This window comes from Microtus pennsylvanicus, chromosome 17 (genome assembly GCF_037038515.1).
Source record: "Microtus pennsylvanicus isolate mMicPen1 chromosome 17, mMicPen1.hap1, whole genome shotgun sequence".
NCBI classification, from domain to species: domain Eukaryota; kingdom Metazoa; phylum Chordata; class Mammalia; order Rodentia; family Cricetidae; genus Microtus; species Microtus pennsylvanicus.
Window position 1 is genome coordinate 27218585 of NC_134595.1, and position 140241 is coordinate 27358825.

The 140241-nt window shown below is 52.0% G+C and overlaps 4 protein-coding genes and 1 long non-coding RNA gene across 12 annotated transcripts in view; 2 read left to right on the forward strand and 3 right to left on the reverse strand.

Annotated features, from left to right (window-relative positions):
• Positions 1-30922, reverse strand: part of Sned1 (sushi, nidogen and EGF like domains 1) — a 59430-nt gene extending 28508 nt beyond the window's left edge. For all 4 annotated transcript variants that reach the window (XR_012908184.1, XM_075951777.1, XM_075951779.1 and 1 more), the window contains exons 1-10: positions 30582-30922; positions 12828-13115; positions 10102-10242; positions 9426-9588; positions 7317-7442; positions 6872-6985; positions 4171-4284; positions 3925-4038; positions 432-557; positions 88-192 (exon numbers count right to left, since the gene is read on the reverse strand). Coding sequence is in view for 3 of the 4 variants with exons in the window: in XM_075951777.1 (XP_075807892.1) it covers positions 88-192; positions 432-557; positions 3925-4038; positions 4171-4284; positions 6872-6985; positions 7317-7442; positions 9426-9588; positions 10102-10242; positions 12828-13115; positions 30582-30794 (1504 nt within the window). In the remaining variant the exon portion in view is untranslated. The remainder of the gene's footprint in view (positions 1-87; positions 193-431; positions 558-3924; positions 4039-4170; positions 4285-6871; positions 6986-7316; positions 7443-9425; positions 9589-10101; positions 10243-12827; positions 13116-30581) is intronic.
• On the forward strand, positions 19204-34635 carry LOC142836993 (uncharacterized). Its single transcript, XR_012908185.1, has 3 exons — positions 19204-19313; positions 29291-29385; positions 34616-34635. It is a non-coding gene; the product is annotated as an uncharacterized LOC142836993 (long non-coding RNA).
• Positions 34636-37840: 3205 nt separating this feature from the next.
• Crocc2 (ciliary rootlet coiled-coil, rootletin family member 2) lies at positions 37841-97966 on the reverse strand. The gene is made up of 32 exons (XM_075951315.1): positions 97889-97966; positions 87591-87741; positions 86542-86690; positions 84346-84452; positions 82698-82839; positions 78625-78728; positions 77828-78025; positions 77415-77511; positions 77252-77341; positions 76917-77123; positions 76470-76669; positions 74696-74878; positions 74217-74361; positions 73813-73959; positions 73311-73541; positions 68801-68994; positions 65938-66065; positions 65409-65578; positions 64482-64658; positions 61327-61440; positions 58727-58870; positions 55086-55303; positions 54378-54537; positions 53900-54067; positions 52362-52719; positions 51979-52157; positions 50983-51103; positions 50198-50331; positions 44017-44112; positions 42981-43127; positions 40241-40372; positions 37841-37992 (listed from the first exon to the last, which is right to left on the reverse strand). The coding sequence occupies exons 1-32, from the start codon at positions 97964-97966 to the stop codon at positions 37924-37926; spliced, it is 4938 nt and encodes a 1645-aa protein (XP_075807430.1). The 3' UTR covers positions 37841-37923.
• An 8266-nt stretch (positions 97967-106232) lies between these two features.
• On the forward strand, positions 106233-136941 carry Mab21l4 (mab-21 like 4). 3 transcript variants are annotated; one of them, XM_075951390.1, is made up of 6 exons: positions 106233-106321; positions 106694-107422; positions 110984-111209; positions 112924-113077; positions 114181-114537; positions 115224-115770. In XM_075951390.1, the coding sequence occupies exons 2-6, from the start codon at positions 106909-106911 to the stop codon at positions 115314-115316; spliced, it is 1344 nt and encodes a 447-aa protein (XP_075807505.1). In that variant the 5' UTR covers positions 106233-106321; positions 106694-106908; the 3' UTR covers positions 115317-115770. The 3 variants fall into 3 exon arrangements, with proteins under 3 accessions (XP_075807505.1, XP_075807507.1, XP_075807506.1); XM_075951392.1 differs by lacking the exons at positions 112924-113077; positions 115224-115770 and adding an exon at positions 136836-136941; XM_075951391.1 differs by lacking the exon at positions 112924-113077.
• On the reverse strand, positions 122733-133042 carry Agxt (alanine--glyoxylate aminotransferase). 3 transcript variants are annotated; one of them, XM_075951393.1, is made up of 11 exons: positions 132775-133042; positions 132490-132682; positions 130934-130998; positions 130287-130387; positions 129112-129182; positions 128056-128140; positions 126915-127010; positions 126143-126212; positions 123947-124042; positions 123492-123620; positions 122733-123096 (listed from the first exon to the last, which is right to left on the reverse strand). In XM_075951393.1, exons 1-11 carry the CDS (start codon positions 133003-133005, stop codon positions 122989-122991), a joined length of 1245 nt encoding a protein of 414 aa, XP_075807508.1. In that variant the 5' UTR covers positions 133006-133042; the 3' UTR covers positions 122733-122988. The 3 variants fall into 3 exon arrangements, with proteins under 3 accessions (XP_075807508.1, XP_075807509.1, XP_075807510.1); XM_075951394.1 differs by lacking the exon at positions 123947-124042; XM_075951395.1 differs by lacking the exons at positions 123492-123620; positions 123947-124042.
• Positions 136942-140241: the final 3300 nt, after the last annotated feature.

The window sequence follows — 140241 nt, forward strand, 5'->3', positions numbered from 1 at the left end:
CCTTGTTTCCTTGACGAAGGTGCTTCCCCCGCCTCCAAGACCCAGTGACCCTGCTAATGATATCCAGGGATCCGGCAGAAAACCTACCAAATTCACAAAGGAGCCCGAAGAAGCCCGGAGGACACTGGCAGAGGGTGGTGTTGGCACCCAAGCATCTGCCTCCGTTCCGGCACTCACAGTCATTGGGGATCCCTGCATGGGGACAAGAGAGAAGCTTCCATGGGTGAAATCTTCTCTCTCTTAACCCTGGCCAATCCTACGCCCCCCCTCCCCCCCCCGCCAAACAAAACAAGAGCACACACACACTCACACATTTTTTCCCTCGTAGAGTTTCCTGCATGTATAACCCAAGGGAGGATGTTGCCATAGGCAGCCCGTCCCCCCTTCTCCTGCCCCAGCCCTGGGACACAGCCTCGGCAGCCCCAACATACTCTCTGTGCAGTCCAAGCCCATGAAGCCTTCAGGGCACTCGCACACGTATCCCGGATCTGCATCCACACAGGTGCCCCCGTTCTGGCAGGGGTTGGAGAGGCAGGGGGAAGGCACTGGGTAGCTTCCTACGAGAAAGACAGTGATAAGTAGCAGCCACTTGAGAGAGACGAGAATGGCCGGGGCAAGATCAGCCATGGCTGCTGGATATGGAGGAGAACCTGGCCTCTGTTGAGTTCTCACATTGGGCGTCTCACATTCTGTTCTTCTGAGTAGATCTATGTTTTTGTCTTAGATAATTTTCTTCTGTCTAAAGAATTTCATTTAACATTTCTCTCTCTCTTTGTTTTTGTTTTGTTTTTTGAGTCAGGATTTCTCTGTGTAGTCCTGACTGTCCTGGAACTTGCTCTGTAAACCAGGCTGGCCTCTAACGCAGAGATCTGGCTGGGATAAAGGTGTGTGCCACCTCCACCCGGCTTCTTTAACACTTTTCAGGAGAAAGGCATGCTGTTGACTGCTTCCGCAAGCAGGTATTCATCTCTCCTCGGTTCTGGAATGTAGTTCTGTAGCACTAGGCTGGTGATGCTGGGCTTGCCTGGCCCCTAGTGAGCATCTCCTGTTGCTCATGCTTCTCTAGATGTGAAACACTTCTGCTGACTTACGTTTAGAAAATGGTTTACTTTTATTCATGATTACGTGTATGTCACATTTGTTCAGGTGCCAGAGGCCAGACGAGGGTTTCTGGAACTGGAGATGTAGCTGGTTGTTAGCCCCATGGATGCTGGGAATGGAACTCAGGTCCACTAGAAGACCAACAAGAGCCCCTAACTCCTGAGCCACTGCTCCTCTCAGCGGCTTTGAAGATGAGTTCTTTATCTCTAATGTCCAGAAGACTGGACATAGTGTGACTCTGTAGAGTCACGTGGATTTCTTGAAAACCTGGGATACAATTATCATCAAATTTGGGAAATTTTTGGTTACAACTACTGTTTGTGTAACTCCCTCCCTCATCTCCTTCTTCTTCTCAGACTTCAGATTCTGATGCCAGATGTTCACGTTATTTAACAGCCCCTGGTGCTCAGTTATTTTTTTCCAGTCTTACTCTCTGCATTGTCTGTTGTTTCTATTTTCTCTCTCATTGGCTTTTTGTTGTTGTTGTTGTTCAGTGTCTCACCAGCTGTTACTACTACCAGTTGGACTCTAGAAATTCAGACACAGTTTTCACCGCTAGCAATGTTAAACATATCTCCTGTTTCTTTGCCTTAACAGTCTTGAGAAGATTAATCCTATTTTTATTAGTTGATTATTTGTGCCTAGTAATTCTTTCATCTGTCTGTAGGTTACTTTACTTCTTTGAATTCATACCTAATGACTTCACTGAGGTAATTTTAGGTGTTGGTTTCTGTCAGATTCCTGTTATTCTGTGGTAAGTCTGTAGGATTTTATTCTGCACACAGTTAAGGCTTGGGGTCCGCTGGTCCTTTTGCATTTCCTTCTAAGGTTTACTGGGGACACGTCCAGGCCGGTATAGTCCTCTAGCAACTTCTTCCTCTCTTCCACAGTAGCTCCTGCTCAAGAGAGGCTCTGCTCCACCCTGGCCCAGGGTGTGGGCTCTCTGAGCTCCACAGCTCCTTGGATTTCTCCCCAGCCCTGTTGAGCCTGAGGAGCTGCTGGGTTTCCTGATTTCCAGTGGTTCTTTGCCAGCCTGCTAGAATCCCTGGCCCAGATCTGCCAAGTCAAGACAGGGGGCCTCCTGCTGCCAGGATCCTCCCCTCCACCAGAACTCCAACTGATCTGCTTCCCATTTTAGCTGCTGTTGTGTTGGACTTTCCTCCTCAAGTCAGAGGGACTGGTCACTTGGGCCACACGATGGCCTGGAATACCCCAAGCAGGATCTGGGGGAGCAAGGATAGGGCTTCTCTAGGGTTGATAACTCTGTGCTGTGGTCTAATGGCTGAAGACAGCAATTTTATAGATTTTGTCTGGGTTTCTAGCTGTTGATTGTGAAAGGGGAATTTCCTGGGTAGCTAACTAGCAGCAGATTAGATAATCTGGTTTTGTTGTTGTTTTTTTGTTTGCTTATTTTGGTTTTTCAACACAGGGTTTCTCTGTGTAGCTTTGGAGCCTGTCCTAGAACTCACTTTGTAGACCAGGCTGGCCTTGAACTCATAGAGATCCACCTGCCTCTGCATCCCCAGTGCTGGGATTAAAGGTGTGTGCCACTACTGCCCAGTGACAATCTTTTTTAAAAAATATATAATCCTGACCAACTTCTTGTAGTTAGACCCACTGTTTATACTTGTAAGTTTAACAAACTTACTGTACTAGTATGTAGAAGTCTCTATTCTGTTTTTATTTTTTCCCACCCCACCACACTTTTTTTAAAAAAAAAAAACCAGTATCATTATGTTGCTCTGGCTGGCATTTTAACTTTTGGGCTCAACTAATCCTCCTCTGTCAGCATTGTTTTTTGGCATAAAACAATATTTCTTTACAAAAATAGAAGCAGCCGGGCGGTGGTGGTGCACGCCTGTAATCCCAGCACTCGGGAGGCAGAGGCAGGTGGATCTCTGGGAGTTCAAGGCCAGCCTGGTCTACAAGAGCTAGTTCCAGGACGGGCACCAAAGCTACAGAGAAACCCTGTCTCAAAAAAAAAAAGAGAAAGCACTTGCCTGTTTTCTGATATAAATTTAGTGCACTACACCGATCTTTCCATAACTACTCAGGCAAGGCAGTTATTGAACCAAATAATGGGGATTTGAATACAGTCAGCAAGTGAGGGCGCCATTCCCGCTTTCTGCTCTCAGGCCTTCACCAGGGCCTGGCCTGGCCTCTTGCTGTGGCATCTGACAGCATCCATCCATCTGGGTCTTCCTTGTGGGTAAACTGTGAACCCTAAAGTTAGCCAGAGACAGGGTTTCTCTGTGTAACAACCCTAGCTGTCTAGCTGTCCAAGAACTAGCTCTGTAGACCAGGCTGGCCTCGAACTCACAGAGATCTGTCTGCCTCTGCCTCCCTGAGTGCTGGGAATGAAGGCGAGCGCCACCACAGCCCGGCCTTTTATCACATTTTTACACCATGCTTTGCAATCTCTAGTTGGCTTTGTCATTGATCTACCAAGACACAGCCAACATTTAAAACATGAGGTAGGGTAGAAAAGAGCACACTTGGTCCCATGTGGCAAAGGCCAGTTTTCTGTCTGCTCCCCACAGCTCTTTCCCCTGTGTGCCAGGAATGAGACAGAACTTAAGAGTATAGAACCCTGAGTTGAAAACACGGACTTGGAAATGGTGTCATCTGCCCCTGCATGTTCTAGATGGAGACCAATGCCCAGGGAGGAAAAGGCCTGCCCAACCTGGTTGCCTCCTGCTCTTTCCATTCGGTGACTCTGGAAGGGCTGAGAAGGGGGCGGGAAGGGAGGAAGGAACCGGGAGTGGCTAAAATGACAGCCACTGCACAAGCTGCAGTCACGGTGGAGGACTATGTGGCAGCTACCTGTCTCACATCGAGGTCCCTCGAAGGGCTCCACACAAACACAGCTGTAGTTTCCAACCAGGTCAACGCATGATCCTCCATTCAGGCATGGGTCGGAGCTGCATTCATTCACATCTTGGGGCCGGAAAGATACGGGCTTAGCTTAAGCCAGACTGTGACCATATTGAACCTCAAGAAGGGAGCCCTCCCAAGCACTCCCTGCTACCCAGAGTCCCCCACCCCCCACCCTGTGTGTAGGCCACTCACCTGTCTCACAGGTGGCCCCAGTATACCCAGCCTGGCACACACATGCTGCGGAGCTGCTCTCTGCCTGGCACTGGCCGCCATTTTGACACACTTTGTTGTCACAGGGAGACTGGGCTACAAGTAAGGAGGAGTAGACAGGGTATTGGAGGCCTGATGAGCAGAAGTCCCTGAGGACAGGCACTGGGCCTCACCCTTGATAGCTATAGGCTCAATGAGAGAGGATCTTGGTTGTCTCTGGAGGGGTGACAGGCTGGGAGGAAGCCTGGCTAGGGCAGTACCCAAGGGTACCCAAAGCTCTGTATGAATTGGTTCTCGTTCAGCAAACCTGGAACGGAGGAGGGGCATGGATGCTGGACAGGATGTAGGGAGAATGGAACCAGCTTCTGCCATGCATCCAGAGTGCTGCTGGGACTTGGGGCTTCCAGCCTGTCTCAGTGGCTAAGGAACGGCTGCTGCCCAGATCGGCTCCTGTCCTCTGGGGTCGTTCTCACACCTCATAGGCTGAGTCCTCCCTGGACAGCATGGTAGCATCCTTCATTCTCGTCTGCACAGTAGTTCCCACACCTAGCTCTGCTGGCGCAGGGAGGGCAAGTAGGGCCTAGCCCCTGCTTGAGGAAAAGCTCTTTAGCCCGGAATGTGTTGGACCAACCAGGCTCTGGTTTGGGCTGGAACAACGTAGCCTTGTCCACATTGGACAGCTGAGGGGTCACTGCAAACCCCTCGTCCCAAATGGAAATCCCATCTTTGTCTGCACCAAAAATTACATTTCCTTTTCATTTCTTTCACAAACTCGTTCCTTCGTGCATGTGTGCGTGTGTGTGTGTGTACAATCTTCTTAGTGTCATTCAACTACAGTTTTCTCAAGGAAAAATGTGTGTGTGTGTGTGTGTGTGTGTGTGTGTACCCTGAAATTTAACACTTAGCTTCTTGTGACCATGAATCTTGATAGGCTTGTTTTTCTAGACGGAGGTATTGAGATGGAAGCTATTTGAACACACGTTCTGAATCCTATGCTCTTAAACTGTGCATTGCCAATCCCATATGTGGCTGCATAACTGAAATCAGATTTTGTGAAAAATTTGCAACAGCAAAGTACTGCTGACCGCATAACTAAAAATTCAAAATGAAATGCATCCTGGATCTGAGGGGGTCTTGGCAGTGTTGACTCTCAGCTTCAGAGCTGCCTTAATGCTGAACACAGCATGTACACTCCACACCCCACCTGCCATCGTGCAGGGCAAGACCAATGAACAACCCTGCCTGAAACCCCTCACCAACCACACTTTTCTTCTAGCGCAAATATAATGTCTTATGTAAGCAAAGGCTTTTGGTGCTTACCTACTATCCTTCCTCAGCACGGAAGTATCAAATTAGTATTATATTTGTCTTGGGACCAGGGCTGTTTTCAGCATTTCTGATGGTGCTAAATATACTTCTGTAATTTTGTACTATACATTTATGTGAAGCAGTATTTTTATCATTGATGATTATAAAATCAAAATATTCATCAGCTCTGAATTACTGAAGATGCCCTGAATTATCAAATACTCAGCCACAATTTAATTTTTTATGTAAAAATAAATAAGCACATATACCTTGTTAATTGAGGGCACTTTTTTTTTTCTCTCATTTTTTTGAAAAACGGTCTCACCATGTAGCCTTGGCTGACCTGGAACCCTCTATGTAGACCAGGTTAACCTCAAACTTATAAAGATCTACTTGCCTCTGCTTCCTTTAAAGGAATTCACCACCATTCCTGGCTGCTTCCATCTTTAATCAGTGGTAAAATTATATGTATTTTTGGTAGTTTAAAGATAAATTTCAATATGATTTATATATTTATATAAATGTTTGATTTATATAGTGATTTTGTGTACGTATATATCTGGGATTACATAAAAATTTCTTTAGCAAAGGGGTCACAAGTAGAAAGAGTTTGAGGATCATCATTGTGACACTGTAGTAGTATTTATAATGACGGTTAGATAGATGATGTAGGACACTATGGGGGTGAAGGGGTTGCCTGTTTGGCTGAGCTGGGTCGGGTATGGTGGTTACAGTTCAGGGGCTGCCTTGAAGTAGCCCACATGGTGATGCTGGAGGCTAGAATGCCCACTTTCTGGGACAGTACAGAGCAAGAAGGAGGGCCTCAGGTGGTACCAGTGGACAGTAGGAACCCGGAGCCTGAATCTATTGGGGGACGCTTCAGATGAGCTGGAACTGTGAAAACAAAGGGCTCCAACGGTTGGAAGGCAACAGTGGAGAAGCAGCAGGACCCGACCCTGCACCTGCCCAGATTGTGGCAGCCTTGGAGGGAGCAGTTGGTTCAGGGCCAGTGTGGCAGAAAGCCTGTGCTCTGTGAGCATGTGCCTTACCCTCCCCATCTGAAAGCTATCCCATCTCACCCCGGAAATCCTCCACCTTCTCACACCCAGAAGACTCTTGACTCTGACCCCGGCCAGTGCAGGACCTGGGCTCTCATCTATTCTGAAGCATTGGGGACAGGAAGTCTGTGTTTGCTACACTCACCCATATTTGCTCCTGCCCACCCCATAAGACATCGGGCTCCTGCACTCCCTTATGACAGAACTCTCTAGACTGCCCACGCTGGTGCCAAGTCCTTCTGTTGTCCTCAGTCTCACTCTCCCCTAGCTGTGTGTCTTGTGTCTTGCAGCAGCTAGCAGGGTCGGTGCCTTCTTACCTGATTCACAGGTGAGTCCCTTGAAGCCGACGGGGCACTGGCAGCTGAAGCTGTTGACACCGTGGGTGCAGGTCCCACCATTTTGGCATGGGTGGGAGGCACACTCGTTTACATCTGAAACATGGAGCAGGCTGGGGCCTCAGTAGAGGAAACTGTGAAGGAATTGCCAGGGCTTTGGGTAGGGGTGGGGGACAGACTAAGCCCCGAACCCAGACAGGCCTTAACTTAGAGTGGCTAGGAGCCCCAGCAGCAGCAACAGCACTCACTGCCACATGGCCATAGCCTTAGACCTCCATCAGTTTCTCCATCAAGAGCAAGGAGACCTTGGCCCTCAGTGCCACTGTCAGTATCCCCTGAGCCTGGTGTATGACCAGTGGGTGAGAAAGTGATGTCGTGCAGGGCAATCAATGGGCACCTTGTCCCCACCTGGGTGCCAGTGACTCACCCAGGTGGCATCTCCGCCCTGTGAAGCCCGCGAGGCAGGAGCAGGTGTAGGAGGGGTTGCCTGTGACGCAGTCATCGATGCACTTGCCGCCATTGAGGCACGGACGCAGGACCAAGCACACAGAGGCTGCGGACACAGGAAGGAGCCCAAGCCTCAGGCCACTGCATCAAGAATGTGGGCAGGAGAGCCACCTGCAATGGCTACGTCTCCCTTCCCTCCACCAGAGGGTCAGTTTAGTGACCATGACATTGGTGACCGTGCATCTTTGTGTTCAGTTTCTGGGTCTTTGAGCTGGACCCCAGTTTGCCTGCAGGTACCCTTGCCAGGGTCTCTAGGCTTAATGTCTGGCTCTAGGCTCTGACTCTGGCTTCCTGTGGAGACAGATATCCCCAGAATCACCTGCACCCACAACTCCTCTTATCTCTCTAATCCTTTCTACTTCTACCACGGCTACTTCTAGGGCTGCTCAGCTACCCTCCTGGTTCCTACATGTGTAAAATGAGAAGCTGTCACAGCCAGTGTTTATCACAGCACAGGCTCTTAAGAAGGCCTCCCGGGGTTCCCCTGAGACCTCAGCAACCCCCAAACTCCATTCTGTAATTTCTGGCTGGGCTCCTGAAATAAGAGGTTAATCACAAATAGGCAGGAGATGAGAAAGTCTCAAGGACTCCAATCGCCTATTGCTAGGAGGAGGACTCCAGGGAGGACTAGTGGTCCCCCACACTCTTCAGACTGTGGTGTCTTCTGATCAGGGAGCTTACCTTTCTGTCAACTGGGATGATTTAGCAGCACTGTGCTCACCTGGTCTACTTGAAATTTGGCTGCTCTTTGCAGCCATGGCCAGAAGCTGGGCTTGCTTAGGAGTTAGACTTCCATGCAGCAGGTGCCCTCCCTTCTGAGCAATCTCACGTTTCTATAACACCCCACAATTGCCCCCGGGGCTTGCAGCATAGCTACGTCCCTGCTCCTAGAGGCAGCACAGTACCAAGGCATCTCTGCTGCTGTTTCTTGTTCCATCTTATCCCATAGACCTGGGGGCGGTGCTCTGCAGTGGAGGGGGGCACCTGGAAGGATCTGGTGGGATGCTCTCCTGAGAGTCCCCCTCCAGCTGAGCTGTAACAGCTTCAAAAATATGGTCTGCCCATACGTGCCCCTTGCTCCTCTGCCAGAACCTAACACTCTGGCCTTTGGCAAGGGACCTGACCCAGCCCCCACTGCAAGCAGCACCCACAGGCCCACGTGACATGCCACTGGCCAAGGTCCTAGTATCAGAGCTGACTGCTGGCCAGGAGCAGGGCTGGGGCTGCCCTGGGGTTCTGCCTCCTTAAGTGTTCCACTTGCTGCTCTGGGACTGGGATGGCATGGAATTCAGCTCAGCTTCCCAGGCTGGCCTGCTATGTACCCAGCATGTCAAGTGTGTGCCAACTTCCCCCTTCCCAGCCCTGCATGTCCTGAGTACACTCATCCTCATCTCCCCTCCACCCCACGGTCCCCCTGACCTGTGGCTGCTCTGTGTAATTTCCCAGTTGAGTTCTCTTCAGGGGACTCAGTGCCGAGGAAAAGCACCCTGTTCTGTGGGCTCATCCACATGACCAACAAGTGTGTGTGTGGGTCCCGGCAGGGACATGTCTTCAGCTCGGATTTAGGAGGGTTTGTGATGAAGGGATCTACTGGTCAGTCAGCTAGTGTTTTGACACCTCTGCATTGTGGGCAGGGTGTTTCTGGATATAGTACCTTCTAGAGACCACATGGTGGTAGAGCTGGGGTTCCTGAGTGGGTGCACGGTCAGTCTGTGCTACCAGGGTCACCTGACAACTACTAGACCAGAAGGACCATACGAAGCTCTGGCTTGTCAGTACCATCAGGCTTATGGAGGTCCCGGTCTCCCTCCCCTCACCCCTGAGATGGAGGCAGGGGTGGGATGTGGGCAGAGACCCTACTCTGTTCCTCTCCCAGAAGACCCAGATCACCTGAGGCACGGGACAGGATGGGCTGTGGGGCAGGGGTGGGTGGATGGGGATTTAGGGAGGTGGGGGATAGGTTCTAGCCCCTGAGTCCCACCCCTACTGCCACAAGGTTCCTCAGCCCTCCCCTCCCTGAGCCTCTTACTTGTATGGCCGCAGCCCCCCACGCGCACCTGGGCATCATCGATTCTAAACGCCCAGCGCCCGGGCACGCCCACGTTGGTGGTGGTCTCCACCTCAGCCATGTCTGCTGTGCGTGACCCAGGGATGTTGAAGTAACGGTGCCCATCACCTGCGTTGAAACCTGCCTGGGAGCGGGGCAGAGAAGGAGGCAGGTCTCCTTATAGTCACTGAGGCCTCTCTCAGGATGGCCTTGTAAGCAGAGGACACGGTAGATGCCGGGGTCTGCTGACTTCAGTAGTCCCTCCAGTCAAGCGTGGTGCTCGACTTCCTCCCTAGCTTCCAGCACTCACACACTCAGCATCTAGGCCTCATCTAGGGCCCATGGAAGTTTTGCCCCAGGAGAAAGTTGGGGACCAGAGGTGAGTGGAGGAGCATGGCTTGAGGGATGGGCACAGCCCTCCTGACACATTTGGGACACAGACCCTTATCAGGGAGGAAGGGATAAAGGTACCAGGGGCTCTTGTGGTTCTGGGCACTGAGAGGCCTGAGGGACAGAGTCACCGTGGCTGCCTCAGATTGATCTCTACATAGAAGTGGAGGGGAGCAGGTATCTGCTACAGTGGATGTCTGCCTACCGCTTCTGCCCATGGTACCTGGGCGGGAAGAGCAGGGTGGATGCCAATTCTAGCCTGGCCTACCTGGGCTGCGATGCCTCCCAAGCCGTCAGCATCACCCCCGCTGCTGGCGTGTGTGCCTGTGGTCCACAGGATGGCCTCGTAGTTGAAGATGGTGAAGGAGAACTGGCCATCGGTGATGAGCACTATTTGGAATGTGTTGACCTGCCAGGAGAAGGAGCCAGCTGTGACTGGCTGCATTCCCTGCCCCACATCAAAGGCCATTTCTCTTCCAAATGCACAGTCAAGCAAGGTAGGACCATGGTAGTTTTGTCTATCTCTACAGCCTACCCGAACATTGAGGGACAGGGCCAGAACACCTGGAGCAGACATGGTCCCCCGCTACAAGGGGCTCAGGCTCCTATAGAGGCGGAAGCACTCCCTCAGCCAAACCCACAAAATCTCTGTGGTAAGAACAAAAACGAAGAGGAAAAGCAGTTGCTAATATTAGGGTTTACGTTTTTTGGACCTTTACTCCATGAATATTGCTGAACAGTGTACCCCAAGAAGGCATTTTAGACTGGGGTAAAGAAATGATCTTGGGACATATGGGAAACTGAAAAAGGGCAAAGCTAGCATCCTGCCCCGCTTCACACCATGCATGAAAACAAATCCCAAATCCAGTATTCGTTTTTTTTTCTTTTTTCGTGACAGGGTTTCTCTGGTGCTTATCCTGAAATTCTTATAGACCAGGCTGGCCTCCAACTTACAGAGATCCTCCTGCCTCTGCTCCTGAGCAGGGATTAAAGGTGTGTGCCACCACTGCCTGGCTCAAGTATGGTTTTAAAACAAGCATCATAGAATTTCTAGAAGAAAACCCTGGGTAATATGTGTTGCATCTCAGAGAAGGACTTCTATGATGCTTATTAATAGCAAAGACCAAAAGAAAGATCAATACATTTATGGACAAAAGTCTCTGAGTGGAAAAAGTGTTGTGATATTAAAATGTTTGGAGACAGTAGCAAAAAAAATGTATTCATAACAAACAGCAGATAAGACTGCTGTTATCCTTTATATCCAGAAGAACTTAGAACAATAAAAATGGACCATAAGTATTAAGAAAAATTGGAAGAAGGCATGAATAAGTACGTTAGCTCTAGCAATGATACTAGAAAAAAATATCTAACATCTGTAGAAGCCAAAGATGTCTAAGTTTTAAAAAAGCATTCCTTGATTTGCCTGCAGTGTTAGCAAAGAAGAAAACTGACAGAGCGCTTATCTGGGGTGCAGAGAATGGGCACCTTCAAATGGATGCCTGCAGGGGACCCTGCGAGGGCAGCAGCCTGTTCTGGAGATGCGTCTCGCAGTAGGATCTCGAAGGGCCATGCATAAGGCACTGGTAGTATGGGGGCCCTCCTCACAGCCCAAGGTTGTCTCAACCATTGGGAACAATGGAGAGCAGAGCGGGAATCATTCTCATATAAAATCTGGCAGGAGAGAGTAAACAGACGAATGCTAATGCTTTGTGTGGGTGGCGGGAAGGGTGACGATCGCAGAGGTCAGTGGTCGGGGCTGTAGAGCAAGGAAATACACAGATCCACCTGGGGTTGATGAGCCTTCCCAGCAGGTGCTACCCGGACAGACTGCACTTCTGAGCATATCCCAGCGCCTGCTGTCTTTGTTAGGGACCTGTATAAGCCCCACAGTGTGGGCTTGTCTTTCCAGGGCTGCTATCCAGTGCTTGGGACACTACCTGCCACCCAGAAGGTGCCCTTACCAAAGCCCTTTTGAAAGGCCACTTGCATCTCAGGTTTTCTTTCTGTGTGGCTCAGTATCCAGAACAGGCCTATGTATATAGTAAGTGCTGGCAAGTACCCATCTGGATGGGTAACATCAGCCAACCACCCTCACCAAAGACAAACAGAACAGTCAGGTATGCCGGCACACACCTGTAGACCCAGCACTCTGGAAACTGAGGTGAGAGGGTCAGGAGTTGAAGGTCATTCACACCTACGTAGTGAGTTTGAAGCCAACCTGGTTTACATGATTACCTTACTCCAAAACAAAACAAAACAAACCCCAGCAGTTGTGCTGGTGGTCCAGCTGTACAAGGGCTCGCTACACGAGTGTGAAGATGAACATCCAGCACTAGTACACACTGGAACATGGCCACACTTAAGCCTGTGTGTGCACATAAGCGTACGTGCTGGGGTGGTAGAGACAGGGGGATTGCCTGAGTTTTGCTGGCTGCTAGCCTAGCCCAAAGTTTACCGCTAGCCCCTGTCTAGATGACATAAGGGATAAAATGACACAGAACAGGACATCCAATGTCTTCCTCTGGCCTGTCCGTAGGCATGCACACTTGAAGACACATGCGCGATATACCTCTCCCTCTTCTCTCTCTCTCTCTCTCTCTCTCTCTCTCTCTCTCTCTCTCTCTCTCTCTCTCACGCATGATACGTATGCACGCGTGCACACAAAACAAACCTACAAGAACCAAACAAACAAAAAATATCCCACCAAGAACAGACCCTCTCTCCCTCTGCCCCACCCTGGAACTGTTCGAGAACCGAGCCATTCCAATAGAAATCCTCCTAGCACCTATGCAGCTCCCTCCTGCCAACTGCTGTGCTGGGCCTAGAAAGGCGAGGCTCTGTCCTCCACCACCCTGGCCCTGTGATCTCAGAAAAAGGTGACACAACCTTAAGCCCAGAGTCCTCTCTGGCTGTAGACCGTCTCTACCTGGCCTGCCTCGGCAGGGTCCCAACCACGCAGCCTCCCTCCCAGGCCACACAGCCACCTGGACTCACGGGGGAAGAGGAGCTGCCTCCAAAGAAGGTCACGCGGTACCAGGTGGCAACAAAAACCCAGGTAGCAGAGAAGTCCGGGAGCTCAGGAAAGTACCGTCTGATGTCCTCTGTGGCTCTCTGTAGCGTGGCTGGGTCAGTGGCCTCCCGGTAGTAGACGTCGCCTGCACGTCGGTTGTCCACGTCTGCCCAGAAGGCTGCCACCACACAGCGGTCTTTGGCAATGGGGAAGGCCACAGGGGTGAACTGAGAAACCTCCTTCAGGAAGGAGATGATCCCGTTATTGTTCACCTGTGAGGCAGAAAACCAGGACAGGTATGGACTGGGCACTGCAGAAGGTGGTCAACCCAGCGGCGTCTCATTTGCCCTACCCCCAGCATCCTTTAAGAGGGATCCAGCTCAGGCAGGCATCCCAGGCTGGCTGGCAGCTCCTTACCCCTGGAATGGAACCAGGTAGTCCTGCTCTATCCTCTCGTGCAGGTCTCGTACTCAGGGCCAGGCTCTGCCCTGCTGCTAACAACCCAGGTGTATCATACTCTAGCCAGAGGCCTTGGGAGGTGGGTCAGCATTCTTTCATTGAGCCAAGTGCGTGAGAGTAAACAGGAGGCTCAGCATGGCTTGGAAAGTCTGTGATGGTCAAGTTGGGCAGTATGTGTTTGGACCTCAGGATGGGCAGGAGGCTCTGGCCCCAACTCTGCAACTCACTAGCTATGCAGTCTGCGACAATTTAGCCTGCCTCTCTGCATTCTGGTTTTCTCACCTCTGAGACTTGGCTATACTACCTGCCATGCGTCAAAATCGTTAAGTCAAGGGCACAGTTAAGAGGGTTGAGCCTTGTGAATGGGACCAATGCCCTTACGAAAGAAGCCCAGGGTCCCTTCTGCCACGTGAAGACACAGCAAGACTCCCTTCTATGAACAGGAAGGCAGGCCTCACCAGTTATGGACTCTGGTAGTGCTTTGGACTTCTCGGGCTCCAGGACTGTTAATTAATTCCTATTGCCTCCAGGTTGCACAGTGTAAGATACTTTGTTATAGCAGTCAGGTGGACTGCAGCTAGCTCTGACCTCACAGGGTGTCAGGCAGTGGTGCCTGGGCATACTCTGGGCTTCATTCTGAGGAGACCTGTACTAGCACTATACAGCATCATTTATATCACAACATTATTAGCAATATCTAAACATTGGAAGCAACCCAAGTGTCTACTGATGAACAAACGTGTCAACAAGACGACACAGCACATGCAAAAAATGGGGCATTGTTAAAAGGGAAAATACCTTGACATGCGATAATGTGGATGAAATTTAATGGCATCCCGACGAGTGAAATATAAAGATAAATACTGCGTGAATCCATTTACTCAAAGCTTCCAGATCATTAAACTCACAGAGGTGGAAGGAAGATTGGTATTTTTCATGGGCTAAGGAAGGGGGCAATGGAGAGTTGTTACTTAATCAGTATAGGGTTTCAGTTTGGGAAGATACAAAGATTTGCTTGGATGGGTGGTGGCTGTAGGGAGGGATTAAGGTCCTGAGTGGATGTGTATTGTTGGCATGGACACAGTCACGTCTAGGACCCTGATGCCTTGGGTCTGAGTACAAATGTTGACAATGTGTGCAGAAACGTCCACTCGAAATATTTACAGCCCGAAGACTGCTCTCCTACAGAGACTGCTCCTACCAAGATGAGCTAAGCCTGCTTCCTGCTCAGCTGTATACAATAACCTCGGCTCCCTGTCTATAATAGACATGCTGAGCTTCTAGGGTACTGCAGCTTCTCCATCAGATAACCCAAGCCGTATGACCGCAGCTCTCTGTACATGCGTCTGTGGTTCTGTCCTTTCTTCAGTACCTTGTCCCTAGTCAGGGTTGTGAGACCCAGGCTGTGGAAGAGCATGGCAGATGGTAATGGTTAACACAGCCAATTAAATGCCTGTTAACACTGCTGAACTGTTTATACCTAACATTGAAGCTGTATATTTTATTACAATAAAAATTGGGAGGAAATGGTTGTGATAAAAAAAATCTTGATGATAATTATAAAAGAAGGTATTTTCAACTGGGAAGTGGTGGTGCATGCCTTTAATCCCAGCACTCGGGAGGCAGAGGCAGGTGGATCTCTGTGAGTTCGAGGCCAGCTTGGTCTACAGAGCAAGTTCCAGGATAGTCTCCAAAGTTATAGAGAATCCCTGTGTCAAAAAACCTGAAAAAAAAAGAAGTATTTCTAAAGCCAAATATAACAAGGAATCAATACATATAATAAGGTAATGAGATTTCAAAATAGATTTGATGCAATTACAGAAAAGCAGTGGACTGAAACCAAAATGTCAGTTAAGAAACTCTCTGGTTTGAGCACAAGGATGATAAGATGGAGGAATCAGAATAAAGGTGAGGGGCACAAAAGAACCAGCACAAACACCAGAGAGAAGGAAAGGAGACAGACAGTGCGAGAGCCTTCCAGGATCGATGAAGGTCGCGGAGCTGTACATTCAAAAACCTCAGGGATCAAGTAGCTGGGAAAACAAAAAATAAAGCCACACTGAACCCGTGCTAGAAAAGTAGGAAACTAACTGCAGGAAGCCATTCTGAAAGAAGAGAGCTAACAAGTTAGGGGGGGCTCATGTGCAGACAGCTGACTTTTCCTGGGAACTATGGAAGCCTGAGAACAGTGGAGTTACGTCTCCAGCGCACGAGAAGACAACAGTGCGGCATAAAGCCCTAGACTCAGAAGTTACATGAAGGCAATTCACACAAGCAGTAACAAAGGCATACCTAAAAATATAGACCCATACTTAAAGAAGTTGGGTCAACTTCAAGTTGGCAGGAGATGTAAGGTCAGAGATTCAAGAAGGAAAGAAGGAAGAAGCCAGAGCTTAAATCCAAGTGGACAATGATCAAAAGGAACACTGTGGTTAATGAATGAGTGAGGAAATCTACAAATTAAAACTCAAGACAGAAAAAGCATAGAGACTGGAAAAGGCATCAAACTGAGGTCCCCTCAGGCCACAGCTGTTCCAGTGGGGAGTAAAGGTACAAGGGGGCCTATTAATGACTCCTGATGTATTAAAGGTTATCTGTACCATCTGGAGAATTGTTGAGACCCCAGAGGCTGAACATGCTTGATGGAGAGAGGGCAGTTAAAATACTCAAAATAGGATGAAAAATATTAAGGATGGACCAGATAGAATGGTAAGGGGCAGAGACAGAATCAGTTGTCAGTCAGAGGGAAGGAACAGCATGAGGGATAGAGATAAAGACATCTCTTCCAGCCACACAATACGTTAAAATTAATTAGAGGTTCTAGTGAAGATAAACCAGATGCTAGCCAAAGGACAGCTGGCACGGTTGTATTATCATCAAATAAAAGAGACCATGAGGGCAAATGGATCACTAGAGGTGAACATAACTTCACACCCATCAGGCAGATGCAATGGCTTTACACCTAATGGGGTCTCAGTAGATGAGAGGGCAAATGGGAATAGGCTACTTCGTGACCACGGTGGGGCATTTCAGAATGTCCTCTGGTTTGGTCAAGAATATGTGGGCCGAGGGGTAGCCTGACGGGGGAAGCGTTCACTGTGGCCCTGAGCCTAGACTTTTGCTGGAAACAAGAATGCCAGTCCCTGTCGGCTATCGGCAAGGTCATTTCCTTGGATTGTGTTCGCAGAGCGCAGCCTTGAGAGATGAAATATTGTCCTCTTGGGGATGAAGAGCAGGCTTGCGGTAAGAGCCAAGCTTCTCAGCTAAGAGAGCAAACCCACAACGTGCGAGGCATCCACTTGGGCCTTTGCGCTGTCCCCAGACACTCAGTAAAGAAGTGCAGACAGAGGGACGCTTTACGAGGCTCACATGGCCTGTTCTGGATGGACAGTTACTTGGAGATATGGACGCGGGATAAATTACTCATGGTTATCAAACTGGGGTTTTGTTAGGAAGATGTGACTTACATTAGAAACAAATTTATTTATGGTTAAACTAATTTCCTTTTTCTTTTCTTTCTTTTTTTTTTGAGACAGCGTTTCTCTGTAGCTTTGGTTCCTGTCCTGGAACTAGCTCTTGTAGACCAGGCTGGCCTCGAACTCACAGAGATCCACCTGCCTCTGCCTTCTGAGTGCTGGGATTAAAGGCGTGCGCCACCACTGCCCGGCCGGTTAAGGTTAAACTAACTTTCATCAATCTAAATTACAATTGAGGGAGAAAATCCCCAGTACACATATATAAGGAATGCTGAGAGCAGGAGAAACAGTCTTCCTCAGGGAGGAGCACACCAGTTGCTCAGCCCTCAAAACTTAGATACAAAAAACATTATAGAGGCTGAGCAGGTTGTAGTTGAGTATTTAGGAATATTTATGCATATATATATTATATATATATGTAACAACAATTAGTGAAAAAGAGAGGCCACTAATTTGAAAGAGAGCAAGGAGGGGTATGTGGGAAGGTTTGGAGGGCGTCTGAACCTGAAGCTCTTCATCCTCTGGGACTGGCCATACCCAGCTGTAAAAGAAAACAATCTCCCATTCGCAACAACATGAGCTGAGCCTGGATGACCCCAGGAGAAGTGAAATAACCCGGGTCCAGAAAGACAACTGCCACATGAGCTCATGTGTGGAATCTAAAAACACCAAACCCACAGAGCAGGGAGTAGAAGTATGGCTTTAAGACCTGGAGAGTGGACTGGGCGTGACAAGCAGCAGCTGAAATGGCATTCTAGTCTTTATCATTTAGTTATGTAAGTGCTCCAGTCCAGTGGTGCTGGCTGCATTAGAAATACAGTATCGTTTGCTTGACACTAGATTACCTCCCGCCTGTGGAAGCCCACGTGAAGGAATGCTCACGGCAGTCATTCTCGACATACCCCAAATCGCTGCATCGCATAAAACCTGAATACATATACTTAGGTCATTTTGCCAATTTTACTTCAATAAAGCTGCAAATTTTAACTAAAACAAACCCCAGAACAGCCCCGACTGTCAAGCACTGTAAAACACATAAATATCTCATAGTCTGTTCTGCCAGCCACACAGTAACGATGAGGAGCACACAGTGCCATCAGGAGCAGGGACGAGCCACCCTGGACACAGTGAGGGAAGGAAGGTGGCATTTGCTTGTGGCTGGGGTAGACTGTGGAGGGGCCTTGTCAATGCTGTGTGCAGGGGCTGGACAGGGATGGCTGCCCAGAGGTGGGGTGCAGGTAGAGTGGGCAGCTCCGGACCTTTTCCGGAAGGGAAGACAAGCAGGGTCTGCGTTACATTTCCTTGTTCTTAGCACACATCAAGAATCCCTTTCCGACTGTTCTAGAGAAAAGACGTAAGGGTTAGAAGATGCAGATGACAAAGGCAACTCTGCCTGAGAGGGGGCCAGTGTCTTTGGGACTGGACTTGGGTGACCAATGGAGATGGGCTACCTACAGGGTATGGCCCCTGCTGCACTGCCCCTCCCCACAGCCACTCACTCTTTTGGCCACTTCAGCTTCCTGAGTTTTCCTTCCTGCCTCAGGGTGTGAGGTTTGCCATGTGTACAGAGAGGCCTCTGGCCTTTGTGGTCTCCTATGTTCCACCCCAGACTGCTCTTCTTCTCAGGGTAGGAGCAGGACCAGAGCTGGGGGTGCGGGTGTCCAGGAAGGAGGCAGAACAAGCTGGCGCTGTTCCCCTGCCAGGACAGGGCAGTACCAGGACCACAGCCAAGCAGGTACTGGGGCCCAGATGCTGGGCTGGCAAGCTCGCTTTCCTGGGCAGAGCTTCGTGGGCTTCCTTTCTCTAGATGGAGTCCACGAATCTCTTGGGGAGGTACACAAGGCTCAGGCCAGAGATGTAGGGAGTGTTTGGTAGCCCTCTCCTTCAGGTCCTGAAAGATGTCAAGTTTATTATAGTTTTTCTGTACTTCAGTACCACTTTGTGAAGCATGCAGTACAGCATGGAAAACAAGGAGAATGAATGAGACTTGAGTCCCTGACGGATGCCCTTGGGAACTGTGGATGCCAGGCATTCCTACGTGAGTAGCCATCACGTATGGTCCTGGCTTCAGAGGTGACTACCAGACAGTCTGCTGCTTGGCCACTGGCTCCTCAAAAATCCAATCATGAGTCCAGATGTTGTCCCAAGACCCATTTTGATACTCATCCAGACACCTGCAGAAATGCTAGCTCCCCCAGGAAGCCTGCCACCCTGGGCAAGGAGGGGGCCACGTTCTCTAGGGATCTGCAGACTGAGGGTGCTACTACATGCCTGGCTTTGGTTCACAATCATGGCCTTTCCCAGCCCTTCCCTGAAAGTTAGGCAGGGCCTTCCTGTTGGCCACTCCCAGGTCTCCTCTGGGACCTGCAGCTTTGGGGTCAGTTCAGGAACATTGTCTTCTCTTCGGGCTGAGCACCTGTTGTTGAGATTAAACAAGGCTGCCACCTGGATGTCACATCACAATCCAGCGTGGGTGACAGAGGTCCCAGGAGGAGCTTTCAGGATGATTGCCGGTAAAGTCTGCAGTGGACAGAGGTGAGTACAGATGGCCCCTGCTCCCCAGGGGTGCCCTCCCCTCCTTGACTGTAGCTAGCTATACCAGGAGCAGGCTGAGATTTCCCCTGGGGAAGATTCCTTGTCAGTTGTCCAGCTGTCCAGCTGCCTTGGGAGGCCGGGAGGTCTCAGGAAGCAGCAGTGACCATGAACACTGCGGGAGGTGGAGGAGGCGGAGCATCCTGGATGGTGTGGGGCTGCCTACACACCAGCATATCCACACTCTCCGGTTGCCTCCCCCCAACCCCCATTTCCCCGCTTTGGCTCCTGCCGGAAGGCAGCCCTGGCTGAAGGAAGCGGAGAGGCAGGGCTGTTGGCATTTCCGACTTGTTTGAAGTCAGGAACGTGGAAATGGCCTGAGAGACTAAGTGCAATGTGGCCTGAGCCTGGGCCAACACCCTGGAGTCCAAGGCCAGAGGCTGCTCTGGGTAGGGGCTCTGGCTTACCAGAGAGGCTGCTCCAGTTATACAAACATCAGATCAGAGAGGGCGTCACCTGGGTTCCTTCCTTCGGCTTGGACTTCTCTCTCCCAGCCCAAATAACAAAGCTCTCCTGACCCTAGCCTTTTGACACTTGTTTTGATGACTGTAGGCATGTCATTCATTTCCTGGCAGCTTTCTGGGTAGTTAAGATTCCTTCTGCAGACACAGTGGGGGCTGGTGTCTTGGGCAGCTTGCAGGGAGGGCTGCTGTGTGAGCATCCTTTCTTCTCAGCCATGGAGGGAAGGTCTCCCCACCCCACCCCCAGCAAAACACCTTGGTACAGGGTTAGGCATCATAGAGCCGTATAAGTGGTTGTGAGAGGGACAGGAGAGTCACTAGGGACAGTCAGGATAATGTCCAGGAAGAGGGGTCCTTGGAGCTGTGGTCTGTGCTCAGGTTGGGAGGGGTACATCCTTTCTCTTGCCCTCTGTCCTCAGTTACCACTGTCTGATGATGTAGAACCTGTACTTGGTGTAAGTTTGTGACTGAGTGTGGTCAGTGATGCTCTCGCTCATGTTCTGTCTCCAGCTGTCTCAAACTGTCCTATGTAAATGGGGCCATTGTGTCACCTTCAACACACCTGGCCAGATGCTCTTTAAATTTCACGTTCAGCAGGGCCAGAACCCACCCCCCTGGACATGCCCGGCCAGTGAGTTATGACTGTACCTTGCCTGGTGTCCAAACCTTCTTTTGTGTCTGTCCCTGGCTAGGCCACTTGCCTCCTGTACTCTCTTGAGACTTTGGGCCTTGATGGCCGTCCAGCAGCGCTGTAGCATCCATGTCAGAGGTAGACTTTCCAGGCCAAGCATGTGGCCTCCTGCTTCCCTCACAGAGCTGGGACTTCTTGGTACAGTGGTCCTTCCCCAGTACTCATCCCCAGTGGGCCTCCAAGGCTCCTGGGCCTGCTCTGCTTCCCATCCTGCCATCTAGCAAAGGTGGCAGATGTCTGCCCAAGGTCATTCTCACAGGCTCAAGGGGTTATGTCTGACCCTTGACAAGCTCCATACAAGCTCAGAGGATAGTGTGGGCTAGGCAGACCTTGGTGTGGAAGTTCAGGTTCAGGGGTCTGTCTAGAAGCTGCCCCAGTCTCTCTCTTTGTACTCCCAACCAGGCATACAGAGCCTTTAGGAGACACAAGCATGTACTGATTCCCAAGTGCAAGGGGGCAGGGCTGTGGTTGTATGCAGTGGGGCTTAATAACGGAAAGCTGGTTGAGCAAATAATTTGCCCTGATTTGTAAAGAAGTGTATACACACACACACACACACACACACACACACACACACACACACACGTCAGGCTGGGAAGATGGCTCAGTCCTGCCTCAAAAGCACAAGGACATGAGTTTGATCCTCAGAACCCACATTAAAAGGCAGGTGTTGTGGCATGCTTGTCATCCCAGCACTGGGGAGGGTAGAAACCGGATCCCCGGGGCTTTCTGGCTAGGCAGCCTCACTTGCTTGACCCTCTGTGTAGACAGCTTTCCTCATCACAAGCACACCAGTAATGTGTTGTACAAAGTCACCATAATGTTCTTGGTTGATGAGAATTTTTCAGCTCTACTTATCACCCTGGAGGACGATTTCTGACATGACTGCATGGATGCATGTGTACACACGTCATGCCTACATAGCCACGTCGGGATCCATTATCACAACGTACACAGAGATGTAGGTACTGCGTGCTTAAAATGATCCGTCCAACTCAAACCCGACACAAAGCCACCCTTTATTTGTGCTTTCCTCCTCTCTGAATCTGCAGTTGTCATCTCTCACAGTGATGCTCACTGTCCCATTTAGCTTTGTCAACTTGACACAGCCCAGAGTCATCTGAGAGGAAAGCCCTCACTGAGGAATTACCTAGACCTGAGAGGCCTGGGACCCCATGTGGAGATGCGCTGTCTTGATTCCCAACTGATGCAGGAGGGTCCAGCCTGGTGTGGGCAGTAGCAGGACCACACCAAGGCAGGTGGTCCTGGGATGTATAGTGAAGCTGGCTAGGCACGAGCTTGCAAGCAAGTAAGCCTGAGGATGAGCCAGCAAACAGGACTTCTCCATGGCTCCTGCCCTCATGTCCCTTAATGATGGATTGTGACTTGGGAGCGTAAGCTAGATAAATCCTTTCTTCTTCTAAATTGCTTTTTTCTTTGTTAGTGTTTCATCACAGTCACGGGAAGAAACTACAACATTCACATTATCCTCTGTATGTTTACCCCTCCATTAGTTTCAGAGCTACAAACACATACCTCAGTGAAGCACAAAACTACATCCGGAATTCCGTATTTGTTTACTATTCCTTCTTAGTTTATTTTTTCAGGCCTATGTACAGTCAAAGTACTTCATTAAAATTACTTTCTAAAATTAGTACTGAAGCAACTATTATAAATATAAGACATCAGTGGAAGGAAAAAAGAAATAAAAGATGCAGAAACAATCCAAATAAAACTATGAGTAAAAAAAAAATAAAACAGTTGAGGGCTAGGAGATAGCTCACTCGGTAAAGGGCTTGCTACACAATCAAGGCTTGAGTGTGAGCCCTAGAACACACATAACAGGGCTGAGTGTGGTGGCTCACACTTGTAATCCCAGTGCTGGGGGAGAAGGAATGGGTGGCTCCCTAGGACTTCCTGGCCATTCAGTCTAGTTGAGCTGGTGAGCTCCAGGCCAATGAGAGACCAGGGTTCAACTCTGGTCCACACACACACACACACACACACACACACACACGCACACAAACACGGATGCTCACTCACACTTGTGAATGTGTACACACAAACAGATGAAAAAGCTAAAATAAAAATACATTGAGTCAGGAATACTAGCAAATGCCTGTAATCTTAGCACTGGGGCAGCTGAGGCAGGAGGATTACTAGTTCCAAGCTAGTCTAAGACATATAGTGAGATCCTGTCTTGAAAAACCAAGGGCTGAGGATGTACCTAAGTGACAGAACATTTATCTAGCATGCCCAAACCCTGTGTTTAATCCTCAGAATTGAAAACAAGGACAAAAGCAAAACAAAGGCCACTGAATAATATGAATAGGAGGCCTGCAGATCAGACTATCAGTGACCATGAAAACACAGCAATTAGAAACACCTCAAGACCTAGCTATACCAGTGGTAACTCTTGGGCATATACCCAAAGGATGCTTCATCTTATTGCAAAGACACTTACTCAACCATGTTCATTACTGCTCTATTCATAATAGCCAGAAAGTGGAAACAACCTAGATGTCCCTTGATAGATGAATGGATGAAGAAAATGTGGTGCATTTACACAATGGAGTATTACTTAGCCGTTAAAAAAATTACATCATGGAATTTGCAGGCTAATTGACAGAACTAGAAAAAAAAGTCATCCTGGGTGAGGTATCCCAGACTTAGAAAGACAATTCTGGTAAGTATTTGCTTATATGTAGGTATTAGCTGTTAAGTCAATGATAACCAAGCTACAATCTGTAGAACCACAGAGAGTAGGTATAGAGTAAGGGACTAGAGGGTACAGATACTTGTTTTAAGAAAAGGGGAAATAGAATAGATACGTATGATTGGATATGGGGGGCTGGAATAGGAGGATAAGGTGAGGAGGGGAAGGAGAGAGGAGATTGAGAATGGGACTACAGAAAGAGATAAAATTAAGAACAATTTGAAGGATAGTATGGAAACTTAATACAGTAGAAGCTTCCTAAATACACACACACACACACACAGAGACATATATATTTCATTTAGATTACATTCATATATATATATATGTGTGTGTGTGTATATATATATGTATATATATACATATATATATATAGTGATCCCCAAATGATGGGGAGACAGAATCTCAACAGGACATCTCTTTGTCACCAAATGAAGCTTCTAGTGCTGGGATTGGGATCCCTAATATGAGCTCTTGGCCAAAGGGGGCCCATGGGAATCCCCAAACAATCCAGGCTATTGCCAAGACAATAAGTTGCTCTCCATAAGCTGACAGCAAGGCCCCATTATTGAAGACAATACCTGCACAACTCATTGAACGTAGAGAGCCTTCATCTCTACATGCTAGTGTCTTTGGTACAGGAAAATAGTCTGCATTCTACCAAAAGAGAAACATAAACATCAAGCCAGCCACAAACCCTTCGATCTACAATGGTGTCCTGTCTGCAACGCTAATGCTAGAGCAATGGTGGCACAAACCTTGTGGGAGTATCCAACCAATATCTGATTTGACATAAGGCCCACTCCATGAAATGGAGCCCAGACCTGACACTGCTTGAGTAACCAAGAACCAGAGACTAGATAGATAGATAGATACCCAAGGGACTTAGGATAAAACCAAATACTACTGGTCTAAAAAAGTTGTAGTGATAAAATGACTCCTAATAACATTCTGTTACAAGCATAAATCAGTTCCTTACTCAGTCAGCATCAAAGAAGCTTCTGAAGAATATGGGAACAAATACAGAGACCTAAAGCCAAACATTACACAGAGAGTGAAAGACTTTGGAACATTTGACCCTAAATAGAATGTCTCCATCAAATCTCTCCTTTCAGAGCTCAGGGAACACCATAGAAGAATAGGCAGAAAGAACCAGAGAAGATGGAAGACAGACAGACAGACGGACACACACACACACACACACACACATACACACACACATTGCAGGATATTTGATCACACTGTGAACCCTGAGTTTGTGTTAATTAAATAAAACCTTGGGTCAGGAGGCAGAGCCAGCAACTAGTTGGCAGGAAGTAGGCATAGAGAATTAGAAGGAGTCTGGAAAACAGAGAAATGCACAGGAAGTAGTAGGGAGGGACTTTGGTTTGGTGGTCTTTGGTTTGGGATGGAAGGAGAGGCTCTCACTTGCTGGATAAGGAGGAAGGCCAATTGGTTGCTTCTCGGGCCTCTCTGAGCTAGCAGGTTTTCACCCCAGCATCAGATTCCGAGGTCTTTATTGGTAAAATAGAACGACAGAGACTAAGTTAAAAACTACATCTTGCTGCATGCAGTTCTGGTGGAAAGGGGAGTCACGCCTAGGCTTGGCCTGAGCAGCGGGAGAGTGATGGTGGAGCTGCAGTCGGTGGCTGAAACAGCAGTAGATTCAGGTGCGGTCGCTGGGCCAACAGTAAAACAACACACGCAAAAAACAAACAAACAAAAAACAATAACGAAAACAAACCAACACCCTCTAAATCAATATGACCAGAGACTGAAGCAGCATGCACAGGGCCTGCCTGGGTCTGTACCAGGTCCTTTGGGTTTATATTATGGCTTCCAGCTTAGTGTTTTTATAAGACTCCTGAGTGTGTGAACGAGTGGGTCTCTGATTCCTGTACCTTCTCTTGGGATCTTTTCCTTCTGTTTGCTTTTCTTATCCAACGTCAATGTAATAGTTTTTTTTTTAATTATCTTATTACATTTTATTATTATCTGTTAAGAGCTTGTTCTTTTCTAATAAGAGGCAGAAGGGGAAATGAACCTTTTGGGAGAGGAGATGGGGGAGGAACTGGGAGGAAAAGGGTAAAGGAAAGTCATAATCAGGATGCAATATGGATTATATGAGAAAAGAACTTATTTTAAATAAAAGAAAGAAAACAGAAAACAGGAAAATAAAAAAAAAAGAAAAGAAACATCCCAAACCAGGTCAGGGAGAGGGCTCAGTAGGTAAAGGTGGCTACCTGAATTCTGTCCCTGGAGCCCACATGGTGGAAGGAGAGAACCAACTCCTGCAGAGTATCCTTTGGCCTTCAAATGTGTGCTATGATACGCGCCCATTTTCGCAAATCAATAACATGTAATAAAAAAATTCTACTGAAAATAAAGGGCCCAGGGGAAGGGACTACCAATGATAGAAGAACATTTCAGTGAGCTCCGGGCAGCAGCACACAGTAGGAAGTGCCCACAGTGAGTCTTCAAATGAGGGCAGCAAAGGACAGAAGAATTCCTTGAAGATAACAGAAGTTTCTCAAATATCATGAAAACCATATAACCACAGGCTGTGAGGAGTATGTATGTATGAACCTTGAACAGAAAGGTTAAAAATACCACAGTAACACACCTGAGAATCAAACCACTGGGAAGCAGGGGCAAAAGGGAAATCTTGCAGTCAGAGGGAAGAAGACATGTTAGACCCCGTCCAGCCACACGAGAATGGCAGGAGCCATTCTGTTAGAACTGTGCAAAGTCAGTGGAGCACTTCCTTTAAAAATGGAATGTTCAACCCAGAATTCTACAGCCACACTGCAGACACAGCTTTCAAAAGGAAGGTGAACAAACCCATTTCTCAGACAAGATAATTTATGCACATCAAGTGAACACTACAAGAAATGTCACAGGAAGTCTTGCTGGAATAGTGTGAAATGGGAAGGCACTTTTACATAAGGAATGAAATCTGGAAACAGCAAAGCTGGGTAAACAGAAAAGACTGTCTAATTTTAAAGTCTCTATAGATGACAATTGGCTGTTTACAGATAATATTAGCAGTGTATTATTTGGGCTTCTTACCTATGTGAAACTATGACAATAGCATGCAGCAGCATGGGGAAACAGATGGATGCTATTTCAAGGTCCTGACATTGAATGAGGAGTGCAGTTCTATCTGAAGACAGAATGTTGGCCAAAGGGGTCCCACTTGCTCCTCAACATTCTAGACTAAAGCTGTTGCTCACTCTCCGTAGCCTGATGGCAAGGTCCTACTGCTGAACACATAACTTACATCATCGAAGATGAGAAAAATTGAGCTGGTGCCCATCTAGGATCTTCACCACTGCTGACTAGTACTGGCAGTTACTCCAAATGCTACTAGAGGAGAAAAGTAATTAATTTCACATGTGAACAGTAAATCAGGAGGCTAAGCCAGCCATACTGGTAACCGTTATCAAACGCAAACACTATAAAGGCTTCTGTTGAAAAAAGAGAGACTGCCAGGCTGGATAGAAAACATCCAACTTCATGCCCTTTTGCCCTTAACAGGAGAGAGAATAAAGGCCACCATCGGCATGGTGCTGTGAGCATTCTGGAATTTGGAACGAGAAGTCGCACCTGCTCTGGCCAGGCTGCCGCTGTTTGCGCTATCGTTTCTATACACCTGTTGTCCTGGCCTTTGGGGTTGGGGTTCACATCTTAGCCATAAGACAAGCGTCAGAGAAACATTCAGAGAAGTAAAGAGGCAGTGCTCGGCAGTGAGGGGTCTGTTCAGGAAAGGCCTCTTAGAGGAGCCAGGCAAGTGTGGGAAGGGGAAGAGACACGGATCTCATTGGTGCTCTCAGCTCTGCTGTGTCTACAAGTAGAGAGGGCAGATGGTAAGGAAGGTTAGGAACTGGGCATCAAGTGAAGATACACTTGCAGAGGACAGAGCCTGGACTACAGTGACTGCAGATTCTGAGAAGTGGTCTAGGGAGCAAACAGGACTTCAGTTTGGGTCCCCCTGTGGGGGCACAGTAAGAAAACAGCTGGATACATCTGAGCCCTAAGTTCAGCTTCCTCACTTGCACGTCTCACTCACAGACTGGTTCTACTTTCCCAAGTCTAGCCCTCTCTGTACAGGACCCCTGGCTACCAGCTCTAGCCATCTAGAAAATCCTCTCTAACCCAGGCCCAAGTACAAGCATACAAGGAAACCCTGACATCAGAGGGAGAAATCACTGTCTTCTATGCCAGAGCCAAACCGAGGCTCACAAGAGGAACAACAAGTCAAAGATGACAAAATTGCATGTAGAATACGAAAAGAGAAGAAGGAGGAGGAGGAAGAAGAGGAGGAGGAGGAAGAGGAGGAGGAAGAAGAAGAGGAGGAGGAGGAGAAGAAGAAGAGGAGGAGGGGGGAGGAGGAGGAGGAGAAGGAGAAGGAGATGAAGAAGAAGAAGAAGAAGAAGAGGAGGAGGAGGAGGGGGGGAGGAGGGGGAGGAGGAGGAGGAGAAGGAGAAGGAGAAGAAGAAGAAGAAGAAGCCGCCGCTCTGGCCTGGTGTCTGCAGGGTAGAGATGGACTGTGCTCTAAGGGTAGGAAGGTCAGCACCTCTGATGGTGTGGAATCAAGCCTTGCCTCAAGGGTGTGAGAACTGTTGTTCTGGTCAGCAAGAGTTCGAGTCAAGCTGACTATTAACTGTCCTTCTCACCTTTGGGCTCACCCTCTCACCTCTAAATCCTTGCCGTTTTCCCACCCCGGGCTCTATAGTTCATGCACTGCCTCCAGAGTTTTCCCAGAGACCTGTATAGTAAGTAGTTTCTCAGGCGCAATGGTCAGGGAAGATCAGAGCCTTAACATGGCTGGAGGATGGGTGGAGACGGCTTCCTGGAGTGCCAGCACCCCGTTGGCTCCTTCACCCTGCTCGGGCTGGATACACAGCTAGGGAAGCCCTTGATCACACTTCAGCCACTGTACCACCTTAACAGACTCCCGGCCCTTGGAGGAGCCCAGCACCCTGAAGGACGTGGCTCACATGGCTCTCCCTTAGAAGCAGACAGGTTATAACTGCTACCCAAGGCCACAGCGGGGGCTCCCAGTGCCAAGCGAGACACGATTCAGGCCCGGAGGGCCATATTGCAGCTTCAATCTTTACTAAGTGTCTGGCAGTAAAAGTTCCAGCCAGCAGGCAGGCGGTGGGCAGCACCCTAAACCCACCAGGAACTTCTTACCTCAGGAGCTTCAAAAAACCTCAGCAATAACGTGTGCGCTCAGTAATTTCCGGGCCAGCTGCTATGGCACGAGGAAGCAGCAGAACAGAAGGTCCTTCCCAGATAGGGGCCAGCCTCAAGCTAGAGCTGTCATGCTGGGAACATGTCTGCATTTCTCTAAGGAAGTCATAAGAAGCGCCAATCTCATGCAGGGCACTTCTGATTCCCGCTGGGATGTGGGGTAACACGGAAAATTGGGGCATGCGTTCTTTCACTCATTCCTTCAACAAGCCTACTTTTAACCAAGCTGTGAGGGCAAGGACAGCTTCTGACGCCATCTCTTGCTATGTGGGGTTGAATGAGGGCCAGAGCAGGGGAATCCTCTCAGCCTGAGGGGCCTGGGGACACTCAGCAGACACTCTGCTCTTGAGCCAATGCCTCCTTTTCTCCATATAGCCTTGACAGTCACCTACCCACATGCCCCAAGGGCTGTTTCGGGCTAGATAAATGGGCATGGCTTCCTGAAGAATTCCACTTTCTTTTCCATCGAGCAGAGGGAAAGGCAGGGTACACTATGCACACCGCACACCTTGTGCACATCAGCGGGTTTGTTTGTTTTTTTTGTATGTTTTGGGGAGAGGCTCCTGTAGGGTGCATGTTTTCCTAGGAGCCAGAGGTTGGTTTCTCATGTTAAGAGGGTCAACCATTTCAATAATATTTTTCACCTGTGATGTGGGAGTGGAAAATTCAAGGCTAGCCAGAATGCTCAAAGAACATACTGACAGAGATCTGTTAGGATGAGTCTTCACGTTCCTGAGATGTACAGGCGGCCTCTTCCTGCTGGGGAGTCCCTGAGCACAGTTCTTCCTGTCTACAGCTTACAAGTCCCAGGCCAGAGGGATTTTCAGTGATGGCTGCCTCTCCTCTCGCTCCATGCCCTCCCTGTTCATGTCACCAGACCCTGCCACCAAGGTGAGGAGGCCATTCTGAGTGGGCACAAGAAGGCTGTGGAGTGCCACCATGGTGGACTGTGTGGGTTGATGCTGGCAGCTGTGGGGATCGGTGTTTTGGAGATGGTGGTGGTGGACAGGCTGGTGGACAACGTTCCATGTCAGGATGGGAATGCAGACTATGAGGCTGGTGATGGAGGCACTGCTCAAGATGGTGGGGTTGCCAATATGGGGCCGAAAGAGGCAGTGCTGTGGCAGAGGTGAGGAGCCAGTGGTAGTACTGATAGTGGAGGTGGTAATGCTAATGGTGACTGCCATTGTATGTGGCAGAGGCTGTGGTTAAGAAGATGGTGTTTTAACTGTAGACCAAGTTGGCTCAGTTGTTTCTAAGCTGATTGGGTGATCGGGTGATTCGGAAGACTTCAGGGCTAGCGCTAAGTGGTCACTTCATCACAGCTCATTACCCCCCCTCCCCCACCCCCTCCCCCGCTGTGCACAAGTGGTCGGCTCAGGGTCAGACCCTGGGAACAAGGAGACTCAGGCTTTGTCATCCACTGACACCTTTCCTGCATCCGTGTTGGGGGGTGGGAATTACCTTCGGGAGTCCCGTTTAGAGGGTCTGAGCCTGGATGACCAACCTTTGGACTAAGAATGGGAGAGAGGCGTAAACCCCTCCACACTGCCCCTAGCTGCCAGCCCTGCCCAGCGCAGGTCTTCTACAATTAAGCATGTCAAGCCAGAATTCCTTCTGGCTCCGGGCCTTGGGTGTTAACTGCATGTGAGTCTGAAGTGGCCCAGAGAGGGCTGAGACCATCACAAGCCAGATGCCCCACTGGGAAAACTGTGACCAGAGGCCATATACCCACTGCCACATAGCTCTGTGAAGGAACAGGAGCGAGGGTCCCCACTTGGTAGCTCTGTGGATGCCTGGCGAACAACTCTGCCAATGTCCCAACAGGTCGGGCCATGAGCCGGAGGGGCGCGCCGCGCTCCGCTGGCCTGGCTGTCGCCTAGGTGCCCTGGCGGCTGCTCGCCCCGCCCTGCCCACGCCTCTCCAGCCAGCCGCTGTCCGGCCTTGGCGGCGGGAGAGAGGAAGCGCTGTCCTCATTCCACCTCTGGCTGCTGCGGTGCCAAGATGCTGGCTGCTGCAGCAGCGGGAGTTGGGGAGGAGGGCAGCGACGCCCTCCCTGGAGCCCCCTCGAGCTCGGGGTTACTCACGTAGAGTCCGGAGTGCTCGGCGCCGAAGAACGGGAAGGGCACCGAGAGGGGCTGCAGCCCCGAGCCGCCGTCGTCCTGCTTTGGGGTGACGGCGTCGCCGCGCTTCGTGCCGAACGGGTAGAAGTCGGCGAGGGGCACCGCAGAGCGCACCCCGCGAGCCCCGAGCCCCAGGGCTGCGGCCAGCAGCAGCGCCCATGCGGCACCGCGGCGCATCGCCAGGCTCCGAGGGAGGACCAGGGTGCTCGGGCAGGTGGCCGCAGTCACCGCACGGCCAACTGGCCGCACCGTCGCCTGTCGCTAGCTCGCTCGCGCTGCACTCCAGGCGCAGCGCTGCTTAGGAAGGAGCGCAGACCGCCGGCCCACCTCCGGTCCCAGGGTTTAAATAGTCAGCCTTGGCGGCCACCCGGGAGGGGCGGGGAGAGGCGGGGTCATGCAAATAGTGGCAGTTTTAACTTGCTGGTCTTCTTGGCGGGAGCCGGAGTGAGGTCTCCCCGTTTCTAGGCTCTTAAAGTCGGACTAGTTCTGGGTTGGTTCCCCCTCCAGCCCCCAGATCCCCTAGCTTCTGGAGCTCTCTTGCAGTTGGGCATTCATGAGGTGAGGGACTGCCTTCTCTAGGCACCAGCTTGGGGCTTGCCCACCAGGGGCGCCTGGGCTAATCCAGCAGTTCTGAAGCTGACTGGTTGCCCTAAGGCCTGATTTTGGACAGGTTTCCTGAGTGTCCTCTGGGTCCCTGTCTGTCCAGAGCATCTTTCCCTGATAGAATGTCAGTCTGGGCCCACTTTGTCCTGCAGCACTTAGATGAAACAAGTGTGCCCACCACACCCCAATCCTAGCCTAGGTCACCAACTTTCAATGCCAGATGAAGCCTGTCCTAGGGTCTGTTCCTTATCTGGTTTTATTGAAGGTGAAACTTGAGCCTGGGAGACTTGAAGACTTACACAGCTTTCTCCCTATGTAAGGGTTTTTTTTTTATCTGAAGGGATCAGACACCAATCACAGCTGGAAAGTATCAGGGAGACCTGTGGGATAAGCCAGTATCAAGGCCCAGGGGCACATCAGTTGCTATGGTGCCTTAACCTTCCTTGCTCATCTTGATAATTGATTTTTAAGTGGCTGTCCTGCCTTAGGAGTGCAATCTAATCCATTTCTGTGTCCCCAGAATCACTACAGGGATTTGACTCCTAGGGCCTCAGTCCCCACCTTCTTGTCCACTCCCACATCCTGCTATTGGGTGACGTATAGCTATAAGCCAAATCTGGGCTCTCCAAAGGCAAGATGATTTCTCTCAAAGAGAAGAAGATGAAAAATAACCCTGCAAGAGTAACAGCTGCCATTACTGAGATTCTGGGTGGTTTTATGCTGGCTTTGCGTTTTCCGTGTTTCCTGAAATCTCTCTAACAAGCGTGTGCTCCTAACAGAGCAAGGAACATTACATGCTATTTTTTAAGGTATAGCAGAGAGTTCTATGTGTGTCAGTCAGTGGTTCCTAGCTTATACAGATTCTGTTCTCAGCAGCCTTACCACTGTGATGTCAGGGACAGGCACTAAATTTAAGGACATCTTTGTTTGCAATGGCAAGAGCCTGAAAGTGACCAATTCCTTCCATCCTAGCCTAGTGGCTGGCTTGCCTTGCTCTTACCCACATACCTCGCTTTGTGTGGCGATCCTGTTTTGCAGAGGGATAAACCAAGGCTGGAGACGGGAAAGGTTCACCTCTACAGTTAGCTATAGAAGATCAGCCCCTGGTGACAGAGGTGGCGCATGCCTTTAATCCCAGCACTCAGGAGGCAGAGGCAGGTGGATCTCTGAGTTTGAGGCCAGAGTGAGTTCCAGGACAGTCAGGGAACTACACAGAGAACTGTGTCTCCAAAAACAAACCAAACCAAACAACAACTATAAAAGATCAGCCCTTGGGCCAGGCTCCTGGATTTAAGAGTGCTTTGTGGGACGTTCCCTGGCTTCACTGACCAGGCCAAGTCAGTGTCATCAGGACCAGGCCTCTCAAGGCCTCCTCTAGCCCAGAGCTTCCAGCCGGCTTGGTCACTATACCCAGTACCCAGGAGCTCTATCTAGCCTCTTTGTTGGGTTCCGTGCCTGCTAGGAAGCTCCAGTCTCCTCTCTCACATGAAAATGCAGTCCCAAGGGTGGAAGTTTAGGGGAATACAGATTCGCCTTCCTGCCCCTGGGACACTAAACAGAATCCGTCACTAGCCAGCTCTGCTGTCTCCAACCGTGTACAGCCTTGCTTTACCCTGAGTGCCCGGCCCCACCTCAGCCCTGCCACCCTTCCCCCACGTAGGTGCCTCAGAGGGTCCCAGCAAAGCCCCACGTCTGGATGTGGGCTAGGGTCAGCTTGGGAACTTCCGGGGTGCCTCAGGACTCAGTACACTGCCAGGTACACAGTGTTGTTCAATAAATCCCTTGATTGAAGACCGTCCTTCCAGGCATGGAAAGCAGTGGGCAGCAAGTGGGGTCCGGACTGCTTCCCACAAGAACCCCCTGACCCGCTGCGGGGTAGAGGACACAGGCTGATCTCAGAACTGGGCTTGTGGGGAGGTACAGCTGCAGGCTGGGTCCTCCGATCTCCACCAAGAGAGGTGGCACTGACCTCTATCTCCAACTGGGTGCCCTGTGCAGACTTTCAGTGAGGCTTGGGAGACAGGGTTTGGGGGTGGAGTGGGGCTAACACAGACCTCACTGTTGTTGCTGGGCATTATTTCACACACACACACACACACACACACACACACACACACACACCCCACACAAAGACCCACGGGCAAAAATCGAGGGGAAAATAGTTTTTTTTTTTTAGGTGCTAAAAATATTGTCAGGAAATACTTTTCAGCAACGTGCTGTTTTAGGTCCCCCCCTGGACTCAAGGGCGCCTTTGTCTCTACCACAGAAAATCCACATTTATCACAACCAAAATCGTTTTATCAAGCAGGCTCATGTTCTCAGGAAACTTGAGCCCCCCAAGAGGCCTGTGACACTTTAATTTAGGGCCCGACTGTGTGTGCCTGTTTTGGTGGGGGAGCCCCAGAGCCACCCACCAGATGTTCAGGCCTTAGGAAACCGTGAAGGTCAAGATGGGGAACACTATCGTTGTTCTGCCTGGTCGGGGGGATTGGGCTAGTCAGCTCGTCCCACACAGCGGGCCTGAGGCTGCCGCCCACCCCTGCCTCTTTCCGCCTTCCTTTTGGATGTTGCTGGAGAAACCCACGCTCCCCTGCAGCAGCTCTTTCCATCACGAGGTACAAACAGAAGCTCCCTCCCCACTAGTGACCCTTGACTGTTCCAGGATGGGGTGGGAGAGGCCTCAGAGCCCAGGGCAGGTGGGGCCCTGCTCCTGAGGAGAAGCACATAGCGTACCCACAGGTGAGACTAGACAGTCTGCCTCGACAGAGGGGGAGGACGCCATACCTGCAGAGCATGTGCACATGGGGCCTGCCAACCCCAGCGCCCATGACGTGACCTTTGCTATTGATGCTCAGCATGTGCTCCCCAAATGGCTACAACTTGCTTTGTTTCAAGCAAATGGGAACTGAAAAGGCCAACGCAGGTGAGGCTCAGGCAGAGCTTTCCCACCCGCTTGAGTGGGCAGTGATGCAGGAATTGGCCTATGGGAAGCTCCGAGTCCACTCGAGGTACAGGGTGGCCGGGAACACGTGCAGATGCAGGCCTGGGCTCCACCAGGTACCTTGAAGGCCAGCTCCTTCAGGGACAACTCTATTTCCTGCTTCCTGAAAACCGAGGCAGCTGACACAGGATAGGCCTGTAGACCTGGAGAAACCACAGCTGATAAAGTCACGCTGCTGGGATAATTTTTAAAGGCCTTGGGAAAACTCCGATGACATCGTGCCAAGGAAAACATTTGGGAAACAGCATTCGGAGCAGCGTGCCCCTTACAACCATCCTAAGTGTGTGTTCTGGAGGCGGGAACAGCTCAGGTTTCCCCTCTGAAGGAGTGGGGTTCAGATCTTTACTTGCCTCCTGCGAGGTTTTATTTTCTCGTATAACAATCTTCCTGTCAGGTACGGATCACATATTCCAGATGGTCTCCAAAGACTGGATCACCCAGGAACACTGCAGGGACCTCGATTTGTGTGACAAACTTCGTGATGCTCTGCAGTGACCAAATTGACCAGTGACATTTCTCAGATGCATCTTCATCGTCGCACCGTACGGGATGTATTTTTAAGAAAAACGTCAGCGTTTTAGACATCTCAAAGAAACAGGGCATGTCGAGTGCATTCTGCTCCAACATAGTCAAGAGGAGCCTTTGCCTCCTGCTCCAGCTCTGACACTGACCAATCTCGGCGTGATACTGAGCTCTCCAGCTCTGACACTGACCAATCTCGGCGTGACACTGAGCTCTCAGTCTGGGCCCAAGCCCTTCTGTTCTGTTTGTCTTCTCCCTACACTGACCTGAGAGGCTGGTAAGGCCAGTGGTTCCAGACTGGGGCATCCCAGGGATGGGCGTGGCCAGAGCCCCCGGGTCAAGAGAATAAGGATGTTAGTACCCTCAGTATGTCCCAGATCCCTCAGTGGAGGTTGCACGATCGCATGTGTCTGTCAGATTTTGTGTTATCTCTGGTAAGAACCGGATCAATGCCTGATTCTTGGCCCTCTGTGTGTATTTGTACCTGTTTGTCTGTCTCTCTACTATGTTCAGAGCCCGAGGAGATACCTCGCCTGTATTTTGTGCTCCTCAACCCCTGGAGGGGATGAGCAGGCAGAGGCTCATCTCTGGAGCCACATACGGGTTCCAGGTCTAACAACATACGTGTTAACTCCAGGCTCTACGAGGAGCCCTGGGGCTCCACTGTGGCAGGACCAGGCCTGAGGGCCACTTTCTCATTTTCATAGACATCCAGAGAGCCTGTTCAGATTGCTCAGGTTAGGGGCAGAGCTAAGGCACCCATCTGAAGCCAGCACCTCTCAAATGGATGTTGGGATCCATCAGACTTCGTACAGGCCAGGAACCAAATGTGGGCGGTCCAAAAAAAAGAAACTGCCTGCTTCCCTTGGAAGTGGGACTGGGCAATTCTAGTACTGAGGTTTCATAACCCTTTCCTCCCAGACTCTGGGGAGGACAAGAGCCAGAAGGCTGGGTCCCCCACCACCTGCATAGCCTGAATCGTTCACCCCAGCTGCCTCCTTCCTTGGCCTCACCTCTGCCTGTCCTCTTTAGTCTGCATTCCTGTGCCTGCAGCTCCACTGGGCAAGGCCCGAATGGAATGAGCTGTGGGGTCCTGGGTTTGACCAACAGATAGTTACCTATCTGATCCTGGCCCAGCTGCAGCTTCCTCACCCCCACACACTGGTCTTAGAGCGTGGCTGGGAAAGCCTTTCACAAGCACCAGCCCTCTGCTCAGGGCAGGAGTCACCAGACTCTGACACACACGAATGTGCACACGCCTTCGAAAATGTTTAGAGAAATGCAATATATTCTTTAGAAAAATCCCTTTTCCCCAAATACATTCTTTTATGTTGAATAAGTAACAGCAATATTCCCCGCAGTGATTCAAATACTCAAAGCGCAGCATTCTTGAAAGCCCTCATTGTACTTAATGTTCTTCCGAGCACCCCGTGTAAAGGCCCCAGATCACCAGGGAGCACCTTGGCTGGACCACAGCGTCTTTCACTTTGGTGCTGAAAAGTACCCAGGCCCCTCACTGCTAAAGTGTGTCCTCAGCTTCCAGGTACATTTACGGGATACCTCCTCAGCTGGCAGCTTCAATCCCACTGATGTCCCCGGGATACCAGTGAACCCTGCGAGGATAGGAAGAGGCATTGACACTGCAAGTGTGCTCCTTGAATGAGCAATGGAGGAGCTCCCTGGCCTCCTGTGCCAATCGCCAGCTTCTGGGCCACTCTTGGATCCTTGAGCAGGGAGGTCAACTACAGCCAAGGGAAGGAGGAAGGTGAGGCCCAAGTAGAAAGCCCCACTTTCTCAGTCCTGGATGGGTCAGGCCATCCACTTTCCTACGCCTGGCTCAGTGTTGGCTGGTGCCTGGAAACCGTAGGTGGGCATAGAGCAGGTCACCTTTGCCACCGCCCGCTTATCCTTTGTCCAGGGAAGCCACTGCTGAAGGGTCCCTGTGCTCTTCCTTTCAGAACCTCAGGATCTTTCTTCACACGGTCTTCAGTGAACCAGCCTGCTTCCCACCTCGGCTGCGCAGGGTGTGGTTCCTAAGTTCAGCCAAAGGTCTGACAGGATGGCTGGTTTTAAGTCTGGCGGTCTTGGAGTCAATGACAGGCGTCATACACCTCGGCCACAGCTACATGACTGTGACTGGATGAGCTCCAGGAGCTCTGGCCTTTCCTGCCCCATGCCAGCATCCTTGAAGATGCTTTGGGAGGTTCGGGCAGAAGCACAAGCCGTGGGGCAACCTGCACCCTGTGGTGTAGGCAAGCATTTACCAGGCTCACTGATCACCCAGAGGTACTGGAAATGCCATTTACAATGCCAAAGAGCCTGGGGAAGAGAAGCCATTCTGACCACTGCTGAATAGGAGAGAGGTTTACAGATGCCATCAGGTGAGGCAGGAGCAGGTTCTGGCAAAACGATGGCCTCGGTGTCTCCATTGCGCCAGAGCAAGATTCCCTACTGGCACTTGCCAGCACTTTTTGTGTGGAAATGGGAGATGCTGGAACAGCTTCTTATCTCCCACGGCCAGCGAGTCACGGACTTGTAGCTGAGCCATTTCCAGCCACCTGCCACGGCACCGGGACTGCAGTTCCTGGATGTGGAAGAGTCTGTGGCCTCTGGATATGGGGTGTGGCCGCTGGCCTTGCAGGACACTGTGTTTTTGGCTCTTGCCAGTGGAAATGTTTTCCATGTGTTTCCCTGTGTTTACAGATCTGAGGGCATGGAATGCAGCCCGTGGTGAGGGAGCTGGTCTGACAGGGCCCGGTCACCAGTGCTTGGCCCAGTAGCAGGGCCAATGTGGGAATGGATCCCCGGGCTGGTATGGGCTGATGGGTGGTCAACGTGCCTGCTCCTTGCAGCAGGAAGGAATATTAAAGAGCAGTGACCAACAGCATGGTCCAGCCCAACCTATGTGTTCCCCACAGGCAGGACTTCTGCAGTCTGAGGAGGAGCTGAAGGAATAGCATGCTTTGGTTGGTAGCTGCCTATATGTGCATCTTCTCACGACACACCAATGCTTGTTGAGCTTGCCCCCCCCAAGTGGGCATAGCACCAGTTTCCCCAGTAGCACAGGGCTCTAAGCCCCCCCACCCCAGAGCCTGCTGTTCCGGCTGGTTGCTGCAGGCCACCCAGCACAGGGAGGTAGCGAAGGAACTGCAGTGGAGGCCATTGCTTAGCTCAGAATGTCTAGTCACTGTGGGCCTGCCGCTGTTGCTGCCATCCTGCCTCGTCCAGTTGCTTCTTCAGGCTAGCCACCTGGGGACACAGGAGAGCTTCAGTCAGGTGGGAAGTGACCCATGGAGAGTTACGTCAGGAAGGGCTGGGGGAGGCTGCAGCCCATAGCTCCCAAGGGAGTGTGCATGGGCTAGAAACAGTGGGTAGACAGGCAGAAGGACTCTTTTCATCGGATTAGGCCAACCATGGTGGACATCGGTGAGCATCCTATGAATAGTGAAGGGGATCGTTTTTTCTGTTAAGGCTAGAAATATACTTAGAATGACTGGGTTAAAATAAGCATTGCTCGTGGGGCACGAAACTAAATTGAAGGTAATGCTGGGCCGTCACTTGGCCTCTCTGTATCTCCGTTTCCTTTTCATAAAATAAGGGGTTTTGACCATCAGTGGTTCTAAGGTTCTTATGACTCAGTAGCTCAGCTACGGGCTGCGGCAGGCTCAGCACACAGGTACTTGTGTATATGCACTGTGCACACTCCCGAGGCTCTGTGCACACATGTATTTGTGTATATGCACTGTGTGCACACTCCTGAGGCTCTGTGCACACATGTACTTGTATGCACAGTTATGTACACTCCCGAGGCTCTGTGCACACATGTATTTGTGTATATGCACTGTATGTACACTCTGAGGCTCTGTGCACACAGGTACTTGTGTGCACAGTTATGTACACTCCCGAGGCTCTGTGCACGCAGGTACTTGTGTATACGCACTGTGTGCACACTCTGAGGCTCTGTGCACACAGGTACTTGTGTATACGCACTGTATGTACACTCTGAGGCTCTGTGCACACAGGTACTTGTGTATACGCACTGTGTGCACACTCTGAGGCTCTGTGCACACAGGTACTTGTGTGCACAGTTATGTACACTCCCGAGGCTCTGTGCACGCAGGTACTTGTGTATATGCACTGTATGTACATTCTGAGGCTCTGTGCACACAGTTATGTACACTCCCGAGGCTCTGTGCTCAGATGCACTTTCCCAACCCACTAAGCTGCTCACCTGCTGATGCTCTCCCCATGACTCAAAGGACAAGTGTGGGGCCACCACTGCTAGCTGCACACAACAGGCAGTCTCTGCATGTCCCTCATGCCTGGTCAGGGTCATGGCTACCTCTGACTGGAATTATCCTCTCAGGGGGCAGGGCAGTGGAGGTCCAGAACTCACGTTCTACCACTCATTGATCTGTGGATGACCCATGGAGCCACTCATAAAAGGGCAGACATACAGTGTACGCTAGGAATCAAGGCTCCCAACAGAGGCCATGTGGTTACCCTTGGGGTGCCATGGGGGCAGGGGCCCTTCCTTTTCCCTTATGCAGCTCTGCTCAGAGGACAGGGGCTGCTGGCCCTACCTGCCTTTCCAGGACCATCACCCTCTGCTGGTGTATCTGCTCACGGGACTCTAGAGCCTGTGTGGCCTGCAGCTGGGCCTCGTGGAGCCTCTCGGCCTCAGCTGCCAGGTCCCGCTGGTGCTGGGCAGCCAGCTCTCGGAGCCGCTGGGTGTGGGCCTGTTCCAGCTCAGCCATCTGGGCCTGGAGTGGTCAGGTCCAGTGGGATGCCCCACCCTACCTTTGGGGCTGTACTTCCTGTCTTGGCCCCACTGCTTTCGGCTGGGGTGCTGGCCCTGGCCCAGAACCAGCAACAGACCTGGAGCTGGCATACATACTCAGCCCTCAGGTTTTGAGTCCAGGCCACCTGCTAAGGGTTTTGCTGGGCTGGAGCCCAAGCCACAGGCCCCAGGAGTGGGCCTTAAATCTGTGTGAACAGCATCCCAGGTTCCCTTGGAGGTCACTGAATTTTGATGATTATTCATCCTCCCTGAAGGTAGTCAATTGGAATGGGGGGTGTCCCATGGTGGAAGGGAAGACCGAACCCTCAAAGGAGCACAGGCTTAGAAGACATGTATGGCTCTATCCTCCAAGCATCGATCCTCCATTCTGGTTTCTTGTGCCATTCAGCTTGGCTCACAAAGGGTCTCACCAGTCTCCACATTCCTAAAAGACTGTCCCTAGTGCTGACCCAGTTCTGTCTGGAACTCTGAAGGGTCTCTGGTGGATTTCACTGTTGTCTCTCAGTCTCAGCTTGGCACTTGTCATGGATAGTGACTTGTCTAGCTGCCTTTTCTGTACACATACCTGTACACACAGGTGACATTCACAGGCACGAGATACATGTGGGCCCACCCCTTGAGGGCCGCACCATTTGAACCTGCCCCAGGTTTACCCCGCAAGCTTGCATACCATAGAACACCATTGACTCAGCTCACCTGCAGCTGCTGGCTCTGCCGCAGGGCCCCGTCTATTTCCTGCTGTAGGCTGCTCAGAGACTGGAGCAGCAGCTCCTTCTTGGCCCCCAGCATTGCTGTGTCCTCCTCCTTCCTCATGGTCTCCTGCTCTGCCTGCAGGGAGAGGGAGGCAGAACCGTGGTGGAATCTAGGGTCTTTCTGGAAGACGTGCAATATTAGGTCAGACTTCCCTCTGGAGAGTAAAGGGCGCTTCTAGGACGGAGTCCAAATCTCCTGGTGGAGTCGGCAACGGTACTACCCCCTGTCCAGGTCTACTGGCATCTGCAGCCACAGCAGGAGTTAAGGAGAAGGGGCAAGTGTCTGCCCTGTTTTGGACCAGCAGAAGTTCCTGTAGTGATCTTTGGTAAGGGATGTGGCATTTGAAGATCTATGTTTCTACCTCTTACAAGACTCCCTCAGGCTTCTTGAGCCCTACATGCCTCTGTGCCCTTTTGCAATGCACAGGACCTGCTAACTGCACAGCCAAAGCCATGGATTTGACTATGGTCATTGTCACAGTGCCAACAAGCCTGTGTCAGAGTGGCATAGCTCTCTCTGCCATCCATCCTGGGACAAAGCCCTCTTAGTCACTCACCCCCAGCAGGGTGGATACAGGCTAGGAGAAGTAGCCTGGAGGTTAGCTGTGAGACATAATCATTTTCCATGTGGAGGTCAGGGATCCTTTAATGCTGCAGCTGGGACCTCAGGAAGATAGAGATGATGAAAAATCCTCTCCTTTGAGATCAGCAGAAGCCTACCTATTCACACCAGTAGCCTGGAGTGGCTGCACGGTGCTCTTGGAAACCTAGGGGATCCTGGCTTTATAGTCTCACTGGGCCGGCCATCACCAAGGCAGGATCAGAGCCAGTCCGCCTCTGTGGTCACTGCTATGCCCGCCTGCTGCTGGCCTGCTGGGGTCATGTTTCGTGCCACACAGCGCCCTTTCCAGTGCTAGAAAAACCCACTCTTGTCATCTGGGGCCTGGAGACCACGCGAAACTCTCAGGGACCTTGGGATATAGTGAGCTGTTTGCACGGGCAAGGTTATACGGTCAGGATCTGAGCCCTTAAAAAAATAAATAAATAAAAACTTTCTTCTTCAGCACTGAGAAAAACAAAGAGTTCTCTCCACTGAAAAGGGAACCCTGTTTCTTTAAAAAAAAAATCTAGCTACACTGCTAGAAATGCATGTTATAAAGAGAAGAGAAAAGTGAAATCCAAAATAAATAATGTTCACATCCGGGTTTCCCCTCCTGAGACACCAATAAAGGGTTTATGGGTTTGTGGGCCCCTCACAGCTGACCTCCTGCAACTAATTAGCTGTTCCTGCCCTCCCCCTCTCAGGCCCCAAGGACCCAATGCTGGCATTATGCCCATAGCTTGCTCTGTTACCCCTAGGCAGTGCCACCTCCCCTTGCCCTAGCAACCTCCGGGAAGGCACGATCCTACTCCCCACCCAGGCTCAGGCTGGGAATAGCTCATCTTTCCCTCCAGCAGCTACAGGAAGACTCCAGTGACTTTATCCTACTGACGCCACCTTCCCTTTGTGGGAGGGCAGGTGGCCTTTTACAGAAAAGCTGGTTGGTGGCTCTTGTAACTACCCTGGCCCTGCTGGCTCCTGTACCCTGGGCAGGCTGGGGTGGAGGGTGAGTCAAGAGGCCTTGAGAGGGGTAGCCTATCTTGGAACCCATGCCTGAGGCCCTCAATATCTCAACTCAAGCATTCCTGGCTCCGCTGTTTTGCAATGCAGACCCCAAAAGCCCCGAGTAATCAGGTTGCTGATGCTACTTGGCCAGCCTGGGAGATTTTTTTTTTTTGATTTTTCGAGACAGGGTTTCTCTGTAGCTTTTTGGTTCCTGTCCTGGAACTAGCTCTTGTAGACCAGGCTGTCCTCAAACTCACAGAGATCCGCCTGCCTCTGCCTCCCGAGTGCTGGGATTAAAGGCGTGGACCACCACCTCTTGGCCAGCCTGGGAGATTCTGTCCTCCCCTCCGGTCTTCCACATGCCATCACCTCCTGACTCCCTGGGCCTTTTCTGTCTTGGAGAGGGCAGCGAGGGTATCAGAGCTCTGTGATCACAGACTAGCCCGGTGCTCTGCGAAGCTAGCTTGAATGGGCCGTGTGGCCGTGTCCTGCTCCTTCCTGCTTCTTTGTAGCACAGTGGACACCGGGCTGCAGTATTCTGTCTTGTATCCTGACTTGCGCTGAGCAATGACCATCCCTAGCCCTACACAGCATCAACACTGCCCCGGTCTCATGGCCTGCCTGTCTGCTTTGCTCTACGCGAGTTCAGTGGTACTTTCTATGAGAAATGTGGTGTGTGTGTGGTGGTGGTGGGCGGGGGGGTTAGGCTATGAATATGGAGACATCCTCAAAGTCGGGTGCTATTTCCACTGTGAGCAGGACCCAGGGACCCAGGAGGTAGCTCATTTTGGGGGCAGAGCTGGCCACAAAGTCAGGGATGGTTCAAGGAGGGTGTTTCACCTCCCTCAACGACAATCAAGATGGGTGCGTTGCCACCACCAGAGGTCTCTACAAGGTGCTTGGAAGCTTCGAGGCCGGCTCTGAACTTGGCACCATTGCCCGGGCAAATGCAGACACTGAAGCCTGCTGGACCAATCTTTTTCCCAGCATCTGCTCAATGGCCATCCGTTGATCTTCCCCCACTTCTTGCAACCCTTCCCTCCGTCTCTAGGAATCTTTTCCGCCTCAAAACCAATACCTGTATGAGGCGCGTGCGCAGCGCCGCGAGCTCCCCCTGTAGGCGGGCCCTCTCGGTGCGCAGGGAAGTGGTTTGCTCCCGTAGGGCTCGCCTCTCTGCCCGCTGGGTCGTTGCAGTTTCCCGTTCCCTGCGACTCTGCAGGAGCACCTGGGTGGAGAGAAGCTGCATGTGTGTGGGCCAGGGATGGGGAACCTTGGCCTCTTGGAGCCAGGCAGTCTGTCTGAGGACGGTCTTGGGCTCAGCTTATTGTTTTCCCCCAAACCTGCTAATAACCTCTCCCTCTGGAGGGGCCTACTGTAGAGCAAGAAAGTCAGTCTTCTCACTCCCTGTGGTGTCCTTCCAACCGGGTTTCCTGCCTGTCATCTGGGAATTGGATGTTTCTGGGTCACTACAGGACTTCACACTTGCCTCTGGCATCTGCCTAGGCTTCCTTTTTTTCTCTTAATGAAAACATTTAATTGTGGTGGATTGCTTACAGTTCAGAAGTTTAGTCCATTATTTTCTAGGTGGGAAGCAAGGTGGCGAGTGGATAGACGTGGTGCTGAAGAATGGCCTGAGGGGTCTTACATCTTGATCCCATTGGCAACAGGAAGTGATCTGACTCACTGGGAATTGCTTAAACATATACAAGACCTCAAAGCCAGCCTCCACAGTGACACACTTCCTCTACCAAGACCAACAAGGTCACACCTCCTAATAATGCCACTCCCTTTGAATGTAAAGTATTTTTTTGTGTGTGTGTGGTTTTTCGAGACAGGGTTTCTCCTTGTAGCTTTGGAGCTTATCCTGGCACTTGCTCCTGTAGACCAGGCTGGCCTCTAACACATAAAGATCCACCTGCTTCTGCCTCCGGAGTGCTGGGATAAAAGGCGTGGGCCACCACTGCCCCTAGGCCTCCTTTTATACTGAAGAACTTTTTAGGTATTCAGATGCAGCGTCTTGCCACAGTGAGCAGGTTCATTGCCTCCTGGTGACAGGTAGACCCTTTCCTCCTGGGGTCCCTCCTCCTGAGGTCCCTCCTCCTGGGGTCCCTTACCTGCTTCAGGGGCTCCAGCTGCCTCCCCTTCTCTCTAAGGCTCTGACTGTGCCTGCTGCTCTCTTCCAGCGCCTGGCGCAGGGTGTCTACTTGCTCCTAGGAAGAGAGAGAGAAAGAGGGAGAGAGAGAGAGAAAGAGAGAGAGAGAGAGAGAGAGAGAGAGAGAGAGAGAGAGAGAGAACACCTGAGAGTCGTGGTGTCTGCTGGAGAGCCTGCAAGGACATGGTTGAGGATAATGTGCTGTGCTTTAACTCGTCAGTGGACGGAGCAACAGCCGAGGAATGGAGGACTCTTTAGATGTCCTTTGGCTTCATTAGGAAGGACAGAACAGGGCTGGAGAGATGGCTCAGAGGTACTGAGTTCGATTCCCAGCAATCATATGGTGGCTCATGACAACCTAGAATGAGATCTGGGGCCATCTTCTGGCATGCAGGCATACATGCAGACAGAGCACTGTACATATAACAAATAAATCTCTTTTTTAAAAAAGGACAGAGCAGGCTATCAAGCACCCTAAACCTGTTCCTTGGGCCCCAACTGATGGGGAATTGAGGGGCGTGTATGCATGTGTTCATAAGGCTTGTGTATATATATGTAGGTGCTTATCCCTATACATGGGGAAGCTAGACGGATGTTGTACATCGTCCATGATTATTCTCCACCTTAGTTTTTTTTTTAATTTATTTTTGTTTTATGTGTGAGAGTATTTGCCTGCATGTACATGTGTGTACTGCACGCATGCCCGGTGCCTGAGAAGGTCAGAAATGAGCTTTGTTTGACTGGATTCCCTAGAACTAGAGTTATGGAATCACCATGTGGGTGCTGTGAATCGTATATATACTTGGGTTCTCCGCAAAGGAAGCAAGTGCTTTTAACCCCCGAGCCATTTTTCCAGCTTCTCCTCAATTTTTGAGACAGGGCATCTTACTGAACCGAGAGCTCCTTTATCCCACTAAGCTGATTGGTTAGTGTGTTCAGGGCTCCACCTGCCCCCTGCTCAGTGCTGAGGTCACAGACACACCCCTGTCTACTCTGTGCTCATTCACCTATCCCATCACGCTGGCCACCATGGTTTTAATATTCTCCTCCAAAATTTTGTTAGCATATCTCAGATATCATCTACCTTGTAAACAGACAAAACCAAACCAAAAGCACCCAGCCAACAAACAGCTGTCAAGCCCACACAGACATAAAGATGCACATGAAACTGATGCAAGCAAGCCGTCTTCTGCCGCACCAGAGCCCAGCCCCTCTAGCAAGCATGTACACAAGGGAGCCCCAGCTCAGCTGGTAGAGTGCGTGCCTAGCATGCATGAAGTGCCACGTTTGATCCCTAGTACCACACAAACCAGGCACGATGGTGTTTTCCTGTAAAGGAAGTATTAGGGAGATGGAGGCAGTAAAATTAGAAGTTCAAAGTCACCCTTAGTTAGGTACTGAGGCTAGCCTGGGCTACCTGACTCTGAATAAAAAACCTACCAACCAGACAAACAAACAGAAACTACTGCAGGGCACACACCAAATCACAGCTAGGGGAAACTGAAGAAGCTCAAACACCAACTGGTCACACATTCCACATTCACAAAGTAGAAAACAGAAAAAAAAGAACCCAATATAATAGAGATAAGAGTTGAAATGCATAGATGAGATGCAAACGAGAGAAGAGATAAAAGTTGATTATTTGAAAAGACAGACTTTGAATAAGGCAGAGTAAGAATAACAGACTAGCAATGCAACGGTTAGGGACAGTGGGGTGTATGGGTCCAGCCACACCTCCACCCAGTAAACCATTGTACACATGCAGGCATTCATGTACCATATTTGCACCTGTGTGCAAGCCATCTGAGGTTGAGGGTGTTGAGCAGATGTATATACAGGTTCTTGGCATGCCTAACTCCCAAATGACACTCCGATCCAAAAAGTGGCAGAGACAAAGACTGGCCCAGAATGGAGATTAGCGTACATAGCAGGAGCGGTAGGGTGGAGTAGGTACCCTGTCTTGCAAAGCTGATTCCCGTGCAGTTTCTATCCCTCCATTGATAGACAAGGGCAGGAAGCGCAACAATTCTTTTTATAGCATGAAATATTCTTAGCACAGATAAACCCAAACAAATATGACATCATTAAAGGATTACAGCTGCAAACATTTGACAGCAACCGTGGCCTCATGTCTGCGGTGTACGCCCCGGCAAACGTGCACCTCCAAGGCAGGCCAGGTGCCTCCGGACTGGAACCCAGAGCTTGGTCCTGAGGCTTCCATATGCTGGCAGGAGAGAGAGAGAGAGAGAGAGAGAGAGAGAGAGAGAGAGAGAGAGAGAGAGAGAGAGAGAGAGAGAGAGAGAGAGAGCGCAGTGGGCTGTGTAATGCCAGTGGAGTTGTTCAGGGTGTGCTTGTCACAGGGAAGGCCTGGGCAGGAGTCCAAGGACTCTTCAGGCGCTGCTGGGTCTATGGGGCTGTGACCTGGTGCCACAGAGAACATCAGTAGCCTCTCCACTGGGGTATGAGGAATGTGCATGGGGTGGGGGCAGCAATTCTTGGTTCCTCTGCTCGAAATCTTATCCAGATGCATGTGTCCTGGTGTTGAATGGATGCATGTCCTCATGCTGCAGACATGGCTGGACATACATGACGGGACATACATGGCTCCCTGGGGGTAGTCCTATGTGTCCTGTTATTCTGCTGGGTCCCTAGGACAGTCCTCTGTGTCTGCCATTTCGCTGGGTCCCCTGAATAACCTTTGTGTCCCATTTTTTCTCTTGGGTCCCAGGATAGCCATGTGTGCCTTGTTGTTCGTCTAGATTCTCAGGGCAGCCCTGTGTGCCCTGTTGTTCTGCTGGTCCTGGAGTAGCCCTGGCAACGGGAAGGAGTTGCTCTCAAACAAGAGTTGTACTGTTTGCATAGCACAGCCTACCATTTAATTAGAAAAATATGTTTTTAATTAACTTTTTCTTGACAAACACATTGGCTTATGTGAACCAAGTGGTGGTGGGGGAAGCGGGGGGGGGGAATCAGTCCGTGAAAGTGAAAGAAGTTGTAGAAAATTCAGGGCTTGCTTTGGAATATGCCCTAGGTTTGGCAGAACCAGGAGGGCACTAGGCCAGCCCTGTGGGGGCCGGCAACTACCCAGCTGTGGCAAGGAGGGCGGCATGAGGAAGCCATAAGGGTAGCCATGTCCCCAGGTCTCCAGCTGGCCAGGAACAAATGGTACTTTTCTAGGGTTATGGGGAAAAGATGGCATAATGTTGATATGTTCTGCTATAAAAGCAAAGTGAATGCTTCATTGAATCGAGAGGTGATTATGGACAGGGGAGAACAGAGAGACACAGAGCTGCCCCCTGCACCTTGAGGGTGGGAGGCCCCAAGGGGAGATCTCCCATTCCCAGGTAACCTGGCTCGTGTGGATGAGGTAGTCCCCTGTCCCCCTCAGGACTCCACCCTGGCAAGTTTGAAGCAGAGGGTACCTCTATAACAGTGTCGCTGGGGAAGCAGGCCTTTGTCTCTTTGTTCCCAGGACGGAGGGTCTTTGGAAGGGGGAGACACTACTCTGATGCAGGCCATCAGGGTTTCCTTCACCAAGGGGGACGCTGGAACCTTTCTCTGCCTTTCCCTTCAGCCTAAGATGTCAGGATGGAGTCACTGACTTCCCTCTGGTTCTGCCCCCACTCTGATTTCCAACAATAGCAGAAGTCCACTCTTCACAAATAGGCAAAGTTAAAAACAAAATCTGGAAGAGTGGTTAGGTTTGAGGCCATCTCACTAAAAGGAGTATTGTTTTTAAGGTGAGATGGGGACAGGAGCCAGAGTTCCAACGAGCAGAAAAATGCCAGTCACAGCCCAGGGTACAGCGAAGACTGATGACCCAAGTTCTGGATTTGGGGGAATGGTGATAGGAAGGAGAAGTGGGGGTCAGGGGCCAGGAGGCTAACTTAGGACCCAGGATCAGGAGACCTGAGTTTAGGACGAAGCACTGAAAAGCGAGTGATAAAGAAAAGGGTTTTGTTTGTTGTTTGGTCTATTCTTGTACTGGAGATTGAGCCTAGGGCCTTGTCAACGCTAGACAAAGGCTCTACTACTGAGCCACATCCTCAGCCATTTTCCTGGACTCAGGATTTTACCGTATTGCCCATGCTGTCCTTGAACTCCCTCAGTGTTCAATGCCCTTGAACTTTCAATTTTCCTGCATCAGCATCTGGAGTGGCTGGGGTTACAGTCCCGGCTGAGATGTTTCTGAAGTGGGAAGGATGTGAGCGGAAGGCAGGGAATTCAGCTCTCCTGGTGGAGAAGGCTCACAGCAGACAGGCAAAGGAGATAAGAGGGGCTGTAGAAAGCCAGCATTTTGGTAATTCACACAGCCCTGCCTGGCTTGGAGCTTTCTTGTCATATGAAAGCAGGTTGCCTTTGAACTTGTGGCAATCCTTCTGCTTCTGCCTCTGGAGTGCTAGATTCACCACCACACCCAGACTTGGCAATGTATTTGGATTTTAAAGACAAGTGAGCCTTCTGGCTTCTACCTTGGAGAAAACCCTAAGGAAAAAAATCTGCAAAGTGTCAGTCACATCTTTAAAACACACCTGAGATGCTGCTCAGAGAGCAACAAGGAACCTGAAGTCTAAGAGAAAGCAGCTCCCTCCCAGGGGAACAGGGTCACATGGTGCTTCCTCACCAGTGACGTCATCTGAAGTGGTCCATTGAAACCACATACCAGTCAGGATCCGAGGGACCCTTGCATCACCCCGCCGTGCTGAGATTTATGAGGTCGCCTAGCAAGGCACTAGGTAGGGGTGTGAAGTCTACACATTTGTGGATGGGCTAGCATGTTGCTCAGCTCCATCCTGTCACATAGGAGCTTTGAGCTGGGATCAGAAGAGGAACAGGAACCATCCTGAGTTGCCTAGCTCACACTACCCTTCTGTGAGTCAACCCAAGAGGGCCCATGGTTGGGAGTCCGAGCCCTGGAAGCTAAGTGGTACTTGGTCCAGGTCCAGAACCTCAGTCTTAGAATGGCAAGGAGCTGGACTTGGCCTAACAAGCCTGGAGGGCCTTCTCCAGGGCCTTTGGTGGGGATTCTTCCAGCTCTCCCCTGGAGAGGCCCTCTGTGCCAGTGCTGTCTCAGGGAATGGGCTTCCTTCATGGGGGAATTTAGATCATGAGCTCATGGTCACGAGCTGCAAAGACCCAGGAAGCTGCTGGCCAAGTGCAAGTGCAGGCTGTAGTGTGACTAGAAAGCTTGGGTCTGCTCTGTGCAGAAGTCCCCTGAGGGTGGCTAGACTCCCCCCTCCCCATGATCCCCGTGTGGAGAGAGGGAATGTAGGCCTGAGTGAGGCTGGTGACCAGTCTGTCCTAGTAGTTGCCTCTTCGGTTGAAACTTAGAAGCCTGTGAACCCATGATGTCGAAAGGCTATCATTCACTTGCTGCTCCCTCCTCGGAGGGATACTTGGGGACAAGTGACCTGTAGTTTTTACTACGTTCCCCCGTTCCCACCCATGGTTGCCAACTTTATCCTTCTGGCAATCGACCCAGGGGATCCCGTTTTCCCGATACTTGGTGGAGGCCTTCCAGCTGGGTGTGTTCTTCCCTACACATCTGGGCCTGTCCAGAACATTTGGGAAGGCCTCAGCTGAGCTCTGGAGTCCCGCCCCTGACCAGGGGAAGCCTAGCATTTTCTGCATTCCTTCACCTGTAGTCCATGGTAGAATCCCTTGACTGAGCGGGCGGAGGGAGGCCAGAGCCAGGTCCTGATCTATGGCTTGACTGCTCCCTCTCTAGAGTTTCTAGGCCCCATATCCTCAACTAAAATGGAAACTCCAGCAGCTACCCATAGCACAGTACCCAGTATAGGAAAATGTACTTGAGTCCCACGCAAACCCTTCTGTGTCTGAGTGTTGCAGAATAAAAAGCAGCCCAGGAGCAACAGCCAAGGGCCCCATGAGGATCTCAGAGCCAAGCAGGACCTCCTTGTGCCCGCTTGTGGGACCTCAGATAAATGAGTGGACCTGGAAGGCAGGAATCCAGTCCTAGCTCTGCCCCTTGCCAGCTCTGCCTTCATCAGAAGACCTCAGTTTCGCCAATCTATACGATAAGGTCTAGGACCACCTCAAAGGTAACTGCGCTGGGGATGGGCCCAAGACCCACGTTCTGATGACCATCTGGTTTGTCTGTAGCAACGTCCCAGGAGTCTTACCTGCATCCTCCGCCTCTCCTGGCTTGCAGCTCGTGTCCTTGCCAGATGCTCTGCTTCCAGCCTCTGGAGTGCCTCCTTCTGCAGGACCTGAGTTGCCTGGGCACCATGCAGTGCACTCTCTGCCCTGCGTTGGCCTGGGGGCAAAGCAATGTGGCTTGAGGTTCCCAAGCTTGGCAGATCTATGGGGTAATTGCCACTCGGTACTGCCCCTCCCCAGCTCAAAGACCGGAAGTAGATTCAGTGAGTTGAGGCAAGGGTTACCGGGGTGCAGGGATGGGAGAGGTTCCCCTTCTCAGACGGGGTGCTAAGAGTGATCCCGGGGCCTGATCGTCTGACCTTGGGTCACTGCTCCCTGTATCTGTCTATCACCCTTCCCTTCTTCTTTCTTGGGCTCTGGGCTGCCACTCCCCCACATACCGCATACCGCCTTTTTTAAATGGGGGCAGTAAGTATAAAATAGTGAGGGGAGCCCCAGCAAAGGGCCTCTCTGAGGAGGCGACAAGTGGAGTCATGTGACCTTCTGGAAGGGAGGGTGCCATGTAGAGGAGGGCACAGTTGCAGCTGGCCTGAGGTGGAAGTATGGAGGGGGTGAGATTCAGCAGGTCCCAGAGGTCTCTGGAGTCCACCCCTCTAATAGGAAATCATTACTGAGAAAGGTGGCATCGAGTCATCCTGGGGACTGGGTACAGTCCCAGGTCTACCCCAGAGCCCTCCTGAGACCATACACCAAAAGTGGCTAAAGGAAGGGCCATGGAAGGGCCCCCTCATAGGAAGGAGAGATCCACCTTCCGCTGCATCTGCTAGGTCCCTCTGTAGCTGCTCCACACGGCTCTGTAGGTGGATGAGCTCGCTCTCTGCCTCTCTCAAGCGGCTGCTCAAACTGGCAACCTGGATGCAAGAGTTGTCCTAGGCAGAAAGAAAGAACTCAGCAGGGTGAGTTCTGGCAGGCAAGAGGGAGGGGGCAAAATATTTACTAGGGAGCTAGGTGGCCAGGCAGGCATCTTCTGATCTAGCCCCTAACACATGGAACAGAGTTGTGAAACCATAAGCTGCAGGGAAGCCAGCTATGGTGGATGGCTGAGTTTACACACTAGCTTTGGAAGGCATAAAGGCTGGCTTTGGGCAGAGCCTGAGGAGCCTAAATTTGGGGTCATGGATAAAAGTGGGGGAGCTTCCAGGGGTGGCCATAGAAGGCTGGGGCAGTAGGCTAAGGATTAGAGCTGAGAAACTTGCCCCCAGATCTAGCACTGTGGGAAAGGGGGAGCCCACAAAGAAAAGGTAGACAACCCCTGTGGTCTCTGTGATTATGGTCTGTCCCAAGCTCATCTGTTACCAAGGAAGCCATAAGGGGACAGCCACTGTGTCCCTGGTGGAGTCCTGGCACCAGGGGCATTGGTTACTAGGAGGAGAGAATGCCTCCATGTGAGAGACCGTGGGGAACACTCAGGTGTCCTGCCCAGGTGTGTAATGCAGTGTGTCCTCAGACTCTAGAAGCTTCAGGAATGTGAGCTCCAGGGCACTTTCTGCTAGCTACCCTGAAGGACAGAGTGACCTGTGCCATGTGAGGCAGTTGGATCTGAGAGATGGTGGCATTCCTGGTGTTTGTCACCACAGGGAAGTCTGAAAACTGAACACAGAGTGTTTCCCAGCATATCAGCAGGCCCAGAAATGGACAGACACATAGACAGAGGTCTTCAGTGAGTGATGAAACTCCTCCCTGCCTCCCAGAGTCCCTGGGGGTATATGCCCATATGGGTGTGGAAGACCCGAATCCCTTTTACCCGCTCCTGCTGGGCTTCTTGAAGCTTTTGCACCAAGTCCCTCAGGGCATCCCTGACAGAGGCCACATCTATGATCTGCGAGTCGGGGTCTCCAGGTACAGGTGAGGACCATCGGGCTGGAGAGTAGGATCTAGTAGGGGGACTGTCCCTTTGTCGTCCAGGGCGAGTCTGGGAGCTGCCTGCAGGCGGTGAGAGCCGGGGGAATGTGGGTAGGAACAGACACATAGATATCCTGCCTGTAGGAGCTGGGAGCAAAGCTATGGTAAGCACAGACTCCTAAAATTGTTGGAACTGCTCTGGCCTCCTTATTATGTGGGTTGTAAGGCCTAAGGAGAGGTTGGGGTAACTCAGGTTGGGAACAGAACAGAGCCGAAATCACTGACCTGTTGTGGGAGAATGGGACCTCTCTGGAGAGGCCACGTGGCTTTGGCTCCAGAGCCCTAGGCCACTGCGGAGTGTGGAGCACAGTCGGCCCAGCTGGGCCTCTGCACTGTGCCGGGCACCCTCAGCCTGGGCCAGCTCCTGCTCCAGGATGTGGACCCGGCTACAGGCATTGTCCAGGCTGCCCTGGAGGCTGTCCGCCTGGCTGCTGGCCTGTCGTAGCCTCCTGGTGAGTTTGCGCAGCTCGGCCCGCAGGGTCTGCTCAGCCCTCTGGCTCTCACAGAGATGTCCCTCCAGCTGCTTTGCTCGGGCCTCCCCTGCTGCCTCGACTTCGGCCAACTTCTGCTGTAGCCCTAGAACCTGTAGGAAGGACGTTGGGACTCAGATGTAGGATCCGACATCTAGGCTGGTTGAGTCAATGGCTCAGGCAGGCCAGAAGGAAAACCCTGTTCTACATACCCCTTGAAGCATCATTTCAAGACAGGTTTTAGCTAGAAGGCGCCCTAGCTCTGTCTCCTAGTGTTTAGCAGGTGGGTAACCCAAGCCAGGTTAGGACTGCCGCCTCAGCATCATGGCGTATCTGTCAGCAGCAGAGAGTTCTGCTGGCAGCTGTCTGCAAAACTGCAGCTAGCTAGGACCACAGACTGGCTGCCCTCTCCTGCTAGGGACCCACCTCCGCCACTCTTCTTCACCGGCTGCTTCAGAGCCCAGTCGTGACCAAAGCATGCTTTGTTGTGTTTCTTGCCATGGGACAATACCTGTGCTCCACATACTCACGCATGCACGAGCTGGGAATGCACAGGCGTGGGGAAGACGGAAAGGCAGCTTGCCCCTTCCCCTGAGCCAGCAAGGGGAGCCTGGCCTCATGTCCCTTTCTGGGTGACTGCATCCTAACAATGGCCCTATTCACAGAAGGAGGTGTGGGGCTGAGGTCATTCTGGGTCGCCTGAGCTTGGGAGCTAAGCCCCCACATTCTAAGCATGACTGGTGTTCAGGATGGCCAGCCATGCAGTTCGGGTACGGAAGCTGGGACTGCTGGGCTCAGAGGCATGCGGTACCTTTAGTACACTGAACTACAGTCCTGGGCTGTGGTTAGACAGTGTCTTGGGAGCTGGCCTAGGGGCTGTGTGAGTCCAGGGTGCAGGGGTGTGTGTGCAAGGGTTGGGCATGTGTGATGTGAGCAGGCAAGGTCTAGGCATTAACTCCATGTCCTGAGGCCTCCCTACCTGGCTCCTGCCCAGGATTCTGCCTAGCACCTGGGCAAGACTCGGCTCTTTCCTAAAACAAATTCGGGGAAATAAATGGGTTACAGCTTAACCAAACCCCTTGCCCTCAGATCCCTTTTGCCCGCCCCTTGCTGCACATGGTCAGGTTATCACGGGGACAGCGGATGGAGACGGAAATGGACATCAGGCCTCTTTCCACCAGTCCCTCTCATTGCCTCCTGCCTCCCCCACAGGTGTTCCCATGGACCTTGTCTCAGTTCCCGTTTGTACCAGAGCTTGGTAGTCCCCCTAAGAGGGGCAAAAGGCCTTCCTACCTCCTTCTGGGCACCGTCACGGGCAGCCTGGGCCTCAGCTACCTGCCTCTGCAGCTCCAGTGCCTCCTGCAGGTTCTTCCGTCGCTGCTGTGCATCCTGAGAGACTTGGGCCCGCAGCTCGTTCACCTCCTTCCTCTTCCTCAGGTTCTCAGCTTCCAGTGTCCTTGTCTAGGATGTAGGGGCGGTGCTGAGGGGTCAGGAACCCAGCAGCCCCCATAGCCCCTGCCTCTTGTCACATGGTCTCCGTTTAGGAGCTGTCCACATTCGAGGGGCCTCAGTTCAGGTCAGAGGGCTTGGGATCTAACCTCTCCTACTCTGCAGACATACACGTGGGGGCTCCTCTTTGGGGGTGCTGACTGGGGAGGGTGGGAAGCAGCTGTGTGTTGGTTATAGCTCTTCCTAGGGGAGTAGCTCTGGCCAGTGTCACTCTATGGCTATGAGACAGGGACAGGGGAGGAGGACCTGGGGCAGCCCTCACCTGTCTGTGATGCTCCTGGAGCTTCCGGCGGGTATCCGTTTGTGCCTGTTCCAACTCCTGCAGCCTGGTCCTCAGCTCGCAGGCGTCCTTCTGAGCTGCTGCTTGGGCCTCCTGAAGCACCAGCAGCCTTTGCTCCTGCTCCTCCTTGGACAGCTTTAAACTAAGCAGGCCACAGGCTGGCTGGACACTGGGCCCAGAGCTCGTCAGACAGACCCTCCCCAGGGAGATGCTATTCTTTGTGTGTGCCCTATGCGCTGCCCTAAGACCTGACCTCTGGAGGGCTCCCGTTACCCTTGACTCAGAGTCTATCCAAGTCTTAGTACCAAGAAGTGCACCCCTGTCCACTTTCACTTCTCAGCTCCTCTTTAGCCCCACCCTCTTTTACCTCTCTATCAACCCCCAAAGACCCCTTGTCCGGCCCAGCTTCCTGAGCCACTCATAAGGACTCCAGTTCCCTCACCTGTTAAGTCTGCTGAACGGGAACTCCTTGAGGATAGGAACAGGTTGGCTTGGTCCTTAGCCTCCCCGAATAGACTAGCATTTGTAGGCATTTTAATCTGGGTACCTGAAGGCTGCTTTCACTGTCTTTCTGACCCAGCTCACAGGTTACCCTGCCCTGCACTCTCTCACTATGGCCTGGCTGAAGAGCAGGGCTGTAGGCTCTTCCCATAACTACTATATAGGGTACCCGTCATACCCTGTCCTTACCTGGCCTTCTCTTGTTCAGCCCTGTGGATGGTGGCCCGCAGCTTGGTGTTGGAGTGTTGCAGCACATCCTTCTCTTGAGCCTCATCGTCCAGTGCCCGGCGGGCCTCCAAGGCCTCCCTGCGGAGCCCCTCACAACTCGCTTCACTGTCCTGAAGCTCTTGGCGCAGTTCAGACAGCCGTTCATGGGCAATGTTCAGCTGGGCCTGTAGCCCCTCAGCCTATGGGAGAAATGTGCTCTAGTGACCAGTTTGGGGACCCGTGGGTGCACAGGGAGCTCCTCCAGGGACCAGAGAGGGTACAGGATTCTGACTCTAGCTGGATACCGCCCCCCCCCAGTCACCCAGCATTTGCAAGAGAAAGCAGGTCCCCAGGGTACAAGGCCCAGATAGCTTTCGCCCTGACTGTTCCTGGAGCTGGCTCCATGCTATGTTCACCCTGTAGAATACTGAGATGTGGATTGGGGTTCAGCAGGGCCTTCCTGGGGTATAGTTTTGTTTACACATAGCGTTGACTACTGATAGATCTTTTTACCTGCTAACCTGGGGCCTGCTCCTCCCTTTTGATACCCATATAGGTAGTGGGTCAGCAGCCCGGTGCTTAGCACCAGCAACTACATAGTCGTGAGCTCAACCATCCTCTCCAGCCTCTTAATAGTGAGGGAGACAGGGGAGGGGGAGGGAGAGCGCAGACACCTGCGCTCTTCGAATTCTCCAGCAGACTCAGGGCTTCTCAGGCCAGGCTGCTCCATTGCTGAAGCAGGAGGCGATAAGCATCATAGAAGTCTCCAAGGCAGGGGCATGGATACCCTCAAACATAAGGGAGGCCACTTAGTACCTCTGTGAACTGACCCAGGGAAGGCAAGGGGTCACAATGTAAGTTCCCATCTCCTGCTGGCTGGCCCATGGCCCAGAGGATGACCCCGTCATTCTGGAATTGAGGATAGGGCTTTCACACTGCAGGGGTACTAAATCCTGGTTTCCTGCCCTGGGACATAAAGCATCTCTGGACACCCAGGTTCTATATGGAAGGGTCCAGAGCAGGGCCAGTCCACTCTTAACTCCCAGGCTATGGGATAGGGACTTGCTGAGGCCTCCCAGTCCCAACCTACAAGTCTGACCAGAAGCCTCAGAGAAGGCTCCATCCTGGCTCTCAAGTGTCCCTGGGGAGGAGGTGGAGGAAGCCAGCAGGGACATGTTGAGAGAGGAAGCCACAAGAACTCAGTGATGTTGAGTTGCTGGTTTGCCAAAAGCAAACCCCTCTCTGCGAGCTGTTTTCACGGGACATTGTCCAGGCCCCCGGCCGGCCCGGCTCCAGAGTACGCCCGCTGTTATTGTTGTTCTGTTTTTGGGAAGGGCCAGGGCCTCCCCACTGCTCCCCACCCACCCCCCACATGTGGGAGCCACAACCGTGCAGAGCATTTTCCGCTGAGCTCAGCAGAATCCACCCAGAAGGTCAAGGACCAGGGAGAGGGCCTGTCCATCATAAAAGGAGCTGCACTCATTTCCCGGAGTAGGAGAGATGAAAATAAGCAAAACAAATGGGGGAAGGGCCCCCCTGCTGCCAGGACACCTCCTCCCCCGCTGTCCAGCACCCCCACCCACCGCCTCTTGAGGACATCCATCCCTTTTGCAGGAATTTTACAGCCAAATCGCTTAATGTGATTATAATAATTATTTCTTTACTAGAAGTTGTATAAACAGTCTCTTTTGAAATTTCCTGCAGGGAGGCAACTCCAGAGCTCTGCAGGGAGGAGGGCAGCAAGGCAAGCAGGGGAGAGGTGACAGCGGGGTAGCCTGTGTGTGCATTCATGCATGCATGCATGCATGAGTGAGGGTATTCATGTGTGCTTTGTGCACACCCAAAGGATATGTGTGCATGCATATAGACGTATGTTTACACATGTATGATGGGTGTGCTTCTAAGTATGCATGTGTGTTTGCTCTTCATCTACATGCACATGTATATGCCCCTTGATGTCTGCGCTTTCGTATGCGAGCCCTGCAAGTGTGTGTGAATGCCTTAGGTGTGCCTATGCACACTGCTTAGTGTGCACATACCAGCGTGTATCTGTGTTCATAGATGTGTGCTGTCTTAGGTTGCACGAGATGTGCACGTATGTGCATACAAATGGGAGGTTATCAACATGTAGGCTTCCATGTCTGTGTGCATATTTACATGTGTGTGAACCCCAAGAAGGTCTGTGAGAACATGCAAGTTCCCGCAGTTGAAAATGGGGGAATTCTGAACCACCTGACCCCCCGGGACACCTTTCTGCAATCATTTCTCTTTTCCATTCCATCCCCCCACCTTTTCAGACTCCCGTCACTCTTTATCACTTTCCGGGGGGCTTCCTTACTGAAAACTTGACTTTGCTGTGAGGTTCCTATCCTTCATCTGACCAGAACAAAGAGCCCCCCTCCCCTCGATCCTCCTCTTTCTGCCCCCAGTTTTGAAATTACACTTTGCTTCTCCATGTGGTCACTGACCAGGCCTCGGCTTTGAAATCTGTTGGAAGGAGCCCGTTCTCTTTGGGGCCAATATAAACAGACCGTCATGTTCAGTCATGCTCTCTTCCTCTCCCGGGCTCTTGGCCGGCCCCTTGGGGTGTGCTTGGGGAGGGAGAGCCCCTCTCCTCACCACACCAGGCCAGCTGCCCTGCCTGCCAGCCTTGGCACACAGCCCAGAAGTTGTGAGGCCGCTTTGTCCCCACAGGCCCCACCTGGGTTCTGGCTGACCCCCCTCCATCCTCAATCCACATACCCTCCTGCCCTTGCCTCTCCCAGGAGTCCCCAAGTCCTGTCAGAACTCCTCAGAAACACCTTTCCATCCGCCGGCCTGCTGGGCCCCTGCCTGGCCTAGCCCTGGCCTCTTCTGGCCCCGCCCAAGACTGTCCCCCATCCTGTTGTGATCATGTGACTCCCGGAGCCTCTGTGTGAGGATCAGGGCCCATGATTGTCCCTGAAAAATCCCACCACCATCCCACTTCTGCCTCTCTGCCCTGCATATTCTAAACTCAGCTTCACGCCTCCCAGCACCACGCCTCTTGTACAGGCTCCCCATGGCTCGTTAGGTGGACAGATGTTTAGATAGCATCTCCCACCCCTGTGTCACAGTGGTCCCTCAGGCAGGCTTTGGAAGCCACCGTACAATGACAGCTCCCTGTCTCTGACTCCTGGTCTCTGAACTGTGTAGAGGTGAAGGTTAGGCTGGGGAGAACCTGGAGCCCATGCCATGGTTCTTATCAATTATCCACGGCTAGTATCCCTGGGTAGCCAGCCTCTGACTGTCCCAAGAGGAGCACAGATGCTCTGTGGTCTCCCTGGGAGGAGGCAGGACCGGTGGTAGCCATGACTGGGCCTCACATCTACCTGCAGCCAACTACAGCAGCTCTGCTTTCTCTTAGCCGTGGCTCAGTTCTGTCCTGTCAAGTCTCTCAAAGCCCAGTCTATCACTTTGGGCTAGAAATGATGCTAGGCCATGGCTAGCTTTCCCCAGGTGATGTCAGGAGCCAGGTACCACTTCACCCCTCGGAGAGATGCCCCTGGTTGCCGAGCCAAATGGGGAAGTCCATTTGACTCTTGCTGGTCTTGTGGCATCTTCCTTTCTCCTGCATCCTTACCCTCTCAGTACCATCTCCTCACCTCTCTCCTCACACTGCTCCGCTCGGCTGCTGTCTCCCGGAGGTTTTCTCTCAGAGTTTCGGCTTCTCTCTGGTGGGTGGAGATAGCCTCCTCAAACTGGACCTGGAGAGTCCTGAGCTCTTCCGTCACGGAGGTAATGGTGGCCTGGGGATAGAGGGATCACTGGGTTTCTGGGAGGCTGGTCTGCGGCCCGACTGCCCGGCCATGATATAAAACACGTGGTATAGATGCTCTGAGGTGAGGTCCATGCCTACGGCTCTTCACTTTCCTTCTGGGATTCTCAAGCCATCAGCTCGTGGCAAGTGAGTGGACAAGGTCTGGCGGGGGAGGGAGTGCTGTGGCTCAGGTGTCCTTTTCTGTTTAACAGTCCTGTTTAGCCCACTTTATATGGAGCCCACCACTGGGGTCCTGCCCTGAGTGGCACTACGTGGGCAAGCAATGGATCTGGGGCTGAACCTCTACACCGGCGAAACTTCCTGCTACTCAGGTCACCCAGGTCTGGCTGGTCCTGGGGCATCCACTATGGTCAATGTCGGGTTGGCATGGGGCAAGGAGGCAGAAATCCCAGTGCAGAGATGTGGAACGGGACTGGACACTGCTCACCACGTACGTCCCCGTCCACCTGGTACCCAGTTTCCTGAACTTTCCAGTGGGTAGATGGCAATAGGGGAAAGCTACCATCCTACCATCTATAAATAAATGTGCCCCAAACGTATGTGTCCTACTTCCATATGTCGAATGCTGCCGTCATAGCCTGGCAGCTGTGCTGTGCCAAGGACTCAGTGCGGCCCAGGTCTGCTGTCCTGTTGCACCCACCACAGACTATTTCTACATTCTGCTGCGCACCCAGAGAAGACTGAGGTCCTCTAGGCACCAGCTCCTGGGTTCAGTCTGAAGCAGTTCCTTGTCCAACGATGTTACTCTCCTCACCTTGACGAGGCCCAATGTCCCTGGTTAGGATTCTTCCCCACTCACTCTGGGCCCCATCCTAGGCCTCACCCAGGTTCTTGCCCAGGACTGCAAAGTCTCATATTTGGAAGAAAGCATTCTTTCCCCGTGATAGGCTACTGTGCCTGATAGGCTGGGGATAGAGACATCTAGGCAGGTGGTGTCAGGCCCCCCCCCCCCAGAACCTGCAGTTTTACAGCGAGGCACCAGTGATCTGTGGAGGTCCCACCCCCACACCTGCATTCTGCAGGCCACCATCTGGGGTTAAGGCTACCATCTGGGGTAGAGGCTTCCATCTGTCCCACCTCTCGCTCTGAGCCTTGGCTCCTGCACTCCTTCTCAATGGGCACGAGTCACCTAGGATGGGCCAGGTCAATGGTTTTGTGCCCACATGGTCCAGAATTGCTTGCTCAGTGAGGTTGCGGTTCCCTATGAATCTTGGGGACCAGCTCCTGGAGGCAATGATGACTCAGGCCAGTAGTCCCCTCCACCCATCAGTGGCTCAGTGCCATGTCACCCCACAGCTGGGGTTCCTTGGCTGTACTTCCCCTCTCTCAGCGGGTTTTAATTTCCATTTTCTAAGCCGAGGTGGCAAAAGAACCCTTAATGAGCTCCCGGAGGAGCCGAGCTGGCTGGAAGGCCTGGTCCCTAGCCCAGGGGGAGATTTGGCCAGCGTGAGAGAAGGCTCCAGAAGCTGCAGAGGCTGGTCTATGAGGAGGCAGCAGCTCCCTGGGTCTCAGGATGCTTTTCTGCCCAGAGGGCAGAGATTGGTAAAGGTGCAACTTGGAAAGAAGATCATAGCCATAGACTCCTCTGGGACCATGCCAAGGAAGTGCTGTCCAGCCCTAGTGAGGGACTGGGGGTGAGAGAGGACAGAGCAAGAGGAAAAAGAGCCAGGGGAAGCTTCTGGAGCCTGGGTACCACTTAGGTTGTCCTCATCTGTGATAGGGGGTCAGGGTATGTGTGCTGGGGGGGGGGGAGTCATATCTAATTGCCACACCGTTTCCTACTGCACAGCACTGGGGACCAGCCCCTGCCTACTTCCACCAAAGCTACCAGACATCCTCCCCAAGGGCCTGCCACCTCTGTGCACCTGCCTGTTTCTCTAGCTGGGTGATCTTCTCTCATCGCCCATGTGGGTAACAAGAACAGATCTCCGAGAGTCAAAGACTGGCCACAGGAAGATTAGTCGAATGCCTTCCCACAACTGGGCTTTATTAGAACTAGTTTGAGCACAGCAAGCAAGGTTTGTGCTATATAGACCAGAAGGTGGGGACATAGGCCTGGATCTACTCCTCTCCTGGCTGTTGCCATCCAGTATATGGTCCAGCCTGGCCCTCCTGTCTGTCTATATCAAGTCCTGGGAGCACCAGGCCAGAAGAGTCTCAGTGCCCGTAGCCAGCACAGGCAGGGGCCAAGGCATAGAGAGCCATAATCACTTGGCTACTTCTGCCTTTGAGATGGTGGTTTCTCCCAGAAGGAAACTTGGAGACCAGGGAAATGTGAGACTGAGGAAGACACAAAGAGGGGGGTATACTTCTAGAAGCAGGCAGAATAAGGGTATTTTGGGGGCTCTGCTAGGACCTGCTTGGCCCTACAGGACCAGGCAGTCATCTGACCCTTGCCTGGGAACTGTCGTCAGTGGGGCTCACCTCAGCTTGCGCTTGCTGGTGCTGGGCCTCCTGGCGGGTCCGTTCCAGCTCTCTGTTAGCCCCAGAGAGCTCCTTGCTCAGCAGGCTCTTCTCTGCTTCCTTCAGAGACATCGCCTGGACATGAGGAGACAGAGAGCTTGTGAGGGAGCTGAGGAGTCGGGGAGCTCAGCAGAGCTGCTAGGGCTCCCTGTCTGAGGCACAACAGAATGAATGCCATGTTAAGTTTCCTGTCAGGCTTACCAGTTTTTGTTTGCATACCCTGCCACTGGGCAGGGGTGGTCCTGAGCTCAGGCCTTTACTGGCAACATACTCCTTCACCCTACTCTCCCCTTTGGGGGTTCAACAATCCTTCATGCCGCTCCCACTTTTCCATGGCCAGAGGTCTGGTTCTCACTGGACAGACTGGTGTTTCATGATTCTCTATCATCCCGGTTACTGCTTCCTACAGTGATCACGAAGAAGCTGCTGATGGCACTATACCCCAAGGATGTCTGTCTCACCGAGGGTGTGAGCAGGACACAGCAGCCAGACTCGGGGAGACCCAGCTCCCCGAATGGCAGGACTGGAAACAGTCTTCAACCATGTCCCAGTCGTATCATTGGTCATGCCAGGCAGAGAAGTCCCAAGAGCCTTGGATACCGGCTCAGGGAGAGTTCTGGTTGGTGAATACAGACAGGCTAGGAGTGTGATGGGCCAGTCCCACGGGCAGCTGCACTCAAACTGGTGTCCTGGCTTGTCCTGAATGGGATAAAACTACAGCAGCAAGCACAGCACATTCCTGATGAGCCAGTCCTTCCCCTGACTCTCCAGTTGTGGGTCACGGTACTTCTCACACTCGCGGCGAGGCTGGTCAGAAGTAGGGGTAGCGGGAGAGCACCCCCTTAATTCCAGCCACTATACATCTAACCCATGGCAGCTAGGAAGGGTTGCATCACTGAGGAATTTAAGAATGACAGTAGTCCCTGAAGAAGAGGTGGCAAGGCAGGAACACCACTCTCCCTGTTTCAAAGAATTAAAAAGCAAACAACAACCCTTTGCTCCTCACCTATCCTCTCCCTGTCAGAACGCATGCTTGCTTTCTTCTGCCTCATTCTGGTAACCCACCCACCCCTGGCCTGTGAGACCTTTGAGACCTGGGGCCTTGATTTCCCTTCTTGCTAATGGACATAGCAAGAAAATACTTGTTGAAATCATAAGCAAAACTTCATGAAGGACAGAGTGTGACTTTCACTGCAGCGAGGTGAGCAGGCCACGGTTCAGGCCCAGCAGACTACAAGAGTGGAGAATTCAGGGGAAATGATCCTTCATAACTAGTTGTCTTGTTTCTTTGAGGCCTGGTCCATGCAGACTCTCTCTTCTTGCCTGAGGTCTCCTGAAGATTGCATTATGGTTGAAATTGTCAGTTTCTTCCAAGAAGTGTGGCGTGCAAGTTCTGCCTGCCAGATCTTCCCCACCGGGCACTGTTTCTTCATGTTGACATGAGGGGGAGCAGATGGTGTGGGCAGAGGGCCAGGGAGAGGCCCCTGGCTGCTGTGGTGACCACTGCCCACATGCCTGGCTTTCTGGATTATAGCATTGGAGCACAGTGTTATTGTGGTCTTGCTGTGGGTCCCGGGAAACCATTGGAGGCCATCTTCTCTGCTTGTTCTCCTCTTATTGACGCTCGTCTCTTGGGGCTGTTTCTGAAGCTAGGAAGCTTCAGTCAGATGGGAATAGGTGGTGTGGCCTGGTGGGTGGTCTCAGATGGCAGTGAGGGTCTGTGTTGGGCCTTGACCACTGCCCCAGATAGGTTGCTTCTCTGAGCATCTTCTCATACACCCATGGGGATGATGTCACTGGATCCTTCACAGGTGCAGCTTTTTCGGCTTTAAGCTCTCTGTGTCCTCTCTGAATTCAGCCTTGTCACCCCAACCCCCTTCATATTACTCCTGCTTGGAAACATCTATATTTTCTATTACTTGAACCTGGTGCATAGGGCCTTCAGGGCTCCTCTGCAGTCCTTCCATTCAGTTCGCACAGCTCCTGGTGCCCATATTGACACATGCATCCCAGATACTACTGAATGCTCTCATCCAGCCTCTTGCTCACATTTCCATACCCTGCTCTTCTTGCAAGGCCTTAGCTTCCTCTAGATGGGACACAGTTAAAAATCACGGCTCCCATGCCCAGAGTGTACATGGGCAAGGAGACCAACATGTGCCCTTCTCAATTTCCTACTAGTCAAATAAGCTTATAAGGCTAGAATGTTGACAATCAGTTCATTAGAAACACAGTCTTGTCACAACCCCTACCTCTTCCAGCCACCCACATTCTCTCCTTGCAATTTGTGATCAGTGCAGAGAGATTATCGCCCTTGCTCACTGTGATGGCAAGCTTGCGTGTGTGTACTTGTCTGCTCAATTTACTCAGCAATGAATTCTTGGGGACGGCCCAGTTCCTTGGAAAAGCCTGGGCTCAAGGGTAACCCAGTGTCTAGACTTGTGGCATGGAAGAAGGCTCAGGTTGGATGAAAGTTGTGTGGCTGGACCTTGCAGATAACGGGGTGACTGGCTGATCAGGTGAGAGAGTTGGCAGACACATGGATGAAGAGTTGGGGCCCTGGGTAGATAGCTGAATGCATGGCTACTGAAGGGGCATCTCAGTGGGTAGATCGATGGCTGGCCAGGGAAACTGACAGAGGGATGGCTGGGCAAATTAATGGTCAGCTATGTGGATGGAGAGCTGTGTGTGTTTCTGGATGGCCATGGATGTAAGCAGAGGTCAGTGAGCATAGAAAGAAAGATGGATAGTCAAGTAAGTAGAAGGAAGATGGATGAGTGGAAGGACATTCAAGTGTGTGGATGGGCAGGTGGATGAATGTACAAGGAAATATATGAATATATAAGTGTGTGTGTGTGTGTGTGTGTGTGTGAGAGAGAGAGAGAGAGAGAGAGAGAGAGAAGGGGTGGTTGGTTAGATGACATACGAACGTGTGGCTGGATGGTTGATATATGGGCATGTGAATGAACGAATGGGTGTGTAGATGGCTGGATGTGTGGGTGTGTGGATATCTGTTCAGCAGGATTCCCGTGGCAGCTCAAAGCTGTGGCAGCCTGGAAGGGATGCATCTGCATGAATTGCACAGGTAAGGACCCCAGTTCCCATGCCACCATCACCTGCTGCATCTCATGCTCCAGCTGAAGGAGGCTCTCATCCCGCTCCTGCTTCAGGCTCTGAATTTCTCCCTCCAGAGCCTCCCTCTCAGCTGTACTTCTTGTCACCAGTTCCTTTTGCCGTTCCATCCACTGGGCAGCCACCTCTTTCTCCTCTGCCAGGGATAAACTGAGGGTCTCCTGGCCAAGGCAAAGGGTAGGTTGTGAGGTCAGGACTGGGAGACAGGTAGACACTTGAAGCTCTGAGATTTATCAACCTCCTAGCCCCGAAGAGCTCGGGATCGGTGGTCCAGCAATCAGTTCTCCCTTTGTCTTCTCTACAAGATCCCCCAGATCTTCCCAGAAGCTGGGAAGAGCCTCTCTGGGTCTCAGCATCTGCCATCCCATAGTAATCTAGCAGATCTTAAGATGCTCCTGAATCTCTACCAAATGTCACTGGTACAGGGGCATGGACATAAAGATGGATGAGTATATAGATAAATGGCTGGCTGGCTGGCTGGCTGAATGGATGGATAGATGGATGGATGGACAGGTAGATGGATATACATATAGATGGAGGGATGGATATATGGATATGTGTTTGGATAGACAGATGGGTGCGTGTCTATATGGGTGGGTAAATGTGTGGATGGATGGATGGATGGATGGATGAATGTATGGATGTGTGGCTAGAAGAATGGAATGGAATAAACAAGGCCTCCAGGGTCACATGACCCTAGTGGTACAGTCTGACAGATGTGAAACTGTTTGGTCTCTATAGCAACCTGAAGCCAGGATAATGGATCTTCAGGCTCAGTTCCTTCTCCGAGCAAGAGCCTGCTCAGCACATCAGCTGCCCCTCCCCCATACCGTGCAAGGCCTTCCCTGCCAGGTCCCTCCCCCTGTTCTTCCACCTCTGCCTGTTGGGAGGACATGGAGGACACAGCAGACCTTCTCCCTCTGCAGCCGTGCCAGGTCCTCTCTGTGGGCCAGTTCCTGGCGCTCCAAGGCCAGCCGTGCCTCTTGCTCCTGCTGTGCGGCCTGCTGCTGCAGCTGTCCCAGATCCTGCCGCAGCTTTGTCTCTCGAACTTCCCAGTCACCTCTCAGCCGCTCCATTTCCACTGTGAAGTGTCAGGAGTGTCAGATCACGGTGCCCTCTATCCTTTGAAGTCACCCACTTAAGAGGTGGTTGCCTGCTCTTCCAGCACATGGTAGGCAGTCCAAGCGGGGACAAAAATACTGGGAAAGGGTGAGGGGCAGGGAGCCACTATACCATCCCTGTGACTGCACCTCAGGTCTGAGCTCAGAGTCGGCCACAGCCACAGAGCAGAATGGGCCAGGCAGCCAATGTACATCCCACACAAGCTCTAAGCCCTTGGGTATCCCCTTACAGGACCCAGGGAGGGAGAACAGCACCTATAGGGACTGAGTTCACCCCTACAGTGACTTGGGGTCAGAGAGGGTCCACCCACTGCCGCACCTTGCAAAGCCCTGCGAGCCAGCCGAGCAGCCTGGGCCTCTCCTTCTAGCTGCTCCTGCTGGGCCTGCAGCTGTGTTACCAGCTGCTGAGCCTCAAAGAGGCTGTTCTCCAGAGAGTCCCTCTCGGCCCTGTGGAGAAGCATCAGAGAGCGGGCACATCACCCACATGGTCCCGAGGTGTCTCCTAGTTTGAACATGTAAGAATCAGTTGCACTCTACACAAAAACACGTTTCGGGCCAAATTAAAAAAAAAACCAAATTCAGAAACAAAACAAAATAAACAAGTCATCGCAGAATAACTCTGAACTGTAAAAATAGAACAGATGCGGAAGATATTTTAATCTTCTTAAGCCTGACACGAAAGCCACAATTAAAGAAAAAATAAAGAGGCCAACAGATCTGGATATACTTAAAGGAGGAAGGGGTGGTTTTCCATAGAAGAGATTCCATAAATAAAGTTGGAAGGAAAGGGCAGGTAATGAAACCCATCACTTCGACTGCTAACTTAAGAAACTGGTCTTTAAAAATTAAAAAAAAAAAGATGACAAGGGGAAGAATTGGAAGAAAACCTGTATGTACTATATAAACATAGGGGTAAGCATCCATCGTATGTAAAGAGTTCTTGATAATCATTAACAAAGTCAGCAAAACGAGAAAAATAACAGTTACAAAGAAAGCTTCAAATCAAGACAAAAGCACATGAAACGTACTTTACCATACCATGAGAGAGCAGAGCCCAGGGAAATTCAAAGTACAGCCAGGCAGCGTCATTAACCACACACCAGATTAGCAACGCACTACAGGCAACATGCCTAGCGGCAGCAGTGGTAGGAGAGACAAGGAGTGCTGACTTCACCCAGGGCAAGACAGGTTGCTCACCATGGCTTTACGTGGGGCGGGAGCTGGATTTGATTAGAATGCCAACAAATGGGAAACTGTTGTAGGCATGGTGGTGCATCTAACGCATGCAGCATCACACCCTTGGCAAGGGAGGGGTCACCCTCAGAACAACCAGCAGAACTAGAGTGTTGCAGGCAGTATGATCCACTGTGGGAAATGCAGCCCAGCTTTGAAGGCAGAGGCCACCATTCAGAGGTACGTCTTGGAGCGAGGTGTCCCGCCCCACAACAGTGCCCGCTCCCAGGGGGTGGGGGTGAGGTAACTGCTAACAGCTTGACTTCCTGACCGTCAGCTGACAGAGATGTGTCAGCCCAGAGCCACCAGCATGATTTGTTCCTGAGCTTTGGTGACACCACGAGCACCCAATTTAATGTGCATCATAAGGTGACATCAAGGTGTGCTCTCAATGGGCGAGGGAGGCCACTGCCCCTGACCAGTCTGGGAGTTTCGCCACAGCTCCTGTGTTGTCCTGGAGAGCACCAGAAGCCTGCCAGGCCTTTCTGCTGTGGGAGGGAAAAGTTCTCTGGGCCCAGGCTACAAGCTCTAGAAACCTCAGAATCGGCCTCACCATAGCCTGCCCCTCTTGTTAACTACACATTTTCCACTCTACGAGGGAATATGTCCTCTGCCGAGGTGTTCTTCTCAGCTGTGTATGGAGAACATCCTTCCTCTGGGCTGCCTTGAAGGCCCCTCCTAGAACTGTACCTGGTTTTGTCTAGGGGACATGATCTCTGACCCTCTGGTGTCTGTTTGCTCACCACCTGGGAATCTGAGGGTGCGTCCAGTTTCTTTTCCCAGAGTCCCAAGAGCATCTCACTGTGGTTGAGCTCACGAGTGGAAGCCTGGTGTTACAAGGGAAAGGCATATGGGGAGTGGGCCAGCTGCGCGGTGATGTACAGGTGTATACATCATGTATATATATAGATGTTAACCTGGCCCATCTCACTGATGAGCAGCTAGTATTCCGTGAATGGAGAGAGGTTTGGTTCAGGCATGTCCCCAAGTGGCCCTGCCACTAAAACCAGCCATCATGGTACATTGGTGGTTCTCAGGGCTGCCATATGCAATGGCTTTAGGTCCAGAGGTCAAGCCTGGAGCCAGGGGAGTGTGGGGCCCTACCCATGGAGGGCTCTGACCAGGCTCATGGAAGTCAGGACCCACTCTGCTCTTGCCCACCTGGGAAACTTCCCCCAAACTTGCCATTTGGATGTCTGCACAAGCCTTTATTCAGAAAGTTTGGTTCTGAGAAGTTAAAAATCTGGGTCCCTCTAGTTCCCCATGGCCCTAGTTTCTGGAGTTCACGGAGGAAGCCAGCCCTCCATGGCTGAATAAGCTCTAGAGAGAGAAAGCACCAACCAGCCTTGGGTCCCTGCAGAGGCTGTGGGACCAGTCTAAGCCACCACTGTTCTTGCCTCTGTGTTCCCACTCTAAGTTTTGGATGTCGTGGGCTTCCCCGACCTCCACTGTCAGGACCATGGTTTCCTGGGTGGACCCTTCTCCAGGCTGCACAGTTTTATCTCTCTGGTTCCCAGAACTGTAAGGGAATAGCCACTGGATAGAAGTTCAGGCAGACTCTCTTGCTACCTCTAGGTGTCTCCCTGGGAATGAAATCTCGGAGGCACTCAACAGACGGAGGAGGGGAAGGATCTCTGAGGTCCTAGAAGCTTCTAGACACAGTCGACCTGAACTCCTCATTCTTCAGGAAGAAATTGCATATCTTTCTTCTACTGCTCTGAACTGAGTTTCTGGTCTCATAGGGTTGCTCCAGGGCACCTCATCTAATACTGAACCATCTCAAAGGCCCAGTGTCTCCTCTCTGTACAACCCATAATACCATATCTGACAGCAGACATGCCCTGCCCCATGCCACTATGTCTATGTAGCACCCCTGAAGTCCTAACCCCATGGGCTGTCTGAAGGCAGGATCACGAGAGGTGTGCCCCGACTAGCGGTCTCACTGGTACCTCAGATCGGCTGCCTCCTTAGTCACAAGCTCACTATGTCTTTCCAGGGCTTCCTGCTTAGCCAGTAGTTGGGTCTGCTCCTCCGAAAGAGTGTTCTTCTTGTGGAGAGCTTCTTGCAGAACGTCCATCTGAGCCTCCTGATCCTGCAGGCTCTGTGCCAGCTGCTTCTCCAGGGCCTGTTTCTTGAAGGTGACCTAGGGGAGGAAAGAGGGACCGCGGGACAATGAAGAGAGTGAGCTAATGGGAAGAAGCTGCGGGAGGTGAGAAGGCACAGGAAGAGGAATGCTATGCAGAGTGGCATGGAGGTGACCGTAGAGAAGGTGGGTAGTCATGAGAAGCATCGACACCCATCAATTCACGTATGGACACTCATCAAATTGCATATGGACTTTCCAACAGAGGGAGTGGCCACTCTGAACCCTTGGTGCACTGTGACAGAACTGGGTGTTTCTAGGTGAGAGCCAACTGTCAGTCTCAGTGGCAACCTTTGCTAGACTGTGAGTGCCCAGGGAGCTGGACGTGTGGTGTAGGGGTACAGACGCAGTACAGGGTGGAGCCTAGTGTTTCCACTAGGAAGCTCAACAGAATCCAGACAAGACCTCTGAGAGCCTTGCAGCTGCAGAAGCAGCAATGTCTAGAGCAGCGGGGCTCTTGGGGCAGGGAACAGCCACTTGGGCCTCTTCTCTCCTTGAGGCATTTGCTGATTTGTAGTTTGGGTTGGGACGATTCTGAGGAATTCAGTTACCAAGAACACCCCAAGTCTTATTTGGTTCCATTGTCCACAGAGGGCTTGACTCGAGTTGTAACTGTGAGCCAACTATGGGCCACTCCTGCAGAGTAGGAGGCAGGATCTAGCTCAAGGAAATGGGTTACTAGGAACAGGCCACAGTCCCTTTTGTCATTATTTCCTTGCTTCTTGACTTCTGTGACGTAATTGTCACTACTTCTTTCTCTTTTTCGTCTTCCACATTTTTATGCCAACATGGTATTCTGTCTCAAAACTGGCCCAGAAATGTAGAGCCAAATGACCAGGCCAGAACCCCCTGGAAATCAGGGTCCCGAATGCAAGGCACTCTTAAATGTCCTTGTCACTCTTTTATTGCTATGAAGAGACACCACAACCAAGGCAATTCTTATAAAAGAAAGCATTTAATGGGGGCTTGCTTACGGTTCAGAAGCTTCGTCTAATATCATCATGGCAGGAGCATGTGGCACTGGAGAAGGAGCTAAGAGCTACTGATCCTCAGGCAGAGAGAGAGAGAGAGAGAGAGAGAGAGAGAGAGAGAGAGAGAGAGAGAGAGAGAGAGAGAGGGAGGAGACTGGGCCTGCTGTGGGCTTTTGAAACTTCAAAGCCTGCCTTCAGTGACATACTTCCTCCAACAAGGCCACACCTCCCAGTCCTCCTAATGCTTTCAAACAGTTCCACTCCTTAGCTACTAAGCGTTCAAACATATGAGCTTATGGAGGCCATTCTCATTCAAACCACCACAACTAATATGTCAGATGCTTTGCCACAATGACAGGACAGTAACTCACCCAGCAAGGCAACCCAAACATGGGGGTCCCTTGAAACAGGGCCTGGTCAAGTGAAGATTAGCATGGAAGACAGCACGTATTAGTTTCTACCCCACCTGGGCTTCTTACACTCTGATGATATTGGAGTCACCTGGAGGGTAACTGAAATCCATAGTTCAAAGTCTTACTGAGGGAGTGTCTGACTCAGATGGTCACAAAGCTTGCTTTGTTACATACTTTGAGATCCATGAAATTGATATGAAATGGATGGAAGGCCTCAACCAAGGCCACATGAAAACACAGAAGGCGAAATTTTGTCCTTAGGAAAACTGCAGGACATAGGAAATACTGATTGTAAGATAAAGAAAGCCTGGCCTGGTGGCTCATTCATATAATCCCAGCAGTTAGGGAGATTAAGGAAGGAGGGTTGCTACATTTGAGGCCAAGGTGGGCTACATAGTGAGTTTCTGGCTACTGTTTCAAAACCAAACCAAAACAACAAGTCCACCACAACAAAACAGAGCAATGATTAAAAATGTAAAAGAAATTTGTCAAAGTTAAATCTTTATGTTCTTCAAAAACACCATTAATAAAATGGAGCTGGGTGATGGAGCACACCTTTAATCCCAATACTTGGGAGGCAGAGGCAAGTGAATACCTGTGAGTTCAAGGCCAACCTGTTCTACAGAGTGAGTTCCAGGATATCCAGGGCTACATAGAGAAACCCTGTCTGAATAAACCAAAAAAAGAAAAAAGAACAAGAAAATGAAAAGATAAGGCACTAGCTGGAGAAATCATTCACAGTACATCTGTCTGACCAAGTACTTGTATCCATATATATGAAAAACTCCTACATAGACCAAAACACAAAATCTACATTTACAAAACACGCAAAATCCTAAAAAAGACACAAATTCAACAGGAGCCTGAAAATGTGCCCAAAACACCATTAGTTACCTTGGAAACAGGAATCAAAGCCTTAGCATGTAGAGTATCACACAGAGAAGAGCTTAAAAAGTCAAATGGGTGATATCAAATGCTGACGAGGTCAAGGAGCAGCTGAAATGCTAGAGCCACTTCTGAATCAGCACACTCCTTCCCAATGACCCCCTCATCTTCATTCTTTGTATTTGCTCAAGAATACTGAGGAATGAGTATACAGAGGTTTTCACGAGTCTTGTGTCTCCTGCCCAAGCCAGAAATAGCACAGGTGTGCAGAAGTAGTGAGGAAGGAGCTGTGTTTATACCTACCACAGCGTGCAGTTATGTGCAAAAGCAAAGAGCTATGCTACATGCACTTACATGGATGAGTCTTACAGGGTGTGTGGAGAGAGAGAACCTTGGTACAAGTGACCCACACAGCCAGTGCAGGGTACTCCATGTCGGACCAGAGGCTCCTGGGACTTTAGGAATTTGAGCAACAACTGGGTAGCCTATGAGGGAAGCTTTTGGACTGGTGACTGGTCATCCACAGGGCATACCATTGTCAACTCATTGTCTTGTCTGTCACCAATACTACATACTGATTATACCTTACCCAAAACGGGGACATTATAAGAATGAGGGCCTGAAAATGGGGAGAGGTCACACTGTTCCACATGAAACAAGGATTCCTGGATGTCACCAGAGATCTGAGACCCACCAGAGACACAGTTTCTGCACAAGATGTAAAAGACCAAAATGGCTTCAGACTCAGTCCACACTGAGTGATTCTCCTATAGCTCAGTGGGTGAAGAGAACTGTGGGATAATGGTCTTGTATCCTGTAAAGATTTGTCACTTGTATTGGTTTAATAAAATGCTGATTGACCAGGCAGTATCCAGGAAGGAAGTATAGGCAGGGTGACCAGACTAGCAAAATTCTGGGAAGAGTAAAAGCGCAGTCTGCAGTCACCAGCCAGATGCAGAGGAAGCAAGATAAGAATGCTGTACTGATAAAAGGTAACAAGACACATGGCTATACATAGACAAGAATTATGGGTTAATTTAAGTTGTAAGAGCTAGTTAATAATAATTGGCCTGAGCTAATAGGCCAAACAGTTTATAATTAATATAAGCTTCTGTGTGTTTTGTTGGGGCTGAATGACTGCAGGACTTGGCAGGACAGAAACTTTTGTTTACACCTGAGTTCAACCCCAGAGCCAATGTTGAAAAAAATCTGAGCATTGTGGTATGTTCTTGTAGTCCCAGCACTGGGCAGAGACCGAGGAATCCCCCATGGTCACTGATCAGCCTGTCTAGCTTAGTGAGCTCCGGACCAGCAAAAGATCCTCTCTCACAAACAAGGTGGAAGGGGCTGGAGAGTTGGCTTAGCTGTTAAGAGCACTGGCTGTTCTTCCAGAAGACCCTGGTTCGATTCCCAGCACCCATGTGGCAGTTGACAATTATCTGTAACTCCAGTTCTAGGACACCCTCTTCTGGCCTCCACAGGCACTGCATGCAGATAGTGCACAGACAAGGTCAAAACCCTTAAACACTTTAAAATAAAAAAAAATTAAAAAGAAAAAAAAACCAAGATAGATTACATCTGAGGTTGTCTTCAGACCATCAACACAGATATACGCACTATGAATGCACACACATGTGCATGTACATCTGTACATAAACATAAAACAACCCCCCAAAGATATTCAACAACCAAAAGACAGGAACTAAACAAAAACACAGATGTTTAAATGATGAGTGGGAGGCGAGTTCAACTGTGAACACACAGACCAAGTCCCAGGGGCCAGAAGCAGAGCCCCATCCCAAACGTGGAGAACAGGTCTGACTCAAATCTCCCTTCTACAAACTCCCTTCCCCTGCTCACTGAAGCTCCCACAGGGATTGCATATGCTGCTGGTGGCTCCTCCATCCTGTAGGTCCTGATAACCTCAATTCAGGCCCCCATGCTGTGTACCCAGCTCTTTATCCCCTGTGCCCTCTCTCTACCCCTCTTTAGAGGTACAACCAGCAATAGCAAGACAGACGTGTGACTGTTCACTGCCTGGTCTCACCTGGTTCACCTGCTCCCGAAGCAGGCCACTCTCCTGCCCGAGCAGGGCCACCTGCCCCTCTAGATGTCCCTGCTTTTGCTCCAGGTGCCCGCAAGTCTCCTTTAGACTTCTCCGCTCAGCCCCAAGGAGGCCTAGCTGCTGCTCTGTCTGTGCCAGCTGCTCCCTGACGTCAGCTTGCTCCTGTTCCAGAATCTTCTGCTGCTCCCGAAGCTGGTCTCGCTCCTGTTCCAGCTGTAGAGCAGGCAGGAGGGCATTTAATCTGTGGACCACAAACCTCTAGTCCCCACAAGCCATGTAGGCCTTCCATGGAGATGCTGCGACTCCTACTTCCAGGTTGGCCAGCATCCGTGGTTAGGGTCTGCTTCCCATCTCTAGCACCTACCCTTGGGATGGTGGTCTCAGTCCATGTAGGAAAGCGTTCTGAGGGATGGATGACAGGACAATCCCACAGAGAAGGTTCAGGGGCACCTTGGGGAAACTGAGGCCTTGGCTCTTGCCTTACCTGAAGCACCAGATGGTTTAGGGTGTCTTTGTCCTGGGAAAGCCTTTCCACCAATGTAGTCATCTTGGCCAGTGAGTCCTGATGCTCTATGCCCTCCGACTTCAGCCGTGCCACCATCATTTCCAAATCAGCATTGCTAGATTCAGCCTGCAAAGGCATGGTGGTCACTCAGAGTTGGCTCTGGGGAGAGGCTTCAGAGTCTTCCCAGGAGAATTAAGGTTCTGACTAGAGTTGGTGACTGGTGGCCCAGGGAGGATTGGCTAGAATACGTGGCCAGAAGGGTTAGGAGGGCAAGGTGTCAAGGGTGAGGCTGGTGTACAAAGGTGGTGACCAGGAGCCCTGGTAGTGGACCAGGCTGTGTGGGTAAGGACAGAGGCAAGGATGATGTGTGCTGGGGCACATACCCGGGCCAGGGCATCACGCAGGCTCCCCCTTTCAGACTCCACGATGTCCCTCTGCAGCTGCATTGAGCTTAGTGCCTCCCGGGCTGTGGCCAGCTCCTTCTTGAGCCCAGAGACCTTCTCTTCCAGCTGTTCCAGGCGGCCCTGACTGAGGCCCAGGGCCAGAAGACAAAGTCAGTGGTTTCTTCAGAGATGCTCTCACAAGACTTATAGGAAGGGAAATTCTAACAAACCCCTTTAATTCCAGGGAGCCCCAAAGCTGCATGGTGCCCCCCTTGAGAGCAGCCGTTGGCTGTGTGTCTGGGTAAGGTATAAACATGGGAGGTTTGTATACATAGGGTCAGGCATTGGGCTGATAGAGGTGTGGGGATATGGGCTGTGTGATACCCTGCCCGCCCCCTGTCCCTGACACATTGTTGGTGTCTCACCTGTGGTCTCACAGTCTAAGGGACCCTGCCAGCCTGCAGCCCTCTAGGACCCACCTGGCCTCCAGCTCGCGCAGGCTCCGCTCACTCTGCTGGGTCAGTTCGGCTTTCTGCTCTGCCCGCAGCAAGAGGCTTCTCCGCAGCTCTGCATTTGTGACCTCCAGCTTCTGTGTCTCTGCCTCCCGAATGTCTGCCTTCGCTCTTAGCTCCTTCATTGTCATCTCCAGGGCCGCTTTCTCCCTGGGAGCAGGAGCAAAGGGAGAGGCTGCCTCGAGCCATGCTTCAGGGGGCAAGTTCCTGAGGCCGGCAAGATTTACTGGAATGGGGAAGGTGGTCAGGGGTGAGTGGATATGGATCAATAGGGTATATGTCCGTAGAGGTTGGGGTGGGTGCAGATCCTCAGGGGTCTCAAAGGCAGATGGAGTTCAGGGAAGAACAGGAAGAGGAGTTGACACTGTGACCCAAAGCCTCAGGCCCTCATTAGCTGGCTGAGATGACCTGGCTACTCTCTGGCTAGACCAGCCTTCCCCTTCCCTTGCAGGAGCTTAGGGTCCAGCTCTCTGCCACATAGGCCAAGTCTGGGCAGTCGTCATAGATCTCTCTCTGCACACAGGTAATGTCCACCCCATCCTTGCAAGCCTCCACCATAGAAGCGACACCTCCCTGGCTATGATCTACCCAATCTGTCCCTCAGCCCTCGAGTCTACACGCTTGTGGGTCCTGAAACCGCTGTGCAGTGACCATGGAACTCTGGGTGCTTAGCCATGCTTCATTTGGATCTGACGCTGCATGGGCCCATTGTGTCCAGCTGATAATCCTCCCAGCATGCCCCCTGCCGCTTCTGCTCCGCTCCAGCACCCCACAGTCACCCCATCCCACGTGGCCTCTCGTGGCCTCTGCTTTTGGAGATGTGGATAGACCTCCTTCTGTGACATGGCCCCGCCTGCCCAATGGGCTCACCGAAGTCTCCCTAGAGACTGCCCCACATAGTGCTGCCTTCCCTCTGGGAAGGCCTCCCTGCCCTCTGTGATCTCATTACTGCTGCCTTTGGGTTTCAGCCCTTGAGTAAGGCTGCCCTGATCTGCCCACCCCTGTGCCCTCCTGCTCTGTGTCTCTCCAGGACAGACTGATTCATACTCTTTTTGTGTGTCACTACACCTAGTGTGGTCTGCTTGGAGAAGCTGTGGAGGATGTGTGGTCTGTCCCCAAACCGTGGTAAAGGGGGCACAGTTGTCCCTGCTCCCTGGGACATTGTACATCTCCTTCAGGAAGGTTTCCAGACTCACAGCTAACACCTGGTTCTTCCTCGGCTTGCATCCAGTAGATCCCAGAGATTCCCTGTACACTCCATGGCCCTGGTTCTTTCCAGCCCCAGGTCTAAGAGTCCTGTGTAGAGAGTATCCTGAACTCTATTGTGGCTGCAATGGAGCCATGGGAGCCACAGGGTATGTGGGGAGTGGGGGTTCTTTTGGCCATGGTAAAGGGTCACCGGTAGAGAAAGGTCATCTAGAGAGGAGTCTGGGGCAGGGGTGGTAGGAGGACAAAGGCTGCATGAAGCCAGAGCTTCTGGGGATGGGATATGGGCCTGGGCCTGCAGAGAGCTTAGGGCATGTGCAAACGGTGCTTTTGATGTTCAGGGAAGGGAAAAGCCAGATCAGGTATAGTATAGGGGTCACGGAAGAGGGAGAGGAGCTACTCAATCCAGGCAAAGGGGGTGCAGAGTGAGGGGTAGCCTGATCATCAGAAGGTCTTCCCTGGAGATATGGCATTTTCTCACTCCTCCTGTGAGAGCTCACAGTACTGCCCCGTCACACCCTGCTGCTCCCATCACCTTTCCAGGAGATGGATAGATGACTGGCAGTGCTCTGCCTCCTGCCTTTGCGCCTCCAGCTGGCCCAGGAGATCCTCGTGCTCCTGTGCCCTATCCTGCAGAAGTCTCTGGGAGGCCCGCAGCTCCTGCCGGTACCCAGACAGCTGCTCCCGCAGCCTGGCTGCCTCCTCCTGGGAGGACTCCAGCCTCAGACGCAGCTCCTGCCCGGGGTAAAAGAATCATAGTGAGCACCAACGGCCATCCAGAGCTCCTCAATTCTCTCAGAAAGGCCTCCCGACCCCTGAAGCCCCTTCCCAGGCTTTGGAGCTCAGTCAGGGGCAGGCTCGATGGAGACCTGGCCACCAGCCCCACCCCCACCCCCCACCCCCCGCACCAGGGCAGGTTGTGAAAAGTTCCATAAAGGTCAAGATTTGTGGCTCTGGTGACCCTGTGGACCGTGGTCACTACCTGCTCCCTCTGCTGCCGCCTCTCAATGGCGGCTTGCACAGCCTGAAGTGCAGAATCCAGGTGGCCTGGAGAACTGCTCAGTGTTGGGGACATATGCCGGTGGGGTGACACAGAACGAGGGGGGCTTCTCAGTTGTCCCTGCACCTCCCTGACTTCACTGCTGCTGCTCCAGGTCAGCTCTGGACACACTGCATCTGACTGGGCCACCTTCAGGTCATACAGAGAGGAGAGAGCACAGGGCCACCATTAAACAGTACCTTCTGGATGAGAATCAACTAAAATCGATGCTCCCAGAGGCCTTCTGCATCCAGGAAGACCATCAAGCAAGACCATACCTCCTTGATGCTGGCCAGGACACGGTGCAGGGCTTCAACCTCATCCGTCAGTTCATCTACCACCACTTGGCCCCCACTGCGCTGGGATTTCTGTGGACAGAGAGCCCTGAGCCGAACAGACATGCCCCCATGGCAAAGTACCCCAATCTCCCACCCCACAAACCAGTCTCTGGATGTCCGCCTTGAGTGTCAAGATGGATCTCTCTCCTTCTTCCTTCTGCTTAGAGAGCTTCTCTATCAACAGGGTCTGCTCTGAAAGTCTGGAGAGAGATGGGGTGGTGATAAGGGGCCCTGAGGGTGCTGTGGGCCCATCAGGACTCCTCCCAATGGTACAGCCTCCACACAGTACTAAGGCTATGCCTCAGTCCATGTCCTGACTGGATGCTTTCTCTGCTATAGAACTCTGATCACTCTTGCTATCTTGAAGCTCAGCTGCCATGGCCCACGCTCTCACTCCGACTCAGATCTGCAGCCCCGTGTCAGAATGCTGGGTGCCATCACCCGGAAATCTGCAACCATCTTAAATCCATGCCTTGTGGGCATCCCTGCACTAACCAGCCAGAGCCCAGGGCCCACCTGGCTTGGAGTGCCACCTTCTCAGCCGCCCAGTGGCCCTGCATCTGCAGCATTTCCCTGGCCTGCTCCCTCAGCCGCTGCTCCAGGTCACAGGTCACGCTGCTGGCTGTCAGCTGCAGGTGGGCGTCGAGGCTCAGGCAGGCCACGTGCAAGCGCTGGGCCGTCTGGGCCATGTCCGCCTGAACGTCAGCGAGACCCCTGGAATATAAGAGTTGTACCTTGACTGAGCTTCATGATGCTGCTGGGAGTTTAGGACCCAGGATGTTGCAAGCCCGACCTCAGAGTTTAGGACCCAGGATGTTGCAAGCCAGGCCTCAGACGGAGAGGCAGGTCACATGAACAATGACCATCTTCAGGAGAAGCCCTACTGTATGCTATGAATTGGCTTATATGTCATAGAATCACCATGACATATATATATTTGGACGGAGCCAAAGAGGAGTGAGCAGGGATGAGCCTAACCAGAAATGACAACTTTGAGTAAGACACTGGCTTCTGGACCTTTATTTACTCCTGTGTAAATGGGGGAACGATTGCATTGAGGGTAACTAGGCATGCCTAGGATCTCCACGAGGTGTTCAGAAAGGCCTAGATGGATCCCTGAAATCCTGTGAAAGCCAGTGTCCGCCCTCCCACACATGTGCCAATGCCCTGCCCTCATTTCCCCTTCTCTCCTCCTCCCTCTTTCCTCCCAACCTGTCTGCCTTCCCAGGGGGCAGCCAGAACCAGCACAATTGCAGCCCGGGAGGAGCCGAGTCCTACCACTCAGGCGCCACGGGGTGGGGACTTCTGCTTACCTCTCAGTGGATGCCCGGAGCTCAGCAAGGTATGTCTGCAATGCTTTGGCTTTTCTCCACAGGGGGAGGATGTCCCGAGGCTGTCTCAGGCCCAACCTTTTGGTCTGATAATAATAAGAGGTTGTGTTTACTAGGCCACATCCCTTCCCCCTCCTACCATGGGCTGCAAGGGGAACCTGGATCACCTATTAGGTGTCCAAGCCTCATATCCATCCCATGGGCTTCCCAAAGCCACATGGGAGACACTGCCGTGTCCTCCAAGAGAGGACTGTTTCCAGATCCTACCATGGCAGCAGGGAGTATTGTCCCACAGGAGAGGGCATGGCAGGGCTACTGAGAACCAGGTCTCCCCAGAACAGAAAGACTCCCCCAGGTACTGGTGCTGCCCTCTGAGGGACGAGCTGCTCCCCTGTCCCCTTAGTGCCATGGGAGGTCTGATGCTAGGGGGTTCTACAAGATATGCAGGACCCGTGCCCTGCAGGGGCTAAGAAACTGAGCAAGAGCACCCAGTAGAACCCTAGTGCAGCCAGCAGCAGAGGAGTTAGCAGAGAAGCCAGGCAGGAGGAGGAGGCAGCTGGTGATGGTAAAATGCATGCCCATCATAACATGTGCCCACAGCCTTTAACGAACAGTGGGGACCAGAAGGCTCTTGGGGTCTATATGCTACCTTCCTGTTATCATATCTCACTGTGTCCTGTATGCTGACCTCTGGGACCCACAGGGTTCTCTGTATCAATTGCTCCGTTATAGCTCCTTGCAGGTCCCTGCATGATTTAGCTCCACCTAGGACTCTTCAGCATGGCTTTCTGATGGACACTCTCCCTACGCCTGTCTAAAAGCCACACCTCTTCCTGTGTGAGGCCATTCCCAACTCCAGCAGACCCTGTGTCTGCGCCCTCTGTGGGCCCTGATCCCAGGACCACGCTTCTGTACACCTTGGGACCCAGCAAGGAACACTTGACTGTGCTCTGTCATATCCCAGAGATGAGACATACAGGCTCCTGTCTCATGGGAGCATGAAATTCTAGACCTTTCCTCTTCTTGACAAGGCTGAGTGGGCGAGCACAGGGAGCGCATGCAGCCAGGACATGGTGCATAGCCAGGTGCAGGCGAGGAACCCGGCACCATGTAACTTCTTTCTAAAAGGAGCAACTTCAGCATCGGTTTCTGTACTCTGGGGAGCTGAGCAAAGTGGGGGGTCTTCTCAAACATATGGACATCCAAAGCTGCACTCAACACACTAAAGCTGAGTAGACCAGAGAACAAGAAGACCTCTGACGTGCCACAAGCATACGCTTACACTTTCATCCTGTTCTCATATGCCAGCACTCACAGAGCCACAGACACGCAGATTCACATGCACACAAACATACACCCATACAAACATCACACCGCAACACACTGTACTCAAACAGCTCTCAGAAACTCACTCACATGTCCTTACACACCCAGATGTCATTCACCACAATGAGCTCCCACGTGCACACATACCACACACCCACACATGCACATAGACACAATACACTCATATATCCACATATACAAGTCTTACCCATGCCATACACACAGGCTTACACATACACACACACACACACACACACACACACACACACACACACACACACACTGTCTTGCAGAGAAGCTGCCTGTCTAAAATGTTAGAGCAAATAAACAAAAGAAACAGCTCTTCCCTGTGCCTGCTGTGCCTGCTGTGCCTGGAACCACGGTGAAACATCATGTAGCCTAAATGCACACAATGTAGATTTTTACAAACGCAGAAGTCGAAAGCCCTTTGCAGTGTGGCTCGAAGACTATTGGAGCCCCTAGGCCCCCATCAAAAGCAGTTAAAAATCCTTTCTGGAAAAATCCTGCATTCATCCCAGTTTCAAAGAATTTTCAGGAAGTTCCAAGGAAAATAACCAGCTCCCTGTTAGAGAATCAAAGATCACCAGTGACATAAGGAGACAACGCTGAGGTCAGCAGAAACAATGGGCTCAGACTCAGGCGAGGGCAGGTGGTGGAGCATCAGACACCAAGCACCACATAGCCGCGTGGGATCCACACCAGCTAGGGAAGGGGATGTTTACAAAAGACTCAATCTATTCGCCTAAAGATGAAGTCTACTGTTTGTATTTTAAGTCACGGAGGCAGAGCCCAAGGCGATTGAAAGTTAGAAGGGACAGTGATGAGTAAGAATGTGGGTCTGAAGAAATTAGCCTGGCCCAGGGTAACTCAGAATGATTCTGAGCACTAGAGATGGTGTAAGATTGATACAGACCCTTGCTGGCATGAGAGGAGGGGGAGGTGGGCATAGGTAATACTGAAAGGGTTAACAGCTGGCATGAGAGGAGGGGGAGATGGGCATAGGTAATACTGAAAGGGTTAACAGCTGGCATGAGAGGAGGGGGAGATGGGCATAGGTAATACTGAAAGGGTTAACGGCTGGCATGAGAGGAGGGGGAGGTGGGCATAGGTAATACTGAAAGGGTTAACGGCTGGCATGAGAGGAGGGGTCGGTGGGCAGAGGTAATACTGAAAGGGTTAACGGCTGGCATGAGAGGAGGGGTCGGTGGGCATAGGTAATACTGAAAGGGTTAACGGTTCTTTCTGGGCATGAGGAAGGACAGAGGCTCGATAAGCCTTAAGCAGGATAAACAGGAAGAACCCACACTGGGGTGTGTCATAGAAAGCTGCAGCCTGCCAAAGTCAAAACGAGGTGGGAGAAGTCGCCCGAGCAAGGAGACCAACAGTCTTGTGTCGAGTTAGGGTCAGGGGAGGCCACAGCCTTGTTGGCAGCAGCAAAGAGTCCAGAGGCAGAGCCCTTCACAGTCCTGAGAGGAAGGACCTGACCCATAATGAGCAAAGTCAAGGTGACTGTGGACACTGCTTGTATAACACTGGGGAAAGCCACTCAGGTGGGTGGCACGAACCACACCCAGATACATAATGTGGGCAGGGCAATGGCTGTTATCAGCCTCAGCAAGCCTACTCCCAGACCTCCTTGGGATGGCAGACCCGGCTCTCTGGTGCCTGCTCCTCACACCTTAACTGTCACGGATATCCTCCTGCAGAAGTGGTGACAACAGGTGTGTCAACTGTAGTTGCTGCCAGTAATGACAGGTGTGGGACAGGGGCCAGGGGGCAGGGGGGCCTCTATGGCTGCCTTTCCTGACCTTGGAGGGCAGGGCAGTGATGGCCTCTCTGACATGGATTTGTTTGAAGGGACTTATGAGGACCCAGGCCCAGGGATTTCCCTCAGCTCCTGCTTTCATACGGAGAGCGTCTAGCCGGGCGGTGGTGGCGCATGCCTTTAATCCCAGCACTCGGGAGACAGAGGCAGGCGGATATCTGTGAGTTCGAGGCCAGCCTGGTCTACAAGAGCTAGTTCCAGGACAGGAACCAAAAAGCTACGGAGAAACCCTGTCTCGAAAATCCAAAAAAAAAAAAAAAAAAAAAAAAAAAAGATGAGCGCGTCTATTCTTCAAGTGACTTCAGAAGGGAAATTTTGCCACTGGTGTGTGCAGAACACTTGGATGTGCATCCATACGCCTCTGGAGCAGGGCTATCAAAGGACTCCTCTAGCTTCAGTTATAGAATGTCACCTCTCCAAGACCACCCCCTTCTCAGGAGGTCCCACATCCACTGACAGATCAGTAGACCAGACCCAGATACCTCCCAAGGCCTGTAACCGTATTCCCTGAGACTCCACTTTGAGTGGGCAAGACTCTGGGTCTCTGGTGGTGTCTGGCTAGGAGCTTAAGGTCAGCTGTGTGACACAGGTCCTTTAAGCAGCCTCTCTGTGCGGCCAACAATGTCCCACATCAGAGCCAGGAACGACCCAAGAACCCTCCAGTCTTATTCTTCTTTCCCCAAGGGGAGAGGGGACCGAGCTGTCTGTCATGACACAGACTGCTGTGACCAAGCAGAATGGATGGTGAGGTCTCCTCCCAGGAGGGATTGTATGAAGCCAGCATCCCCCTGACTGCTCCTTGCTGCCCACCTACCACCGTTGGCTGCAGGCACCAAATCAGACAGGCAGAAGCAGGGACAGGCTCTGGGGACCAGTGACATACCTCCTGCCGCTCCAGCTTGCCCTGCAGGCGGAGCAAGCTGTGTGTTGTTCTGGCCAGCTCCCTTGCCAGTGTGTCATTGGCCTTCTGCATGTGCTCCAGCTGTCCCCGCAGGAGGGTGTTTACTTGGGAGAGGCCCATGCTCCTAGATGGACAAAACCCACAGCTTCATGTGTGGTGACTTCCTAAGGAGGCACACGGAGCCAGGGGGTCTAAACTGGGGGGTCTAAACCAAGGGCCTAAACGGTGCCCTGAGGCTCCCGCGCTTGCTCAGGTGCATGCGCCTGCCTGTGCTCCCAAGTGGCACCGACCACCTGGAAGGAGCCCCACATGAAGCCAGCATCAGAAGAACTCTCCCCAGGGCCAGCTCAGCATCATCTTTCCTTCCCGAGACTCCTATTCTCCCAAGTTCTCCCTTACCCCCAGCCACTCCTTTCCCTGTAAGAAATTTATAAGGTACAGGAGGCTCAAAGGGAGCCTTGGAGGGGCAGGCTGGCAGGATCTGGGCACCTATGGGAGACGCCAGCCATCCTGTCAGCTTTTCAGGCATCAGGCTCCCCTGGGGCTCTTCTTCCCCCTCAAAATGGGTTTTCAAAATGCTCTTCAGCATTTTCTCCCTCCGCCAGATTCCTGGAGGATAAGCCAACCACAGGATGTTGGTGATGGCGAGATCGGCTCAAGTGGGGTTCTAAGGGCTGTTTCTGGGACTGGGGTGTGGTGCATTCAGGCCAAGTCTGAACAAAAGGGCCTGTTGACATCAGAGAGGCTTGGAGCCAAGAGTTCTGCAGTTGTGGTTGGCGTGGTAAGGGGAGCTAGAGAAGGGCACCCAGGATTGTGTATGCCAGTGGGTCATGGTTGACTGTGGTAACCCACCAACAGTGATGGCCAAAGCGTCCTGGCATCACACTCAGGGAATGGGGTCAGGGAGCCTCTGGCAATGGCTGTGCCTTGGGGAGCTTGCCCATGAGCCCAAACCTATTCCTGCAGTGGGTGGGGAGGAGTGAGCAGATTCCCCCTCAGTTGCTCTGGGCCTGACATGGATGCTCCCATGTCTAGGGGGTGGGAATATATACTGAGGAGTGTGGGCAGAGGACGGCAAGGCCATCTCTGATGCCAGCTGTCACTTGTAGATGGCCTCTCTTAAGAACCCTGGCCCCAAATTTAGGATATTAAGGCTTCAAGCCTCTCTGATGTCTTTGCTCTCTGTATTCAGGGGTAAAGATAATCACTATTACAGAGACTAGGAGGTGTCTCACTCACCCAGCAGTGATGAGAGGGCTCTCAGCTCTGTACTGTCTGTGCCCTGTCATGTGCCACAGGGAAGGTAAGGGCAGGGAATCTGCTGCCCTCTCTACAGACTGCCCTTTCTCTCCCCTCTCGCTCTCCCTGGCCCTGAGGGATGAGAAGCTGTATGTGAGGATATGGGAATGGTCTCCGGTGGAAAGCAAGGGAGAGCAGCATGGTACCCAGCTCTGCTTGATGATGGCCCCTCCTTCCAAGCGTCCTTCCCCTGCACCAATTTTCACAGTCAAAGTTAACTCAGAATAGCTTTGAATTGTTGGCCAGTAGATGTGAGGCAGAGTGAGGTCTGCCCCCTCTGGGATGATGGCCACACTCCTGCAACCCCGATAGCCTGTCCATTGGTCCTCACCTCTGCTGTGAGGCCTCCAGCCGGCTAAGGGCCTCTTCCAAGTCCATGCTATGCTCCAGCTCTGACTTCCGAAGCCGGGCCTCAGTGGTATCCAGGCGGGCCTGCAGCTAGGAAGGAGTGTGAGCCCACCTGGTCCACCTCTCTTTAGTCATTCAGGTAGGGCATCTTTGACATAAAGCTCACTCTGGGCAAAGGCAGGAGACAGGGCCTCCCAGGGGCCTGTTCATAACCTGTTTCTCTGTCCAGTGCCTGTGGCCCACAGAGGAGGGGGAAGGGAAGCATACTGGTTGAGCGGATGATGCTTGGGTACTATTAGGCTTGGGAATACTATGGAAGTGGTGGGACCAGTAGGGGGCAGGGCTCCAGAGGACCCTGGAGACACTTCACCCCTGGTGGCTGGGAGCAGGGACAGCTGAAAAGCATGGGGCATGAATCTGGGCCCTCTGACCTGACCTATTTCCCAAGCTGTACCTCCACTCTCAACACCCATTCTTAGGAGGTGGGAACTAACTCACATGAAGCCAAGTCCCCTTGCTACCAATACAGAGCATTATCCCAAGGGGTTAGGAAAGTAGGCTGGGAAAGATGCGGGAGTCGGGAAGGCACACCCAAGGCCTACCGCTCAGAACCACTTGGCCATTACGACAGTGGGGATCTGAACCCAGGGCCTAGGAAGTCACGGGGTCCAGGAAGTTCTGGGAGGAAAATACAAAGAGCAGCAGGGCACAGTGATGGGACACAGGACTGGCCGATGGCCAAAGACCTGTTTCTCAGCCACCAGCAGTGTGACAGTTGGGATCAGAGGACTCCAACAATAAGGCATTGTATTGTCATCTGGGGAGGACATGCTGGACACCCCTCGCCCAGTTCCCCCCGCGTGCTGGGGAAGTAGTTTGGGGCAGGGTCTCCTGGCACCCCATCTAGCTGGCTGAGCTGAGCTCTGACTCATAGCTTATTAGTTTACTCCTCTTTGGAAGGACATCTGCAGCTTCTATTCCCTGAAGTCCCTTCCCAACATCCCCCGCCCTGTGCTAGAAAGATCCCTACTCCCAGAATGCACCAGGGTAGAGGCTCACAGGAAGAATAGCCTCATGGAGCTCCTGAGCCAGACCGTGATAAGAAGGTCCTCATAGTCTTTCTTAGAGGGATTCTAGGGATGGAGGTAAAGAAAACAGCATTTCCCATGCTTGGCGGAAAGGGCATCGGAAAACTGGGACCCAGCAGCAGGTGGGCACCTTAGGGCTAATGTGGTTGTACTTGGAGGCATGGCCAAGGCATGGCCAAGCATGGCAAGCCTTTGGTTTGTCACAGTTACATGCCATAGGACGAGCAGATCCAGGGCGGGGCTGGGCCTGGGCATGGTTGTAAGGCATTAGTGTGGTGGTTCTCGGCCTTCCTAATGCTGTTACTGTTGTGAATCATAATGTAAATATATTATGTGCAATATATTTGCTATGCACCCCCCCCAAGGTGGGCACAAGAACCATTGTGTTGGGGAATACTGGCCAGGGCCGGGCCTTAGTTTCCTCATCCTGCCTGCCACACAGAGCTCAGGCTAGGTCCATAGATGGCCTAGTGGTCGATCCTAGGGAGTCAGAGCCCCCACTCTTCTCCTTTACCATGTCCTATCCTTCAGTTCTGCTTCTGAAGCTCTCATGACTCGGAGAGGATAACGTGTGCAAAGGGCTCCGGCCTGGACAACGCCTTCGCTTTTCTGTTCGAGTTTCTTTATCTTCATAGAAAAGGCATCCCCTAGCCCACAGGCATCCCCCAAACCTCTGGCTGAAGCCTCAGAGGTCACCCCTCACTTGTCCCATTCCGAGGCCTGGTGGTATGTAAGTGCATGAGAAAGGGCTAGGGGCTGGAGCAGGAGTGTTTGCCCACAGACTCTGCCTGGGGGCTGACGCCAGCCCTTCCTGGCTCTTTCTTCTGTTCAGAAGCTGGCTCTGTGATTATGATTGACAAAGCCTTAGGACCAGAGGGTCATCATTGACTGGGTCACGCGACAGAGCTCCTGGAGCAGACATACTTCTAAAGGGGACATCGGCTTCACCTGCTTACGTCTGGCCTCCATCTGTTGCCCAGGTCCTGAGACTAACTGACGCCCCCACCACTATAATCACCAGTCCTGGGAGGTGGTCCCTAACAAGGGCTTGATGGGGAGCACTGGCCTGCAGGTACCAGCTGCACACTCACCCTCTGGCTGACCATGTGACACCTGCTAACCAGCTCCTCCCGCTCAGCATCTGCCTGAGCCAACAGGTCCTCCAACCGGGCCAGCTCCTCTTGCAGGAGTTCGCTCTCCTCCTGTGTATGGGTTGTAGTAGCTGGCAGCTCCCGCAGCCCTGTGGTGAGCACAGCATTAAGATCAGGCCAGGGCCCTCCTCAAACACCCTACTTCTAGGGCCTGTACCAACCAACAGGAGAGGGCTTCCATGAGGAACTTCACTTCCTCTCCTGTTACTAAGCACCCTTCCTACCCTTATTGCCTTTGGTAAACATCTTTAACCTTCTCAGACTCATGCATGGCCAGGCCAAGTCCCTACCCATCAAAGCATGTGTGGGGACACTGGGTACCACCCATCATGTCTGGGGCCTGAGCAGTAGTGGAAACGCTGCTTTTTGGGTAGCAGGACCCTGCCACCAGAAAGATTGCTTTTCCAAATATGCAGTGGTGTTTCTCTGTTCTTTCCCAACAGTAGCCCGGGGCCATCAGAAGATTAGACAGGCCCTTATGACACAATGGGGTCATCAAGACCCCAGCAGAAGGGAGTCATGAGCTCAACTGGGGGTCAGGGAGCCTGACTCCTATTTGGCCTCCATGCAGGGATGGATGGACTCCTCGGAGCCTGTTCCTGCAGTGTGATGGTAAGGTGTGTGTGGGGCTGGATGGAGGGCAAAGACAAAGTCCAGGATGTCTGGGCTCAACTTAAACTGAAATGTCAACCTTTAGGATTTTCACTCTGGCGGGAAAAAAAATGAAGATGGATAAAATCAAGATACAATGACATAACGGTGTCACAACACAGAGATCACCCCCATATGATAACAGCCTCGTAGCTATCTGCATGACTCCTGGGGACCTAATGGAGAGATTGTTTCCCATTTGGGAAAAATGGGGCTAGGAGAGTCTGGCATGGGCAGCAAGGGCCACAGACAGTCCTAACGGTGTGGCTCCCTAGGGCCAGACCCCAGTGTACGGCTCTGAGGTCCCACGGGTACCTGAGCAGCTTCAGCACCCTCACCTGAGAGTGGCTCTTCCACCAGGCTGCTTGACACGATCTCTCGGATTCGGGCTGGCACAGGGGTGGGTAAGGCCCGCTGGCTTTCTCCACGGACAGTCAGTGCCCGGTCCTCCTTGCTGGCCATGGGGCTCAGGATGGTGTCTTCCAGCTTCTGAAAAACACCCAGAGCTCTGGTTCGTGCAGGCCCTGAGCGACTTGCAGGCCCCTTGCGCAAGCTCACTGGGGTCAGTAAGTGACACCACACCGTCACTTCCATGTAGCAAAGACTCCTGGGAACAGCAAAGTGGGGCATGGCTGGTCACCCAAGCCACATGCCTTAAGTCTCCCCATTTGTAGGCTGGCATTGTGCCAGCCGCAGGCCGTGCTTTGGCAGAAATGAGGTGATCAAGAAAAAGGCCGTTTGAGAGGATTCCTAGCTTTGATCCGCGCAGCTCACCTCTAAGCCTTCTTCTAGCGCTAAGCAGATTGGGCTAAGTCCTGGGCCGACTCAGACTAAAGGGCGGGCACTTTCTCTAGTCACTCAGAAAACATGAGGCTTGGGGTTGACTGACCGCAAGCGTGTGGCGCTCTTTCCCAGCTATCTAAGCAGCTTGCCGGTCACTCTTCTCGAGTTAGAGCAGTCTCCTGTCTCCAACCCTCTGCTGTTGCAACATCAGAGCTAATAAAAAGCTCGTTCTGGAATGGTTTCTTTGTCCACATTGTGGTCTTTAGCATGAGCAACACAGGCTGGGCTGGCTGAATGAATTAGAGACAAGACCTCAAGCTTCTAAGTCTTAGCAGAAGTGGAAGCGGCTGCATTGGAGGGTACAAGGAGCCAAGAAGCCTGACACCTTGAACTATGAGCCACTCTAACGCCGGGCATGGCAGCTGAAGTGTTCAAGACAGCAACTGAGGGCAGAAACCCAGAAGTTAAGAAAACTAACAAGAGGCGCTGGTGAGATGGCTCAGAGGTTAAGAGCACTGGCTGTTCTTCCAGAGGTCCTGAGTGCAATTTCCAGCAACCACATGGTGGCTCATAACCATCTGTAATAAGATCTGGTGCCCTCTTCTGTCCCACAGGGATACATGCAGGCAGAATATTGTATATATAATGAATAAATAAATCTTAAAAAAAAAAAGAAAGCTAATGAGAAAGCTAGAACTCAGTGAAGAGCTCGAGGGTGGAGCCTAGACTTGGTAGACTGCAAGCCCCAGAAGAATTTGGGAGAGCTGCCGAGGGTTCTAGAGGCAAGTTGGGGTACCTAGAACGGAGGACACCGGCAGGTAGTCTGAGCCCAGAGCAATGGACCTTGGTCTCAAGCACGCAGAGCAATAAACTTCTGACTGAAGGCTTGGAGCCATAAGCATTTTGGTCCCAAGACTTAGTGCTGTGGGCCTCTGGAAATTTAGGCCCTAAAACTCAAGGTCATCAATAGCATGGGGAGCAGCTTCTTGTCTACCCATGATTCCTACCTAGACATGGTCTTTGGGCTCTCAGATTCTCAGCAACATTTTCTTGTAGCTGTGAGGCAGAGTGAGGTCTGCCCCCTCTGGGATGATGGCCGCACTCCTGCATACCCCGATAGCCTGTTTATTGGGCCTCACCTCTCCTGTGAGGTCTCCAGCTGGCTAAGGGCCACAGTGGGACTCCCCAGATCCCTTTCCCACCTAGAGCTCATTCAGGTGACACTCAGCGGTCTCCTGACTTCCATTTTTCAGCCCCCACCGACAACCTTTTCTATCTGGAGCCCTGCTGGTTCTGCCTCTCAGGCCTGCGTTGGTGGGGAGATCCTGCTTCTCCAAGCGACCCACCTTTCTTAACCATACCTCCCCTTTCTACTCTGAATTCTGAACATCTCTGTGAAGATAAACCAGGACTTTCACTTAGTCCTCCTAAATATAATGACTGCCCCCCTCTTCTGAGACAGGGTTTCTTTGTGTAGCCCTAGCTATCCTGGAATTCCCTCCGTAGGCCAAGTTGGCCTTGACTGCAGAGATCCGCCTGCCTCTGCCTCCTAAGTGCTGGGATTAAAGGCCTGTGCTACTGCCCAGTTGACTCCTCTCTTAGGTTAGTCAGATTGGAGTCACCCCAATATCCAGATTTTCCAGGGCCCTGGAGAGGGCCCGTCCTGGTCCCCCAAGGATCCTGCAAAGGTCAAATGCTGCAGATGAGTGAGTTCAGGGCCCGGCTAGTCTGCTCCTCAGGCTGGGCAAAGGCTTACTTTCTCAAGGTTTTGCACTTACTCCCCTAGGTGGTCTTGGAAGGTGCCTCCACTTTGCTTTCCTCCAGAGGACCTCCCAGTCTTCCTCTGAGTGGGTGGTAAACAAATTTCCTTGGGTGCAGCAGCTCCACTGGTGAGGAACAGAGCTCCGCTTGCTACATCTTCCCAAGACCACCAAGGCCTTGCCTGCTTTTCTAGGAGTTGGAAGCACCCAGCCATGGCTGTCCTGTTTTGCACAGGAGAAACCTAAGGCCTAGTGGGGCTAGTAAACAGCACCCCAGGCCCCCAGATTAAAGACGTGATGCTGGCTTTATTTAGAGGTTCCCTCCAGGCCGGAAGGACCTTGCCTCCCCTCCCTCCTCTCCCCGGAGTATCAACGGCGCCACCCGCTAACGGGAAAGCAGCGGTGCAGCACAAACTTGACTCATTCCTAACGTTTACAGAGGGTCACTTATTAGCCGGGACGTCCCGAGAGGCGCTGGGGGCGTAATAGGTTCCAGCTGTGGCCGGGTGCCTGCGATGGGTCGACGCCCAGCCAGAGCAGGAGGGGTGCGGAGGGGGAACGGGAGGGGCGCGTCCCTGGCAGCCCGCCCTTCCCTCCCGCCTCTGGTCCCTAGCGCGCGCGGGAGGATTGCAAGCGGGGACCGCCCCGCCTCCACACAAACTGCTCGGGGGAGGGGCGCGGGGCTCTGCAACATCGTGCAAGGAGGTCTGTGCTGACCCGGGCTTGAATCTCGTGGGATCTTACCCGGGGACCGCCTCCTTCCCCATCTCAAGTCTGGTCCGTGGTGGGGAGTGGGGCTAGGGGAGTTTCCAGCGTGTGCCCCACAGACTTTGTCCATGTTGCCACCAGCGTTCCCCCAAGCCTGGGTGGGTAACCATCTCCAGGGCCAGGATCTCTCCTATCCAGCCTGGTTCAGGGGAAGGTTCTAGCGGGACCTGGATAGCCTCTTGGGGGGGGGGGGATTCTCGGACTGTGGGAAGGACGCCAAGGTTTGGCAAAAGGGACTTCCATGGTCACTTTCCTAAAAGACATCAGATTCAGATGAGCTGGTTCACGTTTGCTCTTTCCTATTGCTCTCAGTGTGTTCCCCCAACTTAACCTATGCCAAAGACCCCAGGACGGCCACTGCCCCTGTAGGTCGCCTGTGCGACCCAAAGTGGGTTTGTTTGAGACAGTGGGGACAAACGCCATTGTCTCCTATTCTTCTGTGGTTGTGTGGAGGGAGTCCCATCAAGGGGACTGGTCTCTTTACTTCACTCTCTGAGTCAGAGTAGAACTCCCTTCTAAGAGAACTGAGGAGGGGTCCCCACTGTGCCATCAAATGAAAGGCGACCATGGATGATATATCACGCCACAGTCTGTGAAGTGATGGAGATGAAATTCAGGCCATCCTGGATTTCAGGGCTCCAGGGGCTGAGTGAAGGCTGAGGTTCAGGTCTGGAAGGGAGGGAGACTGAGCACCAGCTGCCTACACCCCCGATAATAGCCCCAACACTGCCCACCATCCCTGGTCCCCTGGGAATTCAAACTGCTCAGATCTTCCTTGTAAACTGGCCTCCCCATCCTCCTGTGGCTTAGGAACCCCACACTGCACTTTTGCCCTTGCCTAGAGACAGACTGGAATGGGGAGTTCTGGGGGTGGGGGTGGGGTATACATCCTCCCCCATTCTTGAGCTTGACTCAAACATTGTGGGGGGACAGCAGTTGTTGTAGATAGGGGGGAGATGAGGTCAGGGGCAGGGCTCCAGCCCTCCGTGTGGGTTCATATCCAGGAAAGGAGCCTATCACAAGGATGGGCTCCAGATCAGGGCCCTGTCCTATCCTCCGAGGCTCCTGCCCCACAGCCATGACCCTTCCAGATTTGGGATGGTGATCACCCTGAAGGGGAATCCAGGCGACATCCAAGCACAACCCACTGCTAAGGACTGGTGGGGAGCCCAGACTCAGAGGAGCATGGCCTCTTCCAGCTCTCAGGGCTCTGCCAGGGCTGCTGTCTAGGTTGGGCAGGAGGAGGAGTCATAGTGTGTTCACTGCAGGGGGCTTCTTGAGCAGGGTTTGGGGGGCCTCTCAATTGTTGCTTCCAACAGTGGAGGCAGAACAGAGCACACAGGGACAGGCACCCCAAGTGGCCCCAGCAGGTAGCCTGGCACCTTCTGGGATGCAGGCAAAGGATAAAAAACAAGACAAAGCAAAACACACAAACAAAACCCATTAAACCCTCCAGGGGTGTGAGAAGGCTGACTTCCATCCACTCTCCCATCTGAACCAGAACCAAGCAGGGACTGAAAAGGCATGAGTGGGAAGCTCCCACTACCCCGAAGTTCCCCTTGGTGGACTCCCTGGAGTCCTCTTACAGTGAAGACCGGCAGGGTCTTCCTGTGGCAGGGCTGGTGTGACAGAGAGACAAAGGGGGTCAATGAGCAGAAAGGGCAATGCACGTGAGCTCATTCACAGCCTCTTGCTCATGACTGTGGTCACAAACAGGGGGACAGTCTAGGTGCTGGTACCCCAGGGGAAGAGCAGAATGGGTTTAAAAAGGACCTTGGCCGCTTCAGGTTTGGAGAAAGGCAGAACTCGCCCATATCTTTTAAATAAAGAACTCAGTAACAAGCAGGACAGCACCCCCCCCCCCAAAGTCTCCGAGGGAGAGGGCATTCTACAGACAAGCCCAGTGGGATGCTATCTCAGGCCCTAACCTAGGCAGCAGGCAGAACGTGGCTGGGTGACAGAGTCCTGGAGCCGAGAGCTATCCTGTATCTATCACAGTGCAGTGCAGGGGTAGTTAGGCTTGCTGCTAATGTCTGCATGCTGAGCTCCAACAGTGCCCCCGTGTGGCCCCATCCAGTACCGCAGAAGGGCTGCAGGGCCTACCCAGCTGCTGGAACTCCGGCTCCACCGTGAGGGACAGTGGAAGACGCTAGGACAGTGTGTGAGTTGAGGTAGGTTAGATTGTTTGTAGTTCCTTAGTGCTGTCCACTGTCCAGGAGCAGACTCAACCCTGGGTCCCCAGATACCCGTGGGGCTAGTTTTCTGGATAGCCAGGTCTCTGAATAATCCTCTGCCTTGTGTGCACCTGGTTGGATGTCCATGGACCCTCCTGCACCCCCGTCAGTGAACTGGCCTGGTCAAGAGCAGGCCCAACTGTAGGCGCAGAACACTTTGTTCTCCTTCAGAGGGTTTGGTCGGTACTGCTGGACTTGGTACCTGTAATGCCTACTCCTGTGTCTCACAGGCTGGCATTACTTCTGTTTTGATTGACACCTTTCACTCCCACCCTTGACTGTACCTGTCAAGCTGGGGTATGGGCATTGCCCCTGGATCAGACATGTCCAAAGTCACGAGGGGACTAGATGTTGGCGCAGGGGCTGAGGATGAAGGGACAACGTATCCTTCCACCCCTATCACAACGCCTGCCATCCAAACAGGCTCAGACAGGTTCCCAGCACAAGTAATCGGGAGCCGTGTTGGAATGGCCAAAGGGATGAATCACTACCTACAAAATGACTCACAGCAGGGAATGCTCAGCAGGATGGAGATGTTGTCTGTCTTATCTGCTCCTCTGTCCTGACACCCGCACAGGCGTCCTGGGGAAGACAGCAGGCCTGTGGAGCATGCAAAGGCCCAAGATAAAGAGCAAGGGGCAAGGAGTAAGGAATCAGGAGGAAGCAGAGAGAGGGGAGATGGGATAGACATGGCAGAAAACTTGAGTGCCATTGTCAAGGCTTGGGATGTTCTGCTGAGGAGGGCAGGGTCTGTCTCTGCAACATGGGTAAGAGAAGTCTGAGTAGAAGATGTGGTCCATCTGGTCAGTGTAGAGGCACTGGTGTCTGAGCATGTGGCCCTGGGAACAGAGCTAGTCGATGTGTCCTTCCCTAGCTGACTTGTGGTTAGCACCATGGCCAGGCTACCATCAGCTCCTGTCCTTGATGGCCCTGCTCTTCTGGGACCTCACACCCTTGATCTTTAGAGTGAGGAGTGACTTTGAAAAGGGAGTATGAGGGGGAGTGGCGGGGTCCCTGGGGATGAGAGCTCTGGATCTTTCTGCCCACCCCAAGACATCTGGTGATCTAGTACTTTGGTCCCCGGGATATAATTAGTAGTCTTTACACAGGGAGTACCCACGAATGCCCCAGTGAGGGGCTTGGTGTGGCTGCAGGGCTGGGGCCAGCGTGTACCCCAACAGGGTGCTTCAGCTCTCCCCGACATCATGTTGTGAATTTCCCCGAAGGAGCCCTTTAAGTCAGCGTCAGGTGATGCCCGAGTGTTAGCAGCTGTTTTGGGGAGACCTTGGATTTAGCTAGCCACTCAGAGGGCAAAGGGCTGCCTACGATGGTGTCTGACCTGTTTTCTCCTGTAAGGCTAGGCCCTAGCACTACCTCTGGGTAGCTGGTATTAGAACAGGCGGGTCCAGAGCATTGACGAATCGGCTGTGGTCAGCAGTTGAATGAGTGGTGGGTGAGAACAGTCCCTACAGCCAACATCTTGCTTTAGACACATGCGTTTGCAAAAGAGAGTGGAAATGAAAAATAGTGGAGTCGCTGAAAAATAATTCAGGTTCCTGTGTATTTAGCCCTGGATCCCTCAATTCTTCTAGAACAGACCCCACAAAAATGAAACCAGAGACCCAGGCATTTGAGCCTGTATCCCAGTGATGCTCTTAGTGGTCCATGGAGGAATGACTTGGTGAGCAATGCATGGTCCATCCACAGGAGAAACTCCCTCAGCCATGCTATGACCTGGGAAGACCTTGAGAAGACGCTATGCTAAGTGAAATAAGTTGACAGACAGTTCCGTCCACGTGAGGTTCAAAGACACAGAGACAGGGAGCAAGCTGATGGCTCCCACGGGCTGGGAGAGCTGGCGTTTAATGAGAATGACAATTTGAGAAGATGAAACGATTTGGGGGCTGTATAGTGACAAATGCCTTTATAAGACTGGCCTGTATGCAAGTCTTGTGGGGTGTTGTCTGGATTAATGATGGATGTGTGAGTGTCAGGTGGTCCTTCATTATATAAGAAATCATCAGGCTGAGCAAGGCCTTCTTTCCCCATAGACTCTGCTTCAGTTCCTGCCTCCAGGTTCCTTCCCTGACTTCCCTGAATGATGGATTACGGCAATAAGATGAACCCTTTTCTGTTGTGATCCAGCTGCCCTCACTCCCCCTGACTGACAGTGGAACTTCCTTGTGGTCTGTAAATTGACAAGGATGTTTGTGTTCTTTCTGGCCGGTGGGTCTCCACAGAAGGAGTAGAGGTATAAAAGGTTGCTGGGCAATATAAAGGTTGCCGTTCTTCCACCTGAAAAGAAGCCTCTCTGTCTCAGTCCCGGCACCCCCAGCCAGTCTTGGCTATCCAGGCTGAGCTGGCCACAGCACTTTCCTCCCCAGGATTGCTTTTGATCATAGTATTTTATTACAGCAATAGGAACCCCAACTAAGACTAGAGTCAAGGAGAAGAAGAAGCAGGTGATTCTCAGGGAGACCCCCTCACCCTGGTTAGTCCAACACATTTTTGTACTTAAGAAGCATTTCTTAAGTTCTGGACACCTCTTTTTCAGACACTTTGGGAAGCAGAGGTGGCTGCTCTGTCTGTTTCAGGTCCCATGATATTAAAAAGTCAGAAGCTTATGAGCCACTACCCTGGTTCATGTCTTGCTGCTACGGTGAGCCTGGCCCTGGTATAGATAGAAATGGGGGTCATTTAGCTTATGGAGCTGGAGACAGGGCCTCTGACGGATACTGGTGAGGTGTCTGGCTATCGCTCAACATGGCAGAAGCCTTTGTGGTGGACATATGTGTGAAAGAAAAGCGTATATGGGATATGGAAGGAAGGAGCCAGAGAGTGCAGGAGTTGGATTTGCTGCCTTTTTTTTTTTTTAAAAAAAAATAACTCATCCTGGAAGGAAATGGGAGCCAGAAAGAAGCCACCAATCCCTTCTGGGGCCAGTGCCCTATGACCTAAACACTTTCCACTCTTCATTACCGTCACCCCCTAGACTTCCAGCTCGTGAACCCTTTGGGGGCACATTCAAACCACACCCAAACCATAGCAACAGCTTTTGCCAACAAATATGAAAATTTATAATGGACAAGTTCCCAGAAAACTAGAACTTAACCCAAAAGAAACAGTTCGAAAAGTTCTATGCCATTAAAGCAACCAAGTCAAGAGGGGGGACTCTTCCCACACCACTCGCATCACCTGGGTCTGAGAGGACTCAGGAAGCTCTGTCTCCTGGTGCACAGAGAGCCCCTCATTTCATATGCAATTTTAGGGGTCTTTGAACTCACCAAGTCAGTGAGCCCGCCCCTCAGGATCAAGCTCAGGGCTCCCAAGCCTGGTCCTTGTCCCCAGTTCTAGCTCTCAAAAAGCCTGGGGGGCTGGGACTCTGGGGCACTGTGCAGAGGCTGTTGTGGGAGGGTGTGCGGATGAGGCAAGGGAAAGGGGACTCTGGCCAGAGGAAGAGGGATGCTGAGGAGCCCTTCCCGTCTCAAGAAGCAGGTTGAGGTCAAAGACCATGCTCCTGGTCATATAGGAGGCTTCCCCCACTCAACCTCAGTCCTTCTCTGGGTCCCACAATTTCCTGTATGTAGCCAGAGGAGCTGGAGGTCCCTAGAGTCCTGCTACAAGTCTGATATGCCTATCTGGGTATCTCATGGCGCCTTCCTGCTGCATGTTCACCTGATGTAATTGCACAGAGATCTCAATCACAGCTGTGCAAATAGCGGGTGTGGCCCGGCAGACAGAACAGTCTCACCAGGCTCTGTATGACTCTTAGGTGACAGCTTCCCAGGGACAGTGGGATTAGGTGCAGCCAGAAGCCCCCATCACCCGTGCCCAGAGGTGTTTGCATCACTCTGGGTTTCTCCCTCAAGTACCCTGGCAAACACACGGCCACTCACTTCTACCTTGAAGCCTCAAAGGAGCCGACCAGGTCCTTACAGGGTGATGCTCAGATGTGCTGGGCTGGGAGTTGTTTGTGAGCTGTGGTGTGCTGACCACTCCTTCTGAACCCGCCATCAGTATTGCTCTCAGAACTCAATCTGAGACCCTGCCAGGTAGAGCATGCAAGAGTGACCTCCAATCTCTTGTCTTGTTGCATTAGCTAACCTATTTCTTAATTACACTTATTTATTTGTGTGCGGTGTGTGTGTGTGTGTGTGTGGTGTGTGTGTAAGCCATAGGGTATGTGGGGAGGTCAGAGAACAAATTTTGGCACTTGGACCTCTTTACCACGTGACTCCCAGGGATCAGACTCGGGTCATCAGACTTGACGGCAACGGCCATCACCCACTGAGCCATCTCCTCCCACCCCAACTGGCTTTAATACTCTGTGTCACGGTCTGTCCTATGTGGGCAGATGTGTATGCCTGTGTGCAAAGGTGCTACTGTGTTATTTAGCCACTTGTCACCTTCTGTGCAGCTACTCCTTCCAGGGGATCTGATGCACTGTTTACCTAGGACCACGTCAACACCCTGCAGCGTGGCTTTGAGGGGCTGAGAGCCGGACTAATGAGTGCTCTGAGTCAGCAGGACCATCTGGGGCACACTGCAATCCCCAGGGGATGGGCACTGCCTGGCTGGCGTGGTTGGATGATGACAGTGAAGGGCAAGCAGGATGTGGAGGCCTGGGATGAGGGACAGCAGGACCGGCAAGTAGATGAGCTTTGAGGAATGGGAGGTGGCGAGGAGGATGGGGATGTGGGGATGGATGAGTCCATCAGTGCTGTTCTGCAAGCAAGTTCCATGATGATAGAAATAAAACTTCTGCAGCTGACAGAGTGGGCATTGGGGGTCCCCTCAAATTGAACTCTCCCTTCCAGCTCAGCTCCAATTGCTCCCATACCTGGCTACCAGAACAGAGGAGCCCCTATTCCCCCAACCTTGGTGTGCAGGCTACAAGCCCAGGACTCCAGGGGGCTGTCCTTCTGAGCCGCTGCGCCAGTCTAAAGGTCTGCGCTTACATGCTCATATTCACGATGAGCACGTGCTGCGCATGCCCCTGGGAGGTGCAGCAGCCTTCCCTGCAATGTCCTATGGAGAAGTGCTCTCAAGACCTGCTCTCCAGGGGTCACCAAGGGCAGCCACTTCACTGACCTGGATCACGGTGGCCAGCCCCAGCCGGGACTGCTCAGTGGTGTCCCCATCTTCAGGGTTGCTGGAGGTGGAGCTCATCCTGGGTGAGAGCACAGCCCCTCAGAGAAGCAGTGCCTGGACTCCTCAGCACGTCTCCTCCTCGTGCCTCCCCACACCCGTGTGCAGTTCCTGGGGCCACTCACTATGCTGGTTCTGCCCTGTTGAATTTACTTGCTCCTGGGCACCCAACTGCCCCACCTTGATTGTGGAGACCACACACCAAACAAGCCCATGAGTGTTGCTGCGGCAACCAGGACGCCGAGGGCTGGGTTTCCCTGGAAATAGGAGTAAGGGCTTGTTGTGAGGACTAAGGAACACTGTTGGCCGAAGCCGTTTCCCTGGAGACCTGGAGTGAAGCTGACCCGAGGGCGGGACTAGCCTCTTTTTAGAGCCCCCATTTTCTGTCCAGAGAGACTGTTTGTTTGCTGACCACACCCGAAGGTGCAGACCGTTCTCCATTCAGGGTCACAAACTGACTTAGGTAACGTGCCAAAGAACTTTATGATCAGTAGTGAGATGTGTGTTATGGATGTCTAAGGATTAGGGGGAGGGGAACAGAGCAAAGGGGGCTCCATCTTCTACATGCTTCCCCCTTGGAGCCTGGCAGGTTACCTGCTCTGCAGTGTGCCCTGCTAGACCGTACGGAATCACATCTCTCACCGGTTATCCTGTTGGTACAGGTCTGCTTCACACTCTTATCGGCACAGATTCTCAAACTACTTCTGAGACCTTTTGAACTTTGCCGCGGCCTCTCTCTGTTCATCTGTGCTGTAACCTATGCATATGCATGCAGATAGAGAGATATATTTACTGCATAGTACGTGATATCAATGTTAACATTAGTAATTAAAATTAGAATAACAGAATCTGCCCTCCCCTTGGATGGGACGACCAAGGAGGGTGGAATTGTATGAAAAAATGTATGTTATTGAAACTGCTAAACCTGTGTACTTATTGTTATTCAATAAAATTTGACATGGAAAGCTCAAATATGTTTTCTTTGTGTGGGACACACGTGCTTTTCTGACATCGCAAGCTCATTGCAGCGAGGCATCTTCAGAATGTCCTAGGACGAGGAGGGCTGGTTCTCAGGTGGGGCCACCCTGTTCCCTACTCAGGCATACCGTCTGATCTCCATTTCCAGTCTCTAGGTCCTAGGATGCACTCTATAGCTGACTACCACCTTGGTCTGTCCTCCTCTGCGTGGTCTGAGAGGACCTTGGCAGTGTTCCCCAGTTCACCCCTCTTGGCCATGCACAGAAGCCCAAGACCCTGCCTCTGCATCCAGCCCGATGCTCTGTGTGGTCCATGAATGTAGCTTCTGGTCTCGTACTGTTAATGGCAAAGAGAATCTTCATGGTCAGCTCAGAGCATACTCTATAATGAACCCTGTGAGATTGGCCATTGAGGATAGCGGGGCTCAGCAGGGTCTCGTCCAGTCCTGACCCCCCTCCTAACAGACTGGACTGTTGGACCCAGTACCCTGAATCTCCGGTCCTGAAGTGTGGGGAACGAGTTCCACCATAGTTGTCAAGGACAGGCTCTGGCCCTGTTGTCCATCCTCCTAACATGTGGCTGATTTGCTTCGGTCTGTGGCCACCTATCTGGCAGGCTGTTCGATACTTCCGTACTCGTAGGGAGACTCCTTTTCAGAGGGGCGTTTGTTATCATTCCTTCCTCCACACCTGAAACCTCACCTGAATCAGCGCCAGGACACCGCAAACCCTGGATTTCCAGTTCCTTGGTGGACAATTCATAGCTCTCTGGTACTGAACATGAGCATTGTCACGGCTGGCTTCAGGTCTGCATAGGCACAGACACGCTGGTGATGGTGGGAGGTGAGCCTTGGTACCGAACAGGGTTGTAGTGAACCAGAAGAAGTCCAGTGCACAGGGCACTTCCTCCAGAACCTACAGGGCATGCACTTCTGACAGCAAAGAGGCTGCACCCCTGTCAGTCCAGCCTTGGCTACCCTCGAGAACCACTCCCTGTGAGCAATAGCTGCCGCCTCTGGACCTGTGAGTTTAGCACGTGTGGTGTCCGCCCTGTCTCCGGGGCACAGAGCCACCAAAGGGACAGAGACGGCCACAGACAGCAGGTCAGATTCCAGAGCACTTCCGGCCAGACAGGCTATCCTGGGGCTGTGAAGCAAGGACAGGACATGGCATTCCTTTGTGACCGCCACCCTCTTCACAACAAGAGTTGTACCCTACATGAACTGTGCTCAGAGGATGTCAGAGCCCAGCAGGGCTAGGCATCAGGGCTCCTTCAGAGACTGAATGACACTATCTCATTCTTGGCCGTTGAGTGAGGTGGAGAGGCCAGGACAGGGTTGGGGTGAGGCTGTGGGTGCCCAGCCTTCACACAGAAGGTACATACAGGTTCCCTCATGAGGACTTCCAATGTCCCTTTCCTACTCCAGAAAGGTTTGGGTCAGGGTGGCAAATTACGACATTCATAGTGCCAGCCGATGGCATAAAGAAGAGAGGGATACAGATAAGGATGACCTGAGGGCTCCCCTGGGCAGAGGAGAACCTTGCTCTCTACCCGCTCAGTGCTCACCTGGCCCGTTCAAAGGATGGTGGTTGGTGGATGGTCTTGGATCATGACTGCCAGGGTAGCTCAGGGACCCTGCCCTCTGTCACCCATTCTCAAGGAATACCAAGATACTACCAGGAAGAGACTGCCTTTAGTGACAGGAGAGGGTGTGGGGCTGCTGCTCATTCCCAGTTTGGCAAGGACCACGGCGTAAAGAAATGAGGAAGGCCCAACTCACCGGATCTGGTCATGACTTCCTGGATACAGCCAGGCAAGCCCGGCTGTCAACAATAACAGATAACTTGAACTTCATAAACATTGAAGCGTTTCATACCTCGGGGCAATATTAAAAAAGAGAAAAGACAACAGCAGGATATTATGTAAAAAAAATACTTGCAAATCGTCCATCTGACAGAGAAATAAAATCTAGAATATCTAAAAATTTTCAAACACTCAGCAAATACAGCACAACTTAAAATTGAATCAAGGACAGGAATAGATATTTCTCTGTTGGACACATATAAAAGGCTCGCGAGCCTACAAAAATGTTTGACCTTACTAATTATCAGGGGAAAACTGTACCGACAAATGTCACACCCATTAGGGCGGCTGCTATTAAGAAAGTAGAAAAGTATGTTGATGAGGAGGTAGATTAACTGGAGGCCTTCAACGCTGCTGGAACGTGCAATGGTGAAGCTGACTGAGAGCAGCAGGGTACTTCCTCAAAAATCAAACACACGCCACGTGATCGAGCAATTCCACATCTGGGTGTGTACCCAGAAGAACAGAAAACAAAGATGGAGAGATCTGGCCTCCATGTTCATAGCAACTGAGCATCTGCTGGCGGGTGAATAGATAAGCCACATTTGGCTGTGTGAACAGCTGGATGACTGCTCCGTGTTTAGCGGAAGGGACGTTCTGACACATGTTGCGGCAGGGATGGACCTGGGGGACGTCAGGTTGAGTGAACTAAGCCAGTCATAACAAGACAGGGCTGTGCAGTTCCATCTCTAAGAAGCTCCTAGGGCTGTCATATTGACAGAGGCAACCGTTCTCCCCAGCTGCTGTAGCTGACGAGGTGTGCAAGGGGCTAGTGTCTCATGGTGACACAGCTTCTGCTCCAGAAGACAAGAGTCTAGCCGGGCATGGTGGTGCACGCTTGGCTGCTCAGTGGTGTCCCCGTCTGACAGAGGCAGAGGCAGGTGGATCTCTCTGAGTTCAAGGCTAGCCTGATTTACATAGCGAATTCCAGGCCAGCCAGGGATACACAGTGAGACAAGGTCTCTAAGAAAGGAAGGTAGATGGTAGTAGTGGTGGCTGTACAATGTGAACTTTTTAATGTCACTTTAATGTATACTTTAATATGGTTAAAATAATAGACACTATGCTTATTTATTCAATAAACCCTTAAACCCAAACCCAACAACAGCAAAAAATCTTTCTCGTGAACACGGAGGCAAAGGGAGACCTAGCAGAGACGGCACCCACAAATTCTGAACCCAGAACTGGCTAGCTTCTAGTTTGTCCTGGGCTGATTAGGCGGCCCTGGGTCAAGCAGAATGGCCTTGTGTACCCCAAGTGTTGAGGTGCCCCACGTTGTGTTTCCATGGCCTGAGAGGTCCCCCGACACTCCCTTTCACCCTTATTCTGGTACCCCTCCCCTTTGTCTATCTTTTGTGTCCCATGCTCCCCTGAACAGGTGACACAGTTCCATACCTCCACTTGCTGAGTACCGGGGCTACTTGGACCCCCATGTAACTGAGCAGCAGGCAGAGCTCACAGTGTCCCCTTGGGGCAGCTGTGGGGTGATCGTGAGGACATTCTGAGGGTGGATGACAGTTGGTGATCCCAGTTAGGTCAGTAGAGCCCTGTTGAACATGTCCCCAGTAAATCACTAGACACAGAAGAGCTGCACATATTATAAGTTTCCTACATATGGTGTCAGAGGTGCTTGAGGCGCAGATCATCTCTCTGATAGAGGCCCGAGGTTGAGTAACAAAGGGGGCGGTGGAGAAGGTGAAGCAGGGAGACTGTACTGACACCCCTGAACTACAGGGGTGGGAGGAAGGAGCAAGGAAGAATGCAAAGGATGGATGGGAAGATGGTCTACTTGTGTGGCCTTGACACTTCCTCTGTGTGGACAGACACTGGGCAGGTGAAGGAAGAGGTGGGGCTGAGCCTCCCTTTCCTGCAAAACCTTCCCACCTCGGGCCCTGATGCTCGCATTATCTTTCCCCTGACTAAGGAACGAAGGGAAAGGAGAGGCCAGCAGGGTTTTGTTCTACGGCTTGAACACTTTGTGGGGCATTCTCTGGTGTCCTAGCTGTGTGAGGGAAAGAAACACCCGGAAAGCAGTAGCTCCAGCTCCTGTCTGGAGCCTCTTGGACATCCGAGGCTCCTGGGAGCTACCGTCCTGCCTGTCCCTCGGTCCCCGTCTGCCAGCCCTAAGCTTGGATTCCACTGCTCCAGTCCCAGCAAACACACACAGCGGTTTCAGCTCCAGGCTGTCAGTTGAGCAAACCCAGCCTTGAAGACATCTAGCAGACTGATCTTCCCCGTAGTTCCTCCCTTACCTCCTAGGACAGTGGTTCTCAGTCTGTGGGTCGTGACCCCTCGGGGGTCAAATGACCCTTTCACAGGAGTCCTGTATCAGATAGCCTGCATATCAGAAACTTACATTATGATTCCTAACAGTAGCAAAATTATAGTTATGAAGCAGCAGCAAAAATAATTTTACGGTTGGGGGGGTCACCACGACATGAGGCATTATATTAAAGGGTTATGGCACCAGGAGGTTGGGAACCACTGTCCTGGTATGCCTGTGGACATCTGCCTTCTCCTGAGATCCAGCTTGGTGACAGACACAATGGATCCTGCTCAGCTCTGCTCTTCGCTGGGTGGCTAGGGTTTCCTGGGCCTGCTTCCATGCTGGAGCGCACGCTGTTGACACCATCTTGTCCTCCAGACCATTCCCAGCTCTTTGTCCCCAGCTTCTGCCCTTCCTGAAGGGTGTTTGCCTCCAATACTTGCTTATCCCACAGATAAGCACCCTTAGGTGGGCTGTGGGACTGGTGTGTGAGCCAACAATGACTTCAGCTGCTGTGAGCGTTAGGTCACTAAGTTGTAGACAGTCCTCTCTCTTGTTCTGGCCCTTCTCAGTGGGCACACACATGCTCCACCTCATGGAGTGGGGGCAGACTGAGCAAATAAAATGCAGGTCTCTCACCATTCCGTAACAAGGAATGCTTATGACCTTCTCGCATGTCCAACGTGAACCTCAGAAATCCCGACTTAGCTGGGTGCTGTATGCAGTATCAGTCATCCAGGCCGGAGTTAGACCATGATGCCACATAGCAGGCAATGGGTATAGCCTGTGAGAGAGGTCTAGGGTTTGTTCAGCATGGTGAGCCCCGCTGTTCCATTTGAGATCCTGAACTACCCATCTCGTTGTGGTCAGTTGCTTCCCCAGGAGAGACCTTGTGTCAAGGGTCTCTGGGTAGTCAAGAATCTACTGGGCATTGTCAGAGTGCGAAGGCAGCTGGGAGCACATATCCTGTGATCTCCCATTCTTGGTCAAGGACTCTGAGACCAGAAAGGACAGTGACTCTCTGTGGGTCACGCAGAGGGCCTCTGAACACATGCGCCTGGGAACCTGACTTTCTGTGTCCATGTCTGAGTTTTAACAGGTAACAGCCTCTCTGGGCATAGGGATCCTGTCAGACCACAGAGTTCCAGAGAGAATAAGCACAGCTCACAACAGAGGAGGGGGTCCATCCCAGAATATACCACTAACGCCAGTGGAACTCAGTGGCCTTTCTTAGGGTACCAGGAGGTGCCTGCCTTCTCATGGGCTTCCCTTTGGTCATTGCTGCAAATCCTGGAGGTTGGCACAGAGATGCTTAGTAGAAGTGGAAGTGGTGGCCCGGGAAGTCGATGTGGCCATGTAGGACTGGCGGAAAGGCTGTGAAAGCAGGAGCCAGGTAGCTGAGTCCTGGTGTGGTGGTATGTGTCCTCAGGTCACTGGAGAGGCAGCCAGATGACAAGGACCTTAGGCAGACCTTGCTCAGTGGTAGCTGAGTTTCCCTGAGTGACTTTAGGAGGCTTCTGTGAGGTTGGGTGGGGATCAAGGCTAGGAAAGCCCAGACTTTTCCAGCACACTGTGGCAGCCTGAGAACTGGCCACTTGTAGTGAAAGAGCCTGTGTGGCCCTCACGAGGAGATCATGAGGACTGGGAACTTTATTTGGTGGCCTTGGATGCCACCTCAGTATTCCTCAGACTGAAGGCAGAGGAACATGAGGTAGGCGCTCTAGAGGATGGGGCAGAGGCAGCTTGATGCCACGGAGGCAGCTGTAGCTAGATCCAGAAAAACCCCACAATGCTTCCTAGAGTCCTCTGAGGGAGCTCAGCCATTTTTACCCTGATTCAGGGCTTCCAGGTTCTGTGCCCAGGAAGTCAGGTCGACTAGGGAGACCTGGTAGCCCAGGGGACTCACAATGGTTCTGGGCAACATCCATGCAGAGTCTACAGCCATGGGCCGTGTGTAAAATGTTGAGGCTGTTTGGTGCCCGCACCTCATACTGAAATTCATTCTATGCATCCATTTAGACTGGAGGGTCCCCTCCCTGCCAACCACTCCCAGAGCACTTGGGAATTCCCGAGGCACCAAATCAGTGTGCTTGTCCCTGTGCTACACTGAGAGGGTGAATCGATACACTTGTGGTTGGCCCAGTCACCAAGGTCTTGTGAAACCCATGGGCTCTGACAGCTACACTGACCATCTGGCTTCCCTGTCTCCTCCATGTCCCCTATTTTACATACTGTCGCTCTGGGGTATGCAGGGTGCTAGACTTGGGCCCTTCCTGTAGGTCCCTTGAAAGTCAAACACAGCCACCATCTCCACCTTCCTCTCTCCACTGCCTGCTTGCTTGTGATGTCTTTAGACATCCAAGCAGAGCCCAGGTCACGCTCTTCTTCCCTGGCCACCTCTCGCAGGGCTGAGAATGACAATGACACCGCCCCAGTCATGGGGAGCTTTCACTATCCTCTAGAAGAGCCAAGGAAGGAAGGACAGAATTTTGGCCTGCTGGGCACGCCAGGTTTCAGAGGGGGAGGGGCAGCATAGAGGGTGAGAAGCTTAGGCAGCACCTTGCTTGGGGGTGGTCCGGTCTCCTAGGTGGCCTGAAGGGACTTCTGTGAGGTTGTGTGGAAAAGCCCAGGGTCTCAGCAAGGAAGGAAGTGTCTGGCCTGGTGCATCAGAGCTGCGCCATCTAGGGCTGCAGGGCCTACCTCTTGCAGACTGCTGTGCAGTCGGGGAACTGGGTGGGGCAGAGAAAGCAGTGTGAAGGAAGCAACCCTCTGAAACCTGCACAGCTTTGGAGAGGGTGAGCTGTATGCTGGGCAGCCCAGCATCCAGAGCTGCACTAGGCTGTAGGGAAGCCTATCTCTGTCACGGAGGCTCTCAGGTCGGAGCCCCTCAGAGGCTCTGAGCAGCCACTCCAAGAAGGGTGGTTTTCCTATCCTATCATCTGGTAGCTCTGACTTAGTGCAGATGGCTGGGGTCAGAGGTCATGCATGGTGTGGCTGCAGAGATGGAATCTCTGTGACACCCATGGGGCTGTCGCCTTGTTGTCTGTTTGCAGACTAGAAGCTGAGCTGCTACCTGTGCAACTGGAGCTCCTCTAAGGGCCAAGGGTCGCTAGGGGCGGCTCCCTCCTGCCTGTCTGGACTTGCATGACATTGAACAGGGAGGAGACGGTGGGCAGGGCGCTGGCAGGTGGCTCGTAGGGTAAGACTTTCCAGCCATGAGGTGGAGTCAGGGGCCACTTCTCTCCTAGAAGGCAGCAGCTCCTGGCCAGGTGCATGCTAACTCTTCTCAGAGGGAGGCTGGAGGGATGGGACAAGCACCCCGAGGGGCCGAGCTGGCCAATTATATGAATGACAAATGGAGAAGGGATGATTTACACTGGTATCTGGGGAATGCTTAGGAGGTACTACCCAGGTCAGGCCTGAGTCTTGCTCCTCTCGCAGCCGCCTTAGAGAGGAGAGGACCCATACAGAGGGGGGGGAAGAGGGGGGAGGCGTGAAGCATGAGAGACACCTGCCCTCCTCCAGGTTAGGCCACTGTGTTTTGAACCTAAGATTCAGGAGGGAGTAGGGAGGGAGGAGAGTAGTAAGCAATTGGGCCTCCGCCTCCCTGGACAGCCCCCTGTGATACTTTTAATTGTTAGGTACTGACTCACCCCACTTCAAAGGCCTTGGCCTTGGTTCAGCTATTTAACCAGCTGCACAGCGCCTGCCCCTCTGGAACTCTGCCTGTGGAGAGCTGAGCCCTACCTGCAGACCTTCGCCTCACCTGGGCAGGTACCGCTTCCTCCTCGCCAGTCCACACCAGCTGAAGAGCCGTCCCCAAGGGCTCCTAGGCCCTGCTGCCTACTGCTCAGGGATGCCTGCCCCCTGTGTCTTTGCTCCAGACATGACCGAGCAGGTGCCCCTGTGGCATCACTACCTGTTGGCCATCCAGTCGCGGGAGTCACCCCGTGTCCAGGACTACCAGAGAGCGGAGAACATCTTGCTCACTGTGCTGGAGCGTGTCCATGCCTTGGACCCCCGCTTCCTTGTGGACTATTCTCGAGACCTGGAGGCCTTCCAGTTTGCCCTGCGCTCCTCAGAGGACCCGCTGGATGTGGAGGTGCCCCTGGGGGTGGACGCCGAGGCTCTCCTGGTTGAGGAGTCAGAAGCCACTGAGCCAGGAAATGGCCCCGCAATCTGTCGCCTGGGTGTCCTCAAGGAAGCATCTGGCCTGGAGCCATGGATGACTGATGATGTCTTCAGCGCCTCATCAGAGAGCAGAGACAAGTGCTGTGGCCACATTGTACCCAGTAAAGTATTGTGTGTCCTTAAAGATCTTCTGGTGGCTGCTATTGTACACTGCAAGCACCACAACCTCGTCCCACCAGGTAACAGCAAGGTGGGGAGTGGTGCATGTATGTGTGTGACCACTGTGTTGGAGGGCTCAGGGTATCGACTGGCCCATGGGGTCTGCATACAGGTTCCTGTGTGTGTGTGTGTGTGTGTGTGTGCGTGTGTGTGGTGTATGTGTGTATTCGCTGTGCATACGAGTACAGTGTGAGTTTCATTGTGTGTTGGGGGCCCATGTGTGTGTGTTTGTGTGTGTGTGTGTATTCCTTGTGCATATGAGTACAGTGTGAGTTGGCATTGTCTGTTGGGGGCCCCGTGAGCCAGGAGACTTGCTCTGGCCCCTGAACCCCCAGACTCCCTGAGAAAACAGGTTGTGAATCACATGTGACCTGTTTCTGCATGGTGCTTTGGGGGAAGACATTTTAACGAATGTCACTTTATAAATGTCTGAGAGTTTAGGACAAGCTGTGGTTTTGCTGGCTAGCTTGCCACACAGGGTCTCTGGCAAGGTTTTAGGAATTCACTCTGCTACCTGTTACAATCTGTGGTGGTGATGCTTAACGCCTGTCCCCACTTCAGCCTCGGTCACCATCGGTCAGACTGTATGTGAGTCAGGATGCAGACACATGCTAGTGTGCATGCATATGAGTATGTGGAGGTGTGAACAGACACGAGGACACATGTGAATGCATACGTGTGAATGTGTGCCTCTCTATATATACACAGGCATGTGTGCATGCCTGCTCCAATTTAGGACTGAAATGCTAACTGGTACATTAAGACCCAGACTGGGTATTTTCAAATATGGCAGGAACCCAGCCTCAGTCTCTTGTGGGACATCTTGTTTATATAATCCGGAGCTTTATATATCGGAGCTTCAGATAGGTCTCAGCATGACCAGAACTAACCAGTCTCTTTACACAAAGGTGACTTCAATAGTAGGTACAGCCTGTGATAAGCAAGAAGATTGGGGACCTAAGTGAAGACACTTGTCCTCTTGGGTTCAGGTATTGAACGTCAGGTTGATAGGGCATTGGAGGCCAAAAGAGAATGTCCTGTTTTTCTTGGAGGAGACAGACACATGATGGTGGCAGTTGCTATTTTCTCATATGTTTGTCTTCCCAAGTCAACTTCCTGGTATTTATACTATGTCGTCAGCGAATGGGTAGTTGCCTCCCCTAAGGGCAGTAACATGCCTGAGATCCCTAGTGTGTGGAGTCTCGGCCTATCTGCATTTCCAGGGACAGTGGAGCCTGGGGCAGTGGACTGCTGTTCCTTTCCAGGGCCCTGGGAAAGGGTGTCTAGCAGAGCCCACAGCTGGGCACCTAGGTTTCAGTCTGGGCTGCAGGACTCAGGAAGCCCTTGGGCTCTTAGGCTTCCAACATTAGGGGTCAGCTTCTGCGGGCAGTCCCTCCCAGACCTGCTAGGCCAGGTGTCCTGGAGCAGACTGACCTTCGGTGGCCAGAGACTGTTATTAAGTGTCTGGTGTTTTGCATCTCATTGGGCATCTTACATGGTCATCTCTTGAACCCTCTAATTCAGCAGGACCATTCCTGCCTTTTTGCTTGACCTAACACGGTCATTGCACTGCCAGCTGGACCTGGCTTCTGCAGGCCACACTATTTTGCTGAGGCACAGACCTATGGGGTAACTAGGAGATTTCCAAGTTATGGCCCATCAAGGACAGTGCAAACCTCTAGGCCCCACATGCATAACCAGATTGCTTCCTGACTGAGAAAAGAGACCCCATAGCCTAGGCCCATTCCTGCTGCTGTGGCTGAGCTGGGCCCATGGGACATTCCAGGCATTGCTTCCAACACATACCTTAAAAGGGAAGCTATTGCTGGTGACAGGGTTCAGCTATCCACTCCCTGGAACCGGTGAGACCAGCCAGGCCTGGCTTAGAGGTAGCCTGCTGAGAACAGGTGTGGCTGGCTGTCTTCCAGGTTGCCATTTCACAAATAAAATGTGTGACTAGAGGAAGACAAGGAGACATTTAAATGCTGAGCCGAGAGGGTCCCCTCCCCCTTCACGGGGAAACTGAGGCTCATGCAGGATGGAGGATTCCAGAGGTTGCCTGCAGATCATGGGAGCTGAAGGGATACACAGCAAGGCCCAGCTCTTTCCTTGCAATGGAGGCTCTGTTACAAGGCTTGGGCTGGGGATTCTGTTTTGAGCACACCCAGCTCCCAGACAATTGGCTGTTCTGGCCTCTGACCCAGGTCCCTCAATGGACATAGACAAATAGCGCTGGGGTAGGAGGGGAAACAGTTCCACCCTGAGCCTGTGTGATGGCGTGGGTGTCTTTGTTATCCCCCTCACTATCTCTGTTGCTGATTTGTTTTGAAAGAAAGGGAACGCTGAAGTAGAAGGCTCCTGGATACACCAGCAACCAGCCCTGTCACTCCTGAATGTTCCCTCTTAGGGGGCCTAGGGGTTCATGATAGGGACATGAGCTCTGGGTGAGGTCTCAGTAGGGAGAGGAGAGAGAAGTCTCTCAGCCATAATGTGTCATTTATCAGGTAATGGAGGTAACCAATTCCTGAAGTGTTAAGTAGATACAGACCTCATCATACAGAATGTTCAGGCTTAGCCTGGATTTCTGGGTCATGGCAGCCTGGAAACGGGGTCACCCAGTACCTCCTCTCAGGATACCAGCGCCTTTCCCAACATGGGCAGTTCTCTCCCATGCACCTGATCCTAAGCTTTTCCTGTCCTTTTTTGCCAAGTCCCACCTGTCTGGTAGGAGGACCAGCATGCATGCATGCATTGGTGGCTCTGACCTAAGCTGTTAGGGAGGCTCTTGGTGTAGGGGATGCAATGGGCACAAGCTCACCAGCTCCTCAGCAGAGGTCCAGCCTGGGATTGATACCCCCAGCTTTGTTACTACTCAGGTGAGCTGGGTTATCATGTCTGTTCTCCCTGGCCACAGCTGGCTGGAGCAGGGATGTGAGTCTGTAGACACCGCAGGTGACACTATAGCTAAAGGCTGTCCTTTGGAGTTATCAGTGTCTGGGGGGTACAGAGTCCCTGGAATGGGATGCTAGGCCCAAGAGCACCCTGTTGACTTTCCTTAAAGACTGGAAAGGTTCGGAATGAAGCAATGAGATGTCTTTATCACAGCGATTTCCCAAAAGAGCTGCAGGCTCAGAGCCGCCCAGGGAGGCAGGGGAACTCCACCGTTCCTGCTCCTCACACTCCAGCTTTAAGCACCATACATGTCCAGCGCTTCTCCTTGGGACTTAGTCTCTCTCCTGGCTCCAGCCTGGACACTGAATGGAGCTGACTTGAGCAGAGGTGGAACAGACAGGGGGCAGATCCCACAGGTCCAGGAGGTGTGGGAAGCAGGCTCAGGCAACAAGACTGAGGGAGGGGCCTAGCAGACAGAAGGCTCATGAGGGAAGGTGTTGGTATGAAGGATGCTGTGACATAGCTCAGCTGGCATCGCTCCATGCGTAGGGTTGTGCAATGGTTCCTATGGGCAGGTAGAGGAGCCGCAGATACCGGAAAGGGCAGTCATGACAGCAGGGAGGGTGTTCCAGACCAAAGCAAGTTTAGGCCCAGAAGAGGGGAGCTAGATTGATGGCAGGTTGTTGCAGGCTCTTTGAATGCTGCTAACCTGAAGGAAGGGCAGCTGCACCTGTCCCTGCTGGTGTCCAGCGGCTGGAGGAAGATCCGCTTCAACGTTGTGCCTGTGGTGAGGAAGAAGCACAGGGTGCCTGCCTTGGAGCGGGCCCAGTTGAAGCCTGGATTCCCTGAGGGCATCTTGAGAAGAATTGCTAGCCACGGGGTGGACCTGGTACCAGCTAATGCCCAGCACTGGAGGTAAATGCCACTCTGGACCTGAGGGGAGGGAGAAACACCTTGATGCTCCCTGAGCCTCATGCAGGAGGATCTGAGGGATTCTTGCCTGCTTCTGCCCTGTGGATATCTGTGTCATGCTGAGGTTTCTAGAATCTCTGGGGCAGTTCTAGTGTTTAATGACTCACAGGGAGCTTTGGGGAGGACATGGCTGGAACATCTTCTGCAAGGAGGTGACCAATAGCATAAAGCTGTGATGAGATATCAATGTGGAAGGTGGTGTGGGAGGGGGTCTTTCACCAATAGCCAGCTAAACTCTAGCAGAGAGGTTGTCTAATGTCCTCACACAGCGAGGATGCTCACACAGCAAGGATGTTCACACAGTGAGGATGCCAATACATGAGAACACCCATACAACAAGGATGTTCACACAGTGAGGATGCTCACACAGTGAGGATGCCCATACAGTGAGGATGCCAATACATGAGAACACCCATACAACAAGGATGTTCACACAGTGAGGATGCTCATACAGTGAGGATGCCCATACAGTGAGGATGCTCACACAGTGAGGATGCTCACACAGCAAGGATGCTCGCACAGCAAGGATGTTCACACAGTGAGGATGCTCACACAGTAAGGATGCTCACGCAGTGAGGATGCCCATATAGTGAGAACACCCATACAGCAAGGATGCTCACACTGATAAAAGTAACTTGGGCTTGTTAATACCTTTCACTTGAAGTGGCATTGCCAGATTTACAGAGCCCTTCTCAGAATGTTCCCCAACTTGAGATGTTTAGTTATAGATGTTTCCTTCTGTGTGCTGGCCCTTATCTCCAGCCCTGACTTCTTTAAGTCCCCTGAAGCCTGTGAGTTCAGTGAGGGCTACTTGCTACCAACTCAGTGTCTGTGAGAAGGTGAAGGGGACAGAAGCTCAGCCAGCAGGACTCAGGGCCTGGGATCCATCCAAGACTGACGTCACTGGCACTCCCCTATAAGACCATAGTGATTCTGCTGGGGGACTTACAAAATGTTCCCATGCCCAAGGTGCTGCCATCTTGGAACCAAGTTGCTCCTTATAAGTGACATTTATAAGCTGCTGTGACATTCTGAAGCCTTTGCAGAGCTCTGTGGGTCCCATACCCTGCATCCTTGCTGAGTAAGCACCAGCCCACCAAGGCAGATGAAGGGTGGGGCCGAGTAGAATATGGCTTTCCTGTTGCCCCACCTCTGCCCACCCTTTAGGACTAAGACTCACAGGGTGTGGAGTCTGGTTCAGACCCAATGATGGTTCAGCAAACACAGCAGTGAGGGCCTGTGATGTGCTGGGCCCTGTGCTAAGGGTCCTAGATGAAGACCCTCACATATTCTCCACCCTCTGGCTCCCATGGTGGGCAGGGGACTTTGGTTTCCCTAATACACCCTGGAGTGGAGCCCACTACCCCCTGCCAGCCTGGAACGCCACCAAACCTCAGTCTAAATAAAGGGTGGGCTTGCTGAGGTCTCCCACAATCCCTGCAATCTTTGATGGGGAGTCTGAACCACAGATGTTCAAGCTAGCAAACAAAATCAGGTCATGGAGCCCCAGGATGGCCACGGTAAGAGTATGACCCCCCTATGGGACTCACAAGGTTCTAGTATTGGGGTGCAGCCACCACCTGCTTTTTCTTTCGGGTGGTACACAGGGTGCTGGGCACTGTGAACCCCAGACCTGACAGGTGGGTCTGGCTTTCAGGATCTCCACTGGCTACCTGCTCAGCCGCCTGCTTGGTGCACTAGGCTCCTTCCCTGGTCACCGCCTGGACAGCCTCTCCATCCTCGACCGGGTGAACCTAGAGAGCTGGCGAGGTAGCAGCCAGAGCCCCGGCCTAACTTTTGACCACTTGAAGGTAGGCACGGTAGCTCACCACCTGCCTTGCTCTGTCGCTCACATCTGTGACTAGACAATAGAGGGCAGGGACCCCCTGGGTGTGTCCCTCACACCAGCTCCATGATGAGCAGCCACAGGTACTGTGAGGACTCCAGGTTCACCTGAGGAAGAGACCACAGCCCACGAGGTCTCGTAGGCATGGCTGTAGAGTGGTGCCATGGTGCTGGCACCATGCTGGCCTTGGCCATTCCTAGACAGGTGTCATGGGAGGACTTGCAACGGAAACATGACTGGGTTGGGCCACACAGGGCTGGACCTCTCCCCGGCACGAGTCCTCTCATCAGATTCCCCTATGGACTGGCGCCAACTGGGTACCCATGGGAGCACTGGCTCCCTTCCTATGCTCCCTGGGGCAGGACAGTCACATCACATCTACATCCTGCTATGGATGAAGAACAAGTAAGGTTCCATCACCCCTAGCCCACGGGGCAGTAAGAAGCAAGTGGGTAGAGCTGTGAAGTCTTGGGATCCCCCCCCCCCGGGATGTGTGTTCACGATGGAGAGGACCTTCTGCTTGGTCCATGTTGTCAGATTCTGGCTCTGGGGAGTCAGTCTGCTGTCTCAGGCCTCTGCCCAAGGTGGGGATCCGGTTTCCAGTGGCCACTGGGGTCTGATACACAGAGGATCCCTAGATGAACTGAGAGATGAGGAGGAAGACAGTCTGAGGACCCAGAAACGCAGTTGGGTAATGGGGGTGGTGATCTAGTAAGAACCTTGGAGCAGAAAGGAGGAGGCGGAGGAGGAGGAGGACTTCTAATGCCCTTAGGGCTGGTCTACAAAGATCAGTGGAGGGGCATGGAGGAAGCCTCAGAAAACCCGAGGGAGTTCTGAAGTTGACCAGAGTTCAGCAAAGGCTGAAAAGGGAGGCCCAGAGGAGAGAGGGAGGGGCAGAGAAGGTGATGGGAGCTCCAGAAGCTGCTAGGGTGGCAGATATCAGAGGAACTCAGCATTGGAGATGTTGAGGAGGGTTGGCGGATGTGAGCTGGCGCAGGGCTAGTGGACGGCAGGTGGTGAGGAGCCGCTCCAGCCGCCCCTTGACAGGTCTGACTTTGTGTCCTGCAGACAGTGCTGTTGTGGGCCTCTGTGCTCTTCCCAGCACCCGAGGACTGGATGGACCTGCAGGGCGCCGTGTACCGTCTGCTGGTGGTGCTGCTCTGCTGCTTGGCTACCAGGAACCTGCCCCACTTCCTGTACCCGGAGCACAACTTGCTGCAGGACAGCGGCCTGGACCTCGGCACCATCTACCAACACGTGGAACACTTCGCCAGCCAGCCCGAGGAGTCCTTACGAATCCATGTCACCCACCTGGGCCACAGCCGTCCACCACGCATTGACAATGGAGTCAAGGCACTCCTGCAACTCCCTGCCAGTGACCCTACATACTGGACCACTGCTTACTTTGATTTTCTGCTTGATAAGGTGGGTGCAGTTGTTTCATGGGGGGGAGTGGCTTAGAGTCCTGGTGTTGAACCCTGACCACTCTCTCCCAAGTCAGGAACTCAAGGATAGCTGTGGTAAAACCAGAGTTCTAGGAGAGGCCCCATGGGTGTAAGGTTGCTCTCTGGAAGTAAGGGCAGAGTGCCTGAGATTGCACCCGTGTTCCACAGAATTATCTTAAACCACCCAGAAGATGCCCAGAGCCCTCTCTACTTTGGGGCTTTGACTTTCCCTGGACCTTCTGGGTTCAATTTCCTGTGTATTGCTGGACTTGGCATTTTGGGAGTCACACCCTTTAGGACCTTATGTTCTCTGGCCTGCTGTTTCGGGGTGTCTACCCACTGTCCCTTCTACACCTATAGAGCCCATTGACCCCCGACAAAGGCAGGGACTCATCCACCCAGGCCCGAATACTGCCTCCAAAGCATGCCTGACATTTCTCGGTCAGGAATGTGCAGGGAAAAAGCCTTCAACCACTGTTAGTGGGACCTCCCTGGGGGAGGGATCATTCCTGTGTCAGGGATACATTGTGTGAGATAGGGCTGTTGGAGGAGGGGTGCTGGGGTGGTCCACGTGCCGGGGTGACGGACCAGGTAGGGTGGTCAGAGAGGATGTCTGAAACAGGTGCCGCCTGGCTGCCTGTGACCCTCTGTCCCTGCCCACTGCAGTTCCAGGTCTTTGACATCCAGGATAAGGACAGAATCTCAGCCATGCAGAACATCTTCCAGAAGGCCAAGAGCATGGGAAACGACCATAACTGAGCTGGGCGGGCAGGTCCAGTCTCTACCAACCTGCAGAGCTCCCTGGAACTTCTGGGAAGGAAATGGGGAATCAGAGATATTTCTTTGAGGGACTGGTGGAGGGACTTGGTCCCTAAGGACTCCTGTGCAAGGGATGGCTGTGAGACTCCAAGTGCCTGGCACTGTGGTCTTGAGGCAGCTGCCATGTTCCAGACTGGGACTGTGGTGGGTGGTTGTTTGCTTCCCAGAGACCCATGGATCCATCCATTCGACAGTCAGAACAGATATAGGCAGGAGACAGCAATGGGTGTTTGCTCTGCCTCTGCTCCACACAACTCCTGGGATTGAAATACTGTGTGTTCAGTGTTGAATACATTCGTGCCCCCGTGTGCCCTGTGGAGAGGACCCCCCCCCCCGCTCTCTGTATCTTTTTGCAAATATAGACTCCTAAGACTCTGAAAGGCTTGAGTGCAAAGATGATGTCATTTCAAACCTTCTCCACCCTCAGGTAGGGATTGTCCCCCTGGACAGATGTCCTTTCTCTCCAGGTCAGAAGGAAATGGAGCTAGAAGAGGGACTTCCACAGCCCTCCTTACCCCTATACTGGTTTGACCTACTGTTCTGTCTCTGGAGGAGTGTCTCCTGTTCCCAGAATCCCGTGATTCGTGTCTTCTCATTAGCTTGAAGCAACTTCCCTGGAGCCCCAACTCAGAAACATCTCTTCTCTATTGTCTTTGGCCCTTGGTGACATTTACTCTTTGACTTCAGAACTGCAGACTGCACCCCAGGCTCTGAGGAGAGAATCCAGGTCCTATATGTGGGCAGATCATCCAGTGTCCCAGTGTCCTCCAAGGACTGATAGCATTGTCAGAGTAGCTATACAATGAGCAATGCTCAGAGCCTCTGAATGTTGTGGGACCAGGGCCTGAGCTATCATCAGCACAAGGGAAATGCCATGTTGTCTCCAGAGTGGGACTGAAGTCAACCCAGGCCCACCCTGGCCACCTCCTTGGGGATGAGTATAAGTCACAATGGCTGCACTTACCAGAGATGAGAGATTATGAGCACAGGAAAGGCCAAAAGGACACAATTTTTTTAGACATATTCTTACTATATATAATGCATGGGACTCTCTAAACAGGCCAGGCTATCCTCAGACTCTTAGAGATGTCTGTTTCTATCTCCTGAGTGCAGGAATTAAAGGTGTGCACCACCACGCCCAGGTAAAAGTTTTTAGAATTATATTCTGCATATATATTTTGCTTATACTGGTGTGTATAACAATGTGTGTGTGTGTGTGTGTGCACCTGTGCGCATACACACATGAGTCCATGGTTTTTGTGTGAAGGTCAGAGAACAACTTGGAGGAGCTGGTCCTTTCCTGCTCCTATATGGGTCAGTCCAGGGATGAACTCAGGACTTCACCCACTCAGCAATCTCATCAGTCTTCAAGGGAATATATTGAAACTATCCCTAGTCCACTTCCCTTTAGATAGTCTACCCAAACACACCCCAGAAGAGTGTAGGAGCAGAATGCAACACTCCTTAAAGTGTACCTCAACGACCCCAGTAAGAACCAGGTGGACTTCCGTGAGCATTGGGAAGATGCTGTGTTAGACATGTGACCTATGGTAGGACAGGATGACAGGGCCTCTGGAACGTGCTCTGTAGGCACCAGTACAGGAGGCATACCCTCTCTGGCCCCATTAGAAGGGAGGTCAAGAAATGGTGTGTTGGAAGAGGACCGTGTAAGATCTGGCCAAAGCTAACCCTTCTGCTCTGGTACGAGACAGACCGCGGGAGAAACGCTACAAAAGGGTTCTGTGATGTTACCATGCAGATCAGGGCCAGGAAGGCTCGCTGGCAAGTTCTCCAGTGTCTTACACAGGTGTCCAACTTTTGACATTTCAACGTGACATTATGGTCTACAAATAAGCTGGGTTCCATTCACATGGTCCATGGGCCACAGGTTGGACATGCCTACAGGCTTACAAAATGCCCTCATTCCATAATTCAATCAGGGCGAATCTTTGTATCTTCTCAAGGTCAGACACACAGGCAAAACCCTTGGGCTCAGAGGCCCAGCAGAGGCTGGGACTTTGTCCTACCTGCCTTGGTGCTTGGTGACCTCTCTGGATCTTGAAGACTTTCTGCACCTCACCTACAAATGCCCATCAACTAAGTGACTATGATGATTATCACTTCTGAGTGGGAACAGTAAACAAGTGGCTTCTACGGCAAGTTTGTGTTGTAGTAGGACCACAGGGTCAGTGATATGTGGATCCCTGCAAGCCCCAGGAAGGAGCTGAGGCCCTGGAGCAAGGGATTGTCACACACAACAGGAGGAGCCCGATGCACCATGTGACCCTGTTCCCACTGCCACAGGCCCCGTGTGCCTTGGCAGGGGTAGAAGACGATGAATGCAGCATTCTGGAGGACAATGGATGCGATCTATCTGGGACCAGTCAAGCAAGCCGAGGAACAGATAAGTTACAAGAACAGCGGCTTGTGCATCTCTGTCATCATGCCTGATGACCAGGACCTCCCCCTCACCTCATGCTGGCCTTGGTGACTTCGCTGGGCACTCAGACTCCTGGAAGGCAGCAATGAGGAGCGGTTTTCCCAGAAACAGAGCTTCAAGACAAAGAATTATTCCTTAACGGAAGAGACAAGAGGCCCATGGGAAACACGCAGAAATAAGGAAATTACAGGGGTGAAGGTGAGTGCAGATGACATCCAAAGTAAGTCCTCAGGAAAGCCCAGAAGTCTCCATACCCCACGAGGACCCACAGAACGTGTGGGCACCCGGAGGGAGGTATAATCGCCTCCCTCTCAGTACCTGACAGGAAACAAATCAACAAGTGTGCAGCGCTCCGGAAGAACTGTCACCAGCAGCCTGACTGCTTCTGGAGAAGCCTGCCCTGCTCAATAAGAGTGGGTTTTAGTGCATTTACACAGAGCTAAAATCCATACACAATAGTCTTTCTGATCTCAATAGACACAAATTAAAAATAAAAACAGAGTGGATAGACTGAATTTCCTCCAAATATTTAGAAATTATACATAAATCAGAATAATCTATGGTTCTAAGAATAAGTCCCAGGAAAAAAAAGTCATCAAATATTTTGACTTGGGTGGCCATGGAAACACTGCCCATCGAAGCTCGGAGACAAAGCTGAGGCAGCGCTCGGAGAGAGGACCTTAGCTGGAAACATCTAGAAGAGACGCTGCATTTCCAAATCAACTTCTTACGCTTCCGGTGTAGGAAGCAGGAAACCAAGATACGGGCAAGAATTACCAAAATTTCAAAGAAGGGCCGGTGAGATGGCTCGGCAGATAGGAGTGTCTACTGCCAAACATGGTGACCTGATTTCAATTCCCAGGACCCCCACAGGAGGAAGAGAAAACCAACCCCTGCCAGTTGTCCTCTGGCCTTGACACATGGTGGCATGTACACACACAGGCGTACACAGGCACAAAGAGAGAGAGAGAGAGAGAGAGAGAGAGAGAGAGAGAGAGAGAGAGAGAGGATAAATAGAATGTAGAAAAGTTTAAATGAGTAAATTAAGACCACAAGAGATCAAATGAGGAGCACAGTGCAGTAGACATGATCAGAGGACAGACAACAGAGAAAAGGCAGGACAAGCAAACACTGCCGTTTTGAAAAGACAGATAAAATCAATATTTCTGGCAAGGCTGATGAACAGGAAAAAGAGGAGAAAATATACGCCGCTAATAGAGAGGATGCTGAAAGAAAAATCGCTACAAATCTGTAGACATACGAAGTCAATGAAGGGACGCTGTGAGTGACTTCGTGCTAGCACACTTAGCAGCCGAGATGGAAGCTAACGTGCCATGGGTAGTACAATTCTCAAAACTGACGCGGAAGGAAGATGACATCTAAAGAACCCATATCCAGTCAGGTCTCAGGGGGCTGAGGCAAGCAGAGGGCAAATTCGGGGCTAACTCAAGCTCTGTAAGGAGACCTTGTCTCAAATGGAAAAAGGAGGGAGTCAGGAAGAAAGGGAAGGAGGGAGGGACGGAAGGACTCACATGTGTTGAAAAAAGTTTTAAATTTCTCTGTTAGGAAAGTTTCCATCCGTACGTCCTGGGTCGTTGAATTCTACTAGACACATGAGGGCAAGAAAATATTTCTATTTCCAGATAAGCTTTATCAGAAAATAACAGAGAAGACAGTGTTGTTTAAATCATAACCATAATACCTAAGAAGTCCTGCACAGTAGCTAAGGGTGGGAATGTTGTGAGCTCCCCGCTGACAGCAAAATCAGTAACTGCGGTAGACAGGAACTACAGAAAACCTGCTCCTGGTATCATTCATAAACTGAATATACACACACCAAACAGATAAAAATCTTAAAATTCAAATATTCAACACTTTCTCTAAGACTGAAGTTCTCCTAACCATTTTTTTTTTTTTTTGCAATGGCTTTATGATCCTCAGCAAGGTGAGGAAGAAAGCCGGAGAAAAGGGTACACATTTGAAAAGATGTATCAATGTCCTCATTCAGAGGCAACTTGATTATCTACTTAGAAAAGCCAAATAAATATACAAAGAAGTCATTAGAAGTATGAGCCTAGTAAGGTCAGTAAATGCAAGACTAATATAAAACACCATATTAAAAAGAAACAGTTGGAAATGAAAAAAATACCATTTATAATATCAATAAACTCCTTAGAAATAAATTTAACAAAAAGATATATGCAAGACCTCTACAGTGAAAATCTGAAACATTGTTTACAGAAATTTAAAGTCATCTAAATTAATGCTCATGAATTCAAAGTTTATGGTATTTCTAAGATTCCTACTCTTTATCCAATCAAAATCCCAGAAAGCTATTCTGTAGAAACAGACAAAATAAGCCCAAGATTCATGTGAAAATTCAAAGGTTTTAGAATAAGAAAATTCTCTGTGGGTGGGTGTGAAGAGGAAGAGAGAGAGAGAGAGAGATTGCAAGATTGCGAGATTGCTTCGTAGTCAGACTTACTGGTGGCTGCACATTTTGAGATAAGGTCAATTGACTTCGGACCAAAAAAGCAGGCAGAGTAGAATAGACGCCAGAAATCAATCCACAAATACGTAGTTGATGACATTTGCCAAGCTGGCGGGTCAACTGAATGGAGAAAGCAAGGTTTGTTTAACAAGCGTACCGTTGGGACAACTGGGAACGGCTATGGATAAATGCCCTTTGCCCCATGTCCACACCATGGAACAAAGGAGAGACCTACACTGTCACTCCAAAAGAAAAGACAGAAATATCTGTAACGGCCTCAAAATAGAGAAGACCTCTGGAGCAAGATACAAACAGCTGAGATCACAGAAAGAAAACTCATAGGGCTTTGCCAACATTAAACAGACCCGCTCTTTGGAGCCATCAGTAGGAAAATAAATAGGTGAGCCATAGCACAAGGAAACCCTTGGCACACAAACATCTGGGTCGAGGATACATTTTCTAAAGTCTATTATGGAGCTGGAGAGACAGCTCAGTGGGTTAAGTAGTCACTAGGCAAGCATGGGGACCTAAGTTTGGACGCCCAGTAGCAGCATAAGAGCTGGGTACAGCTGTGCACACCCATAATTCTGGGAAGGGGCAGAAACGAGTTTGCTGGGCAGTCAACCCAGTCGAAATGTGAGTTCTGGGTCCAGTGAGAGAGGCAGTCCCAAAATTAAGGTGGAGAAACACGGGTAGAAGACATTCCAGAATTTACCTTTGGCCTTCATATGCACCTGTGTAGACAAGTGCACCCCACCACACACACACACACACACACACACACACACACACACACACACGGGAACTCAGTGACTATTAAAAACCGGCAACACAAAGAGGAACACCTACTGAGTGAAATATTTGAACTGACACGCCTCTAAAGAAGGTTTGCAAGTGGCTAGCAGCACAGTCTCCAGGGGAGGGTACAGTTTAACGCAGTTAGTTTGACAGTTGCTTAGAACAAAAGGATGCCAGTCACCTGGGCAAGGATGTGGAGTGACCGAAGCTCGTAGGCACAGTATCTCCTAGTCGAGGTAGCCTGCAACTGAGATCCTTGTCATTTTCTCAAAATAAGTGAAAGCAAACACCACACGAAGCCTTGAATCAGGAGGCCCCTACTGCTGTGTTTATCAAAGCCCCACACTGGAAATGAATCAGGTGGCTGTCGTCACTGGCAGGTCAAAAGACAGAATTTCTACAGTGCGGTCATGCACTCAAGGACAGTCAGGCACACGTGTGCAGAAGGTCCAAGATGCTGGGCAGGCTTTCATCAGAGAATGTGTGTGGTACGGGGTGCCACAGCTGATCTGCAGGACCAGAGCCAGGGGATCTTCCACTGGGTGATTCCTGAGTCCATTCTCAGCCAAACCACTTGTGTACCTTAGTGTGCCTGCCTCTCGGGAGATCAAGTCAAGATAGGACAAAGGCCAGGCTCCAAGTGATCACCTGGCCCTGGGCATTCTGAGCCCTGAGCTCTTCTGAATCCTCTCCAAGAACCCCCTCCTTGCTCTGCTCTAGGCCCCTGTGTGGCAGTGATCACAACTCTGCTGTGACTGTGTCTGGTGTCTCTTAAGACTGTCCCTTCTGGTCATCAGGAGCCACAGGGCTCTGTTGGCTCAGGAACCTATTCCACAACTGTGACCAGTTGTACTAGGGATGTGGACATAGCCAGGCCAACCATTCTCTGCCAGGGGGTGCATAACTACTGGCAACCTGGTAAGAGGGGGCTCTTTAGCCTTGGTAAGAGGGGTGCCCTCCAGCCTTGATAAGTGGGGAGTTCTTCAGCCTTGGTATGAGGGGTGCCCTCCAGTCTTGGTAAGTGGGGGGCTCTTCAGCCTTTGTAAGAGGGGTGCACTCCAGTCTTGGTAAGAGGGGCTCTCCATCCTTGGTAAGAGGGGGACTCTTCAGCCTTGGTAAGAGGGGCACCCTCCAGCCTTGGTAAGTGGGGGGTTCTTCAGCCTTGGAAAGAGGGGGGCCTCTCCAACCTTGGTAAAAGGGGTCTCTGAGTATAGCTGCTGAGTGTGCTACAGGTCTGAGTATGCAGGACAACTGAGCCAGAATTGAGGTTTAGGAAACAGTGAGAGCAGGGAACTGGGCTTCAGGGGTCCCCTCAGGTGAATATCAAACCTCCGTGGGGAGGGCCAAGGATGTGGGCCTTCATGGTTATGAGTTTTGTTTCTGCGTGTTTGCGGGTGTCTTGTTTTTATGAGAGGGGTTCCTTGTAGGTTCACTTGAAGACAGCATTATGAGAGTGTGTTTGGAGACTGAGTGACATCTGGAAACTGAAAGCAGTATCCTTAGACCCGGGAAAGGATCTGTGTGTGAGCTCCAGAACAATCAAGTCTCCTCAAAGGGCCACACTGGGGCCATGCAGGCAGCTGAGGGTCCCCGGTTCTCTCTTCCACACCCAATTTGACACAAAGAAGAGGCATGACTGGCACTTTATTGATTCTTCCCAGAGGGCAGCGGCCTTTACACTGCAGTGCTATTGGATGGTGATTACCACCCTGTGTCCACAAGGTCCCATCTGAGGGGAGACGGGCAGCTTCACGCTGTTCCTTCCCACCTCGCCGGGCTGTGTCAGCAGCTTTGTGTCCCCAGGCCTGGTGGCCTTGTACTATCTTTTAGTTCCTGTGATACTTCCAGCCGCTTCAGGAGTGCATAGTCCGGTGAAAGTTTGCTCATAGCTTGTTCTTAGGACAATGTTGCAGGGCTTCTCTCAGGGCCTTGGCCAGGAGGTCCACATTCTCTGTGGTGGCATTGGAGCCCAGCAGGCCAATCCGTAGCACCTGGCAGGCATGGAACAGAAAGATGTCAATCTCTGTTTGTAGCCCCTTCCCCAATAGGAGCTGGTCAGGGTAGGGTGTATTTACCACATGGGAACACCATCCATCTGGTATGCAGGAGGGAAGTGGTTTCATGCATGCCACACAGTGGCCAGAGCCAGCCTTCCCTTCTGTCCCCAAAACATAGAGAGCCCATGGGTGGGACCAGGGAAGGTCCCTCAGAGACAGAGTGAACCTGGTAAAGCTGATGTGTGACTTTCCTACTGTGTGGAGAGGGTTGAGGATATTCTACCTGAGGTGCTGTTCTGGGCCCTGCAGTGACCCACACGGGTGGGGCCTGTGCAGCAGAGCTCAATACAGGGTGTCTAGTGCCTCTGGCGCTCCAAGCGCCTCCTTACCTTCTCCTCAGAGGGCCCAAGGCCACCAGAGATTTCAATATTGAAGTGGTCCAGCACATAGCTGACGATGTCCCTCCAGTTGTAGCCAGCAGGCACCGTCACCGTGGTGACCGTGGGTAGCCGGATTGCCTGCAAGAAGTGCCAGGCTCAGCCATGTGGGAGGAGGAGGAGGAGCCTCTATGATGAAGCTCAGGTTTCTGGACCTGCCCTGGCTTTTAGAATCCAGAGAAACTTGCCACTTGGCTGGTGGCTCCTGCAGGGAGGGCTCCCTTGGCAGGGAACAGGAGCCATCTGGAGATTGCCAAGGGCCTAAAGGGGTTGCCCCCAGCTTTGGGAGGCTCAAGTCCCACTGAAACATGGCACTTGGTCTCAACAATCGATGGTAGCCTCACCCTCCCCGTTGGACTAGTGTCTGGGTCAACTGGCGGGCTCCCCCTTCCTTTGGCCCTCCTCACCGGGTCCTTCACAAAGAGCTGCAGGCCCAGCTCCTGCAGACGTTTATGCAGATATGCTGTGGCTTCCCTGTGCCTTTGCCAGGAATTCTCCAGGCCCTGCGGGGGGGAAAAGGTGGCTATGACCAGCAGACATGATGGAAGCCCCCCCGGCCCCAGATGGTAGGACCCACAAGGCTTTGTGGCATGGGTACACTGAGGTAACTTCTAGAATCCCAGGCCCTGAGGAGACAAGAGGGTCTAGGCTTGATCAACTTGAGAATAGAGGATATTTTCTGGGTCTGAGAGGGAGAGAGGTGGGTGCCAGCCTCCAATGGGTACCCAGTGGGCTCTGGGGAGATAGGCAGGACACATTTCAAAGTATAGGCTGCCAAATAGGGGAGGTTGGGATTGCAGGCCACACAGGTCTGGTGTGATCAGTCAGGTCCTATTTATTCTGACCCTGGACCTCAAGGAAATGTGATGCATGACCTCTAAGAACTAGTCCTGCCCACTCGAGACCCACAATCACTTCCAGGTCACATCTTTCCAATCAGCTCCTGCCTCCATTGGCCACTGGTTCTGCTTAGCTTCTTAGCACTCCGATCATCAGGCAAAAGCTGCCGGAGTCCACTGAGCTAACCTCTTTCCCAATACTCTTCCTTCTTCCATTTTAGGGTCTCAGTATGTAGACCAGGCTAGCCACAAACTCTAGATCCTGCATCAGCATCCGGAGTGCTGGGATTACAGGTAGGGGCCACCATGCTTGGCTCCCCGTGACTTCTTTCCTTTCCCTGTCCATCTCAACCCTAGCCCTTGCTCCACAGGGATGTCCCCTCAATTCAGAGCCTAAGCCAGGGTGTAGGTGACCATTTAGATCACGGGTCACCACATCTCTAACCCACTCCTCATGCAGCGATTTTTTTGGGGGTGGTCCTAAGAACGCAAACATGATAACCACAGCCCAGGGCCTCATCATGACCTCTGTGGCTAGCAACAGTCAATGAAGGACATCAGGACCCAGAGGAATGCCGTCAGACTTTGGTGGGTGTTTTCTGTCCTGTGACTCTGCACAACCAACTGGGCCTGTAGCCCACACTTCACCTCCATTTCCTGAGACTGGACTCTGTACTGGACACAAGCCCTGACCCGGTCACACCCAGCTGGCCTAGAACCTGCACATGCCTGCAGAGTTCCAACCCCTTCTTGACTCTCCTGAGTGCTGCGGTGGCCCGGTGTGCCCCCAAGGCTTAGGTGGAAACTATCTTGGCTAGCGATACAGAAGCCACAAGGGGTGCTGGCTTGTGTCTGATGGTGGGGTTTATAATGAAACCTAAGATAGCCGGGCATGGTGGTACCTGCTTGTAATCCCAGAACTTGGGAGGTAGATGCAGAAGAATTAGGAATTCAAGGCTACCCTGGAACTCAGATACATAGTGAATTTGAGGCCAGCATGGGCTACATGAGACATTAATTAAAAAAAAATGTCAGAAGCCAGAATAACCTTTTCTTACTCCACCCAGCTCTCTGGCCCAAGTGATGCCTCAGATACGCTATGATGGAGTTAAGTGTAGGCTCTGACCTTGAACTTAGATTTTCCAGTAAGTGTAGGACCTGGCCTTGAACTTAGATCTTCCAGTTTCCAAAAACTTTCAGATGAGTAAATCTAACTGTAAAGCACTCCACGTGTGGCTTTCTGTTAGAACGACACAAACTAAGATAGCCATTGATTTATGAAGCAGCGGCTGCACACACCCCGACCCTGAGACCCCTCTCACCAACCTACCTCTCAGAACCCCCACTCTATTCCAGGGATTCCCCCTCTTTCAGCCTGCCCTGTGCTCTGCTTGGTAACTGAAGGGTCAGATGAGAGTGTCTCTGTCTGTCCTGGGCTCTGTCTTCCCAGTCTTTCCATAGTGCTCCACCCTCCTTGCCGAAGAAGCCGTTCCTTCCCTGGCCCTCCTTAGAAGAACTCCGTCTTTCCAGTTACACTGCAGCTTACCTACTGGGAAGCCTGGGTCTGTTGGCAAACAGCTTCACTGCTGTCTCAGGAACCCTCTTGCCCCCTTTCTCCAGAGCAATCTGAGGGAGTCACGGGGAAGGAAGAATCCCACAGGTGCCCAGTCTGAGGTGCACACAGATTTGAGGGCCTTCCTTCTCTTCCCTTTCTCTTTCTCCTCCCTCACCCCCCACCTCCTTGGGCAGAATTCCCTCTAGTACCTGCTCTGAGATGAGCGCCAGACTCTCCCTCAGGCAGTATAAGCTGATGACAGGCGTGGTGTGGTGAACTCTGAGGAACAACAACAACAAAAGCCTGGTCCAGTATCATGGGAGGGGCTGGGCCAGGAGCTGATTGTCCCATCCCAGCATCTCAGCCTCTATGGCAGGAGCCAGTCATATCTCAGGGACACTTTCCTGTTTCAGAGTCACAGAGTCAAGGATACCAGAGAGGGAAGGCCAACATAGAGCTTGGCAACATGAAGGGAAAGAGGAGAAATACAGAGTGGATCCCCTTGCTACCAAGACTCTATGCTCCCAGGAAGCCAACATTGGACCCTTTGTGCCCACCAGCCTAGCTCCTTCCCTGTTCCTTCTTGGGAAGAATTCTATCTTCCCAGTTCTGGTTCCCTGTCTTGTGTTTAATACAAGACCCCTTGGGATTATGACCAAGATAGTCTATGGAATCTCTGGTGAACCTTCCAAGAGAGGTAAACTGAGGCCTGAACTAGGAGGATATAGCGGAACCAGGTGTAGAAAGCTGATGGAGGACAAGGATTATGGAAATGGTAGCGGAGGGTGTTTATTGAACCCGAGCCTCTGCGCCAGTGACAGGCGAGGCCAGCATAGGAGTTTCCCACCAGAGCCTGGCAGCTAAGGTGCAAAGGCATGAGATGGAGAACTGGATGTGCATGGCTGAGAGGAGGCTGATGCACAGCTGGTACAGGGTTCAGCCACCCTGTTACCCTCACCCCTGGCCCTGCCCGACACTCACACTCTGGTCTTGCCCTCACAGCCCCACAGCTTGGCCAAATACGTGATGTCCATGTAGAAGGAGACCGGCTTTGTCTTCCGAGAGTAGACCTTGTGTCTGGGCAAGAGAAACTCATCTGAGTACCCATCCCTGGCTTTGGGCTGTCCTGTGCCACAGATGGGGTGCAGGGGCAGAAAGCCTATCATGGAGCTTGAACTCTCGGGACCTTGTGTGCGTGTTCAGGCTTCCCAGCCCTATGTGATCTGAATGGATGTGACTGTCACGTGGGTACCTAAGCCCTCTGCCCCCACCATGCTTAGTCTCTTCATTCCTTCCAATTCCGCCCACGGGTTTGTCCTGCCTCATTTCTCAGGGAAACTGAGGCCCAGACTTGGGTGGCACACTGCTTTCCCAGGTGGAACTTTCTAACCTTTCGTGCCTCTCTGGATGAGCTTCCTCCCTCTCTAACCAGCTCTCAGCCCCCACTTTCCCTATGGCACCGCTGGTGTCTGCCATGACAGCCAGGAAGAATTCCTCACCATACCAAAACTGACTCCTTTGGGTTGGGACACAAAGGCTGGTTGTAGCTGATGGTCGTAACCCACTGGGGTCTCCTCTCTCTCTCTCTCTCTCTCTCTCTCTCTCTCTCTCTCTCTCTCTCTCTCTCTCTCTCTCTCGTGACCCTGTCTCTCCTTCCAATCCCATTGGCCTGGCTCGGGATCTAGACTGCAGGAACCTGAGATGATGGTGGAACTACAGAGTGAAGGGTGGCTTGTGCCTGTCTCTGGCAGGTCCTGTGCCGGCTCCAAGGAGCTGATCTGGGGGTGGAAGGGTGGGTGCTGGGTTCTGAGTATTCAGACACATTGGATCAATCACCCCTTAGCCTGATACTGGGCGCCTCCAGAATACCAGCCTCTGATCCTGCCCACAACTGGGCCTGGATGTGTTCACCCCTGCCCCCAACCCCCCCCCCCCGCTCCCACCACCCTTACCCCAACTACCACTACCCTGCAAGCCAGCTTTGAACACATCTTGGCTTTTAGGACATCGCAGCAGGGTGATCAGGGAGAGGTTTTGACATGGAACCTTTCCTTTCCACCCTCCAAGGGTCAGGGATACCCCATCTGCGTCCACACCCCAAGGTGAGGTGGGGACCACTCACTTGGCCTTATCACTGAAGGAGATGAGGGAGATCCCTGGTGGGGCATTCAGGACCTTCTGGGAGCCAGAGTACAAGATGTCAATGCCTAGGACGGGGATGGAGAAGGGGATGTCTGAGATCTCACAGAGGAATTTACCAAATAGTTGTGTCTGTCCAGTCCAAACCATGTTCTGTGACTGGAGTACCAAGTCTCCACTGATAGTCAGAAACTAGAAGGCGTATGGGACAGTCCTGGCTTCAGGTCTCAGCGCTATTTCATCCAGCTGATGACCCCAGGCCGGAGCCTCTTGTCATGGCTTCTCTAACCCTGTGAACAGCCAAGCCTGGGCAGCATAGCATGGCATTCAAGGGACGGTGCCGACACCCGTGACACTGGACTTGCTGCATCTGATACACAGGGTCCCACCTTTCCTCCTCCTGTCTGCTCCTACTGCAGCTGGAGTGCCTCCCAAAGACCCCAGAGTAGCAGCTGACTCCCGCTGTATCCCCACACCCTGTCCGGTGGCCTGGCAGATACTCAGGCTGTCGATTCGCTTCGGAGTCTGTGCGGGATCCAAGGCTGTGGTGGACGTGTTGCTGTGCTGCCCCCAAAGGCTTATATGTTGGAAAGCTTGTCCTCAGTGTGGTATGGGTGGGCTGGGGCCTCTGAGAGGCCCAACCTATCGGGAAGTGATTGTGTCCCTGGTTGTCTTCGGGAATCCACCCTGCCTAGTTCTTAGGAAAGGGGCTGTTATGAAAGAGCGAATCTTTCACTTCCTGGTCTCTGGCTTCTCATCCCACCCTGTGATGGCTCCCCCTTGTTTACTGTGTTGCTGTTTTCCATGAGGTGACGCAGCCCAGGACCCATGCCAGAAGCCCTGCCACGCTGCTTTGACTTTCTGCCTACCTAGCAAACATCACGCTACAAAACCTCTTTTGCCAGGGCCTGTGGAGACGGCTGTAAACTCAGTTCCGGTCCAGCAGTGGGCCTACAGGAACTGTCAAACTGAGCCTTCTGTAGCCTTGGAGTCTGCCAGCATGTGTGACCTGGAATATGGGAGCAGGGCATGCTCTTACCTTGTTGGTCCATGTAGATGGGGACCCCGCCCAGCGATGCTACAGAGTCTACCAGGAATAGGCACTGGTACCTGGAGAAATAATGGGCATTGAGGCAACACAGTGAATTAGAAGAGGTCCTGGGAGTTCAGAGTTCAGCTGGGACTAGGTGTCTGGTGGGGTAGGGGGCGGGGGGCAAGGGTGGAGCAAGGGAAGGGCAGCAAGGAAGCAGGAGGGGTCCCTCTCACTTCCTACATGGTATTCCCTCCCTAAAGCAGCTCCTTGAAACCAGAAGCAGCTGTAGGGTTGAGCAGGCATCTATATTGGGGCCTGGGTGGCTGGGTCACAACCCAGGTGGCTCTGTTGCAGGACTTCTCAGAGAATGACGGGGGTCAACCAGGGTTTCGAGTGCTAAGAGCCAGTGCAATCCAGCAGCACAAAGGTCTGGGGCTCCCTCCACCAATAGCTGCACACTTGGCCAGCTGCCACAAACGCACAGCCTTTAGAGGCCAGAGTCCACCTCTAGTAACAGCCAGTTACGTTCATTCTCTTCTATCCAGATTTCCTCATAGAACTATGTAGGCACAGCCATGGGCAAGGCTTGAACCCCATGGTCTAATTGGGCTTCCTGCATGGGCAGGACTCTGTGAGGGATTCTTTCAGTGGGGTCCCTGCCCACATGGGCTCCACGTCCCTGAGGCCAATGGTGGATCTGCATGGCAACCCTCTACGGCTGTGGAGAGTTCTGTGGCCAACACTACACACAGCACTCCCGGCTTCCAGAGGGGCTACTATGACCTGGAGCCATTCTCCTGTAAATCCCTGTGTGGGGGTGGGGAAGAAGTGCAGGCAAGGGGCAGCTTTGGTGCCTGGGGAAAGCAGGCTTTGAGATGAACACACACTGTGGGTCATCCCAGCCTTTGCTGGCCATGGTCCCCACAAGGTCAGTACCACCGTGGTGGCATCTGGCGAGAGGGTGCTTGGTCCAGCCCTTGCATCCTCACCAGATAAAAGCTGAGCACATGCATTCAGCCTGGAGCAAAACCTCTGCTGTCGTGGGACAGTGGCAGGAAGGAAGGCAGAACGGGAGAGTTGGGATACCTTGCCACCACCAGCCCCGCACTCCCTGCCAGCATCATCCGGCCAGGTTATAAGTTTTGTTCCATCCTGGTACTGGCACCCTAGACCAGACTCACCTGCGGCAGAGCTCCCCAAAGCCGTCTAGGGGTTGCATCACACCAGTGGATGACTCCCCGTGGGTCAGGAACAGCAGTACTGGTTTGTGCCGGGCCAGGCCCTGAGGGAGAGAGGTGACAGCTGTGTGTAGAGCTGATGAGGACCTCTCCCTGGATCAGCCGGCCCCTTACAGAAGGACATCGGCGTGTGAGGACAGGGTCAGGATCATCCACATATGCCCAGCTCCCTCCAAAGTGGAGCAGGCCAATGTAGCAAGCAAGAATGTGATGTACCTCACCCGCTTCCTGTCAGTGTGTGCCGATGGAGGGAACCGGGTGGAAGGCTTTGCCAAGAAGAAAGAGTGACCAGCATCCTCCCCGGTCTTCAGGTAGGTTGGGATTGACCTGACCTCACAGGGAGGGGCTGGCACCCTGGAGTTCAGTACCAAGTTGTGCCTCCCTGACCTCACACAGCTTGCAGCCACACTGGCCCTGCCCACAGGACTGCGTCCCAGACTTCATTTTCAGTCAGAAGTAGGCTTCCCACATGGTCCTAGGTACTGGCTTCCCTCCTGTGGCCAGTCCCAGACACTAAGACCGAAGTCAAACAAGCCTCAGCCCTCAGCATCTCAACCCAGCCCCTCCCACCACGACTTAGTTGGCAGTACCTCCTCCACCTCCTGCAGTGTGTAGTGTTCTCCAGGTTCCTTGATCATCTGGTGCACACGGGCTCCTGAGGACAGGGGCAGAATGGGTTGTGAATAAGAAACAGGGTGGGGGACACCGTTCATGCTGTCTCCCAGGTGGCTATTCCACATAGAGGCAGTGGGGCATGCTCTAGGAAGGCTGCTTTTTGCATAGATGCAGCGCTGTCCTGGCCTCCAGGGCTTTGAGAAGTCCCTCCTCAGGCTATGCACCTGAGGTTCTTGGCAGCCTCACTGTATAGATAGCATCTACAGAGGTCACTCTGGGCACAGAAGATGGCATGGGATCCCACCTGACCCAGGTGTAGTTCCCAGATACCCCATGCCTTTGGGTGGAAGACTGAGCGAAGGGTAAGAGGATGATGTAGGTCTTGACCTTGTGGGTCTGGTGACACCAGTAACCAAGCAGCTGCCCTGCTTCTTGTCTATGCCATGTGCACCTGCTCACAACAAGGGTCCTAGCAGGGGAGGGACCTGAGCCACTCAGGTCTCAGTGAAGGGCAAACAGGAGCCTGGATGACCAATGCCCCCTTGAGTCCCTAGCCCTGTCCTACCCTGGCTACTTATGAAAATGGTGGCCGAGGGCCTGGAGAGATGGTTCAGCTGTTAAGAGCACTGACTGCTCTTCCAGAGGACCCAGGCTCAATTTCTAGCATCCATGTGGGCAGCTCACAACTGTCTGTAACTCCAGTTCCAGGGGAATCTGACACCCTCACACAGACACACATGCAGGCAAAACACCAATGCACGTTTAAAAAAAGAGAGAAGAAGAAGAAGAAGAAGAAGAAGAAGAAGAAGAAGAAGAAGAAGAAGAAGAAGAAGAAGAAGAAGAAGAAGAAGAAGAAGAAGAAGGAGAGAGAAAGGAAAGAAGAAAAAACAGACAAATGAAAGAAAGAAATGATAGATAGATAGATAGATAGATAGATAGATAGATAGATAGATAGATAGATAAAGGCAAATGGTGGCCTATCAGGAAGCGGTGGGAGCTCCACACCCTCCTGGACCCTCTGGCTGTCCATCAACATTGTGGTCATAATCTTATGAACCATGCAGGCCATTTGCAAAGGCCGGGGTCTACCAGGAAGTCTGGGAGCACACCTGTCCTCTTCCATCTCAGACAAAAAAGGGACAACTGTCCCTAAGTCTACATTTTACAGATGAACAAGGTTGTGAGATTTGGGGAGGGAGTTAGTCTCTGAAATTCTAGTCTTCCTGAGGTCCCCAGAGAGCTGCTGGAGCTCAGCCCGGGGGTCTCCCAGCAGCACTTCATTCATGCATTCCAGAAACAATCTTGTTCTAACTGAAATGTCAGTCTGCATTCATCTACTGGGGCAGGAGAATACTCTGATGCCTGCCTCAGGGAGGAGGCATTAGGGCTACAGGAAGGAGTGCCCAACAGGATGGCACAGGCCTGATCTGTTGGAGACAGCTTCTGGATTCCCTCAGGAGACCAGGCCACTGGAGGGATAACATTGGAGGCGGAGAAGGAACACAGTGTCATAGACCGCTCTTTCCCTTACCAATGCGCTCAGCGATCTCTGCAGCCCGCATTCCCCAGATGCCGTTGGCTCCCACTAGAAAGGAGTCCCCAGGCTCTAGCAGGTTGATTAGGGCAGTCTCCATGGCACAGTGTCCCGAGCCGCTGACCACCAGCGTGAGAGGGTTCCTGGTCTGGAACACATACTGGATGCCTTGCTTGATCTCGTCCATGATCTAGACAGTATGCACACAGGTGAGACCCTTTCCTTTGCCCGTCACCAAGTGATCACCACCCCTAAGCTGAGACTGTTGCCGCCAAAGCCTACCTGAAACATCTCTTTCTGCATATGGCCGATCATCCTTAGCCCTCCGGCTGCCAGCACTCGAGGAGCCAGGTTGGAGGGCCCTGGACCCAACAGGAGCCGCTTAGGAACAGACAGGGGCTTGCTCAGGGCCTCTGGGGGTGGCACCAGCAGCTGATGTGAGCCCATAGTCCGTACCCAACCTGCAGCTCTGCTGCCCAGCGTCACACTGGTCTTGGTCAACATCCGGAACATTTCCCAGTAAGCTCTGCGCTGGACTCGGAGGCGAGGCCTGGCTGTGAGTCCCTGTTGCTCCTGCCCTTTTATTGTCAATTTAACCCTGATCGATGTTTGTCCTTCAGGATGAATTCCCGGGACAGTGGAGATGTTGAACCTTCTGTAGGGGGCGGGGAACCTCTGCTGTCCCGTCAAAAAATAGCAGTGTGACGTCACACCCTGCTCCCTCGGTCCACATGCAGCCCAGTCAAGAGTTGTGAAAGTTTCTTTAAGAATCAGAGAACAGGTGCCTGAGGCCTGTAGGACTGAAATATTGTAACCACCACCTGAGCAGCCGGGTCCCATAGCAGCCAGGGTGGATGAGGCTGCATTCCAAATCAACTTCCTTCATTTGGTGCATGGTGTAAAACTGCCCTCTGCAGCGGGGTTAGTCTCCTCAGATGGGGTGGGATTCGAGAGCTCCTGCCCCAGTCATGCTGGAAAGCTGACTGGATTAAGAAAAAAAAAAGAGCACTTGAAGTTGGGTATGGAAAAATGGAGGGGCGTGAGGAAGAAATGGAATTGGAAGGGAGGGAAAAGGGTGGATTTGGTCAAAACACATTATACACATGTAGAAAATTCTCAAGTAATTAAAAAAAGAATCACTCCTTAGGTCAGAAAATCAATAAATCTTTTAAGAATATTCCAAAGATAAGACACCATATGTTTTGTTTTTTATATGTTACTAACTAAAAATGGTTCATTGCAGATATATGTTTATACTGATGGGCAAATCTGTCCATTGACTTTCAGAGGTTAGAGAGGGAGAGAAAATAAAGCAACGATTACAGAATCTTATAATGCCTTAACTACAATGTTTTGTTCATATTCTGCCTTCCAGTGAAGAAATATCTTTGTCAAGAATATGTGTGCATGTGTTTGTGCATGCACACATGTGTGTATGTGTGTGTGCATGCACACGTGTGTGTATGTGTGTGTGTGCATGCACATGTGTGTGTATGTGTGTGCATGCACATGTGTGTATGTGTGTGCACATGCACATATGTGTGTATGTGTGTGCATGCACATGTGTGTATTTCATTCATATTCATAAAACAGGGTATGGGGGTCCAGAGACTGTATGTAGCTTGTGGACCTTAGCTTGACTGATGGGTAGGTGGCATTTCAACAAGTGTGTGTGTGTGTGTATGTGTGTGTGTGTAGATTCCACCACACCCTCCCTCTCACACTGAGACGCTAACCCTGCATGAAGACACGGAGATGACACGGAGACACGGAGACCTCCACCTCCTTCATGCACTCACCAAGACACCTCATGGAGATTGTCACCTCTCACGATCCCCTCCACGCAGTTACCCACACGACTATACCTCACACAGGTCATGCATCCACACATCAGCTCTCACACTCACGCACAGACACAGACTCATATATGTTCCACATGCCCACCCTTACATACGTGCCAACTCACATACACCGACTCTCACACTCACGCACAGACACAGACTCATATATGTTCCACATGCCCACCCTTACATACGTGCCAACTCACATACACCGACTCTCACACTCACGCACTTGCACAACCACACAACAGCTCTCTCTCTCTCACACGAGCGCATTAACTTCTGTATTCACACCAGCTCTTATACACACACCAATTTAAATGCATTCTTACACGTACACACCCTCCGGCTCACCTGCTGCGGACATGCTGAAATCTGATCTATTGGGTGTAAGGACTTCCAACAGCCCCCCCCATCATGCCCCGTCAGAACTCTCTGGAATCAAGTTTACACTCACAACCAACCAGCACGGGCAGAGCTTTCTCTGCTTGCCAGGTCAACATTCAGAAAGGATAAATGAAAACTCGGATTCCTAAGGAGGAGGAGTCACCCTAAACTGAGGGTCCTGGGAAGTATATGGAGGCTACATAATCCCTCTTCCCTCCTTTGAGGAAGTGAGGCCCTGTCCCCGTTATCCCAGCATGAGAGGAGGTGGGCGTGCAGCCGCTGTCCTCTGAAGACCAGGTTTGCTGACAGCAGTGGTTATTTCTTCACGGTGCTCAAAAGCCAGGCTGTAACCTCACAGGACCCAAGGCCCCTCTGATGGGGCAACCCTGGGCTTTGACAGCTGAGGTCACATATATCCAAACACAACAGGAGCCAGCGCAGTGGCTCCAGGAAACAGTGGTGCCCCAGGGACCTGCTCCCAAGCTGGACAGAGCAAAGGGTACAGGACTGACTCACAGGCATCAGGGTCATCCTCTTCCTTCATCCCAAGTGCACACAAGCAATCATCATCAAGACCCTTATCATCATAGAAGCCCCTGCCTCCTAAGGGACAGCACCCCCACTCAGATCAACTCCTGCTATAGCCTCCAGGGAACCTACTCCAGGTCTATCAAGCCCCAATCCCAGAGACTTCCTGGACCACTGTCTTTTGTAGCTTGTTGGGTCTTGGGTGGCTTTATCCCTGTCATTCCTGTTAGGAATGTTTCTTAGGACGAGCCTCTCCGCCAATGCAAATAATTCCAATCAGACTGAATTAAACCGAATTAAAGATGCCCATGTTTAATGCAGTTCTCGGAAAGCATGGTGAGGAAAAAAGAGAGAAAAGGGGAGACCACTTGTTCATTCTTGCGGGGGGGGGCAGTTTAAGTAACCTGTAGGAGTGGTCATGACCTTCCCTGGGGAGGGTTTACCATTTGGTGGGCCTTCTTGACCCTCCCTGGGGGGGGGTCACCATTTGGTGGGCTTTCTCAGAGGTGGAGTTTGGACTAAGGCAACTTCCAGGGGAGGGGGCTTGAAATGGAGTTTCCTGCCCAATATTCCAAAGGTGGATGCCGGGGTCTGGGATGAGACCCCTGACTAAATATTTCAAACAATTCCCTCGCATTCTTCGCTGCCCATCCAGAAGATACACCCAGGCTCCTGCACACAGTGGTCTATCTGCCTAGAATGTTTGCCCCTTTCTTGGCTCTACTCCCTCTTGGAATCCTGGGAACTGTCCCTTGCTGGAACTTCTGCATGCTTTTGGATAGCCTTCTTCAGGCCAAGGGCACCTCCTTCAGGCCACGTGCGTAAGCGTGACACTTTGCATTGACCACCTGCCCCTTCCTACCAGGACTCCCACATATGCTCTGCGCAGCTCTGTGCACCCAGTGTGGCTCTTGGGAGGCACAGAAAACGGAGGGATACTTTGAGGGGTGCGCTTGCAGCCCCTCTTGAGCCGGGAAGGTATGCACTTTGCTCAGGGCCGAAGCAGGCTCACCTGTGCCGACAGAGCCAGGAGCCAGAGGAGCTGTTGCAACCCAGGGAAGGGCCGAAGCAGGCTCACCTGTGCCGACAGAGCCAGGAGCCAGAGGAGCTGTTGCAACCCAGGGAAGGCGTTGTCACAGGCCTCATACTGATTGGGAGCTGGGGCACTGACAACAACAAACATCAGAGCAGGTAACGACCTCGGTTTCCATGGAGATAAGGGCCACCTGGGCCTGGCAGCTCCAACTTCCACGTCAAGCTGGAAGACGCATCCTGGAATGGATGTGTCAAATGGGAACCAAAAGTGTGTCACCCATGGGCCGTGGCCCGCCGCGACCAAGGGTGTGTCCAAGGGTGGGTGTGTCAGATCCACATTAGAACCTGGGTGACTGGGGTGGTCCCAATAGGGTCCTAGGTCTCCAGACAGAATCCCCAGGGGGTCCAGCCCTTGCCACTCGGTATCGTGATCTGAAACAGTGAGGAAAGCTACTCTGGCCTGCAGGTCCAGAATTTGCACACTAAAGTAGTGTGCTCTGTGACCCTAGAGTGTGCCACATAAGTTATAATGTCGTCATCCTTCTCTTCCAGGCTGCCCGCTCCTGCCAGTACCTCCGAAAGGCACTGTTCTGGGACATCCAGGCTGGAGTGACCGTTGTGACCGAAGAGTTCATTTCCCTGACAGCCAGCATAAATGCAAGCTGCAATCAACAATATTTAGTTATCAGTATATAAAAACAAAACATGCAATATTTTCTTTGGAATCTTGTGAAGATTTATTTATTGATTTTTCTAATCTAAGGGGGTGACTTATTACCTGAGAATTTTATACACTCATGTAATACTCTTTGATCAAATCCATCCTCTTCCTCTAAGTTCTAATTTCCCCCTTATCCAATCCCTTCCAAACCCACAGCTTTAGCTGGAAGGGGAACTCATTGTCTATGAGCCAGCTGAGGGCTGAGCAGCTCTGCAGAAGGCGAGGGTCCAGACCCAAGATGCCCTCTTCAGGTCAGGATCTGAACGGCAGGCTTTTGTCTTTGTCAGGTGTGTGCCCCTCAGAACTGATTCCAGCAAGCAGCTCCTGACCTTCCCGCCAGCCCTGGGTGTCTATTTTGGAGGGTGGTGAGGTGATAAGCACCACAGGTCAGTGTCCTCCCACCTGTGGAATTTGACAGAGTTTTCTCACCTGTACTTGGTGTTCAGGACACGATGCATTCAGACATGAAATGTGGACACACATGCCCGACTCAGCATGGGAGAAAGGGCAGTGGAAAGCCTGAAATCCACTTAGAAAAAGGAACACAGATCTTTTCTGAACCGCGGTATCACAACCTGACTTAGGGTCTCAGGGTGGGTATCAGGGGCCCAAGGGTGTGGGATGGAGTTGAAGGAGAGGCAGGGGGTGGTGGTAATGCAAAAACTGTTACAAGACAACTTAAGCCTTCAAAAGAGACTTGTGCTGCCTGTCTCCCTCCAGGCTCCGTAGTTGGACTTTTGTTCAGGGCATTGCTCCCACCCATGGCCTCTTACCCCACTATCCTGCCTTGTACAAGTCTTGCACATCTGGACCCCAGAAAACCTTCCTATCCACATCTGTATCAGTTCTCTCTCTTCAGAAGGTGTCTTGGGTCACAAGGCAACCACAGGTTCAAAGTAGGAACCAAATCTCCCTCTTGGACCCTATCTCATTTCTTATGCCACCCCTGACAGCTTAATGGACTTTGGGGCACGCCTCCCTGGACAAGGAGTAGGGGTCTTCCTTAGGAATCTTGGTACAACCCACAAACTCTGAAAGCTTGGGAGCTGGAATATTAGGGGTTTTCCAGGAGGCCACCAGCATTCCTTTCCTGGCCTTACTGGTCTAGGCTTGTTTCATGGGTGTGGCACAACCTACCCAGGTAGAGTAGGGGTTCCTAGAACAGGAAATTCTCCACCCTATCCTCAAGATCCACCCAAATCCCCCACTCCAAGGGCTGTGAAAGGAGGCTCATTATGGGCTGGGAAAGTGTGGGCTGGCCTCCTGGACGCGGTGGTGTAGGGAGGGCCATGAAGGGTCATGTCAACCCTCCAGTCTGAGATCTGGACACAGTGTCCTTAGGCCTAAAGCAGGAAGAGACACTCAATTCCTGAAAGTTTGGTGGCCAATAACCACAGAAGATGTTTTTTGCTGGATCTCCACCCCCACCCCACAGTACATCTCCACTCTTTTCTGGCCAGTGAAATAGACATATACTGGAAGGCAGAATTTCCCAAGGTACCTTCCAGGTAGGTAGGCTGGCTGTCTCAGCCAAGCAGCCACATCCACAGCGTGCCCACACATGCATGGAAGCCAGCATCCCAGTGCTGCCGAGGAAATGGGAAAGTCCACGCCAGTCTTGGTGGTTCTGGTCGCATCCCTCAATATGTGTTCTAGTCCTGACCCTTGACGTCTCTGATGGTGACCTTGTGTTTAGGTTTTCCAGATATGGTAAGATGGGTCCTTCTGCATGAAGCTGGTCCTGATCCTATAGCGGTAACCATATAATAGAAGGGAATTGGGCATGCACACACACACACACACACACACACACACTTGTGCACACACACACACAACACAGAGACTTACATACACTCACAGATGTACAGGAAGCCACAGACACACACAGCCACATGCAATGCCAACTCAGAAGCCAGGTGAAGGAGACACAGCCTAGGACAGTTGCAATCACAGAAAGTACATGAAGCAGGAAAGACACTGGTCTGGAGCTCCAGAGACAGCCTGCAGACACCTCAATCTTGGACAGCTTGGCGTGTCTCATCACAGCCACGGGGGACATTAGCCAGAGCTAGAGTCTGGTCCTTCCTAGGGTTTTGTCATCAACACCCGTAAGCATGAGCTCAGGTGCACTGCGACTTGCCTCCTGGGTGTCCATCCCAGCCTCCACCCTACCTGGGTCGTCAGGCCTCAGTGGCTGAGGTCTCCAGGGTTTTCCCGTTTCATCTTAACTCACAACTCACATTTAGCTGCCCCTCTGAGGGCCACCACTGTTGTTCTCATAGCCTCTCACTGTTCTTTTCCTTCACAGATCCCCCTCCCCCAGAGACTTCTGAAACTTTGAGATAGGGACACAGGGAACACACAGGGGTGGGGACAACTCCTCATTGCAACTCTTGTGTTTCTCACAGACTTCTGAGTGCTGTGCCAATAGCAAACCACAGGGAGACTGGACAATGCCTCATGGCTGCCTGCCAGGTAAGGGCAGGCTGAATAACCAGGCAGGTGCTCTGCCACGCCCAGCCTCGCCTCCAGAGCCACTCCCCTCCTCCCCTGTTTCTGTGGAAAGGTTTCAAAACTTTTTATGGGGCTGTGAAGGCTTCTAATCCTGAGAACTACATCCTGGCCCTCCAGCCCTTCTGTGCCTGACCATTTGAAGCACTGAGGGACACTGTCCAAGAGTCAGAGAATCAGATCCACTGTCTTAATCTGCACTGGGATCTACAAGGTGTGTGTGTGTGTGTGTGTGTGTGTGTGTGTGTGTGTGTGCATGCGTGTGTGTGCGTGCGTGTGTGTATGTATGCATGTGCGTGTGTGCATGCGTGTGCATGTAAGCATGTGCATGCGTGTGTGCATTTGTACGTGTGTGTGTGTGCGTGTGTACGTGTGTGTGTGTGTGATGGCTGGTGGTGCCTCAGGAGCTGGGTGCTGTCCCAGCATCTGAGGGATTTTGAAAGATTGACAGATACAACTTGAGGGAAGATGCTGGGACCCATTGCCCTCTGAGCCTCCTAGCCTCTCCTGGGATCTTCTAGTCTTCCTTTGGGTCCTCTAGTCTTCCCTGAACTCTGTTGACCTTTCCTAGACTCCACAAACCTCCCCAGGCCCCTCTGGTCTCCTATAGGATTTCTCCTTAGTCTTTCTTGTTTCCCTTGGACCCCCTTTTTGGCTCCCCGGTTCCTTCCTAGGCTCCCCTGATCGCACTGAGACCCCCCTTTTGGTTCCCTGGTCCCTTTCCAG

What these genes read in the sequence shown, in the direction of transcription:
- Mab21l4 (XM_075951390.1), top strand. Translation starts at nt 106,909, where the DNA reads ATGCCTGCCCCCTGTGTCTTTGCTCCAGACATGACCGAGCAGGTGCCC. An exon ending in GCTAATGCCCAGCACTGGAG is followed by an intron (nt 111,210 to 112,923) that starts GTAAATGCCACT and finishes TCTGGCTTTCAG; the next exon opens with GATCTCCACTGGCTACCTGC. An exon ending in TAACTTTTGACCACTTGAAG is followed by an intron (nt 113,078 to 114,180) that starts GTAGGCACGGTA and finishes TGTGTCCTGCAG; the next exon opens with ACAGTGCTGTTGTGGGCCTC.
- Agxt (XM_075951393.1), bottom strand. Translation starts at nt 133,005, where the DNA reads ATGTTCCGGATGTTGACCAAGACCAGTGTGACGCTGGGCAGCAGAGCT. An exon ending in TTTGGGGAGCTCTGCCGCAG is followed by an intron (nt 129,183 to 130,286) that starts GTGAGTCTGGTC and finishes TTATTTCTCCAG; the next exon opens with GTACCAGTGCCTATTCCTGG. An exon ending in TGGCGCTCATCTCAGAGCAG is followed by an intron (nt 124,043 to 126,142) that starts GTACTAGAGGGA and finishes TCCCCCCCGCAG; the next exon opens with GGCCTGGAGAATTCCTGGCA.
- Crocc2 (XM_075951315.1), bottom strand. Translation starts at nt 97,966, where the DNA reads ATGAGCTCCACCTCCAGCAACCCTGAAGATGGGGACACCACTGAGCAG. An exon ending in CTGGAGGCCTCACAGCAGAG is followed by an intron (nt 82,840 to 84,345) that starts GTGAGGACCAAT and finishes TTGTCCATCTAG; the next exon opens with GAGCATGGGCCTCTCCCAAG. An exon ending in GGAGCAGTGTGAGGAGAGAG is followed by an intron (nt 55,304 to 58,726) that starts GTGAGGAGATGG and finishes TTTCTCCCATAG; the next exon opens with GCTGAGGGGCTACAGGCCCA.